The sequence below is a fragment of the Nylanderia fulva genome, unplaced genomic scaffold (genome assembly GCF_048542155.1).
Source record: "Nylanderia fulva isolate GAGA-0341 unplaced genomic scaffold, ASM4854215v1 Scaffold69, whole genome shotgun sequence".
NCBI lineage: Eukaryota > Metazoa > Arthropoda > Insecta > Hymenoptera > Formicidae > Nylanderia > Nylanderia fulva.
The window spans coordinates 172,344-316,522 of record NW_028190797.1 but is presented as its reverse complement, the minus strand read 5'-3'; the positions used below and the strand labels follow the sequence as shown (position 1 = coordinate 316,522).

At 30.2% G+C, this 144,179-nt stretch overlaps 11 protein-coding genes and 1 pseudogene across 20 annotated transcripts; 5 read left to right on the top strand and 7 right to left on the bottom strand.

Moving 5' to 3' along the window:
• Positions 1–1,128: 1,128 nt before the first annotated feature.
• On the bottom strand, positions 1,129–21,684 carry Cln3 (CLN3 lysosomal/endosomal transmembrane protein, battenin). 9 transcript variants are annotated; one of them, XM_085488384.1, is made up of 11 exons: positions 21,287–21,547; positions 20,755–20,949; positions 16,702–16,966; positions 15,679–16,269; positions 12,700–12,842; positions 9,974–10,132; positions 5,299–5,635; positions 3,306–3,455; positions 3,068–3,208; positions 2,708–2,850; positions 1,129–1,595 (listed from the first exon to the last, which is right to left on the bottom strand). In XM_085488384.1, exons 4-10 carry the CDS (start codon positions 15,856–15,858, stop codon positions 2,710–2,712), a joined length of 1,251 nt encoding a protein of 416 aa, XP_085344510.1. In that variant the 5' UTR covers positions 15,859–16,269; positions 16,702–16,966; positions 20,755–20,949; positions 21,287–21,547; the 3' UTR covers positions 1,129–1,595; positions 2,708–2,709. The 9 variants fall into 9 exon arrangements, with proteins under 9 accessions (XP_085344510.1, XP_085344509.1, XP_085344504.1 ...); XM_085488383.1 differs by lacking the exon at positions 1,129–1,595 and adding an exon at positions 1,896–2,195; XM_085488378.1 differs by lacking the exon at positions 1,129–1,595 and having other exon boundaries at positions 1,896–2,850; positions 21,330–21,547.
• A 3,213-nt stretch (positions 21,685–24,897) lies between these two features.
• Trm7-32 (tRNA methyltransferase 7-32) lies at positions 24,898–26,906 on the top strand. The gene is made up of 5 exons (XM_085488395.1): positions 24,898–25,225; positions 25,467–25,536; positions 25,682–25,881; positions 25,966–26,360; positions 26,483–26,906. Exons 1-5 carry the CDS (start codon positions 25,105–25,107, stop codon positions 26,834–26,836), a joined length of 1,140 nt encoding a protein of 379 aa, XP_085344521.1. The 5' UTR covers positions 24,898–25,104; the 3' UTR covers positions 26,837–26,906.
• A 247-nt stretch (positions 26,907–27,153) lies between these two features.
• LOC114937173 (uncharacterized) lies at positions 27,154–31,182 on the top strand. Of its 2 annotated transcripts, XM_085488393.1 has the most exons (4): positions 27,154–27,324; positions 27,391–27,652; positions 28,810–30,075; positions 30,549–31,182. In XM_085488393.1, exons 1-4 carry the CDS (start codon positions 27,310–27,312, stop codon positions 30,935–30,937), a joined length of 1,932 nt encoding a protein of 643 aa, XP_085344519.1. In that variant the 5' UTR covers positions 27,154–27,309; the 3' UTR covers positions 30,938–31,182. The 2 variants fall into 2 exon arrangements, with proteins under 2 accessions (XP_085344519.1, XP_085344520.1); XM_085488394.1 differs by lacking the exon at positions 27,154–27,324 and having other exon boundaries at positions 27,623–27,652; positions 28,800–30,075.
• A 1,758-nt stretch (positions 31,183–32,940) lies between these two features.
• On the top strand, positions 32,941–34,782 carry LOC146720454 (putative U3 small nucleolar RNA-associated protein 11). Its single transcript, XM_085488398.1, has 2 exons — positions 32,941–33,155; positions 33,955–34,782. Exon 2 carries the CDS (start codon positions 33,975–33,977, stop codon positions 34,734–34,736), a length of 762 nt encoding a protein of 253 aa, XP_085344524.1. The 5' UTR covers positions 32,941–33,155; positions 33,955–33,974; the 3' UTR covers positions 34,737–34,782.
• A 2,648-nt stretch (positions 34,783–37,430) lies between these two features.
• LOC146720453 (uncharacterized) lies at positions 37,431–40,391 on the bottom strand. The gene is made up of 5 exons (XM_085488410.1): positions 40,316–40,391; positions 39,857–39,991; positions 39,194–39,280; positions 38,454–38,544; positions 37,431–37,725 (listed from the first exon to the last, which is right to left on the bottom strand). Exons 1-5 carry the CDS (start codon positions 40,389–40,391, stop codon positions 37,431–37,433), a joined length of 684 nt encoding a protein of 227 aa, XP_085344536.1.
• Positions 40,392–45,557: 5,166 nt separating this feature from the next.
• LOC146720452 (5S ribosomal RNA) lies at positions 45,558–45,679 on the bottom strand (annotated as a pseudogene).
• A 1,945-nt stretch (positions 45,680–47,624) lies between these two features.
• On the top strand, positions 47,625–50,488 carry LOC146720451 (uncharacterized). Its single transcript, XM_085488407.1, has 2 exons — positions 47,625–48,764; positions 48,868–50,488. The coding sequence occupies exons 1-2, from the start codon at positions 48,233–48,235 to the stop codon at positions 49,416–49,418; spliced, it is 1,083 nt and encodes a 360-aa protein (XP_085344533.1). The 5' UTR covers positions 47,625–48,232; the 3' UTR covers positions 49,419–50,488.
• An 891-nt stretch (positions 50,489–51,379) lies between these two features.
• LOC114937171 (uncharacterized) lies at positions 51,380–53,924 on the bottom strand. The gene is made up of 3 exons (XM_029310596.2): positions 53,472–53,924; positions 51,817–51,965; positions 51,380–51,597 (listed from the first exon to the last, which is right to left on the bottom strand). Exons 1-3 carry the CDS (start codon positions 53,851–53,853, stop codon positions 51,397–51,399), a joined length of 732 nt encoding a protein of 243 aa, XP_029166429.2. The 5' UTR covers positions 53,854–53,924; the 3' UTR covers positions 51,380–51,396.
• Positions 53,925–54,379: 455 nt separating this feature from the next.
• On the bottom strand, positions 54,380–55,552 carry LOC114937177 (uncharacterized). The gene is made up of 3 exons (XM_029310602.2): positions 55,443–55,552; positions 55,017–55,298; positions 54,380–54,746 (listed from the first exon to the last, which is right to left on the bottom strand). The coding sequence occupies exons 1-3, from the start codon at positions 55,513–55,515 to the stop codon at positions 54,382–54,384; spliced, it is 720 nt and encodes a 239-aa protein (XP_029166435.2). The 5' UTR covers positions 55,516–55,552; the 3' UTR covers positions 54,380–54,381.
• Positions 55,553–56,105: 553 nt separating this feature from the next.
• LOC114937176 (uncharacterized) lies at positions 56,106–62,510 on the bottom strand. The gene is given in 8 exon segments (XM_029310601.2): positions 56,106–57,434; positions 57,436–57,864; positions 57,866–57,914; positions 58,058–58,226; positions 58,908–58,997; positions 59,687–59,875; positions 60,224–60,312; positions 62,414–62,510. Coding segments are annotated over 7 exon segments (1,632 nt in total). The 5' UTR covers positions 60,300–60,312; positions 62,414–62,510; the 3' UTR covers positions 56,106–56,804.
• A 4,023-nt stretch (positions 62,511–66,533) lies between these two features.
• On the top strand, positions 66,534–72,317 carry LOC114937170 (uncharacterized). The gene is made up of 4 exons (XM_029310595.2): positions 66,534–66,873; positions 67,917–68,144; positions 69,380–69,587; positions 70,396–72,317. Exons 1-4 carry the CDS (start codon positions 66,804–66,806, stop codon positions 70,925–70,927), a joined length of 1,038 nt encoding a protein of 345 aa, XP_029166428.2. The 5' UTR covers positions 66,534–66,803; the 3' UTR covers positions 70,928–72,317.
• Positions 72,318–75,141: 2,824 nt separating this feature from the next.
• Positions 75,142–123,343, bottom strand: LOC114937169 (uncharacterized). The gene is given in 12 exon segments (XM_085488391.1): positions 75,142–76,309; positions 76,543–76,825; positions 80,554–81,425; positions 82,005–82,098; positions 82,100–82,242; positions 107,211–107,340; positions 107,342–107,446; positions 107,448–107,972; positions 107,974–108,366; positions 108,368–108,581; positions 118,083–118,244; positions 122,356–123,343. Coding segments are annotated over 10 exon segments (2,871 nt in total). The 5' UTR covers positions 108,503–108,581; positions 118,083–118,244; positions 122,356–123,343; the 3' UTR covers positions 75,142–76,118.
• Positions 123,344–144,179: the final 20,836 nt, after the last annotated feature.

Below are 144,179 nucleotides of genomic sequence, written 5' to 3'. Positions count from 1 at the left end.
ATGAACAGATTTATGGAAGCTCTATGGGATCCCCTCTATCACCGATATTAGCTGACTTAGTAATGGATGACTTAGAAACAAATTGTTTAATATAAGAGTTTTAACAAGGCTCTGTAATATAAATATAAATTTAACGTATAAGACGGGCAACAAGAGCCAAATCGCGGAAATTTTCGGATCTATATTTTTCTCTTGCATTCATTTATTTATTTTCCGTAGGGGGGTTAAAAGGGGTATTGAAATTAAATCTCAAAATATGAGATTATTTCATATTTAAAATCTTGGCCGTGTCCAAGTAAAATTTGGTGTCTTGTGCACCGGTATTTAATTCTAACGGAAAAATTATTTAGTTTCGTTAGGATAACGCATTGTCATCCGCGATTTGGCTCTTGTTGCCCGTCTTATACGTCAAATTGTTTAAATTCTTTAAGTTTTAAAGTTCAGACTTTTTATAGATCCCAGCAAACACCGATATATAATTGTTACATGGCTATAATAAAACGGAATATAACAGGCAATATAACGTGTACGTTACATGTAACATCCATGTTAGTTGTAATTTCCCACTCATAGATGTAACATTTTAATATAACATATATTACATTGTAGTTATATTGTAATTATATACCAAATAGCACATTGATATATTGATAAGTCAGTGCTATCTTGGGATATAATGACAATATAACTACAATGTAATATATGTAATATTAAAAATGTTACATCTATGAGTGGGAAATTACAACTAACATATACGTTACATGTAACATGCTTAAGTATATAACATTTATATACTGCGTTTGCTGGGTATATTGCAATGTAGGTGCACCATAGAGATTTTGATCTCATAAACTTTTGCAAGATATTAATAGAATATTACTTTTAATAGTATACATTTCTCTCTCCGGAAAAATTCAATTTATAAAAGAAACGCAAATTGAACTTATAATCCGGCTATATATTTGGCATAAATAATTTCCAACATCTTTAATGATAAACTTGTTCTAAATAAATATCAGAGAGAGAGTAAGGGGTTAGCGGGAGGGGCAAAAGAGAGGGAGGAATTGGGGGGAAGAGAATGAGAGAGAGAAATCAATTATTTTAAAAAAATATTAAAACAAATCTATATCTTATTTCAGTACTTTCATTACTACATTCTTTGAGTATACAAAAATGTTTCTAGATTTCTTCTTCAGCCATAGTACTATCCCAGCAAACACAGTATATAAATGTTATATACTTAAGCATGTTACATGTAACGTATATGTTAGTTGTAATTTCCCACTCATAGATGTAACATTTTTAATATTACATATATTACATTGTAGTTATATTGTCATTATATCCCAAGATAGCATTGACTTATCAATACATCAATGTGCTATTTGGTATATAATGACAATATAACTACAATGTAATATATGTTATATTAAAATGTTACATCTATGAGTGGGAAATTACAACTAACATGGATGTTACATGTAACGTACACGTTATATTACCTGTTATATTCCGTTTTATTATAGCAATGTAACAATTATATATCGGTGTTTGCTGGGATGTTATGAAAGGACAGCTTTAACATAACTGAGATGCTGTAAATACATATACTTATATATTTAAAATTTTTTTAAAAATTAAAATTTTGTGTATGAATTGTTATCAACTTTATTAACAATTTTATAAAATGTATTCAGTCAATGTTTTTATATTTAATTGCATAATTTTCAACATTAATTTTAGTTTAAGTCTTAAACTTTATTTCTCTTTATACCTTAAACGTTATAGTTATTAAAAGATGTAAAATATATAATATTAAAGACGGTAAGTATATTTCAATTATATACCTGAATGTAATGTTTAAGTTTATCTGCAAAAGTGGAATAAACTTCGAGGACGATTTTACTGATTGTTTATTTGGAAATTTTAGACAGATACTTTGCATATGAACTTGCATAAGAATCGGCAATTGCCAAAAAGTGCAAAGTTATGGCTAATCTTTGCACAGATATTGCTTTTCTATGTGATGTCTTTTCTGCTTTCCCAACATATTTATCAGATACTCAAACTCAACTAGCGACATATCCTTGATATTTTTGGACTATCCTCGAACAGATGAAACTTTTAGCCGCGTAATAAACTTGTACACTTTGCGATTTACGAAAATTGTTTTTGTCCACCATCGTCGTGCTTTCCTATATAGTTTTTTCATTATTAGGTAGTGAAGAGAAATGTAGCTAACAGCAGCTAACTATCATATATGTATAGAGAAATAGAGATAACGAGAAAATTTTTTTTAATTTAGAAAATGAGGTATTTTTTGTAAGTATTTTTATAATACAGTAAAAATTGATATAAATAACGATAAAAATTTATACATCTTTGGATAATTTATATATTCTTTTTTAACGTTAGTTTTTTCGAAAGTTCACAGACTTCGTAAACGCTCGCACTATAAATCGCACTATAAAGCGATACGATTTATTATCGCTTTCTTGTGATTTAAAAGATCACAATCACATAAAGAAACTTATGTTTAGTCTACATATAATATATATACTTTTAATACTATATAAATAACATACGAATCGTATCTTCAACTCTCTAAGCACCGACATGTTATATTAAGGAACTTTAAAATAAAATTCTGCACGTAGAAGCTTTATTATTACTTTGTGATGAATAAGAGAGAAAATCTTCGCGATACCTTTAGCTATCTAATCTCTTTGGCTGCGGCAGTTTGCAAATAGCATTGTGGACTGGCATGGACAACCAACCGGCCAATGCGATTCCGATTGAGTCCGACATTGTCGCGATTCCAAGAGAGGCCTCACGATCCGCTTTTGGAATCTACAAGCAAATCAATTTTACATTATCGTAAAAAAATAAATCTCCAGATAGATAGTGTGATAAAATTATTTTTGTTTAATTTAAAACTTTAAACATATAAATTAAATGAATGAATTAAAATTTTAATTTAAAACATATTTTATTGATTTCATTTTATATTTTTAGATTTATATATTTTTTAATATAATGTAATTTTATTTTATAATAGCTTTATTACCTCAGATGACATCCGAAAGAAAGTGTTCACATACGCCCCGCCTCCAAGTAGACCCTCCCACATAACAAGGCCAAAAACGATCCATATATTTGGTATATAATAGTATATAGTTTCAAACAGAAGAATTATGACGTTAAAGAACTGAAAAGAATAATCAATTTTTAGAATAAATTTCATAAAGACTACATATAATTCGTATTTTTATCAAATCTAATGGAATATTAGTTTATGTAATCACCTGTAATAGGGACAAAATCCAAATTCTGTCAATCGTAACTATGTTTACCGATGATCTGGAGAGAAATACACCTATCTGGTAATCCGCTTGGAGCCATCTGTATTGTTCATGTTGTTTCAACCAAATACCGTCAAATTCGATGAGCTCGTACTATAAACATATCACTCACTTTAGAAGTTCGGTTGATACAGATTTTTTTATAAATTTTTATAACTATAGAACCTATATATGTATAAACGTGATAGATGCTATAAAAGCATCTTTTATTTTAGCAATATTATTTCATAAATATAATGCTTAACGATGTAATTTCTCTACATATCTCTTCTCCTTTCAAATACAAATAAATTAATTTATCTTTTCAATAACAACATAACTCCATGATTATCATATAATTAATACTAACAGAAAGAAAAGAAGAGATAATTTAATAAATACAAAAATAGATTTAAATAAAATTAGCAAATACTTTTATCGGTTTAAGATATAGTTTCCCAATGAGCAATATATATTATAAAAAAAATAAAGCACTTAATTCGTAAAATACTCAAAAGTTTAAGAGTCGGATTTCTAAAAACACCATCAAAATGGTAATATTTCCAGCAAACACGGTATATAAATGTTATATACATCAAGCATGTTACATATAACGTATATGTTAGTTGTAATTTCCCACTCATAGATGTAACATTTTTAATATAACATATATTACATTGTAGTTATATTGTCATTATATCCCAAAATAGCACTGACTTATCAATACATCAATGTGCTATTTGGTATATAATATAACTACAATGTAATATATGTTATATTAAAAATGTTACATCTATGAGTGGGAAATTTACAACTAACATGGATGTTACATGTAACGTACACGTTATATTATCTGTTACATTCCGTTTTATTATAGCAATGTAACAGTTATATATCGGTAATATAACGGAATATAACAGGTAATATAACGTGTACGTTACATGTAACATCCATGTTAGTTGTAATTTCCCACTCATAGATGTAACATTTTAGTATAACATATATTACATTGTAGTTATATTGTAATTATATACCAAATAGCACATTGATGTATTGATAAGTCAGTGCTATCTTGAAATATAATGACAATATAACTACAATGTAATATATGTAATATTAAAAATGTTACATCTATGAGTGGGAAATTACAACTAACATATACGTTACATGTAACATGCTTAAGTATATAACATTTATATACTATGTTTGCTGGGACATTATTGTAATCATACAAATTCTTTTTTAAAAAGTCTGTAGACATCCTAAATCCTGACCCTGACCTTAAAACCCGATCCTGAGAATTAATAAACAGATTTTAAAATTCCTATAGACTTATATTTGAATAAAAAAACTTTATAATTATATATAACGTGCTTTTTGCACACATAATCCAATTTCTTTGGTTGAATATAGATATATAAAAATATAATATCGCTATTTTATGCTTAAATCATATATAGAACTTCTAAATATGGAAGGAGAATAGAAACGTCTAAGATGACATATTTCAGCAACTGCTCATGCGCATTTTGAGAAAAAGTCATCTTGAACACAGTTTTGCGCTTCCTATATTCCTCTTCCATATCTATATTAAGTTCTATGGCTCAAATAAATACATATTTAATAATATACATATATATATATATATATATATATATATTTATAATTTAAGAAAAGAAAGTTTACTTTAAAAACATTAATATCAACGAATGTAAATGTTATTTTAAAGTCTCTTGCGCTTCTGTGGCGTTCGTAAAATAGCACGCTTGCTAAAGACACTAAAGATATCTATGAAAAGACATCATAAAGAAAACTATTCTAAAAGATATCTTATAAAAAGATAACTTATTGATATCATTTCTAAGAAAAATTAATTAAGTCTTCAAAAAGTTCTTTTAGAGTTTATCCTTTCAATAATGTTTACTGGGTTAAGAGAATGTAGTGAAATATTGTTTACCAGGCCTTGATTAATGAAATATTCAAAAAGATAAACTAGTCCGAGCGGTATCATGTACTTCAGCAAGCCAGGCATTAAATTGATCTTGTCCTTGAAGCTCTTCTCGGGAACTTTGATGATTTGTTCTTGACTTTCGACACCGGTCTTGATAATTGATATTCTGGTGTGCGATGGATGTTTGAGGATAAACCAGAACGTGATTGCTTGCAAGAGTGGCACAATTAACATGACCAACAATGTGTTCTCTATAGATAGTATCATAGCGAGACCAGCATAAGATAAAGCACCGATTACTCCTGCACCGCCTGTTCCCGATGACCATGTCGAAATCACTTGTCTGCAAGAACTTTTTATTTACTACAACGTTCTAAATTTATCACTAGCTAAGAAATTGATAAAAATAAATTAAAATATAAAATTTTTTTTATTAAAAAATAAAAAATATTAACATAAAATATTAAACTAATATTTAATTTATATTTTAATTTCCATATTTTTATTATTAAATTACATCTGAATTTATATATACGACATATATAATATATATTTATTATATATATATATATATATATATATATATATATATATATATATGCGCATCTTTTATCTAACTTTTATTTTTACATATGTCAGTCGCTCACGATAGAATATATTACATTTTGAAACACTTTAAGAAATTTTAAAGAACCACGCATGCATTATCTTATCATTATTTTTTGTCACAGCTGTCTAAATATCAATACTTTTTTATTATCCTGAAAATATAATCGTCGCAGCACGTAACGATCATTTAAACATGCTATTCAGAACAGAAAAAATGTCTATTAAGATAGTTTATCTTAAAATTATGTTATACATATATATTCAAATAACAGTTAATAGTATATTGTGTATCAAGTGCGGAAAGTTGACAATTGGTGAACAATTGTCAATCCGCACTTGATACACATACTATTTTGTATTGCAAGTGCAGGCAAAGTGGCTGTTTCGGCGCGTTTTCTGTGCGCGAGGCGGCCGAATTGCACGCCGCCATCTTGCCGCGGACACGGTGGGGGAATAGCCGGTTTCAATACATTTCCTACGGCTTGAGCCGTATACAATGACTTTTAACGCGGCTCAGCCGTAGATAATGGCGTTGAAACCGGCTTATTCACTCACCGCGTCGCCGCTAGATAACGGCGGGGAAAATCGGCCGCTTTCGGCACAGAAAACATGCACCGAAAGTGCCACATTGCCTGCACGTGTAATACAAAAATAATTTTTTTAAACACAAGAAAAAGAATGATCATTTTATTTTTATATTACATGTAATTCCGGCCTTTTATTTACTTATTTACTCTATTAAATCATATATATTTGAAAAATTTGTGATTAAAATTGCGAAATAAAGCTATTTTAATGTATTTTACTTTAATTTTGTAATGTATTTTATTTCAATGCTAATTCATAGCTATACTACACGTATGACATGCTTGTAAAATTTTATTACATCAGTATTAAATATTGAATTAATATTAATATATTCCCAAGGAGAACAGAAAAGTCAAAATGACGTCATATTGACTAAATTTGTCATTTTTTGCTCAATATGACGTCAAATTTAGTCAATATGACGTCAAATTGACGCTAATTTGACTTTTCTGTTCTCCTCGGGTTATATATAAATTATGATTGAGATATTCATGATTAAACTTGATTTATTATAAATATAAATTTAACATATATAAGATAGGCAATAAGAGCCAAATCGCGGATGACAGTGCGTTATTCTAAACGAAACTAAATTTTTTCGTTAGAATTAAATACCTGTGCACAAGGCACCAAATTTTTACTTGGACACGGCCAAGATATAAAATTGGAATAATCTCTACAAGAGATTTTTAATTCCATGTATCCCCTATTCCCCCTAAAGAAATAAAGTGCGAGAGAAAAATATAGATCCGAAAGTCGCAGAATCGGGAATCGAACCCGAGACCTTTCGCTTGCCGGGCGACTGCTCTTCCAACTGAGCTATTCAGATCCTTTCGATTCTATACTTTTCTCTGTTATATATATTAATGTTGGTAAATAAACGCCTTTTAAGCCAGCGTGTATAAATTAAGAGTTTAACTAGGCTCTGTAATATATAAATATAAATTTAACATATATAAGATAGGCAATAAGAGCCAAATCGCGGATGACAGTGCGTTATTCTAAACGAAACTAAATTTTTTCGTTAGAATTAAATACCTGTGCACAAGGCACCAAATTTTTACTTGGACACGGCCAAGATATAAAATTGGAATAATCTCTACAAGAGATTTTTAATTCCATGTATCCCCTATTCCCCCTAAAGAAATAAAGTGCGAGAGAAAAATATAGATCCGAAAGTCGCAGAATCGGGAATCGAACCCGAGACCTTTCGCTTGCCGGGCGACTGCTCTTCCAACTGAGCTATTCAGATCCTTTCGATTCTATACTTTTCTCTGTTATATATATTAATGTTGGTAAATAAACGCCTTTTAAGCCAGCGTGTATAAATTAAGAGTTTAACTAGGCTCTGTAATATATAAATATAAATTTAACATATATAAGATAGGCAATAAGAGCCAAATCGCGGATGACAGTGCGTTATTCTAAACGAAACTAAATTTTTTCGTTAGAATTAAATACCTGTGCACAAGGCACCAAATTTTTACTTGGACACGGCCAAGATATAAAATTGGAATAATCTCTACAAGAGATTTTTAATTCCATGTATCCCCTATTCCCCCTAAAGAAATAAAGTGCGAGAGAAAAATATAGATCCGAAAGTCGCAGAATCGGGAATCGAACCCGAGACCTTTCGCTTGCCGGGCGACTGCTCTTCCAACTGAGCTATTCAGATCCTTTCGATTCTATACTTTTCTCTGTTATATATATTAATGTTGGTAAATAAACGCCTTTTAAGCCAGCGTGTATAAATTAAGAGTTTAACTAGGCTCTGTAATATATAAATATAAATTTAACATATATAAGGTAGGCAATAAGAGCCAAATCGCGGATGACAGTGCGTTATTCTAAACGAAACTAAAATTTTTTCGTTAGAATTAAATACCTGCCTTGTGCACAGGTATTTAATTCTAACGAAAAAATTTAGTTTCGTTTAGAATAACGCACTGTCATCCGCGATTTGGCTCTTATTGCCTATCTTATATATGTTAAATTTATATTTATATATTACAGAGCCTAGTTAAACTCTTAATTGATTTATTATGCTAAAATTGTGAATTAGATTATTTTTAAAAACAAAATATATTTTTAATTTATAAACTTAAAAATTTTTCCGATTGCAGAATACAAATTCAATGTCAAAATTATATAACAAAATTAACAGAATAGTAAAATCAAAATTTACAAAACTGTCAGATTTTTTATTAATATTTTTATTTTTTATTTTTAAAATAATTAAAAATTTTTTTGATCAAATAATTTAAAAATTCGAAATCATATCAGTGTCAAAAAAACTACATTAAATATATGTAATTAATCTTTTTTTTATTAAACTATACAGGGTGGGGCAATAACTATTAGGACCTTAAATATCTTCGAATCTATGAGGCCCAGAGAAAGATTTGTGTAACAAAAATTGCACGGTACAAAGGGGGCTATCTTATGGCGATAATAATTTTTGTCCAGGTGGAGACGCTTCGGAGATACCAAGGTCATCTTCATTTTTTTAAATGGATCCGATATGTTTTTTTTCTATAATATGATAGAGGAATTCGAAACAAGTTCAGAACTCACGACACAAGATCATTGAACAAGATTTAAAGTAAAGAAAAATCGATAGAAATACATTTTTATTATTAAATAAAGTTCACGTTTACAAAAGATGTTCGAACGGATACATCGTGCATGATTGACTGACTTTTATTTTCATTTTATTTTAATCTTATTTCAACTTATTTTCATGTTTAATTTATCCTGAGAACTTGCTCAGATGCCTTTCAGCAGTGATCTTTACAAAAGATGTTCAAAGTGATAGCCATTATTATCGATGCAAGACTGGATTCTACTACGGTGAACTTATTAAGATATGCTTCAAAGAGTGTTTGTTTACATTGAAGTCATAATACGTGAATACTATTGTCACTGCTGAAAGACATTTGAGCAAGTTCTCAGGATAAACTAGACATGAAAATGGATTAAAAAATAAGATTAAAATAAAATAAAAATAAAAGTCAATCAATCATGCACGATGTATCCGTTCGAACATCTTTTGTAAACGTGAATTTTATTTAATAATAGAAATGTATTTCTATCAATTTTTCTTTACTTTATATCTTGTTCAATGATCTTGTGTCGTGAGTTCTGAACTTGTTTCGAGTTCCTCTATCATATTATAGAAAAAAAACATATTGGATCCATTTAAAAAAATGAAGATAACCTTGGTATCTCCAAAGCGCCTCCACCTGGACAAAAATTATTATCGCCATATGATAGCCCCCTTCGTACCGTGCAATTTTTGTTACACAAATCTTCCTCTGGGCCTCATAAATTCGAAGATATTTAAGGTCCTAATAGTTATTGACCCACTCTGTATAATCAATTTCAAATTTAATAAACAATGATGAACCAAAAGATAAGCATCTACCATAAATACTTAATGTTATAATAAAAATAAAGTTAAACAAGTGATTTGCAATGTACTTACTTGGAAAACTGATTACTATAACTAAGCAATGTGACTTCACCCAAACCGGAGGAGATCGATGTTATGACGACACCCAGAATGGCGAGCCATTCAACAGTACCCAACGATACCATGAGAAATCCTGCAGCGGAAAATAACACACAGGTAGCCAGTCGAGCACTGTAATTAACGAGTCAATTAATCAATTAGGATTTTGACTGATAGTTGGGATTCGGTCGCTTACACAATCGCGGAAGCTTTATACGAAGTTCCGAGTTGTCAGCTCCCAGCCTTATATGATCTTTATCAAACAGGTGAAATTTAAACAAAAGTGTTTTTTTACCAGTCTGAGTTCGACACTTTTTAACGTTATAATGAACGAAATATAGGGTAGACCGGGGCTACTTGAGCCATGGGGCAAGTAGATCAATGGCTGTTATTCAGAAACAAAGATGCGTACAGGAACGAGCTTGCACGTGCAAGAGCGTTTTATAACGATGCGATATCGCGCACCGAGTTTAGTCGCGTTTAGTCACTTGAGATGGACGGACACACGACATATGTGTTTTTATACCTTGTTTGTGAACTTTTTGTCGTTACTGAGTTTTGGTCGTTTTCTACCCTCTTGTTAACGTTTGGTCTCAAACGTTTTAACGAGAGGGTAGAAAAAATTGAAATAAGTAATTTTAATATTTGTTATTATTATATTTTTTAAAGCTATTGTACAAATTGCATATTTTTAAACAATATGCGAGTTATAAAGATATATATTGAAAAATTCATAGACGGGGCTAGTTGTGACAGTAGCCCAACTTACCCCACATACATAGTTAAATAATGTATTAATTTAAATATTAATTTTGCTGTTTATTTATTTTAGAATGTGTACATATAAGCAAAAGACAAATAGAGCTTCTACAACACAGGAACAACTTCAAGAATGACTTTATCCAGATATATGGAAAAATTTAAATCACATTATAATAATGTAAAGAGTTAATTTCATTAAAATTATTTAATAATATAATTATTTTTCAATGATTTCCTATCTAATTTCAGTTTTTCAGCTCATTGACCAACTTACCCCACACGCTGTCTCAACTTACCCCACTAGTGGGGCACGTTCAGCCACTTGTTCTGCCGTCATTTGAGACGTTTCTCCTTTGTTGTGATTACATGTTTAAAATTTTTTGTGTTATAATATAAGAGCTCACATGTCAAGCCTTTCATTTGATATAATCTTCATTTTTATACTATAAATCTAATAGATAAATATTTATATGACTTTAAACAAAAAGTGGCTCAACTAACCCCGGTCTATCCTACGTACAACACAAGGAATCAGCCTACGCGATCAAATAAGAAGAGCAACCATTAGAGATGAGTGTAAAATACAGGATGTGCTAAGATGGGTAAGATAAAGACGTAGTGAATGGGGAGATCATATAGAAAACCGCATAGAACCCGAGAGATTAGCCAAATGGGATTAGAAAAACCAAATATTAAGCGACCACACAGAAAAGCCACCAAAAAGATGGAAGAAATACTGGACATTAACATCCCAAAAGGTCGAATAGTGGAACCGTAACATAAGAAGAAGAAGAAAAAGAAAGAGATATATTGTTAAACGTTCAGGTACATTTCTTGCAAAAATGCACTTTATAACCCCAAGAAGATTAAAATATATGTATAAACGTTATTATGAAGAAAACTAAGAAGCAATTTAAGAAGAAATGGCAAGGATAGACTGCCTACAGATAAAAAGACTGAAGTAATTTACGAAATTAATTGTAATGATTGCAACGTGTCATACATTGGACAAACAAAGAGACATCTATGTACACGTGTAAAGGAACATTTCAGCAACATCAAAATGCATTCGAGTAATTTATCAGTTATCAGTAAACATAAAATTGAATTCGATCACGATTTTGACTGGACTTCGCCTGTTATTTTGCATAGTGAAAAACACGTAAGAAAAAGAGAAATTGCTGAAATGTTTTTTATTAAGACAAATAATAACGCTATTAATTGGCAAAAGGATATCGACAATCTAAGTAATATCTACGACAAAATAATAAAGGTCGTTTATTCTCCAGTAACTCGTCTAAGAGTCTTGACGTGTTGTCAAACTGACGACACTATGTTCGTTCTTGACATCTTAAAATTATAATTTAATCTTTATTTTTACAAGTATGTTTCGCTTTTTTTTATCATTTTGTAATATTGTTAAGTAAAGTAATTTTTTTATTGTATTAATTTCTGTACTGTATTTCTTCTCTATCACTTGATAAAGACTCAAAGAAGGGTCGAAACGTTGTGATTTAATAAATAATATTTGCCAGTACGGTCGAGAGAAGATTCTTACCTTTTTTTAAATTCTGTCTGGCGATTCTCAAATATCTACGTTTTTATTTAAGAAGAAATGTTTTAGACAAAAGTTGTTGAGTTTCAAAAGGAACGTACAGTGAAACCATAAAAGGGACATTGCTTTGACCTTCGGATAGAATGTCAAGGTGAAATAAAGCTCAACTTTATATTTTTTAATGAAACTCTAATTTTTTTAAACACCTACTTTTTGTAACTTTTCTCATGACAAATTTATAGTGACCACGCATTCAAAATTATTGGAAGTCAAATAATGGAAGCAGAGTTATATTGTATACCAATTCCAATTAATCACTAATAAAAATAGTGCTCACTTTGTAACACTTTGACACAAAAAACAGAAAAATATGAATACTCACTGTACTAGAAACGGCAAAAATGGTGCCGTCAACTTAATCGCCAGCGCTGGTAGAATATCTGCCAAAAGTATGGCACCGGTTGAAACTGTATTGCACGTGCGCATCCCTGTCGTATTTGTGCTATTTGTCTGTGATGTGGTATCCTAGAAAAAAAGAACAAAATAAAAACAATAACAATTTAGTTGCAAATATTCTTATTCAAAATATAAACAAATCTTTTTATGTCAAAATTCTACATCAGTATATGTTTTACAAATCTCATTTTTTCTCTCTTTTTAAAAATATATTGTATTTATTGTTTTATTTAATGTATTCAATCTCATTTTATCTCTTTTTTCAATTTAATTTTAATTATTGCTTGTGTAATGATAATCTCTTGCTAAGACTACTTTATCAATAAATTGTTTTTCTCATATTAGTGAAGGATTTGATCGAACGATATAAATATTACGCAACAACTTCTCTCGTTACCAGATAGATAGATCATTTCTTGTTATCTTTAGCGCGCGGATGTTTATAAATTAATTTGTGACGTAAATCTAGATGTAATCAGTTTAACATAAATCAGAAAGCAGACTTTTATTCTCTCGTGTCAGTTTATTAATATTATCATATTAGAAAATTTTCCACGAAAATGCACATTTAATTACTCATTAAATTAATATCTATATAAGTCAACAAAATTTATCGATTGTTACGCAAACAGTTAAAATCGCATCGGCGAATATTGCATAAAACCAAATATTATCAATTGACATTTTGGTCCATCAATCTTCTATTATTAAGTCTATGTCAGTTCAGTTATTTTTGCATAACTGCTTTGGATTTATTTCAATTATAAAAATGTTTCCTTAATTTTAAATTAATATTTACATTTTATTAATTATCAAAAATATTTATACTTAAAAAGTGTCAAGAGAACAATAATCTTTTTAACAATTAACATATTTGCAAGCATCGTATTTTCAAATTTGGATTAGCAAAAGCTTTGTGATCTATCAAAAGACAAATTCAATTGCTGAAATAATTTTTGCGAATCCTTTTAACATATTATATTTTCAAATATTATTTCTCATCGTCATCAGATCAATTTTTAAATTGAAGGCTATAAAATGACTTAAAAATACATTTATACGGCAGGAAATAATATCTATTCCCCTTTCTTATTGGTGGATTTTATGTTAAGAACAAGAAGATTTTTTTAATTAAAAAATGAAAAATTATTTAATATAAAATCGATAAGTTCGCGCTTTGTTTCTATATGTACTTTTATTGCAAAAAAGCATTTATTATTCTATTCAACCAATAAAAAGAAAAGGGTGCACAAAAATAATAACAATAAAATATTTAATTTCGTTCGCCAGGAATGAAATACTAAGGTAGTAGATATTAAACTGACTACACTGGCTGTCTATTAGATTTGTTAAACTATATTTATTGACGTTTCGACCATACGGGCTGTGGTCCTTTTCAAAATTACAATAGAAGCATTAATGAGTTACTGCATATCGTTATTAACATTTAAAAGTACGCTCCGGTGAGACTTAACTTAAGATCGGATGGTAAATTAACTGCGTTTCACTTGTGTACAGTGTGCTCAGTCGTGGCAAGATGACACAAGTGAAACGCAGTTAATTTACCATCCGATCTTAAGTTAAGTCTCACCGGAGCGTACTTTTAAATGTTAATAACGATATGCAGTAACTCATTAATGCTTCTATTGTAATTTTGAAAAGGACCACAGCCCGTATGGTCGAAACGTCAATAAATATAGTTTAACAAATCTAATAGACAGCCAGTGTAGTCAGTTTAATATCTACTACACAAAAATAATGTTTTATCGATAAAACAGGACGGCAGATGCCGGAGTAACGGCCGAACTCCGATAGGTCAGTACCACACATATCTAAACATACAGGGTTTGTCCGGAAAGTAATGCGTCGCATTTTTTTGTGACGCGACTATACATCGCAGAGCGATGGGACCGGTTGGGGAGGAAGGGGGGTACCCTTAGCTTTCCAACGGTAGGTCGCTCAATTGTTTCCATGCGCTTGGAGGGTTAGGACGGCTTATTCTGTGAACCTCTGCTTAGTGGTCGCGTCGAACTTGTGATGGAGAGAACGATAGAGCAACGCTATGCGATAAAGTTTTGCGTGAAGCTGGACAAGACGCCGCTGGAAACTTTTGAAATGCTCAAGAAAGTTTTCGGGGACGATTGCCTTTCCAAATCGCAGTCAAACAGATGGCACAAGATGTTTAGAGAAGGTCGGAAGGAGGTCGCCGACGAGGCCCGCGCAGGACGCCCGTCAACATCGCGAACGGACGACAATGTGACTCGTGTGCGCCAATTATTGAATTCAGACCGTCGAATGAATGTTCGCTTAATGTCGGAATTATTGAACTTGCCGAAAACGATTGTTCACGAGATTGTATCGGAAGACTTGGCCATGCGGAAGATTTGCGCAAAACTTGTGCCCAGAGTGTTGACCGATGCGCAAAAGCAACACCGAGTGGAAGTTTGTGAAGAACTCAAGCAACTCTGTGCAGATAATCCCAATTTCTTTTTTTTATTTCCTCGGCTGAAAAGGGAGCTCAAAGGACAACAGCTCGAGTCGGTTGACAACGTACAAGCTACTTCGACGGCCTCCCTGAACAGCATCCCAGTCAAGGAGTTCCAGAAATCTTATGACGCATGGAAATCGCGTTGGCAAAAATGTATTGACGCAGAAGGGTCATACTTCGAACAATTTTAAGTTGTTTTACCTATGCGATCAATAAATTCTTTTTTAAAAAAATGCGACGCATTACTTTCCGGACAAACCCTGTATGCACGTATACACATATACACACGCATATACGTGCATATGTTTATGTGTGGTGCTAATCTATCGGAATTCGGCCGTCACTCCGGCATCCTCTTAAGCCTCAATCTGTCTACTATTTTTGACAAACAAGAAACATAAGAAGCATTATACTGACCTTGTCACCGAACTTGATAGCAAGGATATCATGAGCTGCGCTGAGCATCACGACGTAGCCATAATTGTTACACAGACCCAGAATCCAGAAAGCCACGAGATTGCGCCATCGTGTCTTCTTTGCAATAGCGTCCTCATCAAAAGTGTTTCCATCAGGTATATCCAAATTATTCTTATCCATTTTGAAAAGATTAGTCTCGAAAGAAAATTGTATTTATCTTTCTCTTCAAGTGTTATTCTTTCTTTATTCCAACTCTCTTCTTGCTACTCAACTAACTGTCCTTATCCCTTGGCGTTATCCCTCCCTAAACAAAATATGCTAAATCGGTTCTACGTTGCTGCTTCTCTGTTGAACTCGCGAAGGTCCGTTTCCTTCTCTTTCTTTTCTTCTATCTTCTGTTTTTTTCTCTTTTTTGCTCTCTCTATCTTTTTCTATCTTTTGCTTTCCTTGCTCCTTTGCTATCGCAAAGATACCACTTCTGCTTCTCCCACCACAACTTCACTGCAGCTAATTGTCCGTTTAAGAGCACTTCTACAGCAGATAGTTACTATCGTTAAAACTTCGAGAAACTTTTTGGATTGTTGCTGGTAGCTAAAAGATAATAACAAAGAGGTAATATTCATATTTAACAGCAACAATGGTTTTTGTTCTCAAGTTAATTGAAAAAATATTTAATGTTCATTATCGTAAGTAATAAATCATTCGCAAAAATAAAATTAAGCATCAAATTCAATGTTCCTTTTATTATGAGAAAAAAAGATCTAATTAAAAATGTATCAATTCCATATTACAAATTTTCTTCACTTTTTTATGATAATAATCAATTTAAATTGATAGTTTAACTTGCATTTGATATTGATCATATAAAATCATATGAAATAGACCTTATAAAGATCACAATTTATTATTATTTTTTTCGTCATGAAAAACGGGTACTCTTATTTAATTTCTCACAATTAAATAAGAGTACGGTTTTGATTAATCTATTAGTGGCCTTTTGTAATCAGCATTTAGTTAACATACTTCCGTTATTAATGAATCATTCATATACACATAGCAGCAAGTTCTTGCAGCACTTTTTTCTTTTCTTCTGTTCGCTCATAAATATAGAAAATATCCTGTTAAATATTGTATACAGGCTCTATATTGACTGATCTCTTCAGTGATTTTCGCTCTAACGTAATGTTTCTTGTAAATGGCTCCTTCTTCGTTTGCCTACGCAAAGAGTTTACACTCTTCTGTGCAAGTCAAGTGGATTTTTGGAATAATTAAACGACGCCGACTCAAGCTGTAAATGAGAAGATCAACGTGAGCAAAATAATTAAAATTACAAATTAAAGAACGAATTACTAATGAATTAGTATTTCAGAAAAAACACTTTGAATTTAGCGCGCATTTAATGTAATTTTATATTAACAATATACATAATTCGAGAAAAATAGAATTGAGAATTATTGCTATATACATAATACGTAATACACAATACTATATACATAATATACATATCTATATCTAATTCACTATATAATTAAAATTATTAAAATTATTAATTTACATATTTATTATTATGTCGTGCAAAGAAATTTTATTTTTTATATATTTATTAGTAGATATTTGAGAATCGCCAGACAGAATTTAAAAAAGTAACACTCTTCTCTCGACCGTACTGGCAAATATTATTTATTAAATCACAACGTTTCGACCCTTCTTTAAGTCCTTATCAAGTGATCTAGATATACATAGAGAAGAAATACAGTACAGAAATTAATACAATAAAAAAATTAATTCACTTAACAATAAAAACGTAGATATTTGAGAATCGCCAGACAGAATTTAAAAAAAGGTAAGAATCTTCTCTTGACCGTACTGGCAAATATTATTTATTTAATTACAACGTTTTGACTCTTCTTTGAGTCCTTATCAAGTGATCTAGATATACATAGACAGATATTAATACAATAAAAAACAAAATTATTTTACTAACAATATTACAAAATGATAAAAAGAAGCGAAACATACTTGTAAAAATAAAAATAAAATTATAATTTTAAGATGTCAAGAACGAACATAGTGTCGGTTTGACAACACGTCAAGACTCTTAGACGAGTTATTATAGAGACTAAACGACCTTTATTATTTTGTCGTAGATATTACTTAGATTGTCGGTATCCTTTTGCAAATTAATAGCGTTATTATTTTTCTTAATAAAAAACATTTCAGCGATTTCTCTTTTTCTTACGTGTTTTTTACTATGTAAAATAACAGGCGAAGTCCAGTCAAAATCGTGATCGAATTCAATTTTATATTTGCTGATAACTGATAAATTACTCGAATAATGCATTTTGATGTTGCTGAAATGTTCCTTTACACGTGTACATATATGTCTCTTTGTTTGTCCGATGTATGACACGTTGCAATCATTACAATTAATTTTGTAAACTACTTCAGTCTTTTTATCTGTAGGCAGTCTATCCTTGCCGAGTGTAATTAAATGATTCGGTTTTTTAGGAACATTATGAACAACATTAAATCCGATATTTTTATAGTGCATAGTGCATAGTGCATAGTGAATTTATTTTATATTTGCATAGTGAAAAACACGTAAGAAAAAGAGAAATCACTGAAATGTTTTTTATTAAGAAAAATAATAACGCTATTAATTTGCAAAAGGATACCGACAATCTAAGTAATATCTACGACAAAATAATAAAGGTCATTTATTCTCCAGTAACTCGTCTAAGAGTCTTAACGTGTTGTCAAACCGACACTATATGTTCGTTCTTGACATCTTAAAATTATAATTTTATTTTTATTTTTACTAGTATGTTTTGCTTCTTTTTATCATTTTGTAATATTGTTAGTAAAGTAATTTTGTTTTTTATTGTATTAATATTTGTCTATGTATATCTAGATCACTTGATAAGGACTCAAAGAAGGGTCGAAACGTTGTGATTGAATAAATAATATTTGCCAGTACGGTCGAGAGAAGAGTGTTATTTTTTTATATATTTATTAGGTTTTTTGCATAATTTTTAAATATTACAACAAATTCATCAGTAATTACCTTTACGTATAATGCTATCACACACACAAACACAAACATAACCATTGAGTTAAATATATGTTTTCTATATTTCTTCAAGGTCAGTGTTATCCACGGTCTTGTATACAGCGAGAACCAAGAACTATGCAGTTTGTTTATCTTTTGTTTGCACTTTTTACAACATCCGTCGATAGCAACGACGCCAAGTGCAAACATCAAAAGTTAAAAATGCCTTCAATCTTGGAGTCACTCCCACCACTCGTAATTCGACCGAGTTGCGAGACCTGTATACAAGTCCGTGGTGTTATGACATAGTTTTGCACGAATTGACACGAGAGAAGTTTCACCATGTGTTTTATTTGTTGAATTTAGCATTTCGCGTTGTACACTTTCCATAATATACAATATATACATTATATTATTTAAAAAAATGTACATTTATATATATAAATATTAAATTTATATATATAAATACATTATATTTAAAAAATGCATAAAAATGTTATTTTCTTGAAAACAAATTTATTTAATATTATTCAATTTAACTTATTTAATATAAATAGAAATAAAATGACAAGGTATATTAATTAATTTTATATCGATTTACAACAAAACTTTAGCAGCTTTCTCTCTCTCAATTTTAACCTCAATTTTCTTTCTATTTTTCTTTATATTAAAAAAAATTCACTTTAATATAATTCGTTATTATCGAGACTGTATTGTATTTTTTTATTATAATTATTTTTCTTTATATCTTTATATCGTGTAATATTCTCGATAGTAATATTCTTCCTATTTATTTTCAAAGGTGATCTGCACCAATAATTTCTGGTTTTTGATATCTATTTCGTGCACAAAAACTTATCGCGACTCGCATCCGCCATAAATAAAAAATCAATTAAACTATTAAACAATCAATTAAATCAATTACAACACCAACACTTTTTGACACATTGCGCAAATGATATATGTAATTGACATGATGCTTTAAACGAGTCGATTCAGTCGATTGCCTTTGATCTTGGCCCACTTTCGACGATATTCAGTTAAATAAACGATGTCATTGTCCTTACATCGACGTCATCGAGAAGTAAAACTTTAACTGAATCCAAATCGATGTCTAAATCGATTACTTTAAATAAATTATGTGATAAAAGCAATAAAAATGATTTAATTCTAAATTTCTAATTTACGATTCTAAGATCGATTATCAATTAATGCAATAATGTATCCATAAAATATGTGTAATATTTATTATATGTGTAATATTTATTCTAATTTAATAATATAACACAAAAAATTTTAAGAGTTTAACTAGGCTCTGTAATATAAATATAAATTTAACATATATAAGTTTCCCGATTCTGCGACTTTCGGATCTATATTTTTCTCTCGCACTTTATTTCTTTAGGGGGAATAGGGGATACATGGAATTAAAAAATCTCTTGTAGAGATTATTCCAATTTTATATCTTGGCCGTGCCCAAGTAAAAATTTGGTGCCTTGTGCACAGGTATTTAATTCTAACGAAAAAATTTAGTTTCGTTTAGAATAACGCACTGTCATCCGCGATTTGGCTCTTATTGCCTATCTTATATATGTTAAATTTACAAAAAATTTTGTTAATTAAAACGAAATAATAAAAAGATGTATCTTTATTTTTATCTTTTGAAACAAAAGCCTATTGATTGATTAAACACAATAATCGAGTTTGTAAGAACAATTTATTGTTAGATTTAAAAAAATACTTGAGAAAAAGCGTACTAATCTCTGTTAATTTTTGAACACAGCTCAACTTTCTAAATTAAAAATGATATAATCGAAAATGTGTGTGAGATATAATAATTTTATAATATACATAAAAAATAAAAGATTCTTACTAAATATATATGATAACTGCAAAATAATTTAAAAAAATATTACAAAATGCAAAAATCAATATAAAGCTTATTATAAAATTCAATAAATATTTATGTGTGCGACAAAGATATTTATTTTGCTTTTATAATTCTTAAATAAACATAGGATACTCACAATAAAATTTGTATCTAATTTTGAAAAGTCTATTGAGAGACATATATCACAAAAAATTTCTTATACAATAATAATTTTTCATCACACACAAATCACAGCATCGTAACATCACAGAGACGACAGCACACGATTTCAAACAACTGATTGTCAAAATCTCTCGCAGCATTCGAAGGTTCGAAGAATGTTTTCCACTTACTATCCAAAAAATTGACAATTTTTATATATATGTGTATATATGTATATAATCCCAGCAAACACAGTATATAATTGTTGTATATTCAAGCTTTTTACATGTAACGTATATGTTAGTTGTAATTTTCCACTCATAGATGTAACATTTTAATATTACATATATTACATATATCCTATATACTATATCCCAAGATAGCACTGACTTATCAATACATCAATCTGCTATTTGGTATATAATTACAATATAACTACAATGTAATATATGTTATACTAAAATGTTACATCTATGAGTGGGAAATTACAATTATGGATGTTACATGTAACGTACACGTTATATTACCTGTTATATTCCGTTTTATTATAGCAATGTAACAATTATATACCGGTGTTTGCTGGGATTATATATATATATATAACTATATAGTTTTGCAATTTTTCGGATAGTATATATATAACGTAAAATTATATATACTCAGAATGTTCAAGATTTTCACAACAATGAAAGTTACAGTCAAAGTTTGACAGCGCGATAAGCAACGATTTCGTAGTTGACGCGACGAGTTCCACTTTCGGAATGTATAAATTCTCGACAAGAGAGAGAAATCAACACATACCGACGTAAGCGCAACCACTCGACTATATTGGTAACGAAATACTTCTTTGTTTGAAAATAGGTATTTAGAGTATTCACAACAAGAACGATCGCTTATTAAGTCGGCCTCCGACCATCGAGCTGATTAGAAATGATAAGTTGAGAATGACAGTAGTAAGTATAGATAGTTGGGGAAAAACCTTTAAAAAAATGAAAAGAAAAACAAAATTTTATTTGCTTAAAAAATAATTTTTTATAGATAACAGCAGTGCAATAAAATTTTGCTGATACATTATTATTTTGTATTTATTGTATGTATATATACAAACACATATATATGTATATATATACACACACACACACACACATATATATATATATATATATATATATATATATATACATATATATATGTATATATTTATTATTGATATATTTATTTATTTATTATTAATTTTTGTTACAAGAGAAACTCAACATATATATTATAATATTAAAAAAAATAAATACATATATTGTATGTTTTTAAAATATTTTATCTCGAAAAATGTTTGATTTTTATTCTTAAAAACGAGAAATTTTTATATTTACGAACAATATAGTTGTTGCGTATATGCAACTACAGTTAGATAAAAAATAAAATACATATTATTAGAATGTATATATATATATATATATATATATATATATATATTCTAATAATAAATATATATATATATATATATATATATATATATATATATGTATGTATATAAAATACTAATTCTATTTTTTTAACTCATATGCGTTTGTAAAGTATTAATGTCAAAAAATGTACATATTATATTGTAAGATCGCATAAATATAATTGTTAATGTTCATAATAAAAAATTTTGTTATCCTAATTAACATGTGCATTTGTAATTTTTATGTCTACAATCAATTTATATGTATATTGTATATTTTGTTGTATATATATATATATATATATTTCGAGTGAGTCACATTTATATAATTATATTTATATAATTTTGAATCTCTTACTAGTATATAACATTTAAATCCTATTGTTATAAATACTTAAAAATTTTATATTTTTTAAATATTGATGATATAATATATATATCTTTGTCGCAATATTTATATTTGTAATAACTATTATAAAATAAATAAATTAATGTTATTATACAATAGTCATACATGTATATCGTCAATACTTTAGAGATATCAAATTAATTGTGATTATAGCAATTTATATTTTTTTAATAAATATATTTTAAATATAAATTTGAATTTAATAAAGGCTTATATATTTTTTCTATAAATATATTTTACTTTTAATATCTTTTTTCTGTGGAAAATTAAGTAATTAAAAGAATGATGAGGAGACTTATAACTTATATTCCCATTAAAAATCATCTATTGCTAAATTGAATCTTAAGTGATACATGATAAATGATTTATTATCACCGATAAACAGGGGTTTATCTGATAAATATAGTGATTTCAATTATAAGTATAACGCTGCAAACAGTGAAAGCTCACTGAAAGAATTAAAAATATTTTTCTACAAAATTTAAATAGTTAAAGATTTATTAAAGATGGTAATTATTCCTCTGCACACATATATTGTTGTTATAAAATTTCTAAAATTTTTTATTTTAAATTTGTACTATTTGTTTCAAAGCTATATTATATCGTCGATATAATTTACATCGTATATATGACGTCTTTCTAAAGAGTTATGCAAGAATAATATTATAAACAGCTTATTAAGTACAATTTTATATTACATTAATACATGATATAATTTATTGTTTTAAGATAAAATTTTACAAAAAAACAGTGCAAAGAGAGAATAATTATTGACATATATACATATACATATATATGTATATATTAAAAATTTAAGTATATTTTTATTTATTTATATTTATTATATTAATCTGTTAAATATATTTAATATTTATATTCAATAAATAAAAGTTTAATTTACCTAATATTATGTATACTCTGTTTAATATTAAATAAATTAAAATTAAAAAAAAAAAAATTTTAAGAGTTTTAATTCCAACAATATAGAAACTTAAACTTTGAAAATTTAAATTGCAAAAATTTAACTATTAAATTGCTATCAGAAAAATTTAATAAAAATAAAAAGTAGTACAAATAAAAATACATTTTCAAAAAATTTCTAATATTGTAAATTTTTGAAGATTTAAAATGCGAAAATTTAAATTTTTAACAATAGAAAAAATATCAAAAAGCAGTTAATAAGAAACGAAACAAAGTAAAAAAAAAACGCAATTCCAAAAATCTCATAATTTTACAATATTTTAAGAATATTTTATTATAATTCATCAAAAATGTATTATTTAAGAATATTATTGAGTTTAATATTTTTTATAACACAAAAAAAATTTTTAATTTAAACAAGTCGGAAAATATATAATATATGCATTAACAATAAGTGAGAAAATATAAAGGCACAAACAAAAATTTTTTAATTATACAATCTGCTGTTAATTATTATTAGAGCGCATATATATATATATATATTATATTTATTGTTATTTAATATAGTTATTGCAACTATATATAGCAATTAATTACTGGGAAAAAACATTCATATATATATATATAATCAAATAATAATTAAATATATAATATAAAAATTAGCGAATTCGAAAAGAATTTCTTTATTTTGAATACTCAAATTCTAAAATATAAAATATATTGAATCCTTTTTGTGCTCATTTTAAACAAATTACGTGAATTTAAATTAGGTTAAGCGAATCATTATTTTTGAGCTCATATAAATGTTGTCTGGAATTATAAAATATATATATTATCTTCTCTTATATAATCTTTGTTTACATATTAGATATATATAGAAAAAGTAATAAGAATAAATGATGGATTTTGTAAAATAATGACGATAAGTGCTTTTTAGAATATAACAAAAGCGTGTATTCGTCCTGAGAGAGAAAGCAAAGAAGGAAGAAGGGAAGAATATACATATAATTGCACACAGGTAGACAAAAGAAAAGGATTTAAATTCCCCTAGTTATAGACTAGTGACTAGTTATATACATGTCATGTTAGCACTGTTAGGCTCGTATAATATAGCGCGAAATATAAATTAATTTACACACTTTCTAATGAGAAGAATAATTAAAAAATATAATTATAGCAATAAATTTCGCATTTTTTTCTAGAAAATTATAAAATTTGAAAAAGTGAAGAAAAAATCATTTCTATACATAATTATATATAAATTCAGATATAAAGTCGGAAATTTAAATTTATTTATTGTTAGCAGAGATTTAAATCTATTTAGCAAAGACTCAAATTTTATCTAGCAGAAATTCAAATCATGTTCATATCGAAGTAAAATATTTACAAAATATTTGCAAATATTTGTCGTTTATTGAAATAACCTCCGCAAAACATAACCTTTAATTCATTATCAAACAGCTAATCGAGAAATATTCGCTGTTGAGAAACACGTGTTAGATCCTTAAAAAAATTATCAAACGGATTGATGCAAACAGCAAAATCTTGATTTCTGTCAAAATATCATCATAATGGGAAAAACGTCGAAGGACAAGCGTGATATATATTACAGAAAGGCAAAGGAAGAGGGATGGCGAGCTCGAAGTGCTTTTAAACTACTCCAAATCGATACCGAATGTCACATTTTCGATGGTTCATAATTTATTTGTATAATAAATCTGTTTTCCTTTTCAATACATTTTATTCCACATCTTGGAAAAAACATAGATATGGAAGAAATAACGAAAAATTGAAAAAACATTTTAGAGTACTAATAATAAGTACTAATTTTAGAGTACTAATAATAATTTTTAAAAAATCTTTAAAAAGAATTAAGAATAATTTAAATATATATTATGAAAAAAAAAAAAAACGTTTTTTTATTTTCTTTTAGGAGTGTCCAAAGCAGTAGATCTATGTGCTGCTCCTGGAAGCTGGAGCCAGGTCTTAGCTCGCAAACTAAAGTAAGTAAATTCTTACTTTAAAAAAGATAGTAATACAAATTTATATTATTTAACACATGCAGCTGGTAATTTTTTCACTTTTCCAAGTTGAAAGTCAAATACAATAAGTTTAAAGATAAATAATTATATATTTATTTTTTGACAGTGAGAACTACAAAAAGGCTTTAGAGAAAGGCGATGCATCTCTTCCAAAAATTGTAGCAGTCGATTTACAGGCAATGGCACCCTTGGAAGGAGTTATTCAACTACAAGGTGACATTACTAACACAAATACCGCACAGCAGATCATTGCGCAGTTTGATAATACTCAAGCAGATCTGGTAGTGTGTGACGGAGCACCTGATGGTACGTATCTTATGTCATTTGTCACTTTTGTCACATCTAAATATATTTATCTAAAATGATTAATGCATGTTATATTTTATTCAGTGACTGGTTTACATGATATGGATATATTCATTCAATCGCAGCTTCTATTAGCTGCTCTGAATATAACCACACACATCTTGAGACCTGGTGGAACGTTTGTGGCCAAAATCTTTCGAGCTAAGGACGTATCTTTTCTGTATGCTCAATTGAGGATATTTTTCCCTTATGTATATTGTACGAAACCCAGTAGTTCTCGCAATTCGAGTATCGAGGCGTTTGTAGTCTGTAAAGACTATTCTCCACCAGAAGGCTATAAACCACATATGCTGAACCCTTTACTGACACATGAGCCATGCAACTTTGAAGAGCTGACAGGAGTCAATAGATTCATCGTTCCATTTGTGGTGTGCGGAGATCTTAGTCAACCGGATTCTGACATGTGCTATCCACTAAATGTAAGTGTAGTATTATGTTTTTATTTGTGAATCATAGATTTCTCTAGAAACAATCTTATTTTTTTGTATCTTGCTTATATATTTTATTATATCTTTGTTAAATCATTATTTGAAAATTTCAGTACAGAGGGAAGGAATACAAGTATCATGAACCAGTGCAAACCCCCATAGCCCCGCCCTATGCTGAGGCGTTATCCTTGTTAGAAAATAGAAGAGCTGGAACCAGCACTTTTGTTTTTGATCATGACACCGATTTTGACGAAACCGACATCAGTAGAGCGATCGAAACTGAAAGTGCGACATCGACGGCATGGGTCAAGAAATGTGCATTTATTGATGCTGCGCAAATCGATTCTGAAACGAATACAACTGCAAAAACTACTCAGGATAAGAATAAGGAAGAGGAAACAACCATCGATGCATTACAGAGTTTGTACATATCCAAGGAAGCTGAAAATCTAGATAACGCTGAATGAAATAAATATATTATATTATTTTGTAATATATTTATTAAATGAATATATAAGTACGTTTATACGTTAAAAATATGTGTCTTTAGTTTTGTGATCTATTAATTTTTAAAAATCAAACATATCCAACTCGAAAACCTTTCATTTGTTTACTTATAATCAAATAAATTTTCTTCACATTTTATGATTTTTTATAACACAAATAATATATAAAATTTATCTAAACTTAAATAAAATTTTAAAAATTTCTTAAATATTTATTTATATAGAAGAGAATTAATATTTTTATTTCGCATAATTTTATATATAGATATTTATAAATGTGGACTTATTTTCTGATGTGTACCTATATAACATATAGCATACTTTATACGTGTATATATACTTTGTTATGATCGCACGAGTGATATTATTGACAAACTGGTCACATGAAATAGTAAACACCGGATTGTCACGGTGATAGGTGATTGCGTCTGGATATGTGGAAGAACAAGGTATTATATTTATTAAAAACGTGCCGCATATATATCGGTTTCGGAAAATTTCTTTCTTTTCGACAGACGGACAGAATTTGCCGATTTTGCAAGGAAACGTTCTGCTGTGCAAAATGTCGCAATCACCACGTGAACAAGATTCATCCTGGCCTGAACATCGACTGTTGCTTGTGCGCCTCTGAGTTATTGCCGGTACGATATGGCGAGTTCGAAAAACTGAATCTAAGGGACGAGGAACTGTTGAATCATATAGCAGACAAACATTTGCCGTTACGTTGCCAGCTGTGTGGTGATTTATACGAATCCAAGGAAGATTTCAAATCCTTCGGTAATTCCACGAAACGAATTTATTATTAATTTCAAAATCTGTGTGAAACTAATCAGCATAAATAGTCATCTGTCAAAGTCGCGAAATTGGAAGTTTTGACACTGAAGTTTGTTCTAACAAGTACAGTGTTTTTCATTTTTCATCAATTTTTTATTCGTCAATTTTTGCGTAAATTTGTGTTAAATCTTCCGTATGTATTAAAGTTGTTTTCTTTTTCTTATCTATATTTTTCTATCCGTTTATACAGGAAAAAATAAGAATAACTAAAAAATAATTTTTAAAAAACTTTTTCTATAATTTTTCTTTTTTTTTTATTTGGAAAAATAAAATTTGAAGAAGAGAAAAAATCACTTATATACAGGTGTTTCTAAACAAGTGCGAAAAATTTTAAGAATGATTCTTTATTTATAAAATTAAAAGAAGGAGTTTTTCATATAAATATATACACTCTTCCCGATTCAGCGACTTTCGGATCTATATTTTTCTCTTGCATTTATTTATTTATTTCCGTAGGGGGGTTAAAGGATTATTGAAATTAAATCTCAAAAATGAGATTATTTCATATTTTAAAATCTTGGCCGTGACCAAGTAAAATTTGGTGCCTTGTGCACAGATATTTAATTCTAACGAAAAAATTTAGTTTCGTTAGGATAACGCACTGTCTTCCGCGATTGGCTCTTATATACACTCTTTATACATTATAGACATATTATTCTCTGAAGAGTACACCTCCTCTTAAGAGAGAGATAAAAATTAAGTTTTTAATTTTTTCTCAAGAACAAGTTAAAAAAATGAAATTTGGTAGATATTTTTCATTAGTAAAAAGGATATTAATTAATATTTTTTATTTAACCTTTCCATATTGTTATAATTATAACGATATGGAAAGATAAGGGAATGAAACTAACAACTTTTCTTCATTTTTTTATTACAATTTTGTAATCGACCGGAATATGAACACCTAAAAATATGCGTTAGAAAGCTTAATTATTTCTTTAGAAATTTTTTTATATTTTATTTTATTTTTTTTTTTTTTGTAAAATTAATAGTTGAGTGAATAGTTTTAAAATATTAATAAAACCTCCTCTTTTTGAAGAACTCGCCCTGTATATATCTATTGGATATTTATTTATATATTTTTTCTGAGTAAACTTTAGGCAAGTGCAAGTGGTGGTCTCAACATTCGTTGACGTCGCCGATAGGTCTCGAGCAGAAGCTGAAGCAGTGTTTTATGACCGATTGCAATAACGGGTACACGCCGCCTGAGATCTACCGAAAGACCAGCACGCCGATGCTTGGCCAGAAGGCCACCTTCGAGACACCCTGCGTGCCGTATTTCAGCCTGAAGACGCCCAAGACAAATTCGCCATCGTCGATCAACGCACAAAAATCACAGAACAACGATATTTTCATCAGTGTCACCGAGTTTTTCAGCTTCTCCCACATCTCGAACGAGGACGAGACGACGCCCTTCAGGACCGCCAACAAGGACGAGCTCATCAGAAGTAATTCCGGCAGAAAGCTAAATATCATGGAAGAGCGAGACGAGACCGAGAAGATAACTGTAGATGAGCCGGTAGATATGAATCTGACGAAACCTGAGGGCTGCAGCCTGGAATTGCCGATATTATCGGACGTCATCTGCGAGGAGTCGGACAAGACGCTGGATGTTGTGAAGAAAGTGAGATTTTCCGATCAACATGAAACTATGCCGGAATGCAAAAGCTCGATAAATAAGTCTTGCGTGAAGATCGTGTTGAACACATCGGCGGAGGAAAACTTTCACGACGCTAATGAAATCTTGAGTACGCCAAACGTGAAGAACACAAAAGACATAAGTGATGTAAAAGCGAAGAACAACACGACGAAGATCGCGGAAGACATAAAGAATACAAAAGACAGTCAGGTAGAGTCTCTTAAAAAGTATTCCTTCGTAAAACCTCTACAGAATTCTACAATTGGCACGCAAATCGTGCAAAATGACACGAAGAAGAACACCGAGAAGGAGAATCGAAATCCTGAAATAAACGACAGGGGCCCATCATCGGACCCGCGTCATCTACAAGATACCAACAGGATACTGATAACCGTGTTGATGGAAAGCAATTCGGGAGGATTGAGTACGGATCTGATGCCCCTAATTGATTCGAGTCTGAAGAAGCTACAGGAACTTGCATCGACGAATCAATCTTCTTTGGTTGAATCTACTGATGCTGTTCATTTGCGTAACAAGTCTGTTACGAAAATGGAGATGAGTATCTCGAATGTCGAGAGCTATTCCACAAAAGATGCGACAACAGATAATCGACAGATCGTACCATCTCCTTCATTATCTATGCGGAACGTTAGGAACAATACAAGTAACAACGGATTCTTCGCAGTCGTCGCGCAAGCCATGAAGTACGCCCTGAAAAGTTTCTCCGGTAAGTTAGGGCCATCATACATAAATTGACATAACTGCATATACTTAACATAAGACTGACTGTATTATTTATAATTTATATCGATATTTTTTTGCATGTTCCCAATTTTTTCCATCATATATCTTTGTAACTAAGCCTTTAAATAAAAATTCTATTAATGTAAACTCTATTTGAAATTAACTAAAGAATGTAATTTTATTAATATTTTATTTCCACAATACTTAGTTTGTAAAATCTCTTTATTTTTAATAACTTAAAGCTTATAACTCAAAAATTATTATTGATGCCTCAACATTTTCACTGACAAGAGGAAAAATTGTCTTCAAATAATCCTATAAGAATCCGATGCCATTAACAGCAGATTATACAATAATTCTGAGACATTCTGTATATAAAAGAAATCCCATTTGCACACAATTCCTCTCTAGAAAGTTAGAATCGTTGAAAATTTCTCTCTTGAATCCCAATTCTAGGCTTGGGAATTTCAACGAACAAGACCGAAGTGATCGAACAACGGAAAATCGTCGCGGAATCGACATCGACATCGCAGGAATCGTCTGTCAACATCGCCTCGTCCAGCATCCAGCTTCGTCCTACCAAACGAGCCCGCGAAAATGCTGAGGTGTCTTCACGAGTAGATTCGATCATCGTGGATATCCAAAGCCCGTTAGCGAAACGTCAAAAGGGATGGTACACCATGATCAAAGGACGTCAACCGATCAATCGAATGCGAAATCGAACACGAAACAATCACTCGACATCATCTAGTGGAGTACAGGTCTTCAGTCAAGGATCTCTGACGGTAGGCGATACGGTTCTTCCGCTTCCTGCGCGAGCACATCAGTCTACGCAAACCGAATAATCTCTTTTTTCTGTTTTTTTTTTTTTTAATATAAAGTGTATATGTTTGCAAATATATTAGACGAATTAAGAGAAATATCTCTCAGTCAGAATGTATATTTTGTGAAATGATGTCTAAAATTTTGTTTAAATAATTTTTTGATCCAATTAATTTTTTGTTATATTAATTCTATTACAGAGTATAATCGAAAAGAATTTTTTATTTAAAAGTTGCGACGTGTTACAAGTATTTATATATGTATATGATATATTACGCATTTTATATATTAAACGTTCGAAAATTGAATTGAAATGATATAGTGTAGTGTTTGACAGAAAATATTAAAAATAAATTACTTTAGATCTTGGAATATCTTGCTTAATTATTATTATTTGAAGAAAAGGACATGTTATGAAATGTTTTTTTTTATTTGTATATATTATCTCTTTCATAAATATTGAAATAAACGTAAAAATTATATCATTAAAAATATAACATCAAAGTTTCATATTTTTTTCATATTTTTCCGACAATATTGAATTTATATTATTTAACATATATAAATATATATATATATAATTTGGAATTTCTATACTTATTTTTTAAAAATTAAAATGTATATCCATTTAATTTAATCAGCTGATCATTTCATACGCATCATAGATAGCAGCACTGAATCATAGAATTTTATGATTGTATGATATCTGTGTGATTGAAATATATATATAGTCAGAGAAAAGCCTGAGAGAGGCCATGCCGGCGATTTTCGTGGGACGCTTTAAAAGACCGTACAGCAGCGCCGTGCATCCACTTTAGGAATTGAAACTACGTAGCCACATCCATTTACATCCACTTTTCGATTTGTGGTTCACGTCCGTGCTAAATACATCCACTTTTTGATTAATAAAATCTAAAATCATTTTTAATGCACGTGTCCACATTTTATATTCATAAATTATAGGTAAAACATATATAGGGAATATATTTCGTATTTACATAAATAAATTAACAAATATATGCATATATTTTTTATGCAATATTTTTCATTTTAACATATATATTATACATGTATATATATATATATATATATATATATATATGTATATACGTATATTCGTAAAATACTATAAATGAAAAAAATCTTGGGTAAGAAAAGACTGTAAAACTGTGACAATTAATACCCAGCAAACACAGTATATAAATGTTATATACTCAAGCATGTTACATGTAACGTATATGTTAGTTGTAATTTCCCACTCATAGATGTAACATTTTTAATATTACATATATTACATTGTAGTTATATTGTCATTATATCCCAAGATACCACTGACTTATCAATACATCAATGTGCTATTTGGTATATAACTACAATATAACTACAATGTAATATATGTTATATTCAAATGTTACATCTATGAGTGGGAAATTACAACTAGCATGGATGCTACATGTAACATACACGTTATATTACCTGTTATATTCCGTTTTATTATAGCAATGTAACAATTATATATCGGTGTTTGCTGGGTATCATCTCGTTTTGTTCTTTATTTGTTCTCTCTCTTTCTCTCGCTTTCGATGAATATCCGGAGATTTTTAATTATTTATTTAATAGTATATAATAATTTATACGAATTTAAATGTCTCATATAAAAGATATATAATATATATATTAAAATAAAAAATATCGCATAAAAAAATATATGTATGTATATTTATTAATTTATTTATATAAATATGAAATGTATTTCCTATATATGTTTTACCTATAATTTATGAATATAAAATGTGGACATATGCATTAAAAATGATTTTAGATTTTATTACTCGAAAAGTAAAATGCATTTAGCACGGACGCGAACCACAAATCGAAAAGTGGATGTAAATGAATGTGGCTACGTAGTTCCAATTCCTAAAAGTGGATGCACGGCGCTGCTGTACGGCTTTTTCAAGCGTCCCACGAAAATCGCCGGCATGGCCTCTCTCAGGCTTCTCTCTAATATACTTTATGGTCGATTGAATCGAACACATGGAATATGGAATATGAAACGAAAACATGCTAGCCATCCAATGCCATTTTAACCTAAAAAAAAAGAAGTAAAATAATTGTAACTCAACTTATGCAACGATTAAACTACAATTTGATACAATTGTTGAATGTGAAGTTATATAGTGATCACGTCTATTATTAATCGACAAAAAAAACAATAGCAATTTGTTCAGTGAATATTAAAAAGTAAGTTATAATTATTACAATAAACGCAGAACTTTTTTATCGATATTTCATTTGCTATCAAATTTATTAAATAAATACTAAAAATAAAAATACAGAATTATTTCTCAGTAGTATGTTTCATATACAATGTTTTATTAGATGTCCTACAATTTTGTATATACAGGGTGTATCATAAATCACGCATCTCTGGAGCATAAATTCCTCAACTCAAAATAAATCGAAAATAAATAATGACAAAATTACGTTTCAGACTTCATTAAAGAAAATAAAGAGAATAAATAATTATGACCAATGCTAGCTAATTTAGATTTATTAAATCAATCTTACAAACACCATATTTTGATTATGATTTTTGATCCTCTTCAGGTGTACTAAAATCAATTATAATAATAGTAATAAGCGCTAAGACATACGGGAAATCAATAAAGGAAAATTCTTACCAGTTAAATATTAAATCTTTAAAGAGTTACAATTAAATAATCGAAAAATTTAGTTGGAGTAAAATTTATTTTTGTTTAAGTTGGAAACCATAACATAAATTGACTAATAAATAGATAACAAAAGGTTGAAATTATATAAGGTCTTAAAATAATCCAATATCTTGAATGCACGAATTAGCACGATTTAAAAGAGAATTTCTTGCTGTAACGTTAGCTTGTCTATTAAAGCAATTGCTTTTTAAAACTCAAACATAATTTTGTCATTCTGTATTTTCGATATATTTTGACTTGACGAATTTATTCCCCCGATATGCTGTATATTATGAATTTTTAAGATATTAATACGCACTCCTTTCCAGATTATCTGAGTACAATAAAAATGTCATCGTGGAAAAAAGCGGCAAAGGCGGGCCAGAAAATCCATCGAGAACGTCATCAGCCAGAAGAGCGCAAGCATCTTGGGCTATTGGAGAAAAAAAAGGACTGGATTGCCAGAGCCCGGAATTTTCAGGAGAAGCAAGCAACGATCAAGCTTCTACGGAAACGCGCTCTGAACAAAAATCCAGATGAATTTCATTTTCATATGATTAACTCTCAATTAGTGAATGGTGTTCATAGAGAGAAGGAGAAGGCAGATAAGCACACACCTGAACAGTTAATGTTGATGAATACACAGGACATCAGATACATAGCGTACAAGAGGAATATTGAAGCGAAGAAGATAGACAAAATGCAGAGCCAGTTGCACATGCTCGATGCAGTCAATGAAATACAGAATCAACACACCTTCTTCGTGGATGACGCTACAGAAATAGAGAATTTTGATCTTGCCAAGAGATTTGATACACATCCAGCACTTTTGTCCAGACGTTCCAATCGACCAAGGTTAAGTGCGATTAAAAATATGAAGCTGCCAGAATTGGATGACAAAACTATTTCTAAAATCGAGCAGAAAAAGCACATGGCTTACAAAGAACTGGAGAAAAGGATTCACAGAGAACGCGAGTTGACAATCGTGCAACAAAAATTGGAAATGCGCAGGGCGTTGAAGGACAAAAAAAGCCAAAAGCCAAAATTAGTAAAACCTGGTTCAAAAGATGCTGCTCCTATTTATAAGTGGAAGTATGAGAGGAAACGATGACTTGTTTGTATCGCAGTTCATAGTAATAAAGTGTTATATAATTTTATATTATGGCATTATTTAATTATGAATATTCAATAAAATTCTGCATTTGATAATTTATAGACATGCAGCTTTCATTGCTTCTGTGCTGTCAATTTCTTAATACATTGATTGATAATAATTGATAATTGGCAATAAATCATTTTTTGATCAATTTTACACAATAAGTATTTAACTCCATAATGATAAAAAAGATTTATTTTTTATAATTCATATTATTATAATATTATTATATATATTTATATATAAATATATAAAATTACTTAATAGACATCAGTATCAATCATAATTTAATTAAAATTATGTTACAATTATATTTAGTTTATTTCTATATTATTCATTGTTTCTTTTACTCTTATAAAATTAATCATTCACTTTCTTTTAGATTTTTAATTTTCTATCATATTATTCCTTTATTATTAATTATTTTTTTAACATTCTGCCATTACTTTTCTTTTTGCAACAATTGCAAATCCATATACAATTGTAATCGTCATTTAAGATAATTGTTTCTCGAACAATATAATCCAAATAAATAATTCCGTTCTTCACTATTGGAAATGCAATGTGTAACATATTTGTTAAAGTTTACATATTATTGTATCTAACCTTTTGTGTGATCTATGATCCAAGTCTCTTTTATTGAAATCTTCTGCTTAATCGTTTGTAATTCAGTCGCAGATGCAATTTTCGGTCAAATTTTTGTTGAAATAATCTCACACATTTAGTTTTATAATAATAATAACTATATTCTCTATACACTGACAATCCATAATACGTTCTTTTTTTTCTGTCATAATATAGAAAACAAATATTATCTACACTATAAAATCATATCTCCTTCAGGCTCTTTCACGTCGAATAATCGTTAAAAGTCTTTTTATTATTGTATTTTTAAAACAAAACGCTCAATAATATCGACTTTTTTACTAATAGAGGAGACCGCGGTGTTGTCACCTTTTTTTCGATACTGGTTTTTAACAACAAAATAAATAATTTTAATGGAATGTAGTGTACCTTTGTAAAGTATGAATCTCTCTTTGACTATGTTTTTGGGTATTTTTGGTCTACATCACTTTGTTCAATCAGTATAGAGTAAAAATAACAAAGGTGTAAAAATTTAATTTTCAAAATTGCCGGAGCAGAGTGGTCACTTCATTCTTAAACTGGATTTTAAATAAAAATACGTAATTTCGACCATGAAAAACAATAAAATATATTTTATTAATCATTTTTAATAGAAAAATTTAAACATTTATTAACATTTATTACAACATTTATTAACATTTATTTATTTGACATTTATTAAATTTAAACATTTATTAATTTTTTTTAGCATTTATTTTTTAAGTGTGCTACTTCATTATTATTATTCTTCTTCAACCAGTCATTTAACATAGTTCTTGAAAATCCATATTGTTTTGCGGCTGTTTGAATTTTAATTTTATCTTTTTTTACTGCAAGAACTGCCTTCCTCAGTTGCTCCTTGTCGACAGGAGTCGTTTTGCAATAATACGTGCGCGTCTTTTTTTTTTGCAATAGAAAAAAACAATGACATTTGCAACGGAAAATCATCCGGGTGAAGTCGTTGCTGTGATTTGGTGACGACTTCATCCCAGACACAGATTTCACGTTTAGTCGTTCATAAAATATTAGAAATAAACAAAAATAAAAAAACTGCACTGGATTTCTGTTCAGCAAACATTACTCTTTAAAATCATTTATCTACAGATTAAAAAAAATTTTTAATATTAAAAATTTTCGATCTGCAAAAAATTTAATTTTTGACTACTGAAAATACGTTTGTTGTAATCAAAATCACAACATGGCATATAACTTTACTAAATTCTGTTGGTCATGTGGACATCATAAATAGCGTTTATAATATTAACAACGAGTTCACATAACATATTAGATTTCAAGATAACTGTAATGATGACTTCGCCCCGGTCTCCCCTATATTTATTCCTAAGTAACTTATTTTCTAACTTATATATCCGTTTTTCTGTAATTTTTTGTTTGTCCTAATTAATATATATATATATATATATATATATATATGGAAAAAAGTGCAAAAATAACTATATTATCTTTCACGTTCGGGACGGTCAATGTTGTTTTTAAATTTTGTACAATTGTATAAGATGCCACATTAACATATATATATAGAGGTGTCTGACATAAAGTGTCATACCGAAAATTTACAAGCAGATTTTCCTTAGCAAAATGTCGAGAGAGGCCATCATTTTTTGTATGTTCCCAATATTTGCCATCATGTATCTTTATAACTAAACCTTTAAATTAAAATTTTATTAAAGTAAACTTTACTTGACATATTGATTGAAGAATGTGGTTTTGTTAATATTTTATTTTATTCCCACAAGGCTTAGTTTGCGAAAAACCCTTTATTTTCAATCGCTTTATAACTCGAAAATTATTGATAATCCTCAATATTTTTGCTGAGGAAAAATTGTCTCCAAATAACAAGATTTACTTCTATATTTTCGATGTGACACCTTATGTCAGACACCTTGTATATATTTAACTTTAAAATTAAATTTTCAAATTTTTCTTGTCAATTGTCATTTACGCGACAATTATATCTTCATTGATAGATTTCTATTGATCTTTTCTTAAAATTCTTTTTATATATTAATCGATTATTTCATCCAACATAAGTTCAGTCATATTCATATCACTTATTCCTCCCATTTCTGCCATTCCATTTGTTGTCAATGTTTGCATAGTCATCATTTCTCCTGCTGTCGTTGACTCTGTCATCGATGGCTGTTCATTTCCTGCCATGGACATTTTTTCGTCTGCCATTCTTGTCGTGTTATTGACGGGCATCATCGGCAACTCCATTGATACACTTATACAATTATAATTGATCTGCCAAAGTTGTTTCGTGGCATAAATGTCCAGGCGAAGGCAAGCAGTGATAGATCTACACGAAAAATAAAAAATTGCAAGCAATATAAATGTCTAAATAGAAGCAAGATATGTTGATAGATTTAGTAAAATAATAAAAATAATTAAGAATTGTAAATTAAACTAATAAAAATTTTATTTAAACAATTTTGGATTTTTTCTCATTAATATGACAATAAATTTGCCAATACAGGATGTTCGATTTTAATTAATATAATCAAATATATATTACTGAAATTATGACTGTAACGAGAAAATATTTCATACAGAAGTCAAAAGGTTTTGAAAGGGAAAAAAGTTGATAATCTTGAATTTTAAGTAAGGTCGTTTTTCAAAGTTACTTGAGAAGATTGATTTAATTTTAAATAATAGAACAACTTTATTTTTTTATATATAAATTTATTTTTTTGCAATATTTAGTATAAAAAGTTATAAATGTAAAATGGCCAAAAAGTAAATATTTTCTAAGAGTTTGTGCTTCAAAAATGTGAGATAATTTTATATAAACTATAAAATATTTCCGTAAAATATTTATTTTCTTATTTACCTCAATGCTTTTATACAAAATATGAAAGAAATTAATTGTGGTAAAAAAAGCACATAGTGCTTATTTGAAGAAAAGTATGTATAAACTAGCAATTAAATATTTTAATCATAGTTTCAGCAATATTCGACTACGTTAATTAAAATAGGCCACCTTCTATGAAGTCATTTTGGTAAAAATTGTAATCTTTGGACACCTACGTAGGAAATTGCTTCAACTCTAAAATGTTGATACATGCGGTCGAAAATAGGCAACCAGGAACGTTCACGCAAAACTGTAACGGTCTGAAGTCTGCAAAATAAATTTGCAAAGTATATAAAGCCGCGCTTATATAACAATTGTTTCTCTCTTTCAGTTTCTATATTATGTGTGAAATCTTTCTATTGTTTCGCTTTTTAATAAAGAAAATTGTGTGTTTATTTATTGCCACAGTGTTGTACTTATAGATGATTTTAAAAGCTAGATAAAGATGAGATGAAAATATGTAAATTCATCTTAGATAAGATAAAGATTATTTTATTTTAAATATATATAGATAAAAGATAAAATTATATGGCGATTCATCTAGATAATTTGTAGATAATGTTTTTAAGACCGCTTATGTAAACACAGTTATAAAAAATGTAAATTATAAAAGGACTATAAAAATATATTTATACTTTTATTTATCAATTTTTATCGCTTAAGTTCTACTAATGAATTATTTTTATGTGCTATGATTCTAAATCAAATTATTTGAATAATTTAGTGAAGATAATCCTTTTTTCATCTAAAATGCACACACATATAGATAATATATATTTTTATTATCTATATAAAAATAAGATGACGCCAAAATTTCATCTATATATAGATAATCATCTATGTAATTTTATTTAGATAACAGCAAACACTGCCGCCAATATTATTGCACAGCGAGATATTAATCGAAATCACTCACTCGTGATTGTTCTGGTACTGATTGTGTCCGAACTCAACGCAACGTCTACGTTCAATCCATTTCTCTGATAAGTGAAATTCACACATACTGCAACATAGAAAGCAATATATTTACATATATACATTATATATATATATATATATATATATATATATATATTTATTTATGTATTTATATTTATATATTTATTTATTTATATATATTTATTTTAATTATAAAACATTTACCTGCTTAATGAAAAAAATAAAATGTATTTCTTGCAAATATACAATAAATTGAAAAATTTCTTTTTATAAAATCACTATAATTATAAGAAAAAAAATTTAAATATAAGAAAATTTAATTTTTTACGATTACAGTGAAAAAAGATTGCCGACTCTGTCTCTTTCTGTATCTTCAAAATTTTACATTTTTAAAGAACATTTTATCCATTATTCAAGTGCAGTTTTGTAAGTAATTTATATTTTCAAATATAATTTACTTACAAATATATTTTTTTAAGCATAAGAATAAAGATATTTATCTTTCAAAAAATTATTTTAAAAATTATATACTATGTATACATAATAACTTTTTGCCAAATTACATCTTCGACGAGAAGAAAAGAAGTTCCGTATTTTTTTATTAAATAATGTATCAACTTTAATTTTTTTAATAACTTACAATCTTTCTTCGCTTTAGTATATAGGATTATCACACTTTGACAACAAGAACAGGAAAATGACATCGAGCACTTGCACGATTGTTGAGTAACCGAGATCGTTCTATAAATCAGAAGTCCTCTGGATGCAGCAATATCTAATAAAATGTTTCATTTATTAGCATTTTTTATTTAAATTTAGGGCTCACATAATAAAATAAATCCAAAACATCTAAAAGGTGTATTTTTTGAAGTAAAACTTTCTTAACTTTGACTTATATATACACATATTAGTTAAGAAAGTTTTGTTTCTACCCAAGTTCAATACTTTAATATTAATAAATATTTATAAATACCTAGATAACTAGAAAAATTTTTTTAATTTACTAAAATATTTAAAAAATCTACTGTTTTAATAATTATATATAAAAATATGTTATATGATTATATAAAAATATAATGTAAAATATCATTGCACTGACTTGCACGGGCAGTAATAGCTTCACGAATAAAACACAACCATATCAAAACAAGAGCACTGATATTGCGCGAATTCATATTTACATATTACGTTTATAGTAGTATAAGCAAATATATATGTTCTCTTTTCTTGCAAAATTATATTATTAACTTATTATTGAGTTGTGTATGCATGCAACAACGTTTCGTTTTGCACTAAACACTTTCTACTTTTATGCGTTCTGCTCGGCATTGTACAGGATGCAATCACGAGCTATTATAATATGAGCCTTTAGAAAATATCTGGAACATTTGTGTCCACTTTGTATTATGTGCAGGCGTAAAATTCACTATTATAATACTATACATTCATGCATTCAGCTTCCGTTACTCATAACTGAAACTATACCGCAATATATACAGTTATTATATAAAATATAGGATTTAAAAATATAATCAATAATCAACAAATTGTTTTAATAAATAATTATAAGAGTTTAAAGAAAAATGCGTTATTTCTAACATATTTTTTCTTAAAAATTATGTACATTGTATTCAGTACCGGCTTTAGGGTAGGGCGCAGTGGGGCGACTGCCCGGGGCGCCGGATCTGTAGGGGCGCTGCTGCCCGGTGCCCCATAGAGTCCCTCTAATAAGATGTCGCGACTCTTATTAGAGGAACTCTAATGCCCCCTAGTATGCAAAGGTACCTATATCTCCTCACTGTGTTATACCCTGACATGCTCTCTATACTTTTGTATATCTTTTGATTCTTTTGTCTCACATCTGTATTTATCATGGCTATCGCGTTCTCCGCTTTGTGCGGATCCTCATCGCCACGCTTGACGTTCGACTCCCTCATCACGCGGGCGCCTTCCGTAATCTCTCAAAAACTCTAGTTTAAGCTTTGTCCTCTAAAAAACCCGAAAAAATAAAAGTATATAAAATACAAAAAAATACAAAAAATAAAAAAATATAAATATATAAAAAAACAAAAGCAAAATAGGAACTACAAAAACTTTCTACGTCCACGTCGTTAGCTCTGGGTAAAGCTAAAGGAAAGTTTTTTGAATTTTTATATGCGTGCATTCGTTTATATCCGTTTAGACTAGTAAAAATATCGAAAATTGAATGGGCGCCACGATAATCTTGCCCAGGGCGCCAATGTTGCTAAAACCGGCACTGATTGTATTTAAAATATAAATTAAATTTTGTTATGAAACATTTTTATTCCTCAATTTAATTTAAAATTAATATTAAATAATATGCTCTCTTTGATGAACAGAATCATAAATTGTCACTTGTTTTGAATATAAAATCTAAAAAAAAACTAAATTCGAATTGTAAGTAATTATTTAAATTTGTATATTATTCTAAAATATTGTTTTATAATTGTATATACACATAGATATAATCACATGTTTCACATATTCTTCAATATTAAAAAATTATTTAAGGGAAAAATATTGTATTACGCAATATTTAGTAGATAAAAATATAAATATATATATATATATATATATATATATATCCTTCTTTATATACATATATAAAAGGCATGTTATTGATTCTCGAATATCTCAAAATTCTTTCGCGAAAGTCTCGAAATATATTATTGTTGCCCCTTTTCTACAACATCGATTATAATTCTATCCTTGTACTTACTTTATGAGCGGACGTCATTATTAAATTTGTGATTTAGTAATTTCGATTTATATATAATAGTTTTTCAGTTAGAAAGAAAAACATGCATTGACTAGATTTTGTAAAATTTTGATTTGTAAAATGGAATAAAATTGAAAATAATCGAAAAGTTAAGATAGTATAATGTATTATTTAAAATATTTTAAAACATTTTGCTGTTTAATTATTTTAACAAATTAATAATTCAAAATTTAATTAGTAAGTTAATATTCAATTAAAATATATATATTTTATAAATTAAACTTCGGCTCGTATACAATTAAAATATGTGATATAATAAAAGGCCAACTTAACGAGCTTATATGCTATTAATTGAAAAATTTATTTATTAATTTACGTCATACTATACAAAAAGATAAACGTTTCGACTGTACGACAGTCTTTTTCAATATCCTAATAATATGTTAAAAAATTAATTTAGTCATATCGACCTTATTATAAATACAACAATTATGAGATAGATATCGACAGATATCGATTTGTTTTTTAAAAAAGTACACATTGTGATTATGTTAAGTAAAAAGAAATAATTTTTTTTAAAAAAAGTGTTATGTTCGTGACAAAAAATGTCGTTACATAATATAACAGCATCTGACGCTCTAACTCATGCCAACAAACATGAATTTTGTACTGCGTTCGTCATATAATCTCATAATTGTTGTATTTATAATAAGGTCGATATGACTAAATTAATTTTTTAACATATTATTAGGATATTGAAAAAGACTGTCGTACAGTCGAAACGTTTATCTTAACTTTTGTATAGTATGACGTAAATTAATAAATAAATTTTTCAATTAATAGCATATAAGCTCGTTAAGTTGGCCTTTTATTATATCACATATTTCAATTAAAATGTTTTAAAAGAAAACAATTATTTTAAGATGCATATCTCCTAATTAAATTTTCATATTAATAATGTGTTACAAAAGTAAAAGTAATATGTTCTAATATTTTAAAGTGGATTAAAATATTTTTGACAGTTTTTATTAGTTGATTTTTGTCGAAATGTATTAATCAAAGATAAGGTATTGTAGTATCGGGACTCCTCCATAACGCGTAAGTGGGTGATGCGAGAAGGTTAGGCAGAGGGCCTAGGTAGCTTAATGGTTAGAGCAGTCGCCCGGCAAGCGGAAGGTTCTGGGTTCGAGTCCCGGTCTAGTCACCCGAAGGCCCGATTCTTTTTCGCGGATCCCACATTTGGGGGCTCGTCCGGGATGGAGGCAGGATTCGGTCTACACGAGGCAAAAACGAGTTGAGAGACGATTGCGGGTGTTGGCTGGGGGTGGGAAAGAGGCCCAAGAACCCAGTGGCACTAGCGCGTGGCGACATTCGAGGGCGAATGTCAATGCAGGACGGCCGAGTGTAGGATCGGGACTCCTCCATAACGCGTAAGTGGGTGATGCGAGAAGGTTAGGCAGAGGGCCTAGGTAGCTTAATGGTTAGAGCAGTCGCCCGGCAAGCGGAAGGTTCCGGGTTCGAGTCCCGGTCTAGTCACCCGAAGGCCCGATTCTTTTTCGCGGATCCCACAGTATTATAATATACTATTAATTATTAAACTATTACAACTTGAACTTGTAGATCTAATTGATTTCTACAAGATTGCCCTTTGCAATAAGATGCTGCTTCTTCGAAATAAAAAAGAAAAAGATTTTTTGTCGAAAAAGTTTAATAGAGGTTTAATAAACTGTATATATAATTTTTTTTAATATCCATCCCAGTGAGAAACACCAAATTTGGTGTAAAAGACGTTGATTTGACGTCTTTTTAACTAATGATTTCTCACTGGGATCTTTTTAATATAAAAATCGAAAATTGACTTCGAATTGATGTCAATTCGACATCTATTTATCTAATCGGCATTGATTCAACGATGAATCGACGTCAATTCATTGTCGAATCGACGTCGATTCGATATCATTTCTGGCTGGGAAGTTAAATTCATTTATTTACATTTCATTGTGTTCAATACTATTCGTAAAATAGATTAAAAATTGTCATTTTGTTAGATAAATGCAATTCAACTAATATTTGTATATATATATATACATATATATTGATTTATAATACTCGCATAATACGAATAACAGAATTAAAATATATAAATTATAATCATGTATAAAATTTACTTTTTATTTTTAATATTTATTTTTTATAATCAAATCTTTATTTATATTAATAAATATAAATACTAATATTAATTAATATTAATATTTAATTTGTTGTTTATTTTAATTTGTTAAATATAATCATTAATTATAATTCTTAAAAAAAATGATAAATATTAAGAATAGACATTTTTACTATTATAAAAACTTTTTTTTTGAGTATGTCAAAATAAGGGACTATAAAAAGTTTATGTTGCAATGCGTAATTATTATTAAATTATCTTTACATTATTAAAGTCTAATATAGAACATAATTTTTTATTTATATTTACATTTTATAATAATAGTTTAAAAAAAAAATGATTTTAAAAAAAGATGAAATAGCATCGATATTGATATCCAAATAATGCACAATATCAAATGTCTTTAAAAACATATATAAATCTGTTATATTTGAAAATCTGGCGATGAATTCGCTAAATAATATTTTAAATATTTTCCTTTAAAAATGTTATAGAGCTCAGACTTCGAAATAAGCATCAAATTTCAAGCATTATTTCGATACGATGTAATGTCAATGATTTCGACGTCAATTATAGACATCGATATGATGGGTCATTTCTCGCTGGGATATATATATATATATATATATATATATATATAGTATATATATCATGGAAATTATTAAATTAAATGAAAATTATATGTAATTACATTAAATGGAAATTAAATAGAAATTAAATGTAATTAAAAATGGAAATTAAATGGAGAAAAGTAAAATTATAATTGTAAAGTATTACAATTATACGTGTATTAAATATTAGAGTTTGAGAATGATATATTTTTTAAGATCTCGCTTTACAATTTTCTTTACAACTGTGTTTTTTTAAATCATATTTTTTTTAATTATACGTACTTAGAAATTTGAAATATAAAAATGTTTAGATGCAGAAATATAATTCAGAATATAATTTATTTATTATACAGTGTTATTTATTATATAGCAATCCGAAATTTGATAAACTAAATAATAAAGACAATTCTAAATTTCTAAATGAAAATTTTGGAAGGTATCTGCAGAGATAACTACATTTGTACACAATTTTTCGACGCAAGTTGGTTGAAGAATATTTTGAACTCATCAGTTTCATCAGCAGAGTTCAAATATATCATATTGTCTTAGCTTTTTAGTTTAAGATTATACGCGCGCAAATTAAAAGTAAACTTTGATAAAAATTGACCTTTGATTATTTTTTATGTAAAATAAAAATTAAAATAACAGAAATAAAAATTATAAATTAATGTTTTATTGCAAAATTTACGAAAATAATTAAAAATGCTATAAGGCAAATAAACAGATGTTCAATAAATTGTACATAATATGTATGTACAATTTATTGAAACCAAAAATATATATTATTGCTGATAATAATTTAAATTAAAGTAAAAAAAAGTACCAACAGTACATGGTGTTCCCAAGCGGTCACCCCATCTAAGTACTAACCATGCTCAACGTTGCTTAACTTCAGTGATCGGACAAGAACTGGTGCTTGAACAACGTGATATGACCGTTGATGAAATTAATCTTCTCAGTTTTTGTAAAAATGTTATACGTAATTTGATAATTTTAAAGCAATTGCATGTATAGATAAAATAACGTAAAACAGAAATCTTATTTATTACTCTACAAATCGATTTGATAAATTAATTTTTAAACACTTTTATTAGAAAATTTATGTTATATTTTAATGCCTCGACTCGGGCACATCAAGTTTTTATTTGTTATTTTATTTAGGTCTATGGTCTATAATAGTTGTATGTTTCAATCGGATATTGTAACATAGCGATGATTCAATGAGGAAATTTTGTTATCGAAAAAAAAATTTTCTCATTGGACCATCGGTTAAGTTCCGACATACGACTTATTGTAGACCAGGCTTTAATCCTTTCAATGCCGAGTCTAAATAATAATTATTTTAATTATATATATATAAATATGTGTATTATTATTTTTCAGAAAATACAAATTATTTTTAAAATTTATTAGTGTAAACCAATAATAAATTATATAGGTTATACAATATTTTTTAAAAATAATAATAAAAAAAATAATAAAAATAATAAAAATAATAAAAATAATATATAATAAAAATAATATAATATTATCAGGAGACGCGGTAGTGTCTCCGGCCATGTTCAAACCCTAAAAGACCTTAAAAGACACTACAAGTCTCCTTATCCTGCACCATCAAAGTCCATTTTTTGAGGGTGTAGAACTACTAAAATATAAAAAATTTTGAATCCTAAAAAAATCATAAAAATGAAAAGGTCAGGCCATGTTCAAAAGAAGGCACTCAAAAATTTAAACGATCTAATAATAAATTATCACGAAAAGTAACTGATATGTTATTCAAGGTGCCAGTTCAAAGTGAACATACGTAAAGTGTATATTATCTAAATTTAGTAATAATATATTACCATAAAAAGTAACTGTGATATTTTATTCAAGGTGCAAGTTCACATTGAATATACATACATATAAGTAAAACTGATTACAATTTGATTCTAGAAAATAAGTGCGATATGTTATTCTTACAAGGGACATGTCACAACTGTCCGGAACCGATTTGATTCTCCTTGAAATATGTTGTTAAATACACAAATCTAAAAGACACGTATTTTTTTATACGTGCGCAATTTGAGTTTTAAGGGGTGAAACACCCCTTTAAAGAATAACGGTATTTTTCTTTAGGATCAAATATCTGCTAAACTATAATAGATATAAAGAAAAAACGTACAACAAATTTTAATGGCTTGAAGAGTACTTTAAAGTTATATGAACAAAAATTTTTTTTTTTTTTTTTTTTTTTTAAAAAACCCTCACCACCTAATTTTTTTTTTCAAAATTAAAAATTTTGTTTTACCTAATTTAAAGCTTATTTTTTTCCAAATTCAACCATGTGTAATAAAGTTATGTTACGAAATATCATTTTCGAAAATTAATTATAAACGCTCCCGTATATACGCTCATCCGTGCTATGTGCGTAAGTAATTACCGTCGAACAATAAAATATATAAAAAATGTTTTTGTATAATTCTTATTTATGTTTTCTATGTATTTATAACTGCGTATTGTGTATATTTAGATTTAAAAAAAAATTTTTAAATATAATTAATAAGAATTTTTTAAATATACCCCCTGCTTTCTTATTATTTCTTTAATATTTAATTTCTTCTATAAAAATTAAAAACAATTATATTTTATAATAAAATTATTTTTTAATTGAATCTTGCGAATACCAATGTCGCAATATTTGGCATAAACAAATTTTATATCTTACGTTAAATGAATCATAAGATAAGATTATGTGTACGTGTTCCAGATAAGTTATAATTTTTACAATAAAATCTTTAATACGTTAAAATAAATAATAAAATAAGATTATGTGATGACGTATTTCTGATAAGTTAATATAAATTGTTCATGTAGCAGCATAATTCTCACAGTCGGTGTAGTCTTTTCGTTGTAATAATATCTGTGTAAACTGTTCTTTTATTGCAATAGAAAGCAAAATATAACATCTTTGAATATGATTATCAATCCGCTTAACGTTGTTAGACTTTTATTGGTGTCAATAAATTCAATATATTTAACAGAAACGCCAGTAACTGAAGCAGAAGTGGAATTAAAGGAAAACATTAAAAAATATTACTGGATAGCGTTTTTCATTATAATGGGGTGGAAGTAACGGAAGAAATATATCTCGATTATGAAGAACCTTATAAATTACATAGTTTTGAAATAATTGAAGATGACGAAGAAGCATGGCATGAAGATAGTTTAAATTCTCATCCTCATTGTTCAAATGATGATACAAATTTTGATAGTTCTTATAAAAGACGAGCTGTTGAGTATTGGCGATTTCGGGACACTGATGAAAACAGTAATGACAGAAAAAGGAATCGTCCTCTAAGAGTAGTACAAAATAAATTTAGAAGAGTTTCATCTGAACGTCAGTTAAGGCGATGGGAAGAACAAATACAATCAGGTGGAAGTCGTACAGAAAAATTATCTTACATCTCCAAATTTACACATGATAAATTTACTGCAGCTGTCGAATCAGGATTCATGGTTCATGATATTGATTTAAAAAGATGGGCTTTACAAGCTCAAGAAGAAATAGGAAATTTAAATCCTATATTTAAAGCATCTCACAGTTGGATAGCAAGATTTAAGAAGTCTCACCGAATTGTTTCAAGAAAAGTTACGAAGTTTGTCACTAGAAGAACATTAGAAGATTCTGCTGATTTGCAAAAATCAGCTGATGATTTTCTGGAAACAGTAAAACCTCTTATTGAACAGTTTGGATCTGAAAATATTTACAATTCAGATCAAAGTGGTTTCCAATTGGAACTTCACTCTGGAAGATCATTGTCTAACCAGGGAGAAAAGAAAGTAGAACGTGTCGTGCAATCCATATCATCAACAACCCATTCATATACGATACAACCAATAATATCCTGTAATGGCAATTTGTTGTCCCCTTTATTTATTGTATTAAAAGAAGCTAATGGTAAATTTGGACCAAGAGTACAAGAAAATTTATTTAAAGCAGAAAATGTTATTGTAAAAGCATCGAAATCTGGTAAAATGACATCAGGTATTTTCCTTTTATAATTACTTTTTTTAACAACCTTATTTTATTTAACAATTTAATAAGAGTCATAAAAAAACTATTAAATTAACATTTATATTTTGTACAGATCATTTTAAAATGTGGTTAGAAGAAGCTTATTTCGCAAACATTGGTCCTAATAGCGTTCTTCTTATCGATTCATGGACTGGACATTGCCCCAATATGATTTCGGATTTAACACCTCCTGGAACACATATTACTACTATGATAATACCGAAAGGAACTACAGGGAAAATACAACCATTAGATGTTTATGGATTCAGAATTTGGAAAAATTTTGCTAAAAGATTTTCAGATGCGGTTTTACTGTTGGAAAGTAATATAAACTTACATGAACGAAATAATATAATAAAATTGCAATCTTTGATACATAATCAATTGTCATCCCCACGATATCAAAACTTATTTAAATATTCGTGGTTTAAAAGTGGTTATACGAATGAAAGACCAGACGAATTCGAAAATCCAGTACACTTTAGTTTAGACGAAACTTTAACAAAATGTGATATCGAAGGTTGCAATAATATAGCTGTAGTAAGATGTTCTTGGTGCAAGAAGTCATTATGTTTGAAACATTTTTTTGTCGAATATCATTATTGTAATGTGTATAATGAGTGAATAATATAAAATGCAAATACATTTTTAAAAAAATCTAAATATACACAATACACAGTTATAAATACATAGAAAACATAAATAAGAATTATACAAAAACATTTTTTATATATTTTATTGTTCGACGGTAATTACTTACGCACATAGCACGGATGAGCGTATATACGGGAGCGTTTATAATTAATTTTCGAAAATGATATTTCGTAACATAACTTTATTACACATGGTTGAATTTGGAAAAAAATAAGCTTTAAATTAGGTAAAACAAAATTTTTAATTTTGAAAAAAAAAATTAGGTGGTGAGGGTTTTTTTAAAAAAAAAAAAAAAAAAAAAATTTTTGTTCATATAACTTTAAAGTACTCTTCAAGCCATTAAAATTTGTTGTACGTTTTTTCTTTATATCTCTTATAGTTTAGCAGATATTTGATCCTAAAGAAAAATACCGTTATTCTTTAAAGGGGTGTTTCACCCCTTAAAACTCAAATTGCGCACGTATAAAAAAATACGTGTCTTTTAGATTTGTGTATTTAACAACATATTTCAAGGAGAATCAAATCGGTTCCGGACAGTTGTGACATGTCCCTTGTTAGTGCACAAAATATAATAGTCGTTTATAGAGATTTGATTTGAAATTCATACTAGCCCGTACAATGAAAAATAATTGCTCGTAATTCCAGAGTACCAATTTCTTAATGACTCAGAAAAATAACATGGCGGCCTGCTCTCAAAAAACTATGATGTTTCTCGATGTCCATTTAGAAATAATGTCGAAGCTCTTACAGAATAATTACTACAACATTTGAAATACGAAAAGTATTACATTAGAAGAAGATTAGATTAGAATAAGGATTCAACGTATTTTTAAAAGCTCTACACACACAACGAAGTGAATATACAAAACTATATACAAATACCTTTTTCTTCTGTGTTTCTGAAGAAAATATTTTAAATAGAAAATAGTGTCTTGCGATCATGAAGAATAAGTTTTAAATAGCAAGGTTTCATTTGACTTATAATTTTCGATATTATTCACTTAATTAATATGTAATTTTTTATTGTATATTACGACAAATAATCAGTAAACTTTCTAAGCGTATAGCTTTATTGTACTTGACCTGAGAACTGTACATTTATAAATTTTACTTAATATACACCCGTTTCGAGCAACAAGGCAAAGTTTCCTGATCAATAACTTACTCCCTGAAAATACGGTATAACACAAATCGGAAGTTGATACGAAAATTCGAAATTTTACTAAAGAAAGATTGGAGGTTTTTAATTTATACAATTTTCACAACTCTTATTTCAATTATTTATTCTACTCATCGAAAGTTTTTTGAAAGCAGGCCGCCATGTTATTTTTCTGAGTCATTAACAAATTGGTACTCTGGAATTACGAGCAATTATTTTTCATTGTACGGGCTAGTATGAATTTCAAATCAAATCTCTATAAACAACTATTATATTTTGTGCACTAAGAATAACATATCGCACTTATTTTCTAGAATCAAATTGTAATCAGTTTTACTTATATGTATGTATGTTCAATGTAAACTTGCACCTTGAATAAAATATCACAGTTACTTTTCATGGTAATATATTATTACTAAATTTAGATAATATACACTTTACGTATGTTCACTTTGAACTGGCACCTTGAATAACATATCAGTTACTTTTCGTGATAATTTATTATTAGATCGTTTAAATTTTTGAGTACCTTCTTTTGAACATGGCCTGACCTTTTCATTTTTATGATTTTTTTAGGATATTCTTATGCTTGTGTTGTTCTAGTATAATAATGAGATTAACACAAGGAAAAAAAGAATCCTCCTTTTTATTTTATAATAGAACATTAAATAAATCTTTATATAAAGTATAATGTACAATTATTTATTATATTAATAACAAATAAATATGTATGCAAAGCATATAATTTATAATATTAATATTATCCATTTTTTTACAAAAACGTTCTTATTAGAATATATCATCGTCGTCGTCGTCATCATCATCATCATTTCCATCATCTTCGTCATTATCCTCATTTTCATCATCATAATCGTCTTCATCATCATTATCGTCGTCCGGAAAAACTTCTACTTGACCCAAACCGCCTCCGTCTTCTGGTTTTAAAAGAGCTAGTCCATTTTCACCGAATCTAAGGCAGTCTAAACTCACCTAATCAACAAATAGATGCACATTAGACATATTATTTTACATGTAATTAAATATTTATTTGATGTATCATATTTGATATATCATATTTTTCATATAAAATTGTACAATTTATACGTTAAGCAATTTATACAAAAATTTTTCGCATTACTATTTATTTACAGAAGTGCGTGTGTAAATATTCAACAACATTCTTTATAATAACAAATCCTTGAATCTGACCTTGAACACTGTCGTATCCTCGAATTTTCCTTCCATGTTGACACACAGATGAATATTTCTACCTTGGAAGTATATATTATAAAATTTGACGCACGCTCTCATGAACGGTATCCTTGGAAAAGGAACGCATATCGGTCTAGGATTTTTCCCTGAAAATATATAACAAAAAATAAGAGAAAAAAATATTATCTACACAAAAATCGCCTCTCCTTTTCTTTCATCTATTCAATTTTATATTAAATTAAAATTCAAATTTGTATTAAAAGAAATAAAAATTTAAGTATAAAAATAACAGTAAGAGAAAAATATATATGTAAAATATAAATAAAAAATAAGAATTTAAGTATAAAATAAATATAAAAATGTAAATATTAAAAAAATTAAAAAGTGATAAATGCAAGGCCAACTTATCGAGCTGAATATTCGAGTTGTTCAATCAAATAACATTTATTTCATGTATAAATTATAAAGCTACAATCATTGAATATTAAAACTAACGCAAAAATACAGTCATTCTAAAATAAACGATTTAACCGCACGCGGTCTTCTTCAGTATATTATTAAAATATAAAATCATAAAAAAATTCATATAATGTCGAAAATTAATTTTAGTTCTTCAGAATCAAGAGTTTATGAGCAGTTGACGCGTGTTTCAATCCATCATGTGTAGGAAAAATGTTGAACCAATGTTCGCCTCAATATGATCTTTGATTTTATTCAGATCTCGAAAAGTTTCGTCGTTAATAAGCGAGAAATTAAAACATTCCGTAGGCGCTGCGATTAATAAAAAATTAACGATTAACGTATGTCGAAATTACAATATATATCCCCAACAATTAGCGATATGCTTACCTAACATCGTCCTTCTTGACAATTTTAACCATGTCTTAAAAAAGTTATTGAAGATGACACACAACAAAACCAACAATTTATAAAAAGACAGCTCATTATAAACTCTACTTGATCGGAGAGTGTGCGTTTATATATGATCTAATACCTATGTTTAAACCGTTAATATCCTATTTGTCTTATTATTATTTATTGTTCGCTAATTTATCCAAAATATCAAAATACGACTCGCTAAGTAACTCAGTATCTTTGTTTAAATTTAGCCCATTTTTTTGTTCTTTAATATGTAGCATCTCAGAAATGAGTCTTTTATAATAATTATTTTCGTTGTCCAGAATCTTTACATTATCCCAATTAAATGTATAGTGTTCATTTCTTATGTGTTCAGAAATTACTGAATATTTCGTTGAGTCCAACCTGATATTATTTTTATGTTCTTTTAGTCTCGTCTGTAATTGCCTCTTCGTTTGGCCTACATAAGATGCATTACAATTATTGCAACTGATCTTATAAACCACATTCGAATTGCATGGATGTTTAGTTTTATCTTTCTGTGCTTTAATAATATTATCAAGTTTGTTGAGACATCTATATTTTACAATACACTCTGTATTTTTTACCGAGGAAACAATTAAAAAAATTAATTTATTTAAAAAAACATTTTAAAAATATGCCTATTTTTCAATTCCAATAAAAAACATTTTGCACTTCCAAGATTTCAACTATTTTGTATTTTCTATTTCAAATAGGTTTGAACACATATTTTGTCCATCTCTGGATTTATCACTTTAATGCTATATACTCACCAGAAACAGTCCTCGTATAAAGGACTCTATCGTTCATCAAGATGTGCGCGGTGAAGCTAAACTCGTCGGGATCGTACGTGATGTTGACGCAGGCCTTCTGCTTCCATCTGTCGTACAAAATCCGCGAACAACATCCGCAAACACCACCTTGACATTCGCAAGGTCTGGTTGTAGTGACCGTTTCGTTTCCCGATTCTGTCAAATTCGAGGCCTGTCTCAGCAGCATCATCTTCAACTGTTGCATATTCTCCTGCGTTTCCGAAAATTCCTCGATCTCGAGTCCTCCATCGGCGATTTCTCCCTCCGTCGTACAGTTCCCATGAATAACTTCTAAAGATGTTAGAGCGATGATGAATAGTAACCAGCGAGCGATCCGCTTCATCCTGTCTCGTCCTTGATCTTGCCTCTTGATGTTTAATCGAGGCAAGATGACATCTGTTCGAGATGTGCTCTTTCTCGGACGATTGAAACCTGACTGGCCGGTTAACGAACGTTCGTTCGCTGACCCCGATTTACGGTGAAATTTAGGTTTGGTCGTTTCATCTGCATTTTGTGTCATCAGTTAGAACTCGTTATAGCAAGATGCAATAAGATTCTTAGAAAATTGTCAAGAGTATTGCAAATATCTTCGATTAGTGCTAAATATAACGAAGATGAAGGATGTAGAATATTATCTAAAGTCACAAATAAACAAATTTATTAATTTGATTCATTGCTATTATGATGGCAAAGTTTTCGAAGACATTGTCTATCATTAATATAAGAGTGTGTCTTAATGAGATATGAAGTAATAGTTGCATGTATATATTTATAATAACATATTAATTGTAATAAATATAAATTTATTTATATATAGAACATATTATAATAATAACATCATATAGTATATAATTATGCAATTGTACAAGTATCATAGCTTCAATTGGCCGATATTATCTTCCTGTTCGGGTGTCAAACTCGAATTCTGATTGCTTGGTAGCTCGGTGGGATCCGACTCAAAGTTCACCTCGTCATATACTTCCGGTCCTGCCATTTCCGCCGGTTTCACCGCTTGAAGCTCAATGTCAGTATCTTCGGGCTTCATCCAAAAGACCCCGTCCGCGCCAATTTTCACGCAATCGAAATGCAAGATTAGGATCGGCCACCTCACCACAAGAGTCTCGAAATCAATACACGCGTGCAGATTTCTTCCAGACGTGTAGATGTCGAAGAAGCGCACGCAGAAGGATATGAAGGGAAGATAGAAAGGCAAGCACAGTGGTGGCGGATTTTTAGCTAGAGATAATATAACAAATGCATAAAAATTGTAATATTTAAAAATAATTAGTAATATTTAAAAATAATTAGTTTAAAACAAATACACTTTTGAGAGTCCACTCATCACAAATTTTGTGAAAATCTAATATAAAATTAATCTACTTTTTACCTTCTCCCTCTCGTCTCCATGAGAGATATTTCTTAAACTTTAGAAAATAAAAAATTAAAGTGTGTGACTCTCTCTAATTTTATTTATTTTATATGAAAATAATTAATTTAATCACTCACCAGATATAGCACCCGTGCTAAGAAGTACCTGCTCGTTTATTATAAATTTGAGTTTGATGGCAAACTCTTCAGGGATATAAGTGAAGTTGGTACAAGCGTGACGATCAAAATTAAAGGTGGTTATATTGATGCCAGTACAACAACTGCACGTGACGTTCTCGCAGTTGCATTTTACGCCATGGAAAGCAACCCCAGGCAAAGGGTCGCGACCATTTTCCAATTTGCCCTTTAATCCCAATTGTGTGTTCGGGTCATAGTACACCATGTCATATTTGGATACATCTGAAAGAAAATTGATGTTCTTTGTTGGATGCGCATTTTGTTTCAATATAATTTGTAAATTTATAACTTTAGTAGTCTAACAATTTTTCTCGTTGAATCTTAAGATTATTTTATTAATTGCAAGGATTGCTTCATTCTTCTCACCGATATTGTGGTTCCCAGTAACGTCCCGAACTATTAGGATTAGGAAGGACACGCAAACCCATTTGACTAACATTATTGGATGACAACCTTCACATAAACAACCTTCACGCTTCGATGCCAACAGCAGACTGGGAATTGGATACGTTGGACCAAGAAGCTCAGAGGTGTCAAGTTCTTTAATTATGCATCAACTTTCCCTAGAAGGTAAGATCGGTACACTTGCAAATCGTTGCGACATAAATCAAATGGACAAAAAAATCCCTTTTCCTCATAAATATTTTATTTCAATCGATCAAGAAAACAATCCGCTACATAATTTTATTTCAAAAACTGAGATAAGATAATTAAATGTTTAACTGAATCTGAATATGGCTATATAAAAATAAAAGTTAAACAGACAATTAGGGATTCATTACGCTGTCCCAAAAACGAGTTTATTATGAGATTTAAAAATAATATTGCAATAATTAATCAATTAATTTACTATATTTTGCCGGTATTTATTTCTACTTATTAGTATAAAAATAGATATATTAATATTGCGTTAATGAGTCAAATTATTTCAGATTAATACTCCATTTAATCATTCCTTAATAATAATTTATGTTTATAAAAAGTTGATAAAAACTGAATACGGAAACAAAAGAATAGAAGACGCATAAATAAACGTAAGTTATATTTTTATTTAATTTGTTTAATTACAGTATCAATAAATAACTTAAATACATAAATCATAAATATTTCTTTGCTCTAAATAAATAACAAACTTAAACTAATCGAGCAAATTATTATGGCTGAGGTCACAAACAAATGTCTCTGTCTTATTATGTGTAAACTCTTTCAGATTTTCGTATTAAAATTTTCTCAATAGTTTATACTCTAAAGAATCTCACACAATACCTATTTGAGCTTTCTTGAAAGAAAGCTCTTCCATCTTTGCTCTGTCGAATCTTGCATCAGTCTCCTCATACAATTTAATAAATACAAAATTAACTATACGTAAAGAGATAATTGTGACAGCGAAGTAAGCCGTTCTTATTTTTCGACAATAAAGTTAATTTATATTACAAAATTATGATTTTTTATATAATATTAATAATAATAATAATAGAAAATAATAATTAGAATATTATTGTCATCTTATTTTTTTGCATTATTTGTATTTACAATTAGTACAAAACTTGGAGAAACGTAGAGACTTTTATAATTTTATTGTTAAAAAATAAGTGACGCTATCACAATTATGTATATTAATTCACCAAAATTTTGACGAACATTCCGCTGATCTGACAAAACGCTTCAAGTTTTGTCGGAACGGCGAATCCATATCAGATAAGAAGGACAAGCTTTCTCCGAATTATCCTACTGACTGGATCTCTGTACACTTGGAAGCCTTGCAAGTTTGCTTTGACGAGTTTTATTAGAATGCTTTCTGCCCAAAAAGTCCAATTCAGCATCGTAATCCTCATTATCATGTTTATCGACATTTGTCGCATTCCCCTTGTCCTTCCTACTCTTGCCGGCATCCATAAGAGCAGTCAATACGGCCTCTTCCTCTTCGTCATCGTCATCGTCATCGTCCAATTCGGAGAGATCCTCAGCCTTCTCATCATCTTCATCATCATCAATATCATACTCTTCGTGCTTCTCGTCATCTAATTTATCATCATTGTCTTCATCCTCGTCTTCATCATTCTTGTCCTCGTCATCGTCGTCAAGTGTTTCGTCATCATCTTCGTCGACATCCTCATCGTCATCATCGTCCAAAATATCATCGACGTCATCGTCTTCATCGTCCTTGATGGGTTTTTTCACAGGTTTTTCAGGATCATGAATTGCATTGATATTAGTAAACGTCACGCTGGGTTTCTTGTCGCCAACGACTCCCTTCTTCACTTTGTTGGTGATCGCCTTGTTAGGCTTCGCGAGATACGTAACTTTGTTGGAGGCCTCCGTGACAACCAGTTCCTGATTTTCGTCTGTATTATTCTCAGGCGTTACTCTCAGTCGATCCCGTGCTTTCCTCGTCTACGACTTTACCGGGTTCCTGAGTACTGTCTTCGTGTTCTTCTTCGTTATTTTCCGATTCAATATTGGACAATTCCGGATCCTCTAGCGACGTCGAGGTTGTAGGTCGCGTTATAATCGGTATAGTGAATTCCAACAACGGCGCCGCAGTGGTAACTTTGGGTCTTTTCGTGGCGGTATCGTCGTCGCCGGTGAAGATATCTAGTAAAGCGCTAAAACCCAAGATGTCGTCGTCGTCATCGTCGTCATCTGACTCTTGCGGCTCGTTCGTTCCCGAAGCATCCGGGACAGAATTGAAGGAAGGCCTTTCTTCGTCTTCTTCTTCATCGTCGTCATCGGAGCCAAAGCCGAAGAAATCGTCATCATCGTCCTCCTCGACGGATTCCGCCTCAACTATCCGGAAGTGGCTCGGCTGGTCGAAGCTTCAAACCGTCTGGACCAAATCTAAAATCACGATATATATTTATAATAATGTTTTTGCGAATATAGTTTGCATATTAAATTTTTATTTTTTTTGAACGTGATTTTTCTTCTCTTTAAAATTAAAATAAAATAAAAATTAAATCTGTGACAACAATCGCTAGTACCTGAAGCAACTGACGCGAAGACTGGCTTCCAGTTCGGTAGTTGACTGTAATTCCAGACCGAGGCAAGCTTTGAAGTGATTCTTCGCGTCGCGTTGGATGGAATAAATTCTGCCGCAGAATTTAGTGAAACCACCCGGTAAGGGAACACATACAGGTTTCGGACTCTTCCCTGAAATTCATAATATTTTCTCGATATATCTTAAATTAATTTTTATTATTTAAATAATTATAATGCATCTATTTATACAATATATAGATTATTATACATAAAAAATAAAGTAAACCATTTTTTATTCGAAAATGTGCTACCAAAAGTACCTTAAATATATGATTTAAATGTTACGCGATATTCAAAATAACATATCTAATATAAGTAAATTAAAACCATTAAAATAAAAAGACATATTCGATATCGATATTTTCGAAATTGTTCACATAATTAATTTCACTTCAGATTGATAATTATTTTATAAAATATGTAATGTTAAATTTTTAAACAGCAAAACACACAATTGAGTTTTTTTCTAATTTGTAGTAACATTCCATCAATAATTTATTATATTATGCAAACAAAATTATTTTGAATTATTTTATATTATTTTACTGCAAATAATTATTTAACGTTTTATATAAAAGAATGTTCTTAATATTATTAACATTACGTAATATAAAATCATAAAGAAATGCTTTTAGATTATAAACCATTTAAATCTAATCTATAATAAGTAATTCCTGGCAAAATATATATATATATATATATATATATATATATATATATATTGATTTTGACGAAATAATCGACAAAAATGGTGGGGAAAGAACTGTTAATCATTACCGTTACTGAACGTACCGTTAACGATCGTGCTGGTTAATATGTTGTCGCCAAAACTCAACTGGACTGCCAAATTGTCACCTTTTAGATATTGTAGCGAAGCGCAACCTACGAATTTCAAATGCAGAAAGAAAAATTTCTTTATTATGAAAAAGAATAGTAGCATAATATATATTTTATTATAAAAAAGAAATTTAAAAAGAATTATTTATCGTAATATATACAAGGTGTTTACGAAATTGGACAAACTTCTAAGGTATATTTTCTCAAGTCAAAAGAAATAAAGAAAAATGTTTATATACTCATAGTAAACAATGAGTGGTTACAAAGTTATAGTAAAACAAAGTTTATGTTAATGTTATTATTATAAATAATGATAAACAAGCAGAAATAACTCATAAGAAATGCTCAAAATGGCTGTAATTTGATTGAAAACTAGCTAGATTTTTATATGGATAGATTTTATAGATACTACATCAACGTATTATTAATGCTTGTGACATTATAATAATCCGGAAACCTTTAAAATAGTTCAACAATTCTTGTCAAACAATGGCTGGTCTTAACATAAACTTTGCTTTACTATAATTTCCACTTATTTTTGACTATGCATATATGTCAACTTTTTTCTTTACTTTGATTTGAGGAATGCGTCTCAAAAGTTTGTCGAAATATTTCGTAAATATCTCACATATAAAATAATATGATGGAACAAACTCGATCATTCAGGTCCACGTTTCCGCTACACACTCATTTTTCATGCAATATAATATTTTACTATCTTGCGCGATAATTACCTGGTCCTTTCAGCTGCACAACCGGTATGCGAAAGTCCCGACAGCAGTTGCAAATGTTCTCATTACAAGTGCAATATCGGTTCACGCTATCGGTCGCCTGTTTCAACGACATCGTTGACAGACCCATGTCGCCGCTCTTATTCGTGCTATTGGCGGCACGAGCTATTCGATGTGTCATCTCATCGCGATCTGAGAATATTGTAATAATATTACAAAAAAAGAAATTTTTATTAATTTTTTTCTTTATAATATTGCAATTAACATTAAAAAATTATTTTTTTTATGTAAGATATAATTGAATTTTTTTAAAAATAAAGTATAATTGTATTGTTCGTGTTATCTAAACAAATTTTTATATCTACCTTTTTTCAAATTTTTATTAAAATTATTGTTTTTATACGTTATTTTTATTTTAATTGTGTTTTTACTTTATTGCTTATTTTTTTATATTCTCCATATCTTTATCTTATTTATTCTCAAACTTATTCTTTTTTTTAAATCATTAAAAAATTTTATTATACTTAAAATTATCCTTACCGATTACTCGACCATAAGCCGCGAATGCCACCAGCAAGAGGATCAGCAACAGCTCGAAAATCGTCGACAGTCGCATCCTGTCGCCCGTTCTAGAAACAATGGCAAAAACATGCAACGCAATCATGCTATATTACATTTTGAAAAGCGTTTCGCGTGTGACGGCATGTTCCAATCTTTTGAAAGATTCCGATTAAAAAAAATAGAAATTGTGAAAAATACAAGAATTATACGCGCGTGTTGGCGCAAACATCAGAAACCGATACAAGTCAGTTCTGAATCATCACCAGAAATATCATTTTGCGATTGATTTGCCAATACACGTGATTTATCTTATCGCAAAAAATAGTTTAATAAAATCAACTAATCAATAATAGGCCAACTTAACGAGTTAGATTGTTTAGGATGTTAAATAATTTTTGATTAAAAACCATATATTGCATAATGTTAGACTAATAAATCACGTATACGTTCAACTGTACGACAGTCTTTTTCAATACAAAGGATTTTATGAAACATGTTCTTAAGATAAACTTGAAGTTAAATCGAAGGACAGATTCTATATCTGAAATTTATAATATAATTGACCTATAGCAGATTTATCTATTTTACTTAAAACACAGTAATGAGTATATGATTATTGTAAACATATGTTAAATTAATAATACACTGATAGTTCGAATTTATCATTAGTAAGCGCATAAACCGACAATCAGATATCCTTTAGATGTCAAATTTAGAAAACGCCTAGTTTTGTGGTCCAAAATTCAAAGGTGTGTTGATTAATATGATGTGTGTCGAGTCGATAAAATTTTTTAACAATATTCTGTTTAATAAATATAACTCTGTAGCGCAACAATAATTTAATCAATCTTAATAACTACAAATTTTATTACGTATTAAGTAATAATAAAAATTATACGATTTACAATTATAAATAATTAGTAAGAAATGTTTTATAAATATTAATTAATAAGAAAAATAAAATATATACACATAATCAGAAAACGAGATATCTCTTTCAAAAAACTGCTTAATCGATTAACAAAATTTCAATCTATTTAAGTCTTTTTTGAAAAATATAATATTAGTGAAAAATCTAACTTGAATACACATGTTTTAGATTCAAATTTTCCGCGAAAACTTGTTTCATCGACTGAGCGACTTTTGAGATCATCACTCCTCAATTTTACGCAACGCGTGTTTAACTTGTCACGCAAAGCGCACATTAAAAAAGTTCATTGAACGCGTATCCCTTTTCTCTTTCTCTCTTTTCTCTCATCTTCCGATAATTATCTCATAGTTATCGTCAGCGAACAATAGAGACACTCGTTCCGCTCGTCAATCGTCGAGATAGACCGAATAATTTTGAATCTTTCTGCTCTTTGACGTTAAGATTTTTATTTTTAATTTTTTTCTCAAATAACAAAATAAATTATTTCAGAAGAAAAAAAAAATTTTCTTCCGGCCTCGAACGCGAGTTCCTCTCTACGTCCGCGACCGGTTGACCTAAATCCCGGTCACGGTCAAAGACGCATATACATACGTCAGAGAGGCGCTACTCGAGACTCGATGGCGGACTTCGGTGGTACTCTATCGAGGAAACGTGAACCTTTACACGCGCGGGAGAAACACATTCGTGTCACCGTTATAGAACACGTTACATATGTGGCCAAGAAGACTGAAGATATGGAATCGGGGCTACGCTTCCTAAAGTCGATCGATCGATTCCGCTCGAAATCTTGCCCAGAGAAACGAAGACTCACAAAGAAAAGTGTTAGTGCTAGATCCAATTTGGTTCTTACTTCTAGAACTTTGCGTGTCAATTTGACTCTTGTCAGATTCTACTAGTACAACGGATAGTAGATTATTAATATTTGTAAATGGTTAAAATATAACTTCTTGAAATATGAAGCAAAATTATTATCAATTTTGTATAATAAGTGGAGGAAATCTACCCAGAGAAATATATAAGCAATTCCATTTTCCACACATATAAACTCAATCCTAGTGACTTGATGAGGAACATCTTAACTCTACCAACACTTGAAAAGAGATTAAGAGTGCCGTATTTGAATAGAGTGCTCAGAGTTTCCGGGTCTGCTAGACAAGATTTTATCGCAATTTCGTTTTTTTGCAGTTTTTTAATCCTCGAAAGGATAGATTTTATTATATACGTGACTCTCTACCTACCTGTCGAGATCGTCGAGAAGAAGAAATCCAAGGAGGCGGCGTGCTCGTGCTCTCCCGTGCACCCTGCGGCTCTTTTTCCCTGACTCTTCGTCTTACGGAGGCCAATGTCCAACTGAAGATGCCGCCCAACTCCCCCCAAGGTCTCTTTAAAAGTCGGTCAGGTCGACCACCACCTGGCCTGCTCGCAGGCCGCTGCCTTAGGATTATTAAACATTCTAATGCGCTGCTCTAGGTAAATCAGAGATACCGCGGGCAAGACTCTTGCACCAATCGTCGTTCGCTTCCGATTTTTCGGTCGCGCCTCGTCGATGGACGACGAGGGACGTCGTTTCAACGATGAAAGCGGCTTTCCATCTCTCTTCAAACCGGTACCTCAAAGATTCCATGATGCTTGCGGATGAATGAAGATGTTCCCGAATGATTCAACTTCCTACGAAAATATCCGCGTGATAATCGCGAGTGGGGAGGAAAGAAAGAAGGGAGAGGGAGGGGAGTGTCACAGTAGCCAGACTTCCGGATTCCGACAGAAAAAAGCGACAGGTCGTGACAACTTTTGCGGTACACTTATTTAAATAAACTCGTTTAATATGGTTCGTTGTGTTAAAAATAATAAATAATACATGGGATATCTCACGAATGTGTGAAAAATATTTATTAAAGCATTTTTTAAGGTCCTCTACAACGAAAGTCCAGAGGAAATTAATATTAATATATCTCTCGATCTTTTAAAGTTCTGTAAGTTATATTTTTTAGATTAAAATATGACGTCGAATGACGTAATTAGACGTCAAAATGACATACGCTTTCTACCTGGATATATGTCACGATTCTCAATCAGTATTGGATCTTATTATATGTACTATAAATAGATGTTAATTATTTTATTCATTATTTGTACAGCCTGTAGAATGAGAAACCTAACCTAATTTTAAATCGCCTCGATAACTTGCAATGCATCGACAATCAACGCAAGTGACACCCATTCTTTATTCGCAGAGTACGTGCAGATTGCTTTGACATCTATATTATCATACAGGCAGATTACGTGGAATTGTTAATTATTAAAATTTTTAAATTATTTGAATCTTTTGCAGATTTGTTATATAACTGAATTTATTAGGATAATTTATAGTTGAGTATAAAAGTAAAGAATAAGCCATAACTCATTGAGGAATCGTTTTTTTCTTTTTGTGTTGTATTTTTAACGTGCGGATATATGTGTACTAAATTCTTTTTATTTGATTATAAATAACGGAATAAGTAAATTATAAAAAGATAAAATAAAATAAAACATAAAACAATAAAAAAAAATATAAAGAAAACAACACACAATCTGATTATAAGAAAAAATTGAAAATAAACGTATCGAGTATTATGGATCGTCAGTCGAATTATAAGCTCAATTCTCCAACGTAGTTTTCAATTTTTACCCAAGATACAATCAATTGGCGACGCAGCCATAAACTCATGCGAGACGCGACGAGTTCGCGACACAAATTCTAACCGAAGGCCTACTTTCGTGCACGTTCAGTCCTCTCCGCGGGAGTTTTGTCTCGTCCGGGAGAAGAAAGAGGAACGACACGAGTGCAGCGCAAAATTAATGCTGGCTCTTGTTCATCGTTCGTTCGTTCATTCGTTCGTTTGCCCCTCGTGGAATTCTCGAAGCGATCCACGTGAATCGTGTTTCGGCGGTTAAGGAGGGACCTTTCTCCGGTTAGTGGGTCGAAGAAAGTAGTGGTTCACCTTGGTTAATATTTGTTCACTTGACGCCCAGCCAGGTCATCGATAGCGATGGCGTCTACCGCTATCATCATTAGAACTCTTAAATGTCTATAATTGACATATTTGGAAATGATAGCGTTTTTCATATTAAAAATCGCGCTAAAATCAACAGAATAAATTTCATCACTATTCTAAATGACGATTCGATTTTCGGAGTTTCCCAAGGTGTCGACGAATGACATAAACGACCCACAAATATGTAGGTCATCCCGATCGCGTGCGGGAGACAAACGAGTTTTTACGTAATACCTCATGGAATAATCATCATCAATGGGATGCTGCGCGCCTCCAATTTCCGCGTCCTGCTATTGCATCGATGATGAAGAAAACAAAAAGAAAGAAAGAATCGGACAGTTCCGACGTGCAGTCGCGCTTGTCGGCGCGATTAGATTTACATGGCGATTATAAGGCGGAGTAATCGCGTGTTCGTGACACTGACGTCTCGTGATGTGTGCAATTATAATATCTAACCAATAATCGTTTCCTGATGCGATGATTGACGACAGAGTAAATACCCGATTGCTTCGGGAGAAGATCGCTTCCTTTTGAATATATAATTATATAAGAATTAATCGCTTAGGGGAAATCGCGATCTTTTTCTTTGCTGCTTTTTTTGAGGTCGCAAAAGATATTTTATTAATCTTCAATTTCATCCCCTGATTTTATTAAACATAGACAGTATACGTCTCTTTTCATTTGTTCATTGAAAAATTGTATTCTCATTTTTTTAAATACTTTATTCTACAATAGGCGTTTAAAAAATTTTTTTTATATTAAAAAGGAAATCCTGTAAAAATTAATATCAGATATTCCTAATTTAAAAAAATGTAGACAAAATGGGATTTATTTTACAGCACACAGACGAAGAAAGACCATTTAAACAAACATAGATACATATAACATAGATCGAGAGTAAAGCACAAGAGCTGGGTCCTAAACGATTAAATTAGATTATGTTACACATCTATTTAATCGTTAATATAGTTCTCTTAAGTCGTTCATTTTTTTAGAAACACTTAATAACTTTGTCTAATAATTTAAAATCAATCATTGACAAATAAATGATTCGCATAAAAAAAAAAACAAAAAAAAAAAAAAAAACATACGACCGTTTGTTAAACAATAAATATATTCTTCATTTTAGAAAATGTTTTAAAAACATTTAAAAATATATATCTATTAAAAGGAATGTTATACAATCCTTTTATTTCGAGAATACAATTTTTCCAACATACGTCTTTGATACAAAAATGCCTTCACGTGCCTATAGTAATTGAAAAAAGTGTGTTTTTATACTATTATAACAAATCGAAATCTATTATCCTTTCTTTTAAGGAAGAAATATCTTTTTGCTCGACCCATTTTAATAGTCAGCACACTTTGCTCCATTTTTTATCTTGGAGTCTCGTCTACGTGTTTGTCAAAGAAAGAAAGAAGGCGCAAGTGTAATCAATGGGCCGTAATCTTCAGTGATTTTACAGCAAATCAATAGACGGTCGATCGTGATTCTTTTTCAAACGGTGAAAGCCGAGAAAAGAGAGAGACAGTTCTCGCGTAGGAAAGAAAAAGGCAAAATCTTTCCGGCAGCGTGTTATTAAATTAGAAAACGTTCACGAGGAGCTTTTGTTGAGCGTGTTGGAAAGTACTCCCTTGCATTTTGCACGGAAATTTTGCGCAGTAACGCGTATAGAAACATTAGAGAGGAGCAAGAAGCCGGTAATGTCGATAATTAAACTCGAAAGTAGAACATTTAGCAATCTTACAAAAATTCCTCGCCGAACTTGACACGGTTATTTACAGGAACTGAAAATATTTTTCCCAATCTTCTTCCGATCTTGATCCTATCGCGGATAGAAGATTTGTGACAACATTTTAATGAACGCATATACGCCTTCTTCTTCACGGTGAAGAATTACGCGCGCGAGAGCGTAAAGATGTCCCGATGATGACAATCCTTGAGGAGGAAATTTCCAGAGAACAGAGGAAATTCCTCATTTCTACTTCTCTCTCCGCTTTCGACGAAATTTCGAAACCAAAAATTACAGATCTATTTAAGATCGTCAAAGCCTTCCGGCAATCTTGTTAAAAACCATCAAGATTACCGTCCTCCAAAAAGGAACTAGGGATAATGAGATCCTCCAAGAGTGGCCAGGTGTCCCCTCATTCGAAGCCCTAAGAGCGCGGCGCCATTGGCCGAGTCCCCAGTCGTGCTGGTACCAAGCTGACGAGAGAGGAAGGAGGTCACCCGGTCACCCAGATGAGGTTCCTTGCTCCCTCGTCGCGTCGCGTCGCGTCGACGATGCCCAGTTCCCCAGGGTGCCCCACTGTCTCGGCGTACCCGACCAATCCTGTCCTCTGTTTTCATGCCGACCGCCGAACCTGTCGGCGATCCGACACCCGCGGTACCGGTACCCCGAGTCCAGATTTAAGCTTCTTCTTTGCCGGGCAGGATCTCCGAAGATTCCTCTCGTCCGCAGTCGCGCGTGTCAGTGAATCCGTCCGGCTTACGCGCGAGATCATCCTGAGATCATCCGAGATCTTATTGGGATCGTTCACCGTCGAACGCCCCGTTTTGATCTTCCGAACGTAATTTTGGAGAAGACGCGTCATGGCTGTGAGAGCTACGATCTTGGTGCTGATGATCACGCTGGCGGTCGTCGCGTCCGCCGGATTGCTCGGTGAGCTTGGATCTGATGTTGGAACGCGCTGTGAATGAAATTCGATTGAATTTATATTATGCTGGTGATGCGAAAATTCAAATTCGCGCGGAAACGGATGACTCTAACAGCACATATATTTCGAAGACGTTCAGAGAACATCCTTAAGATGTTCGAATGTACTCTGGATATCCTCTGAATATTTTTCGAACATACTTGTATTGTGCTATTAGGGGACAGTCGCGCGTCGGAGACTTCAACGCTCGGAAGACGGGTGCACGGGGCATGTTTACTTTATTCTCTCATCGGGACGATTGCCATCGTTTTGGGAATCAATCATCTGATAAGCACAACAATTTATTACTCTTTATTACCATGGGAAATAAAATGTTTAATTTATTTACATGTCGTAAGTTTGTTATTAAAGATAAATCGTATTTTATATTTTGCTGTTTTGTTAGAGAATAAGCTCATAAGAAACTACTACTTTTCACTTAGTATTTACAATCTCTAATAACCTTAAATATATTGTCATCTATTCATCTTTAAGTAAACAAAAAATTGCCTTTCATATAAATCCATTTGAATAAAAGATTTAAATTAAGAAATAAATCTTTTAATTTTACTTTCACCTGATACAATCAACTTTAAGCTTTTCTTTTGTCTTTATATCTTATCTTTAAAACAACTGTTCTTAAAATTCATCAGTATTCATTCATCAGTATCTCGGTCCGGCGAGAAAGTCTGCCAAGGAAATCCACACATTGACACATTTAAAACCCAACATGTAGTTAAATCTAACATGTAGTATCTATTGTGGGCTATAAATGCTTTAAGTGTCGCCTGATTCGTCATCATGTCCGAGAAAAAGAGAGATTCCAAAGCAAACTTTTACGACGCAGTGAAACGTGCGTAGAAATTCGGCTTCCATTTGACTTTCGATCGACGGCGACTTTCGTTTCGTTCCGATTTCTCTGCATCGAGTTTCTCTGCTCACGCGAGAGTTTCTTATCTCTAGCACCACATGCACATCGCCACGTGTGTCTTCTGTCTTCTGCCCTCAGAGACCCTGCTCTCGTGGGATCTGCCGGAGGTCGAGGCGAGATCTACCACGTCACAATCCAAGTGCCTCTGTCAGACTTCCGGTTGTCTCTGCTGTGTCGACCTGAATCTGACAGCCGCGATCGATATAGGTGGCCCGGTTTGCATCAATCTCAGGCAGAAGGAGCAGAATGTGTCCTTGAACCTGTCTTATCGCGATAATCCCGTTCACAATGCGACGATAAGGATCGGCAAGTAGTCACAAAAAAATGTTATAATAATAATTAACAATTATAATAAGATAAAGAGTCTCATTTGCATTGAATGTCAAAATAAATCTAACTTTATTATTCAAATGCAATATTAACATAAATTAGATATGATTATTAACACAAATGAAACCTGTTGACTCTCTATAACTTTCGAATATAAATTAACAATTATATAATTTACAATTTGTAAACATTTTATTATAAAAAAGATTTGTAATATTTGAAGTCACAATATTTACATGTACAATATAATTTTACATATGGAAGTCCGTAAAACAGTCTGCATTTGAAGTTAAATAGAGATGAACATTACTTTTGGACATTTTATTTTAAAAAACATTTTTACATTCTGGTACCTTATTTGTGAAGAAAAATATCTTTTTATGGAACAGGATTTTTTATAGAACACAATTTTCTTATAGGAATTTTTCCTAGGAAAATTTCTCTTTGTTTTTTAATGTAGAGTTCTCTTCCTCTAATCAATCAATAGATCAGTATTATCATCAACAATATTTATTGAGCAAATAATATTAGTTCTTATTTGTCCGAGTCTAACAAAAAAATATCCGAGTTACAGCCAGAAATATTCTTTTGTTTCAAATTTTTTGCTCAAAGTTTTAGTTTTTATATTTTAGACCTATAATATTATAGAACAAATAAGAAAACAAACACAAATATTATCAAAAATATTCGATATATTCTATAGTTTGATGTAACATAGAAGCTATTATGCAAAAATAACAACAAAATTATTAAGTACATAAAAATAAAAAAAAAGTAATTATTTAGAAATCTTTATAATTATTATATAATCCTTTCTTGTTTATATATATTAAACTAATGAAAAAAAGAATCAATAATATTTGTACGAAATAAGCACTTTATGATTTTGAAATAAATTTGAACAATATGCATTCTAGTGTGAGAAACAGAAAATTACTATAAACAAAGTCCTTGATAACAATAGGGTGTTACGTCATCTTATGACGAAAAAAATTAAGATTTAAGATTTTAAAAATACAGATATATATGTAAATTCAAAGTTATATGGGGTTACAGAGGATTAGAATTGAAATAAAATTGAAAATAGAAAATCATATATAAACGTATGTTATTATACATAATTATTAATCTTCTTCTGTCTTTATATTTGGCACTTTCACACATCTAGCTAAAAATTGAGTTCGCAACCTTCAATGTCCGCATTTTTGCAGCGAATGCGGCCAATAAACCGACGTGCATGAACCTCCTGTTAGACGTGGCGCAAATCTGCGCGAGATTCACGTCGGTGAAGCAATCCGAAATCGGTGGCTACGATGGTTGCGTAGCAATCGAGCCGGTTTTATTGGACAGGGCATTAGCCACTTATCACATGGGATGCTTCAACTTCCATCAGGGTGTCCGGCAGGTGGAAATGCCCGCGTAAGTAGTATCTCTATGATATTCTCCGTCCGGAAGCTTATGTTATACTATCATAAAACGTACAATTAAGATAATCCATCCTGTTTTACGGTAAAACGATAATTTTTATACAGCCTTTTTTTCTATTGGTTAAGTAGAATAACAAATTATTTTCCATGATTAATGTACATATAGAAACAAAGCTAAAACCTATCGATTTTATGTTAAGAACAAAGAAATTTTAATTGTTAATTAAAAATTTTTTTTGTTTTAATTTTTAATTAAAAAATATTTTTTATTTTTAACATAAAATCAGTAGGTTTGCGCTTTATTTCTATATGCACTTTAATCACGGAAAAGCATTTATTATTCTATTTAATCCATAAAAAAGTGCGCAAATATGATATTTTATTGATGAAGCACATTTTTGCGCACTCTTTTTTTATTGATTAAATATAATAATAAATTCTTTTCCATGATATTAATGTACTTATAGAAACAAAGCCGGAACCTATTAATTTGATCTTAAAAACAAAAAAATTTTTTATGCTAAAACAAAAAAATTAAAATTAAAATTTTTGTAAAACTCCATATTCATCTCGACTAAGAGCCAAACGCGAAAATTAAAAATTTTTGTGTTTAACATAAAATCGATAGATTCGCGCTTTATTTTTATATGTACTTTAATCGTGGAAAAGCATTTATTATTCTATTAAACCAATAAAAAGGAAAGAGTGAGCAAAAATGTTTTATCGATAAAACAGGACGATGTTTAGGATCCCCTTAATCTCAGCAAAATTTCGTCTTCTTTTTAACAAATCCTACGTAGCATCACGGAGACGACGGAACCCGTCGCCGACACGACGGACGACGAAGACGACAGCTTGAACACGGACGAGTTGATCGCCGCGGTGTCCGCCAGCGCTGAACAGGGTATCGCAATGTTCACCCAATGGCTGGGTCTCAATCTCAATCCAAAGCTGAATCTGACAAGCAAGGAACCTGGGCCGCAACCTCAATATCCGGATCATCAGCAGCGAACCCTCGATTCCTCGAGATCGGCCCGTAATATGGCGGACGACCAAATTAGCGAAAAGAGCGACGAGCAGTTCAAGCAGCTGCTGAGCGCCCAGGACAACATTCTGAAGGGCTCGGCGACCATCGGCCAGTCCAACGGCATGGAGACCACCTTCGTCTACTCAAAGCCGACCGATTTGATGCTCGAGAGAAACGCGACCGAGGAGACCAAGAGGAAACTCGAAGCGGAAGTCGCCGCGCCGCAGCATCGGGTTGTGGTACCCAAGGACTCGAGGAGAGGAGGACGGGCGTACAACATTCATCAACACGTCAATGAGATCTGACGACTCGACGACACCTTTAGAGCTTTAGGATGCCGCACGTAGACTACTTGTACGTATGCACGCGTAGCTGGGCTGATGGAGGAAAGAGGATCGCTTCGTTCGGCTGTTGCTGGTCGAAGAGTCTACAATTGGTTACCGGTAATTAAATCTGCACGATTGCACGATCGTGATAATATATATATTGTCAATCCATGCAAAGATAGATAGAATTCTGGGAATCTACGCAATAATTGAACTGATAAAAGCGGAAATATAAATATCTTGAAAGTAGAGCAATTAATATCGTTATCGTGATCGATAAAAGCAAAGAAATAAAATTTTTTTCATTATCAGACCATACGATAAGAAACCAATAAAGAATTATTATTGATTGTTTCTTGAAGACTTCCAGCTACTTATGTATATAATACCTGAGAAAATAATTCACAAGCTTTATATTATAAAATGCTTCTACAGTTCTCTTTTACTTTGATAAGAGAATCCTTTTGGCGCCTATTTTAGAGCAAAATTTTAGACAAAAATATTTTAAAAAATAAGTGGAAAGTGCGATTTCCCTTATTGTTCGCGATATTATTCCATTCTGTGGTATACTGAACAATAACGGTTAATGTTTCTCTACTTAATTATCAGTTAATACATCGACGAGTGTTACTGGGATTCATCGCAGATGGATTTTGATTTCGTGAAAGCTGTATTTACTCGCCCAGCCCCGTTAGTATGATCTCTCGTGTTGGTGATCACGTGTTTGCTCCCGATTTCACTTGAAAATCGTTGCTGTTCTCGGGACGATACTAATCTTCTCGCGATAATTGCTCATAAATTCTTGATTACACGTACGTTCGATCCGCTATACGGTTTTAGCGAAAAAAAAACAGCTAATCAGAATCGCGTTAACTCGCGATTCGTTTATCTTCAAAATAGAAAAGAGGAATTAAAATCACGCACGACGACACACGTGGAATTTCGATAAATAGATGTCGTTCAATAAACATAAGCAACCAGCGTTTTTCATTCTGTGTATATTTATTTAATTTTTTTGCGCGCATATACCAAGCATAAAAAATGCAAGACACAAACGAGATACAGAGGTTTCACTAAAAAAAAAAAAAAAAAAAAATTAATTACATGCCAACGCAATCGTTGCATCATTATTTAATCTTCCGTTATTTCGCGCGCGGCGAATTATCGCTACTAATTTCTCCGAATTAATACCACAAATTAAAATATACAGAACGAGATAAGAAGCTAATGTGATTCCTCTACTTGCTACGAAATTGCATGTACTTTTCATGCGCAAATTCTTTCTCAACGCGATGCTAGAGTAAAATTATATACTTGTGCACATTATTTATGTAGCTTAAAAGTTGAATAAAAGTTGTTTGACGAGGGATTTCTTTCTTTATTTAATCCTTTTTTTGCATAATTATTTTTAACGCCATCTGCAAATAAGAACCAACTATGTTTAAATTTTTAATTATAAAATTTATATTAATAATTATATTTATATATTTTACATCAATATTTTGTAATAATTTGCAATAAAAAATTGTATTTTATTTTATTTGTTATTTTTTAAAATTAATTAATTTGTTTTATTTCGATTTATGTAGAAATAATGAATAGAGACTATAGAGAAGAAAAATGTAGTAACAAATTATTAATGTTTTAGTTAATAATTTTAATTATATTTTTTTTTCCTGCAATAAATTTAAAATATTGTGTTATTTAATATTTGAATTTAATTCCTACATTTATTCATTATTTAGTAAAGTTTTTCCTCGATTATATGAACATGAACAATTAATATCTCTTGTTATTTATTACGCTTACTAAGATACTTACCAATTAAATAAATAAATGAGGAAAATTTTTAAAAAAATATTTTTCCAAGAATTGATTTTTTAAAAGTAATTTTATTAGAAAGAATTAATATATTAATTATTAAAATTTATTTTTCTAAATATCCATACAATCAAAAAAGCTAAATTGTAAAAAATAAATTTATTCTACATTATTTTTCAAAATTTCTGTAAATAATATTTGAATTATACAATTTTGTAAAATTTACGTATGACTTAAATTTAATACGACGACGATCGTACGATCTAAAAAGGGTCAATTACAAAGGACGACATTAATTAATTAATTGTAAGAAGTTTGGAAGACGAAGAATAGCTGCGTTGTGTTGTCTTGGAATTATATACACATGAGCGAATTATACCTTTCAGTTAGCGAATTATATCTCTTATATCTAACAATAAAATTAGACGAAATTTTTCGTGTAAAAATTTTTACCAAATTTTGTTTATATTTGAATCAGTAAGTATATGTCAATCAGATAAAATTTTTTAAATATATTTATAAGAAAAAAACATATTAAAACAATGTGAATTGGACAATATTTATTATCTCATTCACATGTAAAAAAATAATACAATAATAAAATATAATAATACTATAAATATAATTTAAAAAAGTTTTTTAAATCAATAAAATTGTTACAAAATTTTCCGTGCAAAACAAAATCCAACGAGTTACTGGATTACTCACTTAAGATAAGAAAGATATTTTATGTATAATTTTATGTGTAAATTTAAAAAATTATATAATTTAAAAAATTTTATTCTATTTAATTTTTGTTAATTTTTGATTATTCAATATCATTAAAGTAAAAATCAACCAACAATCTATCATAAATTAATTATTCATGGTTCCATATTTTTTACGTGAAACAATATCAAAAATATTAAAAGTACAAAATGAATAGATTAGATCAGATTACAGCTAAATTATTCGTAAGAGGTGTAACTTTTTCAAAATAATTATCAAATATAATGAGAAAATAAAATTAAGATAATAAAATCTTTTCTTCATTAAATGTATAATAAGCTAATTTCTAAATTTGTCTGAATTATCTTTTTATCATACATTCTTATAAATATTTCGCGAAAACATTTTATTTAATTGATATTGAAAAGTAGGATATTATCGTGTGTGTGTGTGTGTGTGTGTGTGTCGTCTTTAAAATAAAACAATTATACAAACTATTTTAAGTGGAATGTCGAATGTCTGACAAACATTAATCATATTTCGAAAAATTTAAACTAAATTTTCTTTTTTTATATTAAGTATTTACTTATTAAAATTCTTATACTTATTAATATAAATGGAAGAGATACTTCCGGAATTAATTGTTTTCATTTATTTTGCAGAGCATACATTATATTCGCAATGTAGCAATGTGTCATTTGGATTAGCGGCAATCCTAAATACTAATCATTATATTTTATTAATCGATTATACAATTCGTTACATCTTGAAAAATCGATATAAGAAATATATATGTATATCACCGTATATATATATATATATATATATATATATATATATATATACTATATATTATATATATGTGTGTATAATTACTTTATGTTTTTTTCGTCGTCGCAATTATAAAAAAACTTCAAAAAAATATTACAGATCGACTAGATGCTAATAATTATGTTGCTTCTATTTAAAGTAAACGCGTATTTCGATGAAAATATATATATATATATATATATATATATATATGTATGTATGTATATGTATAATATATGTATATAATATAAAGATATGCGCTTTTCTTTATATATGCGTTTTTCGTCTTTGTAATAAAAATATTTTTGGGCTTCATCTTTGGGCGATCTTCGTTAGTCTACGGCTAATAAAAATTAATTCTGTTTCTTAACTCTGCGATAACATTCGGACTTTGGGTATCCTGAGAATTGTATGCCTAATTGCAAAAGCAATTTATGAAAAAAAAATGTAGATACAATAATAATATTAAAAAGTGATAAATTTCTCAAATATTTGCATTTGTGTAATAGTAGTTAAAAATGATATATTACGATTGAATAAGGAAAAGTCCACTCATTATTATACTTTAAAAAAATAAAAAATTTATATAAAAATTCGACTGCCCCTTTTTATCATTTTTTTAAACATCAGTCAGGTCAGGCCATTGAAGATAATCCTTGTCATAAAATTGATATTTCGATCAATTCCGTTCATTTCGTTGATTTTTGCACACATGTCAATAACAAATGTCTCATTTTGCTCGTCATTAATAATTACATAAAAATCGCAGATATTTTTTTTACCTTACAAAAATAAATCGTCTATCACACTAATTGGAGGACTTCGTTGCATAGTATATTCGATAATGGTCCGTATAATATTCCGTAAAAATTTATTCGTTTGATTCATCGATTTTCTATTCGTATGTATATTTGTATGAAAAACCGTGAGAAAAGTCGAAAGCTTGATTTTTCGTTACATCAAAGTACCTCTAAATAATTTTAAATAGTATTAGACGATGAATTATGAGTTAAATATTAATGTTTGATATATATATTTAAAATAGCCGAATAGATATCGACCACGTTGTACACGATAAAATGTTTTGATTCGACAACATCCGCGTCACCGTTTGATTATATCAGATTAGACACATTACTTATTATTGATAAGTCGCTTTTTTAATGATTTATCAGTTTGGTCATTTATTGTATATCGATGAAATAAAGCGGAAATCTCTTGATAATGCCTTGATTCGCGATCATAAAAACGGTATCGTTGTCCTAGCAGACTTCTTGTCTTAAATATATACAGCGAATCTCTTGATAAGTTCATTGAAACTTACCACGGACACAAATATATGAGCAGATAATTTTATATCTTCTCACCTTTAAAATCTTAATCCCGAAGATGTGAGACAAATATAGTGGAAGCAGCATTTTTCCGAGCAGAGGAAAAACACCCGGACCCTATCATGATTCGATCCTAAAGACCTTCCTCTTTATAGGCAACCACTTAAGCCATCCCATACTCCATCGAATCTCAGTCTCTACTCGCTTACATATTCTGTTTTTTCCAGCTGCGCTTTTTCAGAAAACTCTAATTAAATACAAAAAAAACAAGAAATAAAATTATAATCTAAGATGTGGAAATTTGACCCTTAAATTTGCCTCACAAAACAGAAAGTTGAGAAAGCGGAAGTGATTCATAAATAATCTACCTCGATTTATCGGGTATTATTGCTAGCAATAATTATCGATATTGCTATGTTATGAATAGTTAGAAAAGGTTTTAGAAAAACATTCGGTATATAAAAAAAATCGTTCATCATCGGAACTTTTTACGTCATAATTCACTTGACGGGTTGTCTCGGAGCAGGAGGATTAACCGGAGCCAGAGTTAAGGATTCTCTCTTCTTCTTATTCACGCGACGTCCTACATGCAGAACAACGTCCCCAGCCTTTACTGACTTGAATTCAGCGATGGCCTCAGCGTGTGTCATGCCATGAAGAGGTTTCGAATTTATCGATAAAATTTCGTCCCCTGTAAACAGTAAATTTTGCAAAATATTATCTGTATCGTATTTAAATAAAGGGTTTCATAACATTTTACTAAAATTCAGTTTGGATAAATAATATTTCAAATATATAAATTAAATTTCAAATATAATTGAAAAAAAAGAAAAAAATATTTTTCTTTATTGTTAAAAAGTCATCTGTCTAAAAAATGTTCTCATTTTGATTTTGGAAACTAAGATATTAAATATAAGTCTTTACCTTCCTTGACAGCGCCTAGATCGGCGGCTTGGCCGTTAGGGAAAACGGTTTTCACGTAAATTCCCATATTTCCGCGAGGACTATCGGTACCACCGACGATACTGAAGCCGAGTCCCTTGTGCCCGGGACCCTTGAGAAATCTAGCAGTCAATATCGTGAAGGAAGCGCCACCCTTACTGGGTCTCGGCAAGGTACAAAAGCGCGACTCTTCGCCTTCGGCGGCCTCGTCGATGTCTTCGAGTTCCGAGTCCGTGTTCAAGCCTTCATCCGCATCTTGAGTACCCTAAAAAAATTGTACGTCGTGTTTAATCAAAGTAAAAATTTTGGAAAAAAATTTAGACAAATGTCTAGTAAACATTTGTGTTCGAAGCAAAATTATATATTTTAATATGTCAATTTTTTATACATTTTCTAACTTTCTTTCTACACTGAAAAAAATTATATTCTCGAAGTAAAAAGATTGTATATATTATAAAATATATCTCTTAACATAGATTGTTAAGTGAATTCTTTTTCTAGCACATTCTATAAATTCTTTAAATATTTTTTGTTAACAAGCGGTCGATTTTTCTATATAATCCGTATATTTTTTTATATAATCCATATTATATCGTTATATTGTCGCAACAATAGTTTTAAATATAGTATGATGTTTTTTAAATCGGCCAACAGAGCCAAAGTACGAAAAATTAATTATTCGGAACTGTATCTCTTGGTTTGAGATCAGTAAGTTCCATATATAAATTAATCTTGAAACTTACATATGGAGAAATAGACGCGAAAAATATAGGTCCGAAAAGTCGCTGAAGCGGGAATCGAACCCGCGTCTTTCACTTTCCGGGCGATTGCTCTTACCAACTAAGCTATTCAGACCCTTTCGATCCTATATTTTTCATTTGCCTTTTAGTAGATGTTAGTAAATAACGCCGTGATTAGGCCAAGACGTGAATAAAATCAGAAAGAAATATTTTTATCGGCTCTCAATATTATGAATATATATAGTATGTGTTTTTTAAATCGGCCAACAAAGCCAAAACACGAAAAATTAATTATTCGGAACTGTATCTCTTGGTTTGAGATCACTAATTTAAAAAAAAATCTCATATTTATATTCATAATATTGAGAGAATTAGAATAAAACAAGTATATTTCGTTTCATTCTAACTTACTGTATTAGTGTGCACTGGTTCAGGAGTGTAGTAATAAAGAATAAACCCAATATATTCGCGCAGAATATGAGTTATACTCTTCGGGTTTGTTCTTTATTGCTGCACTGGTGAATTAATGTACACTGGTGCAATAAGTTAGAGTAAAACAAACTATACTTGTGTCATTTTAATTTATTGAACCAGTTTACCAGTAATAAAGAACAAACCCTTCATACCAGAGCCAAGTAATATAAAAAATATGAATATAAATATAATGTTTTTTAAATCGTTTTTTATATATATATATTTTATAAATTAAACTTCGGCTCGTATACAATTAAAATATGTGATATAATAAAAGGCCAACTTAACGAGCTTATATGCTATTAATTGAAAAATTTTTATTTATTAATTTACGTCATACTATACAAAAGTTACGATAAACGTTTCGACTGTACGACAGTCTTTCTCAATATCCTAATAATATGTTAAAAAATTAATTTAGTCATTTCGACATCATAAATAAATACAACAATTATAAGATTATATGACGAACGCAGTACAAAATTCATGATTGTTGGCATGAGTTAGAGCGTCAGATGCTGTTATAATAACGACACTGTGAACAAATTAATATATCCGCTCAACTATTACAATACATTTAGATTTTTAATAAATAGTATTAACTTACTTTTTTGTCAACGAACATAACACCTTTGTTAAAAAATTATTTCTTTCTACTTAACATAATCACAATGTGTACTTTTTTAAAAAACAAATCGATATCTGTATCTTACAATGTCGGCGCGCTGTATATATACCCAATTTTTAAGATGACGTAGACAATTTTTTTAGAATATCATAATAAGAACCGTCAAGACGCTCGGTGTCCTTTTTTAGGTTGATACTGTTGTTTTCTTCTTTAATATATATCATTTCTGATATCAACCTTTTATAATAATTCTTTTCATAATCTAGGATTTTTGTGTCGTTCCAATTGAAATTGTGTGTAAATTTTACAATATGATCAGAAACCACCGAGTGCCTTGCTGAATCTAATCTAATATTATTTTTATGTTCATTTACTCTTGTACCTAATTGTCTTTTCGTCTGTCCTACATATGTAGCATCACAATTATTACACGAAATCTTATATATGACCCCCGAATTATTTTGGAGCTTATCTCTGTCTTTTTGCGTTTTTATGACTCTGTTTAATTTCTTTAGACATCTGTATCCTACTGTTATATTTGATTTCTTTAATTCTGATGCTACTAGTTCCGAGATTCTTTCAATATAAGGTATCGCTATGAATTTTTTATTATTGTCATTATTTATGATTTCGTTATTTATATCTTGAGTCATTTCTTTGTTTAATCTATTAACAATAAGGAACTTCAGTCTATTATTGATTTCTGAGAAAATGAGATAGATTATGAAAAGAATTATTATAAAAGGTTGATATCAGAAATGATATATGTATATTAAAGAAGAAAACAACAGTATCAACCTAAAAAAGGACACCGAGCGTCTTGACGGTTCTTATTATGATATTCTAAAAAAATTGTCTACGTCATCTTAAAAATTGGGTATATATACAGCGCGCCGACATTGTAAGATACAGATATCGATTTGTTTTTTAAAAAAGTACACATTGTGATTATGTTAAGTAGAAAGAAATAATTTTTTAACAAAGGTGTTATGTTCGTTGACAAAAAAGTAAGTTAATACTATTTATTAAAAATCTAAATGTATTGTAATATTTGAGCGGATATATTAATTTGTTCACAGTGTCGTTACATATTATAACAGCATCTGACGCTCTAACTCATGCCAACAATCATGAATTTTGTACTGCGTTCGTCATATAATCTTATAATTGTTGTATTTATTTATGATGTCGAAATGACTAAATTAATTTTTTAACATATTATTAGGATATTGAGAAAGACTGTCGTACAGTCGAAACGTTTATCGTTTTTTATATTCTTAATATTGAGTCGATAAAATATTTCTTTCTGATTTTATTCACGTCTTGGCCTAATCACGGCCTTATTTACTAACATCTACTAAAAGGCAAATGAAAAATATAGGATCGAAAGAGTCTGAATAGCTTAGTTGGTAAAAGCAGTCGCCCGGAAAGTAAAAGACGCGGGTTCGATTCCCGTTTCAGCGACTTTTCGGACCTATATTTTTCGCGCCTATTTCTCCATATGTAAGTTTCGAGATTAATTTATATATGGAACTTAGTGATCTCAAACCAAGAGATATAGTTCCGAATAATTAATTTTTCGTGCTTTGGCTCTGTTGGCCGATTTAAAAAACATCATATTTATATTTCTAATATTGAGAGCCGATAAAAATATTTCTTTCTAATTTTAAATATAGTGTTGCAATTTACAATGTATTTATCACTGATTTTAATTTATTAGAAAAAATGAAGTGTTTTGATAAGTGACTTAAAACAGAAGATGAACGATTTAAAAAGGCGAGAAATTCATTTAGACACAGTGTGATTGGACACATGAATCACTCGTGTTAACCGGTGCTTAAAGTAATCAGCACGATCAGAGAATCCTGTGTTCAATTGACCAATAAACAATGTGTTTAATTGAATGCCACCTACTTAAGAGAAGTGTTCACGAATAAGTAACGTATAACAGAATCTTAAATTTAATCGTTCATGATCTAGGTTTCATGTCTTACTCTTAATCTATTTACTAATTTTTAAAGGATTTTCTTCTTAAGATAGGATCCTATTGATGCCTACTTTAGAACAGCGTATAAGTAGGAAATTCATAAAATGAGAATTTTTCAGTTTGCATTTCTTCTTTTTTTTTTTAAATTATTGAGATTTACTTACTTGCCAAGTCTTCAAATTTGCGCCCGAAGAACTTGGGATATTCGCGACGCTTCTGCTGTTGTGTTTTCTCGGGTTCCTTTTACCTGGACTCCTGTCAGCACCCAGACTACACGGTGCATCTTCCTTGTTACTATTGTTCAATGTCGCCTCGCCCGTGTAATTATTCACCTGTTCGCCGACTTTGAAGTCAGTGGACCTCTTCCGCGGTGTCACTCTGGGTATATGTATTTCTTCGAATGACGGTTCCGACTGATTTCTGGTCTTACTGCTCTTCTGGAAATGCACGTTCTCGTACGAGTGATCTCTGGTCTCGGAATTACTTCTAGCCAGATGTCTTCCTGCGTAAGGACTCGAAATCAGATCGTTGCCGGTTTGACGCTGGAAACGTATATTCTCATAAGAATGATCCTGCACACTGGCATCGTGGTTTTCTGAATTGCTCCGTTGAAGAACGGGACGAATTCTCGAACAGCAGGATGACGGCGAGGATCTCGAAAACATCATATTCTCGTAAAGATCCTTCTGCTCGTAACTGTCTTGGGAATAAGTGAAGGCGTCGCCGTTGCCGGTAAGAGGACCGGAACAATGAGGTGAGTTCGGAACGCTGCTCTCCGCCAGGGTTTCCAAATTGTCGTGAAAGGGATAAGGTGGAAGAGATGTGGGCTCGCTCGAATCGTAACGATTTTCCTCAAAGGTCTGACTGGACGACGACGAGGTGAGTGGACTTGGCACGTAAAAGTTGGAGGCGTTGTCCTTTTGCGGGGGAAACACCTCCGTCACGCTAAGAGCCTTCCGCTTCCTGATGCCGGCGTTTATCTTGCTGAACTTGCTACGGAGCACTTGTTGAATATCGGCAATTCCCTTCGTCGTGCCTGCAAATATCCTTTTTCATGGGTTTGTTCTCTATTGCTGCACTTGGTAACTAATGGATATTGATGCAATGGGTTTGTTCTTTATTGCTGCACTGCTAAACTAGTGCAATAAGTTAGAATAAAACAAGTATATTTCGTTTCATTCTAACTTACTACATTAGTGTGCACTGGTTCAGGAGTGTAGTAATAAAGAATAAACCCAATATATTCGCGCAGAATATGAGTTATACTCTTCGGGTTTGTTCTTTATTGCTGCACTGGTGAATTAATGTACACTGGTGCAATAAGTTAGAGTAAAACAAACTATACTTGTGTCACTTTAATTTATTGCACCAGTTTACCAGTAATAAAGAACAAACCCTTCATACCTGAGCCAAGTAATATAAAAAATATGCATTTGTCCCCTTCAGTGTTTATGGCACAAGTTTTAATATATTTTTTAACTTTTGTATTTTGGACAAACAATTACTTTCAATAAAGATATATTGCTAAAGATAAATTCATTAAAGATATTCAATGGAGCTATATCAATTTAGCTTTTTAACCTAGTCTTTTTCAAGTTGATTTACAAAATTTCACCTGGAAGCCTCAGGGAACTGGTTTGTAACAGTTTCTTCGACGAACTCCCATCCTGAAGACTCTTTGCGGCCGGTGAGGCCTCTCTGCTAGCCTGATGTCGATCTTACCGCGTGTATAACCGCGTGATTCGTGCCACTCTGTATCAGCGCCTCTTGCGGCTCCGACGACTCCTGGACGGAGCATCTTCGTCGCAGCTTCCGCCAGCGCTGGCTGATGCTCTTGTTCCACAGGTTCAAGTCTGAAAAGACATAAAGTCTCTCAGGATATATCACTCGCGCGGATTAGGATCATTAATTCTCTCACTCAACTCGAAAATGCACTAGAGAATATCGTTTTAAGAAGATGGAAAAAAAAAAAAACTGTTCCGCTTCCCGGTCGTCAGGCTTTAACGACCGGAAACACTTATCTCTTCCCTACACGAGGTGGCACGACATCTTTCTATTTACGCGCAGATAACGAGTTGTTGGTCGAAAAGACGCGTCACGCGGCTTGGATGAATGTAACGGTAATGATAGGACATACTATCGAGAGTAAAACAAAACGAGCGATGACTCGTGCACGAATATGAAGCTTACTGGTCACCGCTCTTCCTCAAACATATTATTATTGCAAAATAGTCTTCAGAGAATGATAATATTTTATTTCATTTTAATGTACATAGATATATGTGTAAATCATTTGTAATAAAAATTATGATATTAATATAAATATAATATTAATTATAATTTAAATTATTTTCAATTATAAATTAATGAATATACAAAAAAAATTTTTTATTTAATCACCACAAAAGATAAATCTCACAAAATAAAGAATACATAATAAATATAAATAAGTAAAATAAAAATAAAGGATTAAACAGAATGAGTTATTAAAAATGATTTTTTTCGTAAATTCTAAAATATTTGTTTTAAAGATAAGATTACTTTTAACTAAAATTACTTTTGTAATTTTAAGAGATATTTTGCGACAACATGATTTTGTTTAAAGCGCTTGCGAGATTTCAAGGTCACCTCAAGATTTTTTTTTAATAGAATCATTTTTTTATACATGAATCGATTCTTTTCATTATTCTGCATAAAAGAGCATCAAGATATAATCAATATTAAAAAATCGATATTTATAAAATATTTTATAATTTAATTTAACATATAACATAAATCAAAGGCATATATTTTGTAATATAAAAATATTAACGTTTCCAATAGAATCTGTATCTCTAAATTTTTTACTGAATACTGAATAGAATCAATTGATGACAAGTACCAAATTACACGGTGCAATTACCTATCTTTATTGAAATGCAATCATGTGCATTTACCTATATCAATTCACCTATATCATTTACCTATATCTTTTTTGTTGTAAAATTAGTATTTTAAGATTGATTAAAATAATGATATAAAATAATATACTTATAGTGATTTACTCTGTATTAAATAAATTATGTTACATTTAAGAGGGAATACAATTAATTATACTCTGAAAAGCCAAATTAAGAAATCTACAAAATTGTTAAATTCATTCATTATAATTGCATCACATAATTTTCTATAAAATAAAAACAAAATATAAAGATAAAAACAGAGGTAAAGAAAATGACTTATAATGTCTTGCTTTATCAATGATAAATGAGATCTTCGATTATCTCTTATTTTATCAAACAAAATTTTTTCTAACTACTCTTCATTTTTAAATTTAAATTCCTATTATCACACTCAATTGAGTGTAAATAAATAAAATCTTTATCTTATCAGGTAAATTACAAGAAAACTCATTTCATAATTTCATCGACTCACTTAATGCGCTCACAATCACAAAATACATTATCGAATCCATAATTACAATTCAATATAGTCTCCATATCCTCCCCGTAACATCCACGTGGCTGGAAGATAATGAAACCAGAGCCGCGAAGTGACGTTAATTTCGCGGGGTTGCCTTCTCTCCCCTTCTTTCGTCTCGTCGCACCTTGAACGGTAACCTTGAGGAAAGTCGGAGCATAACGTGTCTCGCATCACGTGTCCGTTACACACGCGGTGTCATGAATTATCAAAGACGAACCTTTACAGGTTCAGGTCGAGTTCACGAAAGAGAATTATAATATGGCTATTAAATCCACGATATATTTCGTCCGACGTGATATACCGACGATACCGGGTGATGCACCACTGACGCCGGTTGCGCTTATCCTGACGACGGGGTTACCGTCATCCTGTGTAAAACGCACTTTCACTTCTCTCGTATCTCCCCGGATGCGTCTGATTTTACGAGGCGCCGACCGGACGTTGCACTCTTTTTCGACCACCTTGTACATAAACGTAAGATGACGCGCTTACGTCCAGGTGCCTAATCATCTTCGTAAACATCAATGCAAACATATGTATAAAATTATATTTTTCGGTGTTGAGTTCTAAATTACTTTCAAAATTTTTTACACAACGATCGCCAGGATTGAATCTGAATCAGAAAGTTCTATGAAATTAGCAGATATTTTTCTAAGAAATAAAGTCTCCCATATGAAATTTGTATATATAGATATATCTCAGTAAATTCTAGGAGTATTTTTCTGGAATATAGAGTGGACATATATAGTTTGAAATGAGGCAGAACTCATAGAATCTCTCTCTTTCAATCCTGAAATGTTCCAATCTTATCTCAAAAAGCGGCGCAATAAACACGATTGGAGGTGAAGTTGTGTATTCATAAAATTTTTTTCCAATATAAAAAAACTCATCATCGCTCCAAATGTATCTGATACATGAGGTTCTGTAACGGCTTACAAATAGAACTAATTTTAAAAAATTATATATTAAATATTTTAAGTTTTTACAGTTCATCAATCCTTTGAAAAAATAGGTGAATAAATTAAACGCGATTAGAAATATTCTTCTTTTCTTCAGCATTGTTTATTTATTTCACATTAGTACTCCATCACCACATTATATGCGCATTTGTCTTCAAGATAGCTTAATCCGAGATCTCGACAAGATGGTTTAATCCCGGAACAAGTCGACTCCATTAATAGAGGCTTAGGGGGAGTGTTGCATTAACATTTGCCGGCATCACGGTATGTTCCATGCAAATTAGTATCGATTGTAGAGAGTGCGGAAAAAGCTTTGTCGTTGCAGATATTATCATCGGAAATTTCAATCTCCCTCCTGTCTCAACAACATCCTTTACATATGAGTCAGAGATTGCAGAATTTAGACTAGTTCAATAATAATTTTCTCCCAAAATAAAACTCAATATATTTTTGGCTGCGTTTAGGTAAATTATTATTTATATATTTTTTTTAATATCACATTTTTAAAACGGTTGACTCTAATTCGAGTCAAAGTGAGTACTCTTCACGAGTTCATATCCAGGTGATTTTTCCTCGGCAAAGAGGGGTTGAATATGTATTTCTCCAAATACCAAATGTGATCATTCTCCTCTGCCATTTTTTTTATAAATTTATTTTTCCGAAGATCTTTTCAAAGATTATTTGTCACAAAAGCACAGTCACATTCATTTCATTTTTTTTTTATTTCAGCATAAATTTAAAAAACTTGTATATCCGCAAATAACTTCATTCTCTTCGCGATTTTTCATTAAATCATTTCTTTCCTCTTTATTTTCCTCGCATATGATTTCTCTTTTCGTAATATAAACTAGAAAAGTTTATTCTCATGGAAATAGAATTATTTTCCCATTAACTTCTCCGTGCAATTTTTCTTCGAAAAAGAATAATTTCTCCTTCCTCAATGCCATTTCTTCACAGAGAGAGACTCGACAAGCAATAACATTTTCTCACACTAGGAACTTGGAAAGCTTGTACTCGTCCGGGTGTATCATCATCTGCAGCTCTAGGCGCAGTAATTCGGCGTAGATGTAAAAAAAGCCGACGATGTAAGCCAACATTTCGTCTCGGAAATCGCGGGAAAATCACCGCGATCGATCGCCGCCAGTGATCGTGCTGTCCCAGCAAACACCAAGTAACAATTATATAATTGTTAGTTATAATTTCCCACTCAACAATATAAATGCAATATAACACACGTATTATATTGCATTTATATTGTTGAGTGGGAAATTATAACTAACAGTTTTATAATTGTTACTTGGTGTTTGCTGGGGTGTTGCCAGTCACGATCGTCAATTGTCCCACGATCGTCGATTGTTCCACGATCGTCTCCTCAAAACCACCTCGGAGACGAATACCTTCTCGCGCAATTTCGCAACGAGCGAAGTTCCTTCGTATTTCGAAAATCGCAGGCTATGTCATCTACGCCAATCCACACCGTGCGCGATCTCGGCACAGACTGGAAGGCCACCACTCTCGGACAACTTCACGTTGCCATGTATTAGGCGTCACACACGTGTGCGTGCCACACCGGCGTGTACGCCACACGTGCGCAACACTCAGTACCTGTGCATACACGGTGACACCGAAGAAAAATTCTCGCGTTCAACCGATTAAAGACAGTTTCAATTTGATGCCAATTTCAGCTACTACCCCCACCATTATGAAATGTATTTCAGTTTATGTAAAATTATGTAATATTAAAGTATAAAATATTTCATAAATTTTTTTAGTCTTATAATTTATGTCTTATGCTAAAATAAAGCAAATGAATAAGTCTTATGCTGAATACTGCAAAAAATTAATTTATATAAAAAAATTGGAATGAGTCCATTTAAGAAAACTATACTATGCTTTATATCATTTTAAAAAGCAAAAAATAATTTTAGGACAATATTACAATATGTCAAAAACCTACCACTTATTTTAACTAATACATTTTTTCTAAAACCCCATGATTTCCAAATATTTGCTCTTTAAGATTAAAATAATAAATCACCCTGCATTGAGAAATACTTTAAACCATCGAAAAAAAACATATTGAAAAAAATCACTTTTAAATATAAAAAAATAAATAAAAGAATAATTTTGTAAAAATATAAGTGATTGAGTACCTTGTAAGATTAATGTTTAGAATTAAAAATAAATTAAATATTATAATAAAAATATTTTTTATTTGAAATAAAATATTATTTCTCATTTTTTTAAATTTAATCCGAAATTTCGATATAAAAAATTATTAAAAAATTGCGAAAAAAGGTTGTGCATTGATATTATTAATTATAAATTTCGAGAAATTTGATTGGAATAATCAAAAGGAAAAAAGAAGCGATGGCTTTTTTAAACAGATCACCGTGTACATGATTGCAGACAGATTGTGTACTGATTGTGGGAACTGTGTGTTAAAGCGGTCTCTTTCACTCACGTATACGTGTGTTTCGTGCATCTGTGCACGCATACATACACACACGCCACATATACACACATACACGTATACGTCTATCAACGTACATCACGGCTGCGTGCACACCCTATATGTACAATTGCATTCGTGTACCTCATGGTCAGGGCAAGACGTATTATTCTCTACGATAATGTAAGCATGTCTTTTTTATACACAGATACATAAAAGTAGACACGCGCGTTTTCGTAAATAAAAAAAAATGCAACGATTTTCGAATAGCAATAATCACACGTAACAAAAACTAAATAAAAAATAATTAAATGTACTTCACAGAAAATTTCCTTCATTGTCATCAATATATAAATTTTGGACCTATATTTTTCTCGCCTATTTTTCCATATGTAAGTTCGAGATTAATTTATATATGGAATATAGTAATCTAAAACCAAGAGATACAGTTCCGAAGAATTAATTTTTCACGCTTGGGCTCTATTGACCGATTTAAAAATTTCATATTTATATTATTATTAATACTGAGAGCCGATAAAAATATTTCTTATCTGAATCAATATATAAAATAAGAGTATACAACATACAAAATTATTTAAAAATCTGTACATTTTATCTGCATATCTATATATTATATTTTCATTTAATTTGCATTATTTATAAAAAATCTAAATATTAAAAAATTTAATTTAGTAGTAAGTTGTAATAAATTAATCTTATAAAATATTTTAATAAAGATTATAATTACTATATTAATAAGTTAATTTGAAGTAAATTATAAATGAGATTTTATTTAGAAAAAATTTCTATTTTGTTCATTTGTTCAATAAATATTTGTGTGCAAAGCTTGCAATATATTATACACAAATAATTTTTTAAAACTGTTTCTCTTAACTCAAAGTAGCTCACACACTTACACAGAGAGCTCTTCTTTTGATATCATTCCCTTCATTGGAAGATCATTCGCCGACATAATCAATCGCGTAGAAGATCGTATGCGAATAACGCTCCATTTTATATCGTCTTATATATACGGAGCTCTCGTATATAAATAAGCAAAGACGGCCGCGAAAGTGACGAAGACTGTCGGCACGAACGATGATAAACATGCTTTAAAGAGACATGCATGCAAGTACGCACGCACGCATACGCAGCACGTGCGCGGATGTATGTGTGTACGTGTGCGTGACTTAAGTGACTCGCCGTGCGTGAGGTCAAGCCCGGAGAATGTTTCTTCTATTGCTCATTGTGTGTCTCAGGGGGCCCTGACGGGCCGGGCCCCTATGGTGCATTCGAAGTAAGTGGCCGCTCTTGAATAAGAATTTGCGTCGCTATCGAGAAAACGTGAAAAAATCACTTATTATTAGATTATTCTCTACGACCAGTTTTCTATGTGAGATCAGTTTTAAAGAATATTTTTTTTATTTTTTGACGTAAAATTTTCTTATAGTTGTATAAAAAGATTCTTGTACTAAAAAAAGAAGCGCAATCATATTTTATATTTTATTCATATTATCAAATTATAATTAATAATTATTATCTATTTTGTAAACGTAAATAATATTAAATAATATTGTATATAGTTTATAAATAGTATATAATTATAATATATGCATATATTATAGTGTGTATCGCAATAATTTTTTCAACACAAAAATTGTACTCTAAACAGTTTATTTATTTCGAAATAATTTAAAACATTTTATATATAAAACTTGAAAAGAAAGAATTTAAATAGCTTTGAATGGATTTTACTATTAAAATCGCAGAATAATTTTTTTAAACACGGACGCTTTAGAAATGCCTTGCAACGAAATATGCATATTTGGATTGTTTTTCAAGATTTTTAAAGGACAAAAATTAAACTGTGTAAAAAATAATATTGAACGTAATAAACATTTTAGGAATCGAAATGTTGGAACAAAACTGTATTTGTGTTATAGCAACTTGCGCATAGGGCTCGCTACAAATTCTCCTTTCTTTATTTCTATGGTTTTCTTACTTCACTTATCCCGGAAATATAAAACTTAACATCATAATACATATATATAACATTTATTTTGATACTTCGGAGTTATAAAGCGCTTTTTTGTAAGCAACGTATTCAAACTTTTTACAATATCTCTTTAATCCTTTTTAACCATAAAAGCAACATTATCTATAATTTTTCTTTCCATTCTCTCTCCCATCTTTCTTTCCTCTCCTTAACCGCCTTCTTCTTCTTCCCAATCCTTTTTCAAAAGCCTTTTAGAGAGGTATATGGGGTGTTTAGGAGGATAGAATCGGATTCGAACCTGGGACTTTTCACTTATCAGTCCGCAACTTTCACGAGAGGCCACATGTCACCCCCATTTAACATTATAATTTGCGCGAATCTTACACTTCCGAAAATTGCACGACATAAAACAGATTTTTTAATACAACGGTAATTAAATTATCGTGTCGATTGAACAATTAAAGGTTGAGCGGAACATAACCGCAATTTGCGAACGCAAAAAGCGATTCGCCCGCAGTAAAACCACCGATCACTCGATCGCGGTTTCACGACGATTGGACACTAATAATTCTTAAACTCATATAAAACAAGGCTCAGTCGTGTCAGACGATCGGACACTCGGGAGTATTCTTCTGGTACACGTCAGCGCGCAGAAAGAAGAAGGAAGAAGACGGGGACACGCATGACGGAGAATGGAACGGAAAGGGGGCCTACTCTGGGGTACACAGTTGCAGCTGGAAACACGTAGTAGACCACTGTGAGAGAAAGAGAGAGAGGAATGCGTAAACGTTACACCGTAACTAGCTCCGCTCGCTCTCGACCAATTCCAAAAAAAAAAACCGCTCGCAGTGAGAGAAGATAAATGATGCACTTCAAGCTCAAGAAAAAGAGGATCAATCATATATTGATTATTTGGTATAGGATCAATATTTTGCATAGAAAAGGGAAGAATATATTTTTCTAAAGAAAATATAGAGAAAATGTGATTGAATAGAAAAGAAGATTATTCCTGTATGAATATTTTCAAAATTATCAATTTCAGGGATTCGAATTAGTTGACCAAAACTAGCTAAATATTGATTTATTGAAATTTCATAACGTTTCGACCATATAATTGTGGTCCTTTTCAAGTGAATACACTAAAATTATACATACATATAATTAGATTGAAATAATATTACATTATCAATTTCACTTTATATTTAAACACCACACTTTCATTGGAATAATTAAGAAAAAATACAATTATAGAGATTACAAAATAATATAAAAGATTGATATAAAGCGTATCTTATTAAGCGTAAAAGGAAGACGGTAAAGGCTCATGTTCTCCAGACATGTTTCGGGTTAAATTCATTCCTCATGGTCACGACAGAGCATTAGTGCGTCACCATTTCTGACGACAGTGTAGACGTAAGGAAGCTCTCCTATAAGCTCGCATTCGAAAAGCGGCATAATTTACTCGTGATGTTTTTATTTCAAGCAAGGTCAACGGTGACGTGCGAAGGTCATAGTCGTACATTGCTCTGTGTCGTTGATATAATAATAGTATCGCTATATCTATATGCAGATTCGCCGAATTGCGTATGAAATAGCTGAATCAGCGGAAATCGCGTTCCCCCGCTTCAAGACAAAACCTGAAGAGACGCAAGGCTTGCATTTATCGGCGTGTTAAGGAACGCGTGTGTGCGCCGTAAAATAGTTGTATAGAGAAACTGAGCTCACAATTATGTAAATTAATTCAAATCAATATTTAGATAGAAATGACAGTTATGAGCAATAAAATGGATATTAATATCCTGAAAGAAGTGCGTTTATGGCTTTTGTGCCTTATGAAAGCATAAGCGCGATGATTACACACAAGTGTGTAAATAATAATAATGAATCAATAAAGTTTTCCCTCTGTAACGAAGAAATGGAAAAACTCAATCATCAAAATCTATATAATTCTATATATATATATATATATATATATATAGAATTGTAATCAATAGAAATAGATTTTGAGGATTGAATTTTTCCATACAGAAGAGATACTTTATTAATGTCTCGGAACCAGCTTTAAATATGGAAAAAAGTTTCAGACAAAAGTTGTAGAATAAGGAGGAATTAAGGAGGATATTTTCATCCTCTGTTCCCTTAATATTCTACAACTTTTGAATTTTTCATATCTAAAGCCGTTTCTGAATTCCAAAAGTCTGAGTCAGAATTTAGAGACATCCTGAATAGATATAGATATAGATATAAATATAGATATAGATATAAAAAAGGAAGAATATATTCTTTTGTAAGACGAAAACGGAAGTATTCAATCAGAGATATTGATTCTACAATAGAAAAAAAGAAGAATATATACTTCTATATTCTTCCTATAAAAGAATATATTCTTCCTTTTTAATTCAATCATATAGACATTTCTTTTTGGCGAATATACATTGTCAGCATAAACCTAGATTGAATAACGCGACGACTTGTACAAACTGCCTCGTACTCTTATGCAAATTTGTCATTACTGTCCCTTCATGGGAAAGCGAGTTATTATCTTCTCTTTTATTCGATTAACATTTTCAATATATTTCATCGTGCGTATAATATTACAACGGGGCGCGTTCGCTCGCGCGACATTTTTAGCGCGCACTTTTGTCGACGGTGCGAATTGTTCGAAACGTGTCCGCGGTATAATCGAGTAACTGTATGCAGACAATGGCCGAGGCCGTTCGGTACGCATCGTTGACTCCAATTATGCGAGTTCTCAACCTCGGCGCCGCCACCGTCGCCGCTGCTCCCGCGATTACGCGCTCATCCATGTGTATTGTCGCCATTTCTGGTCGACGCTTGTTTGTCTGTACTGAGGATTGATCTTCCACAAAGTTTTACGAACCACTAAATTTAATTCATTATTTAGCTCTTTAAGATACAGAGACATTAAATTTCGTTAAATTAAAACAATAATTGTATTTAATTAAGTTATAGTGGAATATATTAGTGTAATGTATGATAATAGTATAATTAAAATAGAAAATAAAATAACAAATCACATCAAGCTGTCTTAAATGTTTCTAACAAACATAACCGAAACTGCAAATATTATGTAAATATGACGTAATTACTTATAAATATTTTTAGACCGGGCCTACAATAGGTGTAGTAAGCTCTAAGCCTTAAGAAATTGATCAATCACGATTATTCTCTTCATTCTTGACGGTGATTGATGAATTTCTTAAGACTTAGAGCTTACTACACCTATTGTAGATCCGGCCTTTTATAGTTGAAATCGTTAAATATTAATTATAAAATCATTCTTATCAATTATAATATAATTATTTTAATGAATATTATTAATGCTGCATTAATATAATTAAACACCAAGCAATAATTTATACATATATGCAATAATAAAGTATATTGACACAATTACACAAAAAGTGTTGACAATTTAATCTGTGCAATTTAAGACATGTATACCCATATCTAACAATATATATATAAGAATTTTATTGAATTTAAAATGAATTATCTAATAGGAAATAAGAAAAAAAAGTTACAGACTTGAGTATCTCTATATTTATAAATATATTTGATATATCGTATAGAGAAAATAAATATAAATGTGGTTAAGAGAAAATCATAGGTAAAGTAAAAGCTGTGAAAATAAAGGTAAGACAGAGAAAGAGATAGGTAAATAGGACAATGAGAGAAGGTAAGAACAAAGGTTTGAAATTATGTCACGCGAAAGAACAAGCGCAGTAAAAAAAGGAAAGAATAGGAAGGAAGAAATTAAAATTAGTTGCAGAAAGGTGTAATATAAAGAGAAAACAAACAAGGAAGAGAAAAAAAGTAATCGAGAAAGGAAAAGAAAAGGTTAAATTTCAATGTCTCTAACAAAGTAGCTGGAATCGATATAATGGCGAATGGCAGTCGTTGTGAGGTAACCCGCTTCGCAATATTATATTATTATTCCACTGGAAATATCGGTGAAATCGTTTCCATGTAACATCGCGTTCGTTCTCACACTCAAGGCCGCACGCACAATATTTATATCCAAAAGAAAAAAATATGCAACATCCGTTCTCCGGTAAGAATTACCGTTATTGAATCATTTGTGGTTCGGCGCTTACGAATGAAGAAATGTTAAAAAAAACTTTCTGCCAAAGCTTCCTTAGTAAGAAGTACATCTGAAAAAACTACATCGAAACTCCATGGCTCAACGATTGTAAATCGTATCCTAAGATAATAAGGAAAGAATATAAAACAACTGAAATATCGGGAGAAAGCTCGCGAGAGCAAATATAAGTGAAGAAATCAAGAGTAGAAGTCTTATAAGTGAAGAAATCTAGAATAGAAGTCTCGTAAGTGAAGAAATCAAGGGTAGAAGTTAAAAGAGATGTTTTTAAGAAATGCGAATGTATTTATATCATAGGAAAAACTGTTTGCGCAAAAAAAGAAACAAACATTCATGAGTGTGAGTCATATATAGAATAGATGAACAGATGATTAAACATCGCGGTGCGCACAACAGACGGGGAGAGACTGTAGAAGTAAGTATTCTGCAAAGATGTGAAGCAAATACGTCGAGAGAGACTGTGTGTGAGTCAATAAACTTGAACGAAACGTAAAGGGCGGAAACTACCGCCGGGCTCGTATGGTTTCTACTAACCATAGAAACGAACATCTATGAATAGATGAATAAAGATCGCGCAATAGTGAACGAGGAAACTGAAGAGGATCCGCGGTATATTATGCCGCAGAAAATAAATTACGTTCAGTGTTCAGGCTTTTATATTCCGGCGGGTATTCTCCTGTCGAGAAATACGTGAGAGAATGCGAACGCACTTAGCAATATGTACGCGAATTATGGGTACGGGTACAGCGTGACGTGAATGACTTTTGACAGTTGTTCATGTCATCTCCATTACAATGATGAAAACTAATGTTTCTAGACATCTATTATGTATTTTGTTACACAAATTTTATAATCTTTTTTACACATATATACAAGATGTAACTGAAAAAACATTTATATAGGGCACATCATCAGATTCTCTAGCCAATTTGAAGACGATTTTTCCTCAACGAAAATATCGAAAGGTCATATCATTTTGCATGTTCCCAATTTTTGTCATTATACATCTTTGTAACGAATTGTAAGCCTTAAATTAAAATTCTATTAAATAAAACTCCTATTTAACTGAAGAATGTATACTTAGTTTTGTTAATATTTTAACTACAAAGTTTAGTTTGCAAGAAACTTTTCTTTTTTAATCATTTTCAATCATTAATAAAAGTTTAAAAATATATTTGATATGCAAATTTTATATATTATATGTCAATTTATATAAAATGAGATAATATTATTTCTTCGATCGTTAATGCATTTATGCCATGATGTTTAAGCGGTCATACGATTGTGAATAAGCGATGACCGACGGTGTCAACGTTCGCTGACCAGAAGAAAAGGATTATTCAAGCAGGAAGTTGTATCTTTACATCGAATTTCAATCAGGCAACTACCGTTCGAACTTCCGGTCCATATATTCCGTTAACTGAATAACTTTCAGATTTGTGTGACTGAAAGAAACCGCAAACTTCCGCGAATAAACGCTGCAATCGCTGAGAACCGCTGCAAAATGTTGTAAACCTGATTGGATGCAATCGCATGTTACCCTTCTCTTTTTTAGTCCCTTCTCTTTTTCATTCCTCAAATGCCCTTTTATTTAAACAAAATTAAATGTAATAAAATTAATATTGGAAATCGGATAATTACCACAATTAAATATAATAACTATAGTGACATAATTAATTTTAAGCTGTCGCTAATTAAATGGCAATTCTCATCAGAAACTCCTATATTATCAGTATCTTAATATTAATCAACTATCTAAAAAACTTAATATTAATCAACTATCTAAAAAAATCTACGATGAAAAAGTAATGATCTAAAAAAATGATACTTTTGTTTGAAAGTTAATTAATTATTCATAATTTTCAAAAATAAGAGAAAATTATCAAGAGATTTTTTTCAGGTTACTAATATTCCCTATTTAAATTCTTAAAATTCACAATTATCCATAACGACATAAAAAATTAAACTTCCACACATTTGCGGTATGTGTGTGAAAACGCTAATGACTTAATCAGCTCATCCGGATTTTTCTTCAAACAACGGAAAGTAGAAAAATATGTTTCAGTACTATTAATGACAGCCGCGATATGTAATTTTTTTTTAAGAAGGCTTCAATCATCAGATAATTAAATAATCAAATAATCCAAACCGTCATTATTCTTTCTTACGAGGCTTACGATACTAGACATGTCATTTATAATCCTAACCTATCATCTTTAGCGTCGCGCTCCAACATCTCATCACGTGATTGTTTGTGACATGAAAGCTGGAGCTCCGTCAATGAAATGTCACCGCACGTTGAAGACAACAATGCGACGAATAAGACACACGTGCGTTTCTCTCTCTTCCCATGAGAATGTCATCGCACACGACGTCTTCCCGGAATTTCGCCATTACGTCGCGGACATTGCCGCAGGAATTCCATAAGTAATAATTTGGTACCCCTCTCGTTCCCTCTTCAACCATTACGACCACACTGCTGAATTGAATTATACCACCATAGTAATTTGTCGGTCTGCGATGTAATTCGGTGATGACAATTGGCGACCCGTGTAATGTGTGGAAGCAATGTTTTATTGAAGCAATTTGGCTTTAGGAATGAGAATTTTGGAAGTTTCTGTGGGAAAGTGTTTTTCTTTTCGAATAAAATTATATTATATAAAAGATGTGAAATATAAGAGAGTTCTCTTGATTTTTTCATTTATAATTAGAGAAAAATATACCGAAAAAAATTGTATTCTCAAAGTAAGAGGATTGTATTATTAAATCCTTCTTAACAGATATTGTTAAGTATTTCAAGAACATCCACTTCAAACTAAAAGTATATTTTTTGTTTAACAAATTATCGTATATGTTTTTTTACCATTCATTTAATATACTGTATATGGTCATGTTGCATAACGTTGCAGTTTACAAGTGTAATATTTCTCACAAGTGCAGTATTTTTCACTGTTTTTTAGTTTATTAGAAGAATTGATGAAGTTAAGTGGCTCAAGAAGAAACGACTTAAGAGAAGTGTTCAAGAGTAAGTAACGCGTAATATAATCTTTAATTATTGTTAAGGATCCATCATCTGGTCTCGTGTCTCATGTTCGATTTATATATGTATATATCTATATATTTTTTATGGTCTTTCTTTGTCTATGTGCTCTAAAATAATACTATAATAAGTATTTTTATGTTAATAAAATAAATCCCATTTTGTCTACATTTTTATAAATTAGAAATATCTGATATTAATCTTTAAAAGTTTCTCCTTTTATGGTAAGAGGATCTTTTTAGCGTCTATTTTAGGACAGGGTATTTTAAAATTAAAATTAGAAGTTCCTAAAATAAGAATAGAATTTTTTAGTGTACATAACCCATATAATTTATATATTTGTAAATTCCATTTATTTAGTGTATATAATATTTTATTAGCATAAAATTAGCATTGATCTTAAACAATAAATTTATATAAGTATCATACTGACTGTTCATATTAAGTTTTATTTCAATGACGAAATAATAGCTTCTTATAAAATACTTATAAAAAACAATAATATATCTTTAATGAATATTCCCGCCCCTAATTTTTTGCCAGATAATTTTGAAATTTGCAAGAAGATATTATATAACCGTTCATTTTCGACATTTAAAGTCTTCGGTATTAATAACGTACGCCACTATTTACGCAATCGTCAAAACACTCATTGTTCACATAATTAAATTTTAATAAGCAAGACGTGTTGAGGATGTTACCCGAGAGCTGCACTCTCTCGGGGATACATAGTATTACAATAATATTGCGGGAATACTTTTTTCCCGATAAGACTTCTTCGCTACGGAATGTAAACTACGATAAACAGGCGCCTGCCAGCTGCATCAAATTCATTCGCTGACAGACAGACAAGTTCTCTGTTCGTCAACACTAATGAATGCTGAATGGTTTATTAAAATCATTTCTTTAATCAATAATGTAAACATCCCATTATATATTGTATTTCTCCAACTATGTATAATAATAATAAAATAGATAAAACGAAATAAAAAATGTATAAATATGAAAATTTATTTTTCGTACTTATACTCGCCCAAAAAATGGATAAATATTCAATATTAAAATAGGTCATGTTGTGAAAACGTGATTTCTCCGTATATTTTACACATACAAAGCTTGCGTTATATCGATTAATTTGAGCATTATCTCTTATTGAATATAAACAGGGGTGTGAATCGGAGTGCATGTTATCGCGAGTAGTCGAGCAAAAGTCACCGATCACTTCCAAGTTTCGCGCTAATAAATCGAGCAGCTCAATGAACTATGCTTGAAAATACATATGATGCAGAGTTAAAATAGGCAGTGATGGTTTGACTTTGAAATAAATGCATTTAATCGTAAATTTGAATAAGACCCGAATGTCCACTGATTAATCACAAAATTCTCTGATTGGTAAATCTAGTAAAAAAGCTTAAACACTGGTTGAAAAACTCTAATCACCAATCGATGTGAGTCGTCATTGGGATAACCTCGTAGATTTTGCATTTTGATTGTCCAGTTTACAGCTCTTCGAAGTAAACAAACGCGAATGCGCAATAAGAGATGTTAAAAAAAAATGTTAATAAAAAACCGATAGACGGCAGAATTATCTCCCAAATGCACAAACATATTTGTACAGCGCAAAGTATTTGTAATTAAGTGCACAACAAACAGCTATGAGATTAAATATCTTACAAGTATTTTAAGTTCAAAGTTTGCATGATTTCAATAATTCTCTATAACGATTTAAAATAAAAACAGTATTTTCAAATAAAAAAATCAAATTTGAACTCTCTATATCTAACTTCATATTTCAAAAAACAAGACATTTAAATACATTTGAACCTGAACCAAGTTAAAAAATCTTTTATTGACCTATCAAATTGAGAAGTGCCGGAAATAATATTTTTGTCGAAATATTATTTTTTATTTGAGTCCTAGGAGATGAAACTCGCGATTATTGGATTTGACACGGATATTTAAGCATATATATTGAACTTGAGCTCATCCCATAATAACGAGACTTGTTTACACCGAGTCCGGCCACGCCGACGGCCTCGTAATCTCCAGAGCCGCTTAGTCTGCCGTTTTATAATCTGACTCTTCTCGCGGTACAGTCATCGGACGGTGTACGATGTCTCTCCGCAGCCGTGTGCCCGTAAATAGAAACTTTCGCTGTCGTCGAACCGCATTGTTCGCGATCGTGACCGCGACACTCCCGAGAAATTTCCTTCGCCGCAGTGGGTTTCAAAAGAGCGCGTGGGATATTAAATAAATTGTTGACATTACGCAAAAAAATATGTAAAATTTATCTCTTTGAAAAAACTCGATACGTATATGATAAAGTAAATGGGTTTCGATTAAATCACAGCTGTTCTTCATATATTATAGCTTATGACCTACTAAACAAAAAATGAAATTGTCACAAAACGTTAAATATAATCACCAGTTATTGAGCTAAAGCCAATCAAACAACTCGCAAAATTTTTCGTGTTTGACTGTAAATCAATAACTGTCTATTATTTGGCTTTGAACCCATTACATTTTTTGTTCAGCAGATCATAAGCTACAATAAATGAGAAACTCAGTTGATTTCACCGGGATTCAATATCTACAATTTCAAATAGGTTCAAAAACCCGCACTAATTTGATATAAAATTGAATCTTGGTAAAATCAGCTGGTTTTTTTCATATGTTGTAGCTTATAATCTGCTGAACAAAAAATGTAATAACTCAAAGCTAAATAAGAGACAGTTTCTGATTTACAACTAATCAAACACGAGAAACTCGAGTTTTTCATATTGTTTGACTAAATATTCAGTTACTGTTTGACTAAAAGTTCAGTTACTGTTCATTATTTAACTTTGAGGCAATTACATCTTTTGTTCAGCAAGTAACAACATATGAAAAAATAAGCTACAACATATGAAAAAATAAGCTGATTTCACCGAAATCCACATAAAATTAATGCCGAGTACTTTAATTAAAGACTAAAAATAGTCATGTGGAGAAAAACGGATAATAAATTGATATTTAATAGAAGAAAATGATAAAATGTATGTTATCCGTGAGATTTTATTTAAGAAATCAGCTTTCGCACACTTTTAAGATGACAAAACAAATTTATTCGGTAAGTACATTCGAGAAGCAGTTCTATATTTATTTATGCATGTCAGGGTGAAAATGTCAGACATTTACCACGCAACTATCGCAGATTTCTCTCACCTTTACTATGCATTCTGCTTGTAAACGGCTCGACAAGCAGTACAGTAAATCACATTAACGGCAATTTATATAAAAGAGGATGAAAGACCTTATCGCGCAATTTATAAATCAACGACGAGACTCTTTCTCTCTCTTTTTCTATTCGTTTTCCTCTTCATCAAGTAAAATAAAAATATAAACTAGCAAATATTTAGACTTCAAGAATTTTTTTTCAATTTCGAATAAATATCTAATAATGAGATAATGCAAATCTTTAAGATGCTATTTTTAGTACACGATTAAAGTAATAATAAATATAAGATACTTGATAAATTAATGAAAAATAAAAGGGATAAAGAGCCGTAGCCGGAAGTTCGTGCTAGATAAAGTATTTTAATTATTACAATATATATAATGTGACAAACGTTTCGGTCTATTTTAGACCATCTTCAGTGACTATTTAAATAATTATAAAATAAATTGTAACATTCAGAGTCAAAAAAATTATAATAATTTAATAAAATAATAGGTTGTCGATATATATAAAATACCATAGCGTCCGTAAAATTTATTTGTGCTGTAAATATTAAATTATTGTCATGAGATAAGAATAAAAAATCGTAACAAACTTTATATATAAGATATTTAATCCCATCAAAATATTTTTAAAATCTTTTAAAAATATTTCTTAAAAGATAAAATAATTCTCAAAAATATTTTTAAAATGTTTCTATGTCCGCTTTTTCATGTTTAAACAATATTTTCAAAAAAATTTTTGAATTAATACATTTAAACTAATATTTCAAAAATATCAAATATTTAAGAAAATATTATCTGAGCGATAAAGAACATTTAAAAAATATTTTTATAAGTCTTTTAAAATATTTTAAAAAATGTTATCACAAAAAATTTTTAAATCATTTTAAAATATTCCTAAAACAATTTTAAAATGTTTTTATGCAATATTTTATAGAAATATTTAAAAATGTTTTTTGAAAACATTCATTTTGTGCTGTATAGAATATATTGCTAGAATTATATGTATATATTTTTGATACGATAAATTTCTTATCCCCTTCTCTCCCCCCCCTCCCCCAAAAAAAAGAAATTGCTTGGATTAACGCAAAGTATATTTGCGAAACTGCTCGCGAAAATCACCCGCTACTTTGCAGTGCATATGGTTTATCCTGGCGGCATTACATAAGATTATAAGATCTCACCTTCACTCGTGTCAAAGGTCGAATCCCCGCTTGTTGTATTACTCACGCGATCTCGGGGTTACGTACACGTGAAACGCTACCCGTCACACATCGCGTACCTTTCGCAAAGACCCTTTTTTTCTCCCTTGCGGAAATTCCGTCTTCCCTCCAAGGAAAATCCCGCAATTCTCAGTTGTCATCGCAAACTTTCCTTTCTGCACCGTGGAATTTCTCTTGCTAAGCAAAATCTGTGACCTCTTCGTCGCGACACAAATTCTTTTCCCTTTTTTTTCGAGTTAACTGATAACGTCGCGGGCGAGGTAACGACAGCAATTAATAATCACAGAAGAGCAAATTAGTTTTCGTGAATAAAATTGAAGGTTGCTACATTGAAAAATTTGCGAAATCTCTATTCAGAATTGTGAATAATACTTATTGTTAGACATTTTCTGGTAACTTTTATAATTATAATGAGAATACTTATTAAGTCAGCTCTTTTTAATTTAATTTTTTATAATTATAATTATACATATATACAGAGTGTCTCCTCCGACCTGTTAATGTCAGATGAAATCATTTGGAGACGATTTTGTCTCAGTGAAAATATCGAGGCACCAATAATTTTCGAGTTATAAGCGATTGAAAACAAAGGGGGTTTCGCAAATCTTGTGGAAATAAAATTTTAACAAAACCACATTTTTCAGTTAATTTCGGGTAAAGTTTACTAAAAGAGTTTACTTTAATAAAAGAATTTTAATTTAAGGCTTAGTTACAAAGACACATGGCAAAAACTGGGAAAACATGCAAAAAAATAATAATCTCCTTCGACATTTTCACTGAGGAAAAATCGTTTCTAAATGACCCCAGGATCTGCCATTAATGTTTTTCGGTAAGTCTAAGACTGTCTGTATAATTATAACTGTGCCAAATGTAATATATGTACAGTGATCTATTAAAATGCAAATAGAGATGTTTTCATCTTTTGCCATCCATTAAAACTTGTGTTCTTACATTTAAAATTGATCTGTTAAAAGGAAAGATATCAACTTAATTATGAAAGAAGCAGATGTGCTACTATGAAACTTGGAAATTTCTGCCTTAGACTTCAATCGATAATTTAAATCTTTTTTCTCGTTACAAGCATTTCTCTTCAACCCCTGAGGATTTTGGATTTCCAAATATATTTAAGCAGCGATGTAAAATTATTTCCAAAATTAAGAATTGGCAATTGTTTATTCATAAATTTATTTACCATCTCATCATAAAACTTATTGTAATAATTCTTATTTAAAAAAAAAATTAAGAATAAAGGAGCTAACAGTACACATATCCCGAAGACGTTCAGAGAACATCCTGAGGATGTTCGAACGTCCTCTGGATATCCTCGGAATATCCTCTGAATATATTTCGGATATGTTGTGCTATTATGGCTTCGCCATAATAATTTCTCCCGATATTCGTCTGATAAAAAAAAGAGAAGATCACCCTCACCTTTGTTGTCACAGACGTCGCAAAGCACCATATCCGCGACAGAGAGTGTATCCTACCGCGTGGTCGCGTCTACACTGAGATATTTTGTGACGTAGGATGGCATCGCGTGGCGAATTGTAAAAGGAAGTGACAAAAGAGAGAGAGAGAGAGAGGGAAAGAAGAAAAAAGAGAGATCAGCAAGAACGAACACTATCGATCGGATCCCGGTCTGCAAAGTCTTAACGGTTTGACAGCCACGTTTACACTGACGGCGTGGCGCATCAGAACGATGTATGGATGAACGACCAACGGACCCCGATGGCGGGGTAGAAGAAAAGGGGAGAGGGAGAGAGAGAAGATCACCGATGTGACCCTTCGTGGTGGGGATGTCGGATCAATATTAGGGCGTAGACTCAAGGGCAAGGGCCGTTGGTGTTTATACGAGGTGAATGCTACACGGGATGTATCAGTCCTCCACAACCGTGGACCCCATTCAGGAATTTTCTCTTGGCGAGAAACGGAAATCAGAATTTTGCAGCGAGATAAGAGATTCGTGAGAATAAATAAAAAATATTTTAATTACTTAAAGCTAAATTGATTTAAAATAAGATTGCAAATTGAGACTTGCCCTTAAACCATTATATATATTTTAGAAAAATTGAAGATCAAAATTAAAATAAAATTTTCTAGAAAATTGTTTAAGTAATTATTGGATGAGAGATTATACATTTGATATACGGAGAAGATTCGATATAGAAATTTATTTCAATATAGATATTTATTTAATACTAATTTTAATTAACACTAATTTTAGTATTAATTAATACTAATTTAATACTAATTTTACTTATTTTATTTAATTAGGAGATAATTATATAGGAATTAATTTTTCTCAATATGATGTTAAAAAAGATATAAAAAATATTGTACATTATAAATTAATAAGTAACACTCGATAAAAAATGACCTTTTTGTCAGGATCAGAATCGAAATAATCATTTTCAATACATTTCTTAGCGCAGATTATAAATTCAGACGTAAAAATTGCGCATTACGTCAAATTTTCAAAATATTCTAATGTAAAAATTGTGAAAATATTTTTATTCTTTTCTGTAAAGTATAACTTTTAATTGGGATGTGATACAAATAACTACACAATAACATTCACCATACAAAATCAACTAAATTCTAACAATGCTTAAGCTCGTATGTAAACAAACACAATGATAAATTATTAAATATTATTAGGCCCTGTGTAACGAGCACAAAAATTTTATTAATTCTTAGAAAAAAACTACTCAAATAACTACAATAGCTGAAAATAAAGCTTAAGGCTAATAGTTTATGTAAAAAAATATGGAAAAGATCGAACCTAAAGAGTTTATCATATAAAAAATTAGGTCAAAAGATTGAAAACTTTTTCTTATACCAATATACAGAATTTTCAAATGTTTAGTAAAGCCATTAAAATACTTTTTTTTACAAAAATTAATATAATGCGAATACTTATTTAGTCAGCTCTTTTAATTTTTAAAGCCACAATCTCCACTTGATTCCTCTCGACCAATAGAGCCAAACGCGATGTTATTGCGACAATTATGAAGGAAAGAACATTTTGGAAAGGAATTTGAATCCTATGGTTGGGATCTCAAAAATTCCCCCTGTTCCTTCTCTTAACATCCCCTGTAAAGAAATAGGCGAGAAAAATATTGGTCCGAAAGTTGGCTGAATCGGGACGTCCCGATTCAGCCAACATGTTAAGAGAAGGAACAGGGGGAATTTTTGAGATCCCAACTATAGGATTCAAATTCCTTTCCAAAATGTTCTTTCCTTCATAATTGTCGCAATAACATCGCGTTTGGCTCTATTGGTCGAGAGGAATCAAGTGGAGATTGTGGCTTTAAAAATTAATATATAGATGTAAACCTTAAATCACTGATAATAATAATGAATGTGAAGTCAGATTTTTAATTTTTGATCCGCCATATTGGATCTGCTGTTACGATTTATTCCGATGAATCGATTCTATTATCTTGACATGCTGTGATGTTTACACAGATTAATGTAAGTTGCGAGTTGTAAAAAAATTATTACGTGGGCGTGTAAAGTTATCGATATTTACCTCGAGATATCAGATAATCTATATTTGCGTCGATTAATATTGAAAAAAAATTTCTTGTCAATAAAAATTTGATAAAAAAGTTCTTTTTCTCAATACTCCAAATATCCGAAATTATTATTGATGTTAAAATAACACATTTTTGAAAGTAAAATAACATTTTTGAAAAAATAATTAACTAACATAATTAACTAATATAAATTAACTAACATAACTAATATGTTTAATTATCTTTTTCCGCTAATTTTTATCAAAAATAATACTGACTACTTTACACATGTTTAATGTCTAAATTAGAGAACAAATAATAATTATCATAATTATATATAAAATATAAATAAATAGCTTTGGATACATTTTTTGCTCTGTTTACGTGATGTTTACGCAAACGAATCGTCGTGAGTTTTGCCGCGGGGACGAACGATAAAAATGATTGCGTGTCATCGGACTGTTAATTAACGCGATACGCGTTTCCCCTTCGTTTATGAACTCTTTTGCGATACCGTGAGAATATGAATGCCACGTATTTCGCGCACGAGGCACGAGAGGGAGAAACGTGCCCCTTCTCTGGGGTTTCGGGCACAAAAGCGAGGCTAGGCAACCAAGGAAGGGCAAAAGGTGCATAGTTCAAGCATAAACGCGGTATTTCAAACACGACGCGATAAAGGATTAACCCCTTCGTGGGGCCACTGATAGCCCGAGATCCTTTGATTCAGGAATTTTTCCCCCGAGGCAGCTACTTCGCCAGCCTTCCCTGGAGAAGGATAAATGAGAGAAAGAGTTGGGGGAGGGAGGAAGGAGAATGGCTTCGCATTGCGGCAAGATTACGTATGGTCGGCGTAATGTGACGATATCTATACTGCGAATGCAACGCGAAATTCTTGGCAACGTGCCAAGAGAAAAGAAGTTTAACTCAAATGTATATTTACCGAGATGAACAAAATATCCAAACCTATAGAAAATGCAAAATAGTTGGAACTTTTCCATTTGGAAGTACAAAATGCAAACTGTTCTTTAGACACCTATTTAAAATAAGAAATAGAAGATATTTTTAAAATAATTTTTTATATTTATATTTTTATATTTATTTCTAGTAAAATTTTTTATTTATATTTTATTTATATTCTTTATTTAGACCAACTTTTTCTCATTTCAATTTTTTTATAAAGAAAAACTTAACTTCAATTTGTAACCATAACAACGATATATATTATCATATGTTTCTCAAAAATAAACTTACACTACTTTCAAAATAAACGGCTTATTTGACGAATATTTTGTTTTGAATGGAATTATAATTTTTAATGCGATATTGAAAATTTGAAATTTCTCTGCTGACACAATAGCATTAATATGCAATTTTCTAAGAAAAAATTCAATTTTTAATTTTATTTTTAAAAGAAATATCTTCTTTCCTTGTTTCAAACTAGTAAAAAAATGTCAAGATTAAAGTATCACGTTTTTTAATTCAATCTCTTACTACTACACTTATAATTTTTTTATTCCGGATATTGCATACATCCTGAATGGATGCAGTTGACTGGTTCAACCGGGAATTATATCGCCTCAACATTCTTGAGTTATCGAGTGGGTAAACGAGGAGATATAGTGAATCTACATGTAAGATGATAAGCTTAGATAAGAATGCTTACCTAGGATAAAAGAGCAGTACAAGATACGCCTGTCGCTGAATACCTTTTTCAAGTAAAGAGAAATTTCATTATAGATGTAATATCGTGAGAATGTACCGACACTTACGGTATTCACCAAAACACTCATTATCTCTCATAAAATATTTAAAATTAATATTTAACAACTTTTAGAGACTTATTTTGTTTAATTGTATTACGATAAAATGATATAATAATGTAACTAAGAAATAAACAAAATTATGCTTCCACTCATAAAAAGTTTATAGTTTTATGGAACTCATCATTCGCATATACAAATGAGAGTTCAGTATGTATACACAATTGAGGATGCTCGAGATGATTATCAACTCATATCTTTCACTACGGAATTAGAGAAGAGGTCCTCTCTGATGCGCGTCTGGCTTAACTCCATATGTAGAGACATATGTTGAGAGAACACTCAAATGATATGAGAGAACACTCCAAATACACACACTCTATATAAGAGACACACTACTCTGACCTGCGATAGTAACAGTGAGTGAGCGAACGTGCGAGCGAGGGAGCGTCTAAAAATAGGGGTGCTTCGGTTCCCCGAGGGATTAAATACAGGCACGTCAGTTGTACCGTAATTTTTTTAAACACCTCGACAAACGTCACTAATCGAATCTGCCGGTTTATAAAACGTACTGCCTGCAGGCTATTAAAGTGATAAACCCAAAACCCTTCTTCAACAACAAGACATCTCGTCAAGTAAGATCTGCAGAATAATACCAATAAACCCATAAACATCTCTGGCGATGTTCTTTTTAACAAAGTTAACTGTGTTAGCTAATCGAAAGTTAATTTGAAACAAAATTAAAATATCGACATTTCAAAAACTGTTGATCGTAGCTTATCGTAGAGTTTGTGACATTCTTTTTCTCGGTAAAAACCTAGGTAGCAAATATGCATCATTTTGACATCAATTTGCTACTTGAGAATCTATCAAACACATTTATCAAATTAAGAGGTCCTGGAATCTTACTAGCACACATATCCCGAAGACGTTTAAAGAACATCCTGGGGATGTCCCAATGTCCTCCGAATATTCTCTGAATGTCTTTCGAATATGTTGTGCTATTAGGGAAGTAACTTCTCCCTCAGAATTGAATTTTTTTCAAAGAATATGAGATTTGCAAACTCACCCTTCCGCTGATCCTCGCTGTCCGAATGGAGCTCCACGTCGTGTAGCCTCATGGATTGTACGAATCCTCGCCAATGACTCCGCGAACGTCCTCTCTCGCCTAGATCGCTTTTCAGGTTCGCTAGCTGCTGGTTCGGACTCCTTCAGCAGCCCGTCTAGAATATCCGGTCTTTCCAGATTAGAACTGGCCTTGCAATTCTCTTCCGTACTCGCTGTCCCGTTTGACAACTCCTTCTCCGCGATTGAAAGAATTACAAAACCCTCGATCTTCGGGCTCATTTGCGTAATGATCTGCATCCTTCCATCCTCGATTCTTGGAGTTTCGCCTTCTACGAGCTGGCGGATGCGGCTGATCGTCCCAATTTGTTTCCTCTTTCTGCTTGCTCGTAATGTGCTTATCTTTCGAATCCTTTTCTAAAATCCTCTCTTGATGGACCTTACTCGATGCTTTTCCGTTTGTTTCCTTATTCAATGATCTGTTGGACGCGTTCTTTGGATTTTTATATTGATGATTTACCTTCGACTCCCGATTACTTCTCGACGCTTCCAGAAGCTTTTGCGCCAGCAACCGAGTCCTATTCATCTCTGTTCCAGGTTTCTTCTTCTCTTTCTCTGTATCGTTTTTTATTTTCCTGTCATTGCTGCTCCTAATCGTCCTCGACGAAGGATCTACAGACTGGAACATCTGTTGAATCTTAAAGATGTCTGATCGAATTTTGGCTGAAGTCGGCGCGTCGTACTTTTTATTCAAGATCAACTTTGACTTCCGAATTTTCCATTCTTTGCGAAAGACTTTTGTGATTCCTTGTTGGAGTATTTCTCAGTCTCTCTAGGTCTTTCAGGTCCGCCAGAAGGGAACTGTGAGTCCTCGGTGTTCTGACGTTGCCATCTTCGAGACCAATCGCGACGCTTCGCGGTCGATTTCTCAAATCTGGCTTACCAATCTGATCCATCGGCGTAAGCGACTGCTCCACGAAGACTGTTTCGCGAATCTGATTGATGTTACGTAATCTAGGCGCTCCAATTTTTATACCGGTGGTCCTCATGATCACCTTTTCGACCGACTCAATGTCCCGCTCGCGACCCAATCGCCTCTCCTCAATTAGTCGCGCCCGATGGGAATCGATCAGCATCGCGTATGAAGTATGACAAGTCGGATCCCTTAATAGTGACGGCAGTTCGCGAATTCGGGCCGGCCGAATTGATTTGTCTGCTGCTACGCAACGGAGACATGCGGACCAGTTTCGGTGCATCTCTGGGATCGTCTGTCTGCAAACTGCCCCGATATACCATCTTCCTTCGTTTATTTCGATTGGTTATTCTTGTCACCAGAATGATAAAAAATCATTCAGAACGTCTCATTCTTGTTCATCTGAAAATTCAAATGTCATATTAGTATTAAATATTGAAGTTTATTAGTTAATCTTACAATTTGAATTATGACTTGATGCAGGTTTAATATTATCCAAAAAGAATCTACTTTTACTTATTTAAATAAAAGATCGAGCTTTATTTACAAAATAAAGACACATCAACTGCTGTTATTTGATTATGTAGCAAAAGATTTTGTCTTTTTTTAAAAATATTATAGTGCAAAAATCCATCGCAACATTTATCAAAACAAATCTTATGATACGAAAAAAATTCATCTCTCTTCATAAAGAAAAACGTATATATTGAATTGAGATAATTGATTCTCGCAATTTGTCGCATTCACATATCTCGATGCCAATATAAGTTAATTCAATTTACAGAAACGTTCGATTTTTGCACGTATCTTGTTTGTCAATTCACTTTTTCACGACACCGTTTCGTTCGACGAGACACTTGTACATATACTGTAAAGGAAAAAATAGCGACAACTTTTACGATCTATCGCATTCCCGACGTCTATTCAAGCCGCAAGGTCGTGTTCCGCGATGTGTTCAAATATCACCGACCACGCTGAAAATTACTGTCGTCGATGCAACATTTTATCAGCGAGCAACACGCATAAGTTTACCGTGTCTGTAATCGACGGCGCGAACGGAGAGAAAAGAATTATGATGAAGACCATCGAGAGTCAAGTCGGTAGCTGTGCGTTTTATGTGGGTGTCATCCAATGCATGTGGGCAGCGACCCCGTCGCACATGTTACACAACACACATCGAGGTACGGTTACGTGCGTACATATTTACGTGTGTAGGTGTCACGAGTGTGTTAAGAACGAACGATCGTCCGTCCGTGTGGTTGCATTCTAATCGACGTCCATTCTGCGCATTCTAATCGCAAGGCGATCGTTCGCGATTCAGGGTTGACAGTCGCGCCTCGCGAGCTGCCATAAATGGCCGGCCGGAGGCTTGAAGTGATCGGTGCGCGATTCCTCCTGCGATTGAGATAGACGATAGACAGATCGATCGTCGGCCATTGTCGACATTACCGCATGCGAAAGTGATATACACTTTTCAAAATAACCAAGGGATCAAACAATTGTCCAAAAAAATAGGCAAATAAATAATTGTAACTTTGTTTTAAAAAATGATAATTTAAATTTTTAAAAAGAATTTTAAAGGTACCTTTTCATGTATCGCTCATCGCTCGTTTTCGGCGATATAATGACGTCACGTAATCGCTAGCGACATGATTTTGTAATTGAATTTTTTTAACTACATGCAATATTAACAAGTGAAAGGCAACTTTGAAATTTATGAATCAAATGAATAATGAAAGTGTAAGAAATTTTATAATAAATATTAAACATGTATAATAATAATAATATTTTATAATGTTATTTTATATGTAATGAAAATGTAAATATAAATCTGTTAATATAGGTTATGTCAAAAATATAACAATTTTTTGTATAACAGCAAGAAAGCACTGAATTAAATTAAATATTTTTTTTAGATTAAGTATGTTACATTTTTATTATCCATTTGATTCATATATTTCAAAGTTGTCTTTCACACTTGTTAATATCGCTTGTAGTTGAAAAAATCCAACTATAAAATCATATCTCTATCGATTACGTGACGTCATTATTGCCGAAAACAAGCGATGAGCTTGGTACATGAAAAGATACTTTATTAAAGCTAGAAATCTCTACTTTTGAAAAATCATAGCTTTTTTATCTTCTTCAATTCTTAAAATTTTTTTACAAACAAAAAACGACGAATATAACAAAATGGAAAATTTTTTTGTAGACATACACAAGGTAATTTTTAAAAAAATTTTTGATATTTTCACATTAAAGTCTAAAGTTTCCTTGCATTGTTTTTTAAAATTTTAATTTCGATCTTTCCTTATCAAGTTATCGCAAATTGAAGAGGAAATACCATTTTCACTTTAATTGTTTATAACTCCGTTCAAAATCATCATACAGCAATTTTAAGAATGGATTCTTAAAGCTGAATCTTTGCTCTATAGTGTGATATAAAGACAGAATTTTTTTAACTCGTGAACTTTTTTCACAAATAGGTAAAAGTAACGAAGAAATTCGCGAGTTTTCTACTTTTTATTTAAACTTTGAAAAAAAGTTTTCATTCGAGTTCATCAAATATTTATCTGTTCAATTTCTGAGGAATCAGTTCAGTATGTACTTTAATATCTGAATTTCCTGTATTGGAATCGAGTCAAAAAAATTAAACTGATTTAAAGATATAGGTATGATACTGAATAATATTTAATTGTTCAATTTTGATTATTGATTTTTCACAGTTTAAAAAAAAAACACTTGCATTATTTATTCTGAGTTAAAAAATTATTTTTTTGACTAATTATTTATTTATTTTATTATTTATATTAAATTAAATTTGTGTGTCTCAGGCATTAGGCAATTCTTTCAGCTTTGATAGAAGATAAAAAAAAAAAAAACAAAGTTCAGCTTCGACCAAAAAATTGACCTTTGGTCAGATTCTAGTCGTCAGTTAAAATTGTTCTTTGAGACCGAAAGTATCTCGTCTGACTAAACTTTACAAACAATGGCGCACAACATATGTGCAACTTGAAAAGCAATAAAACATCCTTTACCAAAAATAACTGATTGTGCAAAAACTGATGGATGATTTGCCGAAAGTCAACACTAGACACAATTGACTCATTCATGCTAAAAATGGTCCAATCCTGAGAATCGAAACGTTCATTGAATAAAAGATATTAAAATCAACATCCTTTTAATTAAGGTAGTAGATATTAAACTGACTACACTGGCTGTCTATTAGATTTGTTAAACTATATTTATTGACGTTTCGACCATACGGGCTGTGGTCCTTTTCAAAATTACAATAGAAGCATTCTAGAAATTAATGTACATGCAATCAGAATCAACATTTAAATTGAAAACGTGAAATGTAACAAATGAGACTTACAATGAGTTACTGCATATCGTTATTGACATTTAAAAGTACGCTCCGGTGAGACTTAACTTAAGATCGGATGGTAAATTAACTGCGTTTCACTTGTGTCATCTTGCCACGACTGAGCACACTGTACTATCGAATAAACACGCCGAAAATTATGTCAAAGTTAAAAGTTAACAATATTTACATTCTCGCTAAATTGTGATGTACCATATGGCAAATTACTAAAATAAAATATAAAAAATATAAAATAATAAAAAGATAAATAAATAAATAAATAGATATATTCGGTTCGCTTATGTCATCCTGCCTTAACATATCAATAATAAACTACTAATAATAGCTCCCAACCATGTATGTTAAAAATTTTTTACTTCAATTTCTAAACAAACTGTCATATATCGTACTAAAGCTTTCAGTGTCTTTCTGTAAATTGATAGTGGAATTCAATTTCTTGATAAAGTACATTTCGGCTATTTCTCTTTTTCTTCTATTGTTTTCTTTATGAAGAATTAAAGGATTCGACCAATCAAATTCATGTCCTTGATTAATTCTGTGCTCACTAACAACAGAAAAGTTGCTCGCTGAATTTTTAATATTACGTCGGTGTTCGTTAATCCTAGTACTAAGATGTCTTTTTGTCTGCCCTACATAATTAGAAACACAATTGTTACAATTAATACAATAGACTACGCCGGTTTGCTTATTAATATCTAAATTATCTTTCCCCGATTTTATTAAACAGTTCAGTTTTTTGGGGATGGTAAAAATTACGTTAAGGTTCTTTTTGTTTAGAAATCTATATATGTCATTAGTGAACCGATTACAATATGGAATGACAATGAAATTTTCCCTCGAAACATCCGTCGAATCTACATTTATAATTTTTTTTTTATCCTCATTGTTTATAGGTTGTGACAGCTTGTGGGTTCTATCATTGACATATTTATTAATGAGATTTTCCGGGAAGCAATTATTTCTCAAAATATTCTTTACAATTTTTAAATTAGAGTCATGAAACCGTTTGTTAGATAAATTTATTGCATGGTCAACTAAATTGGTAATGGTGTTAATTTTATATTTCGTCGGATGATTTGAGAAAAAATTGATGTATCTTCCTGAGAATGTTGGTTTTCTGTACCAGTTAGTTATGAGCTTATTATCATCCCTGTGGACAATTGTATTCAAAAAGCTGAGTGAATTATTAGTTTCAATCTCATAAGTAAAAGTTAGTCTTGGGTGATAGCTATTAAACACCTCGCTCACCTCTAACAGTTTATCGTTAGGAAGGATCATGAATATGTCATCTACATATCTATAAAAACAAGATGCTTCGAAACCAAGCAAGGACAAACAATCTGTTTCAAGATCCTCCATTACGATATTTGCAAATATGGGGGAGAGAGGTGAGCCCATTGGACTCCCATAAATTTGTTCATAAGCTATCCCATTAAACATGAAACTAGTTGAACACAATATTGCATCAATCGCATGCCTGAACTGTTGAAAACTAAAATTAGTATGTCCCGATATCTCATTCCATCTCTTTTCTATACCTTTTATGACTAGTTCCTTCGGAATATTAGTGTAGAGTGAAGAGACATCCAACGACACCATTATATCGGTTGACTCTATGGTTTTATTATTTATTGATTTGACGAACTCCCAACTATCTTTGACGAACGATCGAGGTTTTTGAATTGAATTTAGTAAGATAGAGTGTAAATAATTTGCCATCATATACGTTGGACTCCCAATTCAGTCATCTGACGCACGTATTTGTCCTTGTTCATAATGTCAATCTTTGAATAGACTTAAAAACAAAAGAAAACATCAAGATTTTATAAATAGACATATTCTAATCGAATTCTCAAAATGTAAAAAGTTTTTAAATAACAACAAAGATATTTTTGTAACGCGAGCGGATAAGGGACAAGTCACTGTCATTATGAACAAGGACAAATACGTGCGTCAGATGACTGAATTGTTGAGTGACACATCGACATATAAAATCATGAAAAAAGACCCGATAAACAATGTATCTCAAAGAATTAACGACTTATTAAAATCTTGGCAAAAGAACAACTTAATTGACGAACGTACTCTTAATAATTTAAAATGCACGAACGGGAACACTCCGAGAGCATATGGATTGCCGAAGATCCACAAAGCGGGAACCCCCTTAAGAATTATCATCTCTTCTATTGGGAGTCCAACGTATATGATGGCAAATTATTTACACTCTATCTTACTAAATTCAATTCAAAAACCTCGATCGTTCGTCAAAGATAGTTGGGAGTTCGTCAAATCAATAAATAATAAAACCATAGAGTCAACCGATATAATGGTGTCGTTGGATGTCTCTTCACTCTACACTAATATTCCGAAGGAACTAGTCATAAAAGGTATAGAAAAGAGATGGAATGAGATATCGGGACATACTAATTTTAGTTTTCAACAGTTCAGGCATGCGATTGATGCAATATTGTGTTCAACTAGTTTTATGTTTAATGGGATAGCTTATGAACAAATTTATGGGAGTCCAATGGGCTCACCTCTCTCCCCCATACTCGCAAATATCGTAATGGAGGATCTTAAAACAGATTGTTTGTCCTTGCTTGGTTTCGAAGCATCTTGTTTTTATAGATATGTAGATGACATATTCATGATCCTTCCTAACGATAAACTGTTAGAGGTGAGCGAGGTGTTTAATAGCTATCACCCAAGACTAACTTTTACTTATGAGATTGAAACTAATAATTCACTCAGCTTTTTGAATACAATTGTCCACAGGGATGATAATAAGCTCATAACTAACTGGTACAGAAAACCAACATTCTCAGGAATATACATCAATTTTTTCTCGAATCATCCGACGAAATATAAAATTAACACCATTACCAATTTAGTTGACCATGCAATAAATTTATCTAACAAACGGTTTCATGACTCTAATTTAAAAATTGTAAAGAATATTTTGAGAAATAATTGCTTCCCGGAAAATCTCATTAATAAATATGTCAATGATAGAACCCACAAGCTGTCACAACCTATAAACAATGAGGATAAAAAAAAAAATTATAAATGTAGATTCGACGGATGTTTCGAGGGAAAATTTCATCGTCATTCCATATTGTAATCGGTTCACTAATGACATATATAGATTTCTAAACAAAAAGAACCTTAACGTAATTTTTACCATCCCCAAAAAACTGAACTGTTTAATAAAATCGGGGAAAGATAATTTATATATTAATAAGCAAACCGGCGTAGTCTATTGTATTAATTGTAACAATTGTGTTTCTAATTATGTAGGGCAGACAAAAAGACATCTTAGTACTAGGATTAACGAACACCGACGTAATATTAAAAATTCAGCGAGCAACTTTTCTGTTGTTAGTGAGCACAGAATTAATCAAGGACATGAATTTGATTGGTCGAATCCTTTAATTCTGCATAAAGAAAACAATAGAAGAAAAAGAGAAATAGCCGAAATGTACTTTATCAAGAAATTGAATTCCACTATCAATTTACAGAAAGACACTGAAAGCTTTAGTACGATATATGACAGTTTGTTTAGAAATTGAAGTAAAAAATTTTTAACATACATGGTTGGGAGCTATTATTAGTAGTTTATTATTGATATGTTAAGGCAGGATGACATAAGCGAACCGAATATATCTATTTATTTATTTATTTATCTTTTTATTATTTTATATTTTTTATATTTTATTTTAGTAATTTGCCATATGGTACATCACAATTTAGTGAGAATGTAAATATTGTTAACTTTTAACTTTGACATAATTTTCGGCGTGTTTATTCGTTAGTACAGTGTGCTCAGTCGTGGCAAGATGACACAAGTGAAACGCAGTTAATTTACCATCCGATCTTAAGTTAAGTCTCACCGGAGCGTACTTTTAAATGTCAATAACGATATGCAGTAACTCATTGTAAGTCTCATTTGTTACATTTCACGTTTTCAATTTAAATGTTGATTCTGATTGCATGTACATTAATTTCTAGAATGATTCTATTGTAATTTTGAAAAGGACCACAGCCCGTATGGTCGAAACGTCAATAAATATAGTTTAAAAAAATCTAATAGACAGCCAGTGTAGTCAGTTTAATATCTACTACCTCAGTATTTCATTCCTGGCGAACGAAATTTAATATTTTATTGTTATCCTTTTAATTCTTCTGCGCTTTTAATTCTTTTGCGACTTCCGTGCTCTTAATTAACCCGTTTTTATTAATTTTATCATTAATATTTGAATCTTAATTTAATTTAAATATTTGAGTTCTTCCAGAGTGAAAAAGAATAAAGAAGTTCTACAGAGCACAATAAAGAAAATATTAGGAATAGGAATAAATACATTAAAAATATTAGAACTTGGGAATTATTTTATTTTAAAACAAAGAAAGGAAACGGATCAACGCACAATGTATTGAGAATTAGAAATAAGATACCTATATAAAAATGACGGAATATGAAATATTAAATATAATTTATACGATAATGTCGACCGATCATGAACACAAAATCTAGATATTATATGTTAAAAATGAATAATATTGAAAATACAAATATTAATATAACAATAGTAAAAAACAATATAAGCATTGAATATAAAAGAAAAAATTATTTATTATAAAAAAATTATATGTATTATTATTCATAAATAATTTTATTTTTTACAAAATATACTAGTTTATAAAAAAATAGAATATTAAAAAAATTACTTAATTTTGAATATCTAAAAGATATTTTCTATTTTTTCTCTTTGTTTTGCAAAAACGATTTTTTTTGTATATATATATATATAGTATAAAGTTTTTAAAAATTTAAATAAATACCTTAGTGTCATTAATAAACTTTGGAGTTAAAGCTTTCCTTAAACTGTTTTTAATTAAAAATGAAAAAATAGTTTTCTAAAAGGTTATTATTATATATTTCTGATGTTACTCTGGCGAAAAAAGAGATGTACATCATTTTTAAGTTCTGTCATAAAAGTTAAAAAATCATCTAGACTCTTTATAAATTGATATAATAAACGCGTAAACATTTGTTTCTCAAAAATTTGTTTCTTTTTTACTTTAATATAATTAAAAAATAATTAAATTCTCATTAATTGAAAAACTAAACATGATAATAAATATGTTGCTCTGAGATTTTCTTATACTGTATACTTGATTAGCAATAGATAAATCCATATTGTTTAAGTTTATAAGCTAAATATGTATAAATATATTTTTGTTATAACTGTGTAACATAATTTCTATATTTATATTTTATATTTTGTTCTTTTTCATGTGCAGTACATTTAATCCCTATTCCTATTTCTATATTTTCTCTACTATATGCAGAACTTAATTCAATAAAACCAGATTTAAGATTCGTGAAGAGACACTGTCATTTCCAGCGTTTCGCGTATTTGCTATGATATAATTCACTTATATATGATGATGAAATAATTGTAATTTACTTGCGTTCCGCAATTGTATCCACGAATTACTCGCTAGCGACCACACGATTCCGCTATGTATAATTAGATCGCATTTAGATAAATCAGGAATGAAGGAAGAAAACAAAAGCGCGAAACTTTCTGGAACGTTTCTCGGTAACGAACGTAATTAACGATAGTCTGTCTCATGATTCTGATTAAATACCTGTATCGTTGCATACCGTTAGCTTTAATTTGAATTCGTTACTATTGTAATTGGTAGAGAGCGACAAGCCAACAATATCTACCCGCTTATTTCAAGCAAAAGTTTTATGATGGTATTTTCTAAATGCAGATTGACATTATTTCACGAATTATTTCGTTAATTACCAGTCTAACCAATAATCTAACTGTAATATAATTCTAATTAATTATCAGATATAATAACTATTTATAATTAATTAATAATTTTTATTCTAACATTATGTAGTAGTAAAAAAAAACAAAAATCTGTAAAAAATTTTAATTTAATATTTATTCTTTTTCTTTGTTATACTTTAATTAACATATTTTCTATTTTATTGATAATATTAGTATCTAAATATTTACATTGACTTTAAAAATATAATTTTCTTTTTTTGCTCGTCTAGCATAAGATGAAAAGTAAGAAGGAATTTTATTCAAAATTTGCTTTCTCCTTTTATAAAATCTGACTAAATTTCTCTTATTTATATAAGAATTACGTATAAAAAAAAATTAATTTCTTTTATCATTCATCTAGAGAATAGAGACAAAAATCGCTTAAAATTAAATATTATGTAAATTTTGATTTTGTTTTTTAATTCAAATCTAATATTTATCTTCAATAATTACGAGAATTTTTTTTCAAATAACTGCCGCTTAAAAGATCCGCAAATCCGTTACGCCATGCGAAAAAGACTTGAACAAATTTCGCACGCATTTAACGGAATAGACGTCATTTCCCGCTCACCGAGCAAAATCCGAAATCGTCCATCACGCGTGCTTTTTCTTTGCTTCCGGCAGCGAAAGAGCGAGAGAAAGAATACAGGCAATGTGTGCCGAGCAATTTACCTGATTTATTTATCGCGGTCTCGTGGCAGGTAAGCAGTAGTGAGATTTCCTCCTACAAAATTTCCTGTCAAACAGACGAAATTTTTTTCCTCCTCTTTTTTCTCGTCTCGTCCCGGAGATAACGGGAAAAACCACGTTCGCGGCCGGTCTCCCTCGTTAAGTCTGCAACAAGAAAATTCATGCATTTTCCATCAAGAACATCATTACAAACGAATGATTTTACGGCTTTCCGCGCGTATAGTATAGAGTCCGTTGCTCCGATTCTCCACGTCATTCTTTGTTAATCGAGTAGGCTGATGGCATTGTCCGACTACCACGTCTAACTAGATCAATTTATGAATACGTTAGAATAAAGAGATATCTCAGAACGCCAATATTCAAACAAGATTCAGTTGCGTTAACGCTAACCTAATTTTTATTCTCTATTTAAATATTTTCCACGAATCGATGAAAGAATCTATAGATATAAAGAAAGTGAAAAAAGGAATCAGTTAAAGACGTTCGAATAAATCAATAAATTGGTTTAAAATAAATTTTTTAATCGCAAATATTCTTTAAAATTTTTTCACTCTCTTATGAGTTTAACTACCATATTATATTTTGATTGACTATACAGATTGATAAATTCTTTACCACAATTAAAGTATTAATATATATTAACAAACCGGGAGCGCTATAATTTCAGGTAAAAAGACAAAAAAAATTACATTTTTTTATCGGCCTTAAAAAAAAACTTTTTTTTAAATTATAGCGTTCACAGTATAACGTTATTATTAGTAATTGTGAACTTTAATTGTGGAAAAGGATCTTTCAATTTGCATAGCCAATAAAAAGATTCATGGTTAAATCCAACTTCGTGTTTTATCGGTAAAACAGCGCTTTAGGATCACCTTAATGCTAAGAAAAAAATTTCGAAATATTTCTGGGCAAATGTGAACCCGGAAAAGAGTAGACACACAACTTTCATATACTTAAGAGAGTAACTTTTATGAGATGTTATATTTATAATCGCCGTTCTCTATAATAATTATATGCTCGCAGAATTCCTCCCTCGGGTTCGTACGTCGCGCTTTGATTACGTTAGCAAAGTATAATGCCGGATCGCGTCTACCGTCAATCTCCGTGTGAAACTTAGCGGATCGACTTCCTTCGAGAATATCATAGCTGCTATTCTCAACGGACTATGCGAATGATCCAATTCCGCGTAAGTGGATGAGAACTCGCGGTGGAGAAGCGTTCTCGCTGTTGCTCCGCTATGCGGTTTGTAGCTATGTAACCACAATCTGTCTCGACAATATAACACAGTCAGATGTTTGCCCGCCATTTTCAAAGCTGCTTCTTAACGGTGCATGACATAACGCGTCGAATTAATACAAGGTGCTTTCCAGCAACGAAACAGCATAGTCATACCTCTAACAGCACACATATCCCGAAGATGTTTGGAGAACATCATGAGGATGCTCGAATGTCCTCTGAATATCTTTCGGATATGTTGTGCTATTAGGGACACTGTGTGATATAATATTGTAGAGGGAGTTTTCCAACAAGGAACACAGATACAACATTATAAACACTATTGGACTTTAAACATTCTCTAAAAATGTTTTTTTTGCTGGAAAGTTACTATGTGGTGTCACATAGTCATATACAGTTATACACTAAACAAGAATGTTATTTCCTTGATAGGCTCTGCCCTTTCCTCTGCAATCCCACCCCGAATATGTTGTTAGAAAGTACCCAGTTTGCTGTATATGAATAACGTAATAAAATTGAGACAAGTCTCTCACTGATTCAAATCTCGATTTAGTCTCAATTTTCTTATCAGTTTGAAAGAACTTCAAATTTTATAGGGATTTTTGGGCTCCCCGAGTTCAGAGTGAGACATATACTAAATTGTAGGGCGTTATGAGAGGATTGAAAATTTATAGATGCCAATGTTCAAAATACTCGAGCAATGTTATCAATGTTGGTGTATAAATTGTATCATTTTATTATCTATGTTTACAGGGTGCTTTTACGTTTGCAATAAACTAATGATTTTTGATTTTATAGTTGGACACGAATTTTTGTTTTTTGTATTCATCTTTTCCTAAAAATTTTTTTGCGTCTAAAGCACCTTCTCGTGGAGATGCTCACACCGTAGATTATTGTTCTCATATCATGTTAATTATTTGGTATCTAGGATATGTGAAATATCTTTCAGAAGATATACAGATACCTTCTGAATACAGTAATGACGTATTTGTTACCTTGAACAGTTCTAATAATGAGCAACTAAACAAATAAATAACATCATTTTTTAAATTACTACCATTATTATCTACAAAATAATAATTTGATGACTAGGCCCAAAGAGAGGGAGAGAAGACAAAATGGGTAAAGTTCTTTATCTCGATCGCGATTATCAACGAACACTTTATCTAAAAAAATTCCATATTTCAAACAAAGTGATAAATATAAGGCCAACTTATCGAGCTGAATATTCGAGATGTTCAGTCAACTACCATTTATTACATGTATAAATTATAAAACTACAGTCATTATATTAAAACTAACGCAAATTACAATCATTCTATAAACGTTTCGACCGCACGCGGTCTTCTTCAGTATAATTATTGAAATATAAATTCTTACAATTCACATAATATCGAAATTTAATTATAGTTATTCAGAATCAAGAGTTTTTGAGCAATTAACGCGTGTTTCAATCCGTCCTGTCCAACAATGTTCGCCTCGATTTAATCCCTGATTTTGTTCAGATCTCGGATAGTTTCATCGTTAATATGCGAGAAATTAACCCGTTCCGTAGGCGCTGCGATTAATAAAAAATTACCGATCAACGTATGTCCAAATTATAATATGTATCCCCTACAATTGGTAGTATGCTTACCTATCATCGTTCTTCTTGACAATTTTGCTACTTATTAACAGTTATTAAGGATGACACATAACAAACCAACAATACAGAAAGACAGCTCATTTTAAACTCTACTTGATCGGAGAGCGTGCGTGTTTATATATGATCTAATATCTATGTTTTACTCGTTAATGTCCTATTTGTCCTATTATTATTTCTTGTTCGCTAATATATCCAAAATATCAAAATACGACTCGCTAAGTAACTCAGTATCTTTGTTTAAATTTAGTCCATTTTTTTGTTCCTTGATATGTAGCATCTCAGAAATGAGTCTTTTATAATAATTATTTTCGTTGTCCATGATCTTAACATTGTCCCAATTAAAAGTATGATGTTCATTTATTATGTGTTCAGAAATTACTGAATAGTAAGTAGAGTGACTCGTACTGAAAAGTAAGAATTTATATTTCAATAATTATACTGAAGAAGACCGCGTGCGGTCGAAACGTTTATAGAATGATTGTAATTTGCGTTAGTTTTAATATAATGACTGTAGTTTTATAATTTATACATGTAATAAATGGTAGTTGACTGAACATCTCGAATATTCAGCTCGATAAGTTGGCCTTATATTTATCACTTTGTTTTCAATATACGAGCGACAATTGTATTAATTTAATTCCATATTTCGTTCACGAAACATGGCGATTAATCGATATATCTTTTGAAAAATGTCACGTTTAAATTTTTTCGTTTAAAGAGATATGACGAAATTTCAGGATAATGTAATATTAACACTTACATAACTTTCCGTGTATATAACTAGAATGATTTTAACAATTTAATTAAAATTTTTGATCGCATCTAAACTATATTAATGCGATGCGTACTTCGCACCGACTGCTCCACGCTTGAAAAACCACTTGGGTTTGGACTTCCGTGAGTAAGAGCGACTGATTTACATGTTCGCGCTTCTTTTGCTTCGCCTCGGTAACGATATCTTTCAACGGAATACTTGTAATTTTCGTTCATAATGGGACGCAAGCAAATTATTACTGTATGTTCGATCGACAGCGAATGCAAATCGATTTCCGGAAATCTCGGCTGATTCTTACTTAAGAGTATGCATATCTGAAAGCGGTCTGTGATTCAACTTTTCCAGCTGTTACATTAAATTACATACTATACTTTCTCTCCAGAGCACGCCAGAGTTATTACATTGAATTTTATTGAATTCATTATCCGGTTTTATTCATTGAAATTATTCGCGTTACTAATCGAATCAAGATTTCAACATGATGGAAAAGTAGATAACTGATCATCGTCCCTATATAGTATAGATTTGTTATTTTCTTTCAATGAGATTGAGTTATTCTTCTTTTTGCTATAAATAATTCATACAAATTACGGAAATACCAGAATAAAATGTTGTGTTTTCTCTTCTTCGTAAAAATGAGTTCCAATTCCCTTTAGGCAAGCCAACCAAAATGCGGATTGCACTGTTTTAGATTTGCTTTGCTGTATGTCCTTGACCTTGTGTGTATTCCTTCTTTTTTCTTATTTTCCAGTCTCTTTTTTAGATATGCGCTGTAGTATATTATTGATGATCGCGTCAGCTCTAGAGATGAGAGCGTGAATTGGACACGGAACTTTATCGACAAGAATGCGTTCACGGCATTGCGCTGTCATAATTAGCACGGAACCGAACTTTTCATGGGTCACGCGGTTGCTAGATACGCGCTTCCGGAAGTGCACGAGTATTTATACTGTTTCCGCGACGCAGTTTCTTCTTCCGCACTTCTGGCTGATAATCCCACGATCTTCCTTGAATGCACACTATTTTTCCGCGTTGTATATATTTGTTGGTCAAAAAAATTTTTTTATTTAAAAAAGAATTTTTTTAAACAATAATGTTGCCAATCAGAGCACATAAGCTTTTTCTTCAGTCTCTTTCTCTCTTTACTTTTTCAATTGCACTTTTTTCCACATTCTTATTTCTATATATTTAAATTTAGTTTTTTATTGCACAGTTTTTTATTAAAAAATATATATATATATATATGCAATATATTTTAATATAATAATATGTTTAATAAGTTTTCTAAATCTCTGTGGAAGATAATTTTTTTTTCAAGTTTTTGAATATATTTTTAAAAATGTTTTTTCCAGAGAATGCAATTTAATATTATTTTTCTTGCACTTGTCCCGCCTTTACTTTTTCGCCGTATATATCCTTTGTTCTTCCTCGATTTCTTCAATGTGCTTATCTTCTTCTGCACTTCTTCGTCCCATCGCTCGCGGAAACGACTTGTGATCGCGACCGCACCATGTGCCCCCGGTGTCGTGAGAAGTACTGAATGGGTTCGCCAGACACGAAACATAATCGTGTCTACACGACTGGCAGCTGTAGGTACACTACTGCTCTTTTCCTTTCTATTCCTCCGTCCGGCAAGTAGAGGGAGGCGCGAGACTCTCCCCTCCCTTTCTTTACTGATTCTATGTGTGCACAACGTGGCCTACACCCACGCGACACCCGGTACGTGGGCTGCCGCATGTTGGCGGGAGAAAGAAGAAAAACGGAGATGAAGATTTATTTATAATTTACAATATATTTCTATACTAAAATATATAAATATAAAATTGATAAAAGATTGTAAAAGGTAACGAAATTTGAGAAATGAAAGAATAAAAAGTTTGTTTCAAATAAACATAAGAATTTAAAGTAAAAATAATGATAACGTAGACGGAGAGAAGAGTAACATGTGAACGTGGTTGAGAAAAGGAAAGAGAGAAGGAATTTTTTCATGGCTCGTCCTTCCGAGATAAGAAAAGATTATTTCGTACACCGAGGACCCCAATGCTCGCCTATTTTGGATAAAAGTCAAAGTGCTACAGCGGTTTAAATTTTTTTATGATCGCTGATCGTATCATTTCACAATAGTACTTGAGCTATTCGATGTTGATCGAACTATACACGTCAATAGTTCTTTCTATTCTGACATTGAATAAATGCTGTGTTTACATCATATGTTGTTTATGATAAATGGATACTTTGATGGTGTCCAAATAAATGTCGATATTAATCAGCAACGTGATCTCATTATGAAATCTAATGTTGCTGTTTTGAATAACAACTAATTGCTTGTCGTTTTTTTTGTGAGGAAGTTATTTTGATCAGAATTATTGGAAAAAACACGAGAATCCTAATCACTAAACTTTTATTTTTATATAAAAAATCATTTTATATCAACATATAACATTTAATTTTTAACTAATAATCTTTAAATTATTTTAAGTTATAATAATAACTATTATTTTATAATTAATAAAATATAATACTTATTCAATAAATAAAAAAGTCGTAAAAATAATTCAAAAATTATTCAAATGAGAAGAAGATATTTTCAAAATCATAAATTGACATATCAAAATTTAAAACGGTTTGACAACTATTTTAATATCATAACCTCTATCACTTATTTCAATGATAACAAGTTCTCTCGTAAAGTGTACTTATTTTGAAGATCAGTGTTTAGTGATATTTCTCTGGAATTTTTAAGATCATAAAATCATCTGAAATTTACTCTCAAATGCTCAAGTAATAGTAAAAGTTGTATAAATCATAAATTGTTATAAATGAGTTCACTAATTAAAAAATGACCGAGAAAAAGAAAAATGAAAAATTAGGCCAGAAAATTCTGTCCACTTTATATAGTCCAGATCTCGCATTCCATCAGGCTTCTTTTTATATTGTCCCTTAAGAAATCATTACGTGTAAAATTAAATTTTACAGCAACAAAATGAAAAGAAATGTCAAAAACTGGCCCGAATTTCGAGATGAAAAACTATTTGCTACTGGCATAAAAAATTAATAGAGCGATAGAACAAGTGAATAATTATTGTAAGAAATTATATGGAAAATAGTAAATTAGGTAATTTCTTTAAATTTTTATTCATTGAATAAACTGTATTAAAAAAACAGTCGTTTGTTACTTTACTTATTGAATAAACTTCGGACTTGCTCTTTCTCGTATCCTTAATTCAAATTAATTATTCCTTTCTTGTCATACAACAACATATGTATATATTGTGTCATTTATTAACAATTTACTAATTTAATTATTTTACTTAAGTGTATGCTACGAAAATTAATACGCATATATATATATATATATATATATATATATATATATATATAATATTTTATCTATAAAAAGCTAATTAAATTATCAGAAACTTTTATATAAGAACAGGTTAGATAATTTCCGACTTGCTGTCGAGGACGACGACTTTCATGTTCTTATTGGATTCATAATTTTCATCTATGCAGTAGCAATTGCTGCTGCTTCCTCTAAAAACATCAGTGTTCCATAAGGATAAATGATCCAGTGCGTAGCTAACACCTTCCTACACGCACTCGAACGCGTGTTAATGAGCTTCACGGTAATCAGTGTTCAGTGATGGATTCACTGCAAGAGTTTCCGAGCTTTACATCTTTACCGGCAAACTACATCTTCATTCTTTAGTACAAGAAACATTATTAGAATAATTGTAATATTAAAATTTTAAACTAATAAATTAAGCAATAAATATATATATAAGGAGAAAACTCATACATTTCTTTGTTATTTTCACCTATTTATAAAAAGTTTACGAATTAAAAAAATTCAATCATTACATTATACTATAGAGCAAGATTCAGCTTGAAGAATTTATTCTTATAAAATTTTTGTACGATGATTTTTAACCGAGTTTTGAACGATCAAAATGAAAATGACATTTTCTTTTCAATTTGTGATAACTTGATAAGGAAAGATCGAAATTTAAATTTTAAGAAATGATTTTGCAGGGAAAACTGTAGGCTTTATGTGAAAATGTTAAAAATTTTTTTTCAAATTACCTTGTGTATGCGACATGTCTATAAAATGAGAAAAAATTTTTCATTTCGTTATGTTTGTCGTTTTCTGTTTGTAAAAAATATTAGAATTGAAGAAAATAAAAAAAGCTATGACCTTTCGAAAGTAAATTTTAAGCTTTAAAACCTTTTTTTTAAATTTAAATTATCATTTTCCGAAACAAACTTACAACTATTTAAAATTTGCTTATCTTTTTGGACAATTTCTTTGATTCCTTAATTATTTTGAGGAGTATATCTTCAAGATGTCCTTTGAATGTCTTTTAGATATTATGTGATGTGCTATCAAAAAACACTACTGTACGATTTTCTTATGACTTCTTGCAAAGATCAGGTCCCCATAATCATCATCATCATCATCATCATCATCATCATCATCATCATCATCATCATTATTATTATCATCGTTGTCGTCACCAACATTGCTTCCTGCGCGACAATCAGTTACCGAGGAAGAGCATTATTGTTTCCTGGTTCAGGCAATTATTGTTATTGTTACGATCGGCTGCAGAAGCTCTCCCGCCGCGAAATAATGGCATTCTGGACAAGCCCAGCGAGATGACACAACGCGCCAACAATGACTGCCACGCGCAGCAAGAGGGAGAGAGAGAAGGGCGACCGCGCAGTCAGCTCGACGGGAATCCTTATTTTTCTCCTGAAACAGTCGACAGTTGCCGATTGCCGGCATCGATAATAGGTAGCTAGGCATGTCTCGAGGCCGTCCGGCCGGAAAGATGCATCGTTGAATAGTCTCGCGTGCGATCGAATGCGTCGCACATCCATCATCCCATCGAGATGCGGTATTTCGTTTGATTAGAAAATTTCTCCGCAGCAGAGAAATATATGAAAAGGTAATTTTTCAAAAAGGCAATGTTCTACTTTTAATCTACGTGTCATTCTCTTGGATTCAATGTGAGTTATCAAATAATTGATCGTTCAAATATTAATCGCATTATTTTTTTAAATGTGATTAATAAGATATATTTACTCTTACAAATGACCTTTTTTACAGATTAAATGTTTTATAAATTGATGTGCAGATTATATTATTAATATAAATAAGAATTTCTGTGTTATAAAATTTATTTTCTTGTATTTGTAATATATCATCTTTTAAGATACGCATTTGATACGTATTTGAAATTATATATATATATGTTTACCTTTCTCTGCTTTTTTAATGCGACAGACTTCAGTGTTAATTTTTATATTAATAAATTTGTTTATACGTTTTATTGTGCGTTGCGGATTTATTTATATGTAATCTCCATTAAAATGGTCCAAAAAAGAAACGTAATCCGAAAATTCTTGAAATAAGATTGTATACTAAATCTCTTTTAATATATATATATTTTTGATAGATTTTTATTAGTTTAATTTTTTTATACAGTTCCAACAGGGAATTCAGATTATTAAAAACTTGAACGAAGAATAAATGAAGAAAATAAAAAATAAGAAATATTCTGCAATATTTTATAAATGTTATATTAACGTTGCAGAAAATATATCAGCATCATTGCAAAAATATTGCACAATATGATTTAGGAGCGGACATATCTATATTACTGCAATCTTTTTTGCGAATAAAAGATAAGGGAAACGTTTATTTTAGAGTTTAAGGATGATATTTTCACCGTTTTTAAATGTTCCTTAAACTCTAAAATAAACGTTTTCCTTAACGTTTTTCGAGTGGACATTTCAATTAATTAAAAACGTTCGAAAGTCGATTATTAAACGTTTCAAAGAAACATTTGTACAACGTTTTTGAGACGAATATGTGCTACCTGGGATATTGCATTTTTGCATTGAATGCATCAGTTATGCAAGGGACAATTAATTTCAGAATGTTTTTATTTTGATATCTTTCATTTCGAACAAAATTTTAAATATATATTTTACACATACAATCTTAAAAAATACAAAAAATATAAAAAGATTTAAAAAAAGACTAATATATACACTCCTTAAAATAATTAAGAAATTATTGTCCAAAAAATAGACAAATTTTAAATAGTTGTAACTTTGTTTTGAAAAATGCTAATTTAAATTTTAAAAAAGGATTTAAAATTTTTGTGGCTTCTAGTAGAAATTATTACAGCAAGTTTGTGATTTTTTGTCAAATTTTGGGGTACTAGAAGAAAGTTTCGGTCGATAAAATTTTTTAAATCACTTTACGTAACTTTTTTTTTAATTTAAACAAAATGGAAAAATTTCTTTCGCGAATTTCTTCGTTATTTTCACCTATTTATAGAAAATTCATAAGATACAAAAAAATTCAGCCTCTATATACTATAGAGCAAAGATTCAGCTTTAAGAATCCATTCTTAAAATTGTTGTACGATGATTTTTAACGGAATTATGAACGATTAAAGCGATAACTTGATAAGAAAAGATTTAAATTTTAAATTTTTTAAAAACTAAGAAATTTAAATTTTAAAAAACGATTTTGCTGGAAAAAAATTTTCTTTAAATCCTTTTGTGTATGCGACATGTCTACGAAGTAAGAAACAATTTTCCATTTCTTTATGTTCGTCGTTTTCTGTTTGTAAAAAAATACCAGAATGAAAGAAAATGAAAATATAGCTATGATCTTTCGAAAGTATAGATTTCAAGTTTTAAAACCTTTTTTTAAATTATCATTTTTCGAAATAAAGTTACAACTATTTAAAATTTGCCTATTTTTTGGACAATTTTTTTTGATTTCTTAATTATTTTTAAATGTGTATAGTTCGCAAAATTCGAGATGATGAGATCTGTCAATAGAAGCAATAATTTCCACCGCGTGCACGTGTGATGCTATCGCGTGATGTTCAAGTTTAATTTTTCTCCGATTGGGCCTCGCGAAGACGACGTATTCATTTTCTCATAATTGATAATCAACGCGTCTAACCTTCGGTGTGCAACGGTAATAACGATTCACGCATACAATTGAAGGGACTTGTATGCGACAAACAATCCATTGCAGGGGACTCATGCGTGCGTGCAGGTTTTTCTAATGAGGCAAAGGTCACTTCCGGTCGAACAGAAAACGGAAACGTAAGCGCGTGCTCGCTCACATCCGTCGCGGTTGCCAACTGTTTATGCTACCTGAATGCATATCGAATCGACTATGTCTGTTGCAAGAAACTGCAGGTACATTTTCATTTCTCAATAACACAAAAAAATAATATATTATTTTTTTATTATTTAACGGAGTTATGAACTATTAAAACAAAAATAACATTTTCTTTTCAATTTGCGATAACTTGATAAGAAAAGATCGAAATTTAAATTTTAAAAAACGATTTTGCTAAGAAAATTTCAAAAAATTTCTTCAAATTTCCTCTTGTGTATACGACATGTCTACAAAGTAAGAAAAAACTGTGCTCGTCTTTAAGTTGGCCTGTTTATGTAGGTTCTTCTTCTTTATTTCTACTTTATTTAATTTTATACGAGCCGTAATTTTTCATTTACTAATTATTTATTTATTAATTTTTTATTATTATTATTTTAAAGCAGACGCGATGTTTTTTATAGATTTTGAATTCTGAAAACGATGTCGTAAGCCAACTTTCACGTCTCCGAAATAATTGAAGTCTGATATGCAAAAAGTAACTTCTTTGCAATTTTAAGATTTTTTTGTGAAAAAGATTAACATTATTAGGAAATTCTGATGAGATTTCATGAATGTATAATATTATTCATTTTCTATGAAATGCATTTATTTATTTCGATATATTACTATAGTCATGTTAAAAAGGATTTTACTAAAATAGCAAATATTCGGCCTATGATGATCATAGTCATAATAATTATATACTCATAATTTTTAATTTAGGCTATCGATACACATATACAGTGTAACTTATAGATTCGAATCCATTAAATGCATATTTATATATAGAGTGTCTTACACTCATTTTAATTGTTTACCTTGAATTTTTCGAAACAAATATATTTTCGGAAAAATGTTCCAGACAAAAGTTATATAATCTAAAAGGAGACAAATAATGGTAAATTCAAATTTGGAAAAATATTTTTTTTCCAAAAAAAAAAAACATTTATTCCTTAGGAATATCTCTATATGAATAATCTCCAGCTTTAATAACGTGACTAAAAGGTAAGTAAATCATCCTTAAAAATCATTTTGTCTAATTTAAAATAATAATTTTTTTATTACATACATAAATTTACTAATGCATATACAGTTCATTTCATACACATGTCCAATTTTAATGCCCCAAAATAAAGGATCATAAGCTGTTTTCACCAAAAATTAAATTGATGATATCAAGTTGATTTTTTTCAGATTAAATGAGGTAGAAAGTATACTATATAACATGTGAAAATTTTGTGAAAGGTTTTTAGGGTCACAATAGAGCCCTACTTATTTTTTTCATGAAACGGAAGTATATATTTTTTCATTTGAATAGTTCTTATCAAAATTAATAACATTTATTTCAAATATTTTTTTTACTTTATTAAGATAATGATAAAGAGTTATGGAAAATAATATATTTCGAGAGAAAACTTCAGAGAAAGACATATGTGAATGTGTGTGTGTGTGTGTGTGTGTCGAAAAGTGTTAAAGAAAATCTGTGGATCTTGAAGAATTTTAGCTAAAGAAAGTTTTCCTTTGTTTTAAGACACTTTAATATAAACTTGTACTTTTAGTTTTACTCGCGAATCAAATTTTATTTTATAAATTATATAAATTCTAATTTATTTATCAATATTTCAGTTTTTATAAATAATTAACAAAATTTTAGAGAGCCGAAAAAAGTAGATCATTATTTATACATCATCGCAAAAAATTTTAAAAGTCGACAAGAAACTAAAATCGTCACTTTAGATGCCTTCCTCTCTCCGCTTTTAAACATAATATAGGAAACATAACATTTGAGACGTAACATTTGTGCAACCTTTCATAAATATATTTATGACAAAATAGCGTAATTTATTTTCACATATTCAAGATGTATATGAGACATTTTTAAATATATTTTGCGAAGGTCTTTGAAAGAGACCTTTTGTGTTGTGTGGGAACGTTTTTCAGACCTAACGTATAACTTATCAATGCGGACATTCCTAGGATTCCAACTTAATCTTTTTCGATTTCTATCACACAGAAATGCACTACCCTTAGAGATTCTTTGAGATTCAAAAAAATTGTATTGTTTCCGAAATAGAAAAATGTATTTTCGAAAAATGATTACGTTAAATGATAAATATATGTATAATGTGTAAAATAAAATAAATATATATAATAAAAATATATAAATATGTTTCAAAAATATAAATATAAACTGAGAGTATTAAACAGGCAATAAGAGCCACATCGCGGATGACAGTGCGTTATCCGAACGAAACTAAATTTTTTCGTTAGGATTAAAACCTGTGCACAAGGCACTAAATTTTTTACTTTCCGCTTTTTTATTAATTAGTCAAAATTCATAATTCTGACTACTTTGATCGCTCATATCTTTGAAACCAATTGTCGGTTCAACTTAAAAATCAATTGTGATTAATTTCTTATTATAAAGTATCATTTGGTAAACAAATCAATTCCAAATTCGCGAAACCCAAAATAGTCGATTTTTGCGGAAGCTCAATTTTCCTTTTTTTGCTTTGCCTGCCATTTTGAGTCTTGCAGTTCCGCATTTGCCACACGGCATTTAAAAGTAGAAGGTTTAATGAAAATTTTAAGCACTTTATGCCAATTTGGAGACGATTTTTCCTTAGCAAAAATGTTGAGAAGTCAATAATTTTCGAGTTATAAGCGTTTGAAAAAAATGGGTTTTTTGAAAACTAAACGTTTTGGAGTTAAAAGTCTAACATAATTACATTCTTCAGTTAATTTCAGGTAGAGTTTACTATAATAAAATTTTAATTTGAGGCTTAGTTATAAAGATACATAATGACAAATATTGGAAAGTTGTAAAAAATTATGATCTTTTTCGACATTTTCGCTGAGGAAAAATCGTTCCCAAATTGACCAAAGAACCCACTTGTTATCGTTGGTCCGTTAGTTACCGGACACCCTGTATAAACAAAAAATATTTTGATATATCACATATACACAATCTTGGAAATATCAGTGAAAACTATTTAAAAATTTAAATTCTTAAATCTTAATTTGAGAATGAAAAAATTGGGTAAAAGCTGTGTACACATAATGCAGTTTACAGAAAATAATTTATATTACACTAGGATATAATTATTTCGTAAAACAAAACTGTAATTTAAGGTTGCTTTTAAATTGTAGTAGCTTTCTGTGTCGCAAATTATTTAATATGCGAGTCAAACATTACAATATAGACATTTATTGCGCATACACTTGAACTTATTGTCGCGTTTGTTGCGAAAAACTGATGACGCAAGTCACGCGTATTAAAAATATTTACAATATTATGATTTTAATTTATTATAAATAATTTAACTCATTGTAATATTAATTAACAATTACACCAAAGTATATATAAATAATAGATGAAATTGAATTTAATTGCCGTATTTTTTACCACATTTTGTTTTGATTTGCAACGATGAATTGATCTAATTGTTGAAATCATCAAAGTCAGAAAATTGGTCATATCTCTGGATTGACAGTTAATGAGTTGATTGATTGCTCGATTGCTGTATGTAATGAATCAATATTTTCTACATATTTATCAGAATTCAACAGACAGATTAAATTATTCGATGATCCATACAAAGAAAATAATTGCTAGATTAATCAATATTATTTAATCTTGTTTGAATCACATATGTGCCTAGTATACATATATACTAAATCCTAAATAGTTAGTATTAATGAAACTTTTCCTATCAAATAATTTGTTACTGATGAGAACTTTAAATCGATATTTTCAAAAATGTAAAAGCAAATGTAAAATTTCTTGTTTAATTACTCAATTTTCACTTTAATTCACAATTTATACTTAACTGTCGCGAATTATTGATGACAGAAGAAATACAATATATGATATATTTGCATGATATATAGCAAATATTGTATTTTGATATAATATTAGCTAATTGTAAGTTAAGTTGACTCTAATATATATAATATTTGCGGTAAACACAGACTATTTATTAAATATTTAAATAATTAAATTATTATTAGTATTTTAATTTATATATATATATATATATATATATATATATTATATAAATTATTCATGTCATTATAATATGTAAATCATTCAATTCAATAATATACTTATTTATATGCAACAAAAATATAAATAATTGAATAGAAATGAAATAAGAATAAATTATTAAATTTTTATTCGTTTTTTACCCTGTTGACCTAAGTACCGAAAGTGAATAGTTGTGAACATCAGAAGAGTTGAATATCTGCTTATTATAATGTGGTAGGTGTACATTGAGCATTATTATCCAAATCTCAAAGACTGTTAAATCCATTCGGTAATCTGCACAGAATAGAAAATGAAAATAGTTGAATTAGTCAATATTACAAAGTCCTTGCTGAAACACATGTAATAATTCAAAGTAAATGTAATATTGTTTTTATTCCTGTTTTTTTACCCTGTTCTTCTGATTTTTGAAAGTGGAGAATTAACGTCACAACTAGGTGGCTGCTGATATCTACATGAAAAAATATCTTGAGCAAATCTATGAGAATCGAAGATAATGCTTAAATTTTTTCGATAATTTGCACAAAAAAGAAAAAGAATGGCTAAATTATTTATTATTGTGAAGTCTTCCATAAAATATGTGGCCTCAATATAAAATTATTAAATAAATATATGTTATTATTAAACAAAATACTTGTATTATACAATTGTCGTTGAAAAATTTAATTCCATATTTTTATAAATTCATATGTCAGTATTAGTCAAATATAAAAATTTTTGCGTAAATAATTTTTATACTTAAAGGGATCCCTCTCAATTTCTGTTTTATCGACGCAGTCGTATATTTTCGTACTTCTAGTATCTTTTTTTTAATTTGATAGAATTAAAAATGCTTTTCTACGATTGCAATACATGCATCAATAATCCCAGGGAAACTCGATTTGATATAAAAAATGAGAAATAACAGTTTTTCTTATCTATTTTTATTTCGATTTGACATCTCGAATTGTAGACGAACTGTCAATTTTATCATAATATGCCCGAGTCGAAATCTTGATACTATTTTAACACCTTTAAAGCTAATTTGTATTTATTTAACTGACCTATCCACTTACATATAATGACAATAACCTACTTTGATGATATTATACTTGTTTACTCCTCCATTGAACCTTCAATTCTGTAAATTTTGTGATCTAATGCTACTTTAAAACTAAAAATGCTGCTAATATTTTGATTATAAAAGTAGGTCCTTTTTCAGTAGGAGTTAAGAGAGCAATATAGGTTCAAGTAAAACCTCTATATTAAAGCTTCATGCCCTATGTGTGATTTTATTCTTAAAATTATATTCATAAAATAACAATAATAAGCAAGAAGATGCAAATTAAATTATGTAAAATATAATAATTTTACTTGTTTAGTAACACTGTAAAATAACTGTAATTTAATTTAACAAAATTGTAAAATTATTTGCGTAAAATTATTATTAAAATAAGACACAGCATAAAATGCAATAAACATCTTATTGCACTTTATATCTTATTTCACAATTGTTAAATAAAATTACAATTATCTTGCAATGTTAAATATATAAAATTATATATTCTACTAAAGTATATTTTTTTAATCCATTCTAAAAATAAAAAGCATAGTTTTTTTAATACAATATTTTATATATGTACCTATATCTTTCTTACATTGATAAGAGGAAAATTTTTTATTCAGTTTTTCTTCAGTTATAACTCTTAATTGCAACTAAAATGTAGCTTCGACAGTTCAAATTGGAGCTTAAGACTTGATATTGAACTTTATATATTAAACGCGAAAAATATCATGTCAATAAAATTTCTATGAAAAAAATGTCTTTTAGTCATTGAAATATACTATAAGGGTGATTTTGTTGCTTTTTTGAATCAATTATAAATTTTTTTATTAACTAAAACATTTTTTTTTTCATAAAATAGCATGTTATAAAGTAAAAACAAAAAATTATTATTACTGATGAAAAACTATCAAAATTGCAATGTTTAACGTATTTAACCGAGTTTTCCACAAAATCTTGACGTGCTAAAGCAAACGGATTTGAATTCAACAACGAAAAAAATTTAATACAGCAATTATAAGTTTTAACCTTTTGCAAAAATCTTGTTAGTGTTATTTAAAAAAAATTATTTATTTGTATTTAATTACCTTTTTTTTGTTTCAGATTTTTCTCCTTCATATACACTATATAAGTTGTAACAATTTTTATAATATTATACACACACATACAAATTTATAATAATTGTATAAATTTAAATTTCTAATAATTATAAATAAAATAAAGTTTTTAAAATAAAGTATAAAATTTTATTATTATTATTATTATTAAGATATAAATGTGTGTAATATATAATTACGATAAAAAAATAATAATAATACTTGCAGGAAGACACGTTACATCATGTAGAATATATAATTTTATATATTTAACATTGCAAGATAATTGTAATTTTATTTAACAATTGTAAATTAAGACATAAGGTGCAATAAGATGTTTATTGCATTTTATGCTGTGTCTTATTTTAATAATAATTTTACGCAAATAATTTTACAATTTTGTTAAATTAAATTACAGTTATTTTACAGTGTTACTAAACAAGTAAAATTATTATATTTTACATAATTTAATTTGCGTCTTTTTGCTTATTATTGTTATTTTATAAATATAATTTTAAGAATAAAATCACACATAGGGCATGAAGCTTCAATAGAGGTTTTACTTGAACCTATATTCTCTCCTATATCTCCCTCTCTCTTCCTCCCTCTCTCTCTCTCTCTCCCCCTTCCCCCTCTCTCTCTCTCAGAGATTTTTTTTTATCGATTTTGACCAGAACCTCCCCTTAAATATAAATACAAATGAGATAGGCCTTAAAAGCCGAACGCGCGGCTTAATGCGTGCATTCCAACGAAAATTAATTTTTTGTTGGAAATAAATAATTGCGCACAAGACACGTATTTTTTTTGGTCTACTACCAAGACTTATATATAAAATAATCTCTTATTTGAGATTTAATTCCAAAGATCCCCTCTGATCCTCCTAAAGAAATAAATCCGAGAGAGGCCTCTTAAGGTCTTTCTCACTTGTATTTATATATTTATTAACTATTATTATGTTTTTAAAAAGGGTGCCACCAGTTAAGATAGTCCAAATGACCTCATCTTAAAAAGAAACAATTAACTGCCTTATGTGTATATAGTTTATGTGTATATATTAATAACAAAATTCTCTATAATGTTTCTATCTCATCTTTCCTCATCCCCCCTTTAATAACGACAAAAATTGCTAATTTTGCTTAATATTTTTACCTCAAATCATATCTAGAAAAAAATTATTTAAAAATTGAGTATGTAAATATAATAAAACTGCATTATTAAAATTTTTTCAATGTTTAGGACCTATCTTTTTATTCAATAAAAAATTTTAATGTAAAAAATTGTAATATTTTCGTGCTGGAAAGGGTTTCAGTTCAAATTTTTCTGTGAATAATATATTTTCGTATTTTCAATTTTCACAAATTTTTTCAGATTTTTTGGAATGATGCGCGACTCCTAAATTGACAAAAACCCGTATTTTTAGTGATTTTTAATAATTTTTATCTTTAAAAAAGTTCACAGGCCTCTTAATTATCTTCAAATCTTCAGAGATATTTATTATTATTCAATAAATATGATAATCAATACATTTTTTACACCTTATAATTTTTTGAAACAAATAATTGCATTTTTTACTTGTAACTTATAAATATTTATTGTTTATAACTATACAATTATATCATTTATAATATAATTATATATGTGTACTCAGAGTGAAGAAAAAGTATGGAAACCCTGCAAAATCTCGTAAAATATAACTTTTACAGAAAAAGGTTTACTATAAAAGTTATAGGACTCAAAAAAACGGAATAACCAATTGGTGTGAAAAAAATACACAGTTGCTTTAAAAAAAGCTGTATGTACCTAACTTGCAATATATTTTTTTAAAAGCAAGGTTTTTTCTACACCAATTGATTGGTCTCATTATTCCGTGCATAAAAGCATTAAGATATGATTACCGAAAACTGAATATTTTACAAAATATATTTTACATTTTAAAAAATTTTAAACTTTTAATGTACTTTGTACATTTATGTTTTAATTAATTGTTTCATTAATATTTCAGTTATATATATATATATATATATATATATTATTGTTACGTCCGCGACCACCTTTCGGATTATCTCGAAGAAATGTCGCGCGCACTCAAACTCTCACACGCCGGAAATGAATACACTCGCGTAGTAAAGCAATAAACTTTAATATTAGAAGCCAATAAACCGTAGCGATACAATATAATATTACGTGCATTAATCCTAATGCAAATATATCCGCCGATCAGCTGTCAGAGGATACGTCCTCACCGCACGACAGCTAGACCAAAACAAAACGCATCGATAGACATAGGGTGCGTTCCGTTATGCACTGCAAGTACTGGCACTATGACGTCATGCAAGTGTACTGTTGACAGCGTTCCTTTTTAATTTTGTGCACTTTGAAGCTACTGCAAAATAGTAAAACGGAACGCACTACAGTACGCTTTCAGCAGACTTTTAACTAACCTTTTTCGCTAATAATCATCGAGTGAAAAATTGGTGAAATGGATAATACCATTATTGCATTAATTACATATAATTTAATCGAGAATATATATGATTCGAGTGAGTCATCAAGTGAAAGCGATTTGGAAATGGAATTAATAAATGAAATGAGACGACAAATTAAAATACCTAGAATAAAATGTAAAAATTACGTTAAAAATATTGTATCATTATATTCAGATATGGAATTTAAAAGTTAGTTCCATCGTACACATGGAGGAAGCCATCTTGATTACTGCGAGTGCTTTACCTCGCCGGTTGCAGTAATCGCAACAGGAAATAACGTCAAAATTAATGACGTCATATACTCATGATAGTACTTTCGCAGTGCACTGCTATCTATATCGGAACGCTATTGGTAGTACTGTCAGTACTTGCAGTGCATAACGGAACGCACCCATAAACAGCTTCTTAGCGACGATAGAAGATCCTGATAGAAGACCCTGATAGAAGACCCTGATAGAAGATCCTAATAGAAAATCCTGACGATCGTATAATACAGGGATGTATCGTCAAACGGGCGGGACACGGACATAACAATATATATAAGTAACAATATATATAAAGAAAAAAAATACATATAAAAATATATATATAAAGTAACAAATAATTATTTTATTGCAATATATCTTAAAAAATTAAATAATTAATTAAATTAAAAATATACAAATGTATTCGAACGTAAATGTATGGAATATGTACGTTTGTCATTAACATAGATTAATTGTTTAATTAATTATTGCAATGCTTTTTAAAGTTAAAAAGTCAAATAATTTTATTGTAAACATTACTTTAATAACAAATAATTAATTCACTTTAAATATTACATTATAATATTATATATATATATATATATATATATATATATATATATAATGACGCGACTTTCCGATGCTTCTGTCTGCTGAACGGCTCGATGAATGAGTTTTGTGCTCAAGAGGACTTTTCATCATCACATGAATAAACATTTCCCGTAGTTTCAGAAAATTTGACCGAACGGTCTTTTTTGTGGTTTTGTGCAGAGTCCTTTGAGTAAACAATTGTAAATTAATTTCACTTGATTTCAATCAGAGAGAAGACTGAAAGATGTTACGGCTCGCTTTTAGGTGATCCCTGAAAGCGATACGCCCTCTGTGAACATAGAAAACGTGGACATGAACTACATAGCCAATGTCCACGAATGTCTCAGTGGGTACATGTAATGTGCACAATTTCTGATTGTGTTCTGTGCTATGTGCACGAAATGACGCATATACAAGGTGTTCGGCAACAGGTGGGCCAAAATGTAAGGAGTGGTTCTACATGATAAAATAAGACGAAAATCAAGAATGACAAAATTGCGTCCGAGACTTCGTTCATTAATTATAAATATTTTAAATTATTAATATTTTTACGATGTAAATATCTGTGTACTTATGCGTCACAGTGTATTTTGACGGCGACTCCACCGATGTACCTTTCGCACGCCAGATATCGGCAGATTGCCGTGCGTCAGGCGTCCTTAATGCGAAGTGTAAAATATTTATAATTAATAAACGAAGTCTCGAACGCAATTTTGTCATTCTTGATTTTCGTCTTATTTTATCATGTAGAATTACAGATAAATTAATTTATTTACATTTCACTATGTTCAATACTATTCGTAAAATACATTAAAAATTGTCGTTTTGTTAGAAAATGCAATTTAATCAACATTTGTATATATTGATTTACAATAGATATACCTAATCAAAATTACCTTACATTAATTAAAATTAAACTATTAAATTGCAAACATTAAATTATAATTGTTAAATTACAAATCTAGCTTTACTAAATATTATTGAACATAATATAGTGATACTTAATTTAGATATTAATTTATTTCGACATATTATGCAGAAAAAAGATTCGTATTCTAATAATAATACAAATAGCAAACATTCAATTTAAAAAATGGTAATAATTCAATCGACCAACTCTGGCAAATAAGTAATTTTATTAAATTTTCGGCCGTGGGTTTCGGCTCTTATCAAGTGCTATAATATAATATTACACATTATTAGAAAAATAAATATAAAAATAATAAATTATATAGAAACTTTCACACGTTAATACGCAAACATATCTATGTTCTTAAATCAAAGTAAATCACAACTTTTAAAAAACAAAAATTCGATCTTACAATGACATCATATAACCAGAGTTGGTCGATTGAATTATTACCATTTTTTAATTATCATCTGGTGACTTCATAGTTTATATCAATTATTCAATTTAAAGTTGGAATAAATATTTATTTCTCTGCAACATAAACATTAAACATTTTTTAATTATTTTAATTAATTTAAGACTAGATACGTCTCAGAATTTGTAAAAATTACAGTCAATTATAAATATGTCTTTTTTGTATTCAATAACAAAAAATAAAATTAACACATACATAAAATAAAAACATGTTAAATATGTATTACAGCATGTACTACAATTTGCAAAGAATAGCTAACATGTTTGAAATATTAATCATATATCATATATCATATATCAAATATATATATATATATATATATATATATATATATATATATATATATATACAGGGTGTTCGGCAACAAATGGGCCAAAATGTAAGGAGTGGTTCTACATGATAAAATAAGACGAAAATCAAGAATGACAAAATTGCGTCTGAGACTTCGTTCATTAATTATAAATATTTTACACTTCGCATTAAGGACGCAATTTTGTCATTCTTGATTTTCGTATTATTTTATCATGTAGAATCACTCCTTACATTTTGGCCCATTTGTTGTCAAACACCCTGTATATATATATATATATATATATATATATATTTGATATATGATATATGATATATAATTAATATTTCAAACATGTTAGCTATTCTTTGCAAATTGTAGTACATGCTGTAATACATGTTTAACATGTTTTTATTTTATGTATGTGTTAATTTTATTTTGTTGTTATTGAATACAAAAAAGACATATTTATAATTGACTGTAATTTTTACAAATTCTGAGACATATCTAATCTTAAATTAATTAAAATAATTAAAAAATGTTTAATGTTTATGTTGCAGAGAAATAAATATTTATTCCAACTTTAAATTGAATAATTGATATAAACTATGAAGTCACCAGATGATAATTAAAAAATGGTAATAATTCAATCGACCAACTCTGGTTATATGATGTCATTGTAAGATCGAATTTTTGTTTTTTAAAAGTTGTGATTTACTTTGATTTAAGAACATAGATATGTTTGCGTATTAACGTGTGAAAGTTTCTATATAATTTATTATTTTTATATTTATTTTTCTAATAATGTATAATATTATATTATAGCACTTGATAAGAGCCGAAACCTACGGCCGAAAATTTAATAAAATTACTTATTTGCCAGAGTTGGTCGATTGAATTATTACCATTTTTTAAATTGAATGTTTGCTATTTGTATTATTATTAAAATACGAATCTTTTTCCTGCATAATATGTCGAAATAAATTAATATCTAAATTAAGTATCACTATATTATGTTCAATAATATTTAGTAAAGCTAGATTTGTAATTTAACAATTATAATTTAATGTTTGCAATTTAATAGTTTAATTTTAATTAATGTAAGGTAATTTTGATTAGGTATATCTATTGTAAATCAATATATACAAATGTTGATTAAATTGCATTTTCTAACAAAACGACAATTTTTAATGTATTTTACGAATAGTATTGAACATAGTAAAATGTAAATAAATTAATTTATCTTAATGTATATAATACAAGAAAAAGATTTATCAAACAAATAATAAACTGTAAAGGTCGCCAGTAATAACTAATCGAAATTTCAATAATAAAAGTCGACCAAACTGGCAGTAATTTATTAAAGATGCTTAATTAAATTACAACGTTTCAGCTGTCATTGCAGCCCTTTTCAAGTAAATCTATAAACAATTACACGAAAATAATTATACCTTTAATCTAACCATTAATCACATGAATAATTATAAACGCCAAACATTAGTCAACAAAAATACATTACCTAATAAGCGGAAATACATAATGCGTTAGTACGACTGAATTCACTGCATACTGACATAATATTCAACATTATTTTAATGAACAATGTAAACTTAACATAATACACAGGAACAAATAAAGATGTTAATCGCTTGCAAGAAACTTAGTCACTAATCATTAAGCAACTTAAATATAATATAATGTGTCGTTTACAACCTAATAACAGTAACAAAGTCAAATAGATAAATAAAAATACTTAAATAGCGTCAAGAATACGATCATAAATCCCACTAAAATTCTCCGTATCTTTCTGTAAATTAATACCATTACTCTGTTTTTTTATGTAAAACATTTCTGCGATTTTTCTTTTTCTTTTCTGTTTTTCTTGATGTAAAATAATAGGAGAATCCCAACGGAAATCATGATTATTGCAAGTCCGGTGCAAACTAACGACCGAATGCGATGTATATATAATAGTGTCTTTTTTATATTATTTCGATATTCTTTGATGCGTATTTCTAAATGTCGCTTAGTCTGTCCAATATAAGTAGAATCACAATTTGTACACTCTATTTTATATACAATTTCGGTTCTTTTCAAGGTGTCTATTTTATCTTTACCTTTTTTTATAAGTGTGTCTAATTTTTTCGGAACCGTATACACTACCTCACATCCATTTTCATTAATGCAACGCGTAATGTTCTCGCTAAAACCCTTTATGTAAGGTAAAACAACACTTGATTGCGCATCAAATTTGTTACGGTACAATTTTTACACGCGATTGACATTGTAATAGGCTCAACTAGTTTTGTTTTTGATGGGAAATTTTATGAACAGGTTTTTGGTTCCCCAATGGGGTCTCCGTTGTCTCCGTGCGTTAGTTAGTGCATAGAATATCAATAGATTCATTAAGGGGATGCCGAGGTGACGACCAAACTCCGATAGGTTAGCACTACACATATCTAAACATATGCACGTATACAACATATGCGTGAAAATTTTCTGCACCGTTTTCTTATTTATTAGGCTTCTAAACTTATTATATCTAAAAGTTTACTAATACTTCTTTATTCAATTTCTAGTCGTAACCTATCTTATTTTGTACGTACAAACAGCAGAACTTTTATATTAAACAATTATTTTTTCGACCTAACGACAGAAGTCGATAAAGAAATTTTAGTTTTTAAATTTTTTTTGTTTTTAACATAAAATCGGTAGGTTCCCACTTTGTTTCTGTACGTACTTTAATTGTGGAAAAGCATTTATTATTTTATTAAACTAATAAAGTTTTCGGTGCAGAAAGATCTATAATCATCCGATCGATAAAGCAGACATCCGGCATCCCTTTAAGAAAGACTCAAACTGCAAATTGTTTTTATATCACATATTTGTTTGTTATACATATTTCTGTTGCATAAATAATGGTTACGGTAAAGGATTTGCCTACCGAGATTATTTTAATAATTCTGAAAAAGAAAATTATTAGCTTGAGGGACGTTAAGAATCTTAGTTCCACGAAGACATTTTAATGGATATCTCTGATGAAAATCTCTGGAAGAAAAAGTATGCTCAGAGGTAAGTTTTTTTATGTATGAACTTTTTTATTATTTTTCTTGATGGACACATCGCATAAAAAAGAACTTTGTAAAAAGTTGGCAAAAAATATATTAAGGCTTTACGCCAAAAATTGCTTCTTGAAGCATTTAATATAATATTCTGAAATCAAAGAATTTCGAATTATATATATAAATGTGTTTTAAGAAATTTAAAATTTATTTGAACTTAGCCTTTTCAAATTTGCAAAATTTTACAAGATATTATATCGTTTTAAAATATGACTGGATTAGACTATTTAAATAAAATTGTGCAAATGTAAAACAATTATAGCTAAAAGTAATAAAGTAGAAATAAGTTTGTCCAGGTTTAAATGATTGATCAAAGTTTATAAATTTTATAAAAATTAATTTTTTAGGAAACAATTTTTGTTATATAAGAATAAATTTAAGAATAGATTCTTGTTATAATAAGAATAATTTTTTGTTATATATTATTTTGTTATATTATCAATAACTATTCATGCAGTTGTAAGAATAAATAATATAACTGTTAATGAGGTAATTTTCATATAAGAATAGTTCAAAGACAAACTCAAAAAATTAGAAGTAATTATTTCATACAAAAAAGAGTATACATTTTATTTAGACGAGAAATATTAATCAAAGGCGTGAAATATTCTATATTATTGCCATTTTGAAGCCTTTAAAAATATTGTCGAGCCGATTATTAAGTTATAGCATTCATTTAGTAATTGCATTTAGATTTGACATTATTTTTGTTAATTAATTATTACATTTTTAATAATTAATTAATAAATAATACTATTTTAAGTGAATATATTTCCTTCCTAATTCAAGTAAATATATTTAAAATTTTTTGTGTTTTGATTTGCATACTTAAGTATCTAAAAAGCTACTAAACTTTCGAAATACTGATTGCAATTGAGAACAGAAATAACACCAACAGTGGAGAAATTTCTAAAACCGCAACTTAGGAT

Bases quoted from the DNA above. Each gene is read 5' to 3' on its own strand.
- Cln3 (XM_085488386.1), bottom strand. From the start codon at position 15,858: ATGGATAAGAATAATTTGGATATACCTGATGGAAACACTTTTGATGAG. The intron at 10,133-12,699 runs GTGAGTATTCAT...CGTTAATTACAG, and splicing joins TTTTTGCCGTTTCTAGTACA to TGCTCGACTGGCTACCTGTG. The intron at 3,209-3,305 runs GTGATTACATAA...TATTCTTTTCAG, and splicing joins GGATTTTGTCCCTATTACAG to TTCTTTAACGTCATAATTCT.
- Trm7-32 (XM_085488395.1), top strand. From the start codon at position 25,105: ATGGGAAAAACGTCGAAGGACAAGCGTGATATATATTACAGAAAGGCA. The intron at 25,226-25,466 runs GTTCATAATTTA...ATTTTCTTTTAG, and splicing joins CGAATGTCACATTTTCGATG to GAGTGTCCAAAGCAGTAGAT. The intron at 25,882-25,965 runs GTACGTATCTTA...TATTTTATTCAG, and splicing joins GTGTGACGGAGCACCTGATG to TGACTGGTTTACATGATATG.
- LOC114937173 (XM_085488393.1), top strand. The intron at 27,653-28,809 runs GTAATTCCACGA...AGTAAACTTTAG, and splicing joins GGAAGATTTCAAATCCTTCG to GCAAGTGCAAGTGGTGGTCT. The intron at 30,076-30,548 runs GTAAGTTAGGGC...TCCCAATTCTAG, and splicing joins CGCCCTGAAAAGTTTCTCCG to GCTTGGGAATTTCAACGAAC.
- LOC146720454 (XM_085488398.1), top strand. From the start codon at position 33,975: ATGTCATCGTGGAAAAAAGCGGCAAAGGCGGGCCAGAAAATCCATCGA.
- LOC146720453 (XM_085488410.1), bottom strand. From the start codon at position 40,391: ATGAATTCGCGCAATATCAGTGCTCTTGTTTTGATATGGTTGTGTTTT. The intron at 39,992-40,315 runs GTCAGTGCAATG...ACATTTTATTAG, and splicing joins AGCTATTACTGCCCGTGCAA to ATATTGCTGCATCCAGAGGA. The intron at 38,545-39,193 runs GTGAGTGATTTC...TTTATTTTGCAG, and splicing joins CAGTACCAGAACAATCACGA to ACTTCAGACCGTTACAGTTT.
- LOC146720451 (XM_085488407.1), top strand. From the start codon at position 48,233: ATGGTTCATGATATTGATTTAAAAAGATGGGCTTTACAAGCTCAAGAA. The intron at 48,765-48,867 runs GTATTTTCCTTT...TATTTTGTACAG, and splicing joins ATCTGGTAAAATGACATCAG to ATCATTTTAAAATGTGGTTA.
- LOC114937171 (XM_029310596.2), bottom strand. From the start codon at position 53,853: ATGAAGCGGATCGCTCGCTGGTTACTATTCATCATCGCTCTAACATCT. The intron at 51,966-53,471 runs GTGAGTATATAG...ATATATTTTCAG, and splicing joins TTATACGAGGACTGTTTCTG to GGAAAAATCCTAGACCGATA. The intron at 51,598-51,816 runs GTCAGATTCAAG...TTTGTTGATTAG, and splicing joins AGGATACGACAGTGTTCAAG to GTGAGTTTAGACTGCCTTAG.
- LOC114937177 (XM_029310602.2), bottom strand. From the start codon at position 55,515: ATGTTAGTCAAATGGGTTTGCGTGTCCTTCCTAATCCTAATAGTTCGG. The intron at 55,299-55,442 runs GTGAGAAGAATG...ATTTTCTTTCAG, and splicing joins TACTGGGAACCACAATATCG to ATGTATCCAAATATGACATG. The intron at 54,747-55,016 runs GTGAGTGATTAA...TATTATCTCTAG, and splicing joins TAGCACGGGTGCTATATCTG to CTAAAAATCCGCCACCACTG.
- LOC114937170 (XM_029310595.2), top strand. From the start codon at position 66,804: ATGGCTGTGAGAGCTACGATCTTGGTGCTGATGATCACGCTGGCGGTC. The intron at 66,874-67,916 runs GTGAGCTTGGAT...TTCTGCCCTCAG, and splicing joins CGCGTCCGCCGGATTGCTCG to AGACCCTGCTCTCGTGGGAT. The intron at 68,145-69,379 runs GCAAGTAGTCAC...GCATTTTTGCAG, and splicing joins CAATGCGACGATAAGGATCG to CGAATGCGGCCAATAAACCG.